The following is a 144,179-nucleotide window of genomic DNA, read 5'->3' as shown; positions in this document are numbered from 1 at the left end:
CGGCACAGGAGGCAAAGGAGGGACTGCAAGGGTGTAGAGCTCGAGCGAGGAGAGGACCAAGGCTAGTACCAATGCAGATACTAGTAGAGGCACTAGCATAAGCACCAGGACAAGAGTCACGGGTATAGGTACAAGTCCTAGCAGGGGGACAAAGACAGGGGCTAGCAGAGGACCTAGATATGGTGAGGGTTGAGCAAGATAGCCTCCATGCAAAGGTAGCCCAGTTATAGGGGGTAGCACAGGTGTAACAGGCATGAGAAAATAGCATAGAGTAGGCTATGGCAACCATACAAGCAGAGCTACAGGTGCAGAGGACCAGAGGAGATAGTGCACAGGAGGTGTTAGCGGCTCTACAAGCATGGCTGGATTCCAGGAAGTTTGCAGGGATGGAGATCCATATAGAGGCGAAGGAGCAGGTGGAGTTGGAGAGACTTCGAGGGGTGGTAGCCATGTTAGGGGCCGAACGAGCTACTCATCATTCATAGCTGGACTGATAATGCAAGTAGAGGAACATAGAGAGACAAATGCTATAGCCTAGGGCAGCCACTGCAGTCATGCAGGAGGCCATTGCAGCTAGTCGAGTAGAGGCATGGGCCATACGAGAGGCAGCCTATTATAGATTGCTTTATATTGAGGTTGTGCATGTCGATCGGTGACAGTCATATTTTGAGAGGGGGGCTAGCTCATGGATCTTAGGGGGTAGAGCCAAATTAGAGTAGTCCGTAGGATAGCAGAGACCACTTGAGGGGGGGATACAGGGGTGGCTAGGCCCTCACAGCCAGCAGCTTGATTTTGTATAGTGATCATTTTTTTTATAGATATGTATAGATACAACAAGTTTTTTGATGATGCATTTGTACTATATGATTCTACATGATTTGTATACGGACTGTATAAACACTATTTTTTGAGATTTATACATGACATGATTTGATGGCTCTATATGTGTATGGATTTATGTGATGCATATGATATATATGATGTGGATACTGACATTTGTGAAGCAGGATGTGATGCTATGTGATGTTTCCTATGATGTATATGTATATGAGGACTAACATGTGGATGATGCAGGTTTGCTAGTGATTATGAGATGTATGCATTGCTTTATTTTACATGTATGGATGCATGATATATATGTGAGATGTGATTATGATGTATATGCCCCTAGATGTGATGACTAAAATGGATGCATGCAATTAATGGAATGAACAAACAATGAAATCTAATAAAATGAAAAAGGAATACTAATAAATACAAACTAAAATGAATGTAACCTAATGAAAATGAACTAATGAATGCAACCTAAAATGAATATATGTCCAAACTGTCACTCATAGAAACCCAGTAGTGTAGTATAAGAGGGCAGAAATAAATAGGACCTTGTCTCAAGCACGACTCAAATGAAAACCCTAGCTACATGAAACCTAACTACATGATATCAAGAGATTCCATTTTGTTTATATGGAGAGCACGCCTTAAGTTGATTTTGCAAATGAGTTTATGCATTATATGCTATAGAAGCATAAATAACGTGACTCTTTTGCGTGGACTAGACACACAAAACCATAGAGACTTTAGGACGATAAGTGTAGTTTGCATAGTCATGATGGATCAAATTTTGTATACACCATGGAGAGTTCTAGGCACACCCAAAGTCTTTTTAGGGATCTTTGGTGGAAAGTGTGCTAACATGTTGCCCCCATTGCACAACACATTAACATAACCTAAAACTAACACATCTAAAATAAAGGCTCAAAAAATAGATCATACTACAAACAACACATGTAATCAATGAGAGCTATTCAGGTATGAAAAAAATATGGAAGATCAAGGTGCACCATAGAAGGCTTTCATTAACACAAAAAAAATAAAATCAACCAAAAAGAGACCTCATGACCAAGTAGTTATTCAGTCCACTGTTCTTGCCAAGAACTTTAGATCTAGAAGTGAATGTCACAATGTCACCTATAGGAAGGATTCATCCTATAATAATGTGTCAAATTGAAATTTCAATGATCATAAAATCATGCATTTTTGGAAAGGGCTGTGAAGCGAACAAGTTTCTCGAATCATTAAGTCTCAAATGGTGATTTTGTGTAAGTCCAAGTGTGGTCACTATTGTGAAAAAGCTTGGTGTGATGGGATTGGATAACCACTCGATGGAAAATGCCTCACAGACTGAGGTCTTTCACAAGATGGAGGTAAAACAAAGCCTAGTAGACAAGAGGTCTTTTATTGGGTGCATGAAAAGAAAAAAGCTAGATAAGACTTTGCATAAGGGAAATGAAATGATGGAATGAAGTGAAGCGAAATGAGCCTTATGGAAAATGGATTAACAATAATTTTTTCAAGAACATTTTCTGGTTTTTAGGTTTTTCTTTAGGAACATTTTATGAATTTTTTTGGATTTTTTCTCATTTTTTGATTTTTTTGGATTTTTGTGGGACTATAAACACTGTACAGGAACTACAAGGCTCAAGCATAGAACTGCTTGAGATGTTGACTATTTACAAGCTTAGGGAGTGGATCTCCCTCTGGAGTAGCAATTTGATATGACCCAGAACCATATGTGGCTGTGATGATAAATGGACCTAGCCAATTTGCCTCAAACTTTCCTTTCTTTTCATGGTTCTAGAGGTTCCTCATATTATGCTACAAAACTAAGTCACCCACTTCAAACTCTCATGGCTTGACTTTCTTATGATATTGAAATTGAAGGAAATTTTGATACACATGAAGGTGGTTTAGGGCATTAAGGTGTCTCGCATCAAGGATTTGTAGCTCTTGGAAGCAAGCAACTATGTATTCTTCTTCGGACATCAGATTCTTGAGAGAGATTTTGAGGGAAGGGAGATCAATTTCAATGGGTAAGACTACCTCAGAACCATAGACAAGGGAAAATGGGGTGGCTCTTGTGGGGGTACAGATGGAAGTGCGATAGGCCCAAAGGGCGAGAGCAATTTAGAGGTGCCAATCATGGCCAGCTGCATCCATAGTTTTTTTGAGGATTTTCAAAATAGTTTTATTGGTAGCTTTAGCTTGGCCATTGCCTTGGGGGTAGTATCTGGTGGAAAAATGCTGGGTAATTTCGAATTTCCTACATAATGTGGCAACTTCCTAATTTTTGAAAGGGGTTCCATTATCTGTCATAATGTCTTAAGGTATACCGAAATGACAAATAATGTAGTTCAAGATGAAATTTGAAATTTGTTTTTTGGTTATGTAGGTCAATGGAATGGCCTCAACTCACTTTGTGAAGTACTCAGCGGCGGCAATAATATACTTCTGGCCATTTGAGGAATTTGGGTATACTTGACCAACAAGATTGAATCCCCAGCAGGAAAGGGGCCATGGAGTGATGGTGGGCTGGAGGTCTTGGGCGGAAGCGTGTATCAAATCACCATGCTACTGACAAGGAACACATCTCTTCACAAAATGATATGCATCTGCTTCCATAGTGGGCCAATAGTAACCTATCCTAAGAAGCTTTTTCGCTAACGTAAGGCCACTAGAATGGACACCACAAATCCCTTGGTGAACCTTTTCTAACATTGTTCTGGCTTCATCTAACCTGAGACATCAAAGGAGGGTTCCATCAAAGTGTTTCTAGAAAAATGTGTCACCTAAGATGGTATATCGAGCTTTGCAACGAATGAAGGTTTTGCTTTGATTTGGGGTGAGGGTTATGGGAATGGTTTGGTGATGTAAATAGGCAAAGATGTCAACGTACCATGGAGACTCAAGACCAACAATCTCACACACCAACTCTGAATCAGTTTGCTCATAAGCAAGAGTAAAAATATTCTCAACAAGAAACTCGCATTTAGGACTATAGTCTAGCATTGCAATCATGGAGGCAATAGTAGCCATGAGATCTACTACTTTATTATTAGCCCTTGGTATCTGCTGAAAAACAATCTCTGTGAAGTGTTATTTAAGATCCTCAACTATTTTGTAGTAGGGCAATAATTTCTCATCCTTGGTGTGGTATTCATATGTGACTTGTTTAATGACCAATTGTGAGTCTCCAAAAACAAGAAGTTTTTTGATATTCCATTTGATAGCTTGACGTAGTCATGTGACTAAACCTTCATACTCAACAATATTGTTTGTGCAAGGGAATGAGATTTTATAAGACTTAGGAATGAGATCCGCTTGTGGTGTCACAAACAAAATTCCTACCCTCAATCCATTTTGTGTACAGGATCCATCAAAAAATAGTTTCAATGGTGTACTAGGGGCTATAGTCATAATTGTGTCATTTGGAAAATCTACTACAATGGGATGGTCACCTTGAAGAGGAGCTTCAGAAAGCTGATCTGCAATTACTTGTCCTTTAATTGACATATGATCCTTATAAACAATGTCGAATTCACTTAAAATCAAGACTCATTTTTCTGGTTGACCAATGAGGGTGGCTTTTGATAGAAAATATTTGAGTGGATCTATCTTGGCAATGAGGTATATAGTATGATTAAGCATATAATGGCATAATTTTTGTGTGCAAAAGACTACAGCCAAACATGCTCGCTCAATAGCAGTGTAGTTCAACTCATAGCCAACTAGTGTTCAACTGAGGTAATATATAGCTTGCTCATTCCCATTGTCATCTAATTGTTCCAAAAGTGCTCCTAGGGCAACTGAAGTAGCTGAAATGTATAGAATCAATAGTTGTCCTACAACTAGAGGGACTAGAATTGGAAGATTAGCCAAATATGTCTTAATTTTTTCAAATGCTTTTTGGCATAGACAATCCCATTGAAACTTGTTTCCCTCGCAAAGAAAATGCTGAAGTGGATGGACCTTGTCTACTAATTGTGACACATATCTCCTAATGGATTGTAACTTTTCTTGAAAACTGCAGAGTTGTTTCAATGTTGTAGGTGGAGGCATGTCCATGATGGCTTTCACTTTTGCAGGATCTACCTCAATACCTCTTCTTGACACAATGTAGCCTAACAATTTGCTTGATTTGACCCCAAATACACATTTCTTTGGATTAAGGCACAGTTTATATTTCTCCAACCTTTCAAAAATAGTGGTGAGAACATCAATGTGGAATTCTCTTATTTTTTACTTTCCTAGGAATTCATCAGCATAGTCCTCCATTATGACATGTAGAAGATCATGAAATATGGTGGTCATTGCACGTTGATAAGTGGCACTAGCATTTTTCAATCCAAAAGGCATGACTTGATAACAAAAGGTTCCCCATGGGGTGGTAAATGTCATTTTATGTTGATCTTCTTCTACAATTTTGATTTGATTGTAACCAGAAAAACCATCCATCAAAGACAATATCTCATGTCCAACAGTCAAATCCACTATGATGTCTATGTTAGGAAATGGAAAATCATCCTTAGGAAATGCAAGATTTAAATCTCAAAAATTTGAACAAACACAAATGCCCCTAGATGCTTTCCCTACTGGAACAATGTTAGAGACCCACTCAGGATAATCAATAGGACAGATGAACTTTGCCTCTAACATTTTTTGTAACTCTATTTTGACTAAAAGTGCTACCTTAGGATGCATCTTGCGCAATTTTTGCTTCATTGGTTTAATCTTGGGGTCTACTGTTAAATGATGCACAACCAAATCTATGTCTAAACTAGGCATATCTTTGTATGTCCATGCAAAATTGATTTTTCCCTTTTTCAAGAATTTAGTCATGGCTTTTTATTCTTCAAGACTTAAGGTAGCAGCAATGTAGGTGATTTGTGGATTATCATCTATTCCCAAATTGACTAGAATTGTGTCTTCATTCAAAATAGGTGACTTTTCTGGTGGTAAAGATTTGAATGGCAAGTCAATCTCTCCCTCTTCTGGTGCCTCTAAGAGGTTTTCACAAGAAGATGCATCCTTTATTTTATCTTTTTCTTCATCCAAAAGTGCCCCAGAAGAGTTTTCACTAGAGGATGTTTCTTTTATTTTTTCTTTTTTATTTTCTTTTTCACTTTTGTGACTAAGAGAGTTGACTTGGCTACCAAAGTAGGCTTCCTCATTGTATTGGATCTCATGTTCATAATCTCAAAGATTCTTACGGCCAAAGAGTGCCATCACAGCTTCATCAAACTTACATATATCAAGAGTTGGTGGTGTATCTTGAAGGTCCCAGTTTATCATGTCGAGGTTGGTGAGAGGTAGGTCGGTGGATGAAAATTCATCTATGGTAATGGCATGGACAGAGTTATCTAGGTCATCCTCAATGTATTGGAAAGGCACTTCGAAGAATTCCTCCTCTTCAGTCTTAGAATCAAGTTCAACCATACAATAGTTGTCAACAAAGGATACCTTAGATTTAATGGGGCCCAAACCATGTCCTTTAGGATAGCTACTAGCTTCTAAGGGTTGTCCCATTCCATCTTCTTTAGGTCCAAGGCCAGTACCATGATATCCCATGTTTTTGATAATGGGAGGGGCCTTAACATACTTATCTTTGGGGAACTCCATAGGTTCATCTTTTCCGTCATAGTATAGCCAATCTAGAATATTAGATTTCATATGCTCATCACTAAGTGAACCCCAATGTTCAAATGTTGTCTTATTAATATGCACAGTCTCTTTGTTGGTAGGAGGTGGCAATTGTGAAGGTTTTCCAAAGGAACAAGGGGAGAGTGGTAGTTGTCCAACACACAAGGCATTTTCAAACTTATACTCTCCCATTCCTAAATTAGTAAAAGTAACCTTCTCCACTATAGTATTGACCTTAGTATCTCCCACCTTCTCTTTTCCTTTGCAAGATTTGGAATCATCATTAGCTAACTCTGGCACTGTTGTGGAAGGTGATTTTGTTATGGTGAGAGGCTTAGGTATAACTTTGGCAAACTCATTGATTGAACAAAAAGTTGCTGGTGCACCTTCCAATCTTTTACAAAATGCAAAAGGAGTAGGATTCCCTGGGATTGTGACCTCTCTTGCTTAATGAGGAAATTTCAAGCATTTATGATAGATGGAACAACCTTTAATGTATGTATCTAGGGTCGACCGACCAAAATGTTATAAGGCAAATCCAAGTCTAAGACATGGCATTCAGTATTTATTATGGCCAGTCCAACCTTTAGAGGTAACATGATAACTCCTTTTGATTTTCTTTCCCTTTAATTATAGGCTTTGATTGTTATCCTTTTATTGACATCTAGGAGATCTTTTGGAAGTCCCAAGAAATGAATCATCTTCAGTGTACATAGATTCAAACTGGATCCATTATCTATAAGGACTCTTTTAATCTTATGTTGTTGTATAAGGACTTCAATGTGGAGTGAAAAATTATGGTGGGGATCAAGACCTTGGAAATCTTTATATGTGAAGACAAGGTGTTGTTGGGTGGCAAGGTTTCCAATCATGGTGGTGAATTGGGAAGCATTAATGTTTTCAAGAACATGAGACTCTAAAAGAGCCTTCTCCAAGACCTCTTTGTGGATGGGTGATGTGGTTAGGTTCTCAAGAATGGATATTTTTGTAGGGGTCTTACCTAACTACGATAACACATCATAGCAAGAAGCGAGCCTTTTTGAAGTGGATGGCATAGCAGATGCATGTGGCACTAACGGATTAGTGTGATTAGGAGTGGTAGCTTGCAAAATAAGTCTTCCTCATCGAGTGGTGGCATCACAATTAGCTGCTTGTAAGACAAAGGTATTCACATGAGTGTCTACCTCTTCAATGCAACCACACATGGAGTCAAAACCACATATATCGTTGGTTTCTATCTTACCACACAAAGAGTCAAATCTTGATATGTGGTTAGTAGAATAATCATAAGGTAATGCATTTGATGTGGAAGCTTGATTCACATTGTTGGTATTGTTGTTATCATTGTTGTGATCAAGAAATGGTTTTTGGAATATCTTCAAGTTAGCATTTTTAGAGGATGGTCATCGACAAGATTTTGGATGAAGACTTTGAGTTTTATACACTTGTTTGTGTCATGTCCTTTAATGTGATGGTATTTGCAATATTCATTTTCCCTATACCATTTTGATTTGGGTTGGTTCTCATAGAAGGGCCATGTGTTAGGAAATATCATCAAATTGTGATCCACTAGTTTTTGAAATATGGCCTCCAAAGGTTCACAAAAGTTAGTGAACTTTCTATTGAGATCATAGTCACGGTTGTAATTGTTAGTGTTGCGAGGGAAAAATTGTGTTTGACTACAAGATTGTTGATTGTCATTGTTTGAATTGTTGTTGTTTTGGTTACGATAGTTGTTGTTGTTCCCTCCTTGAAGGTTTTTGACATCAGTGACACCATTGTGCGTGACACCTTTGTTCTTGGACCAGAATTTGGGTTTGCTATTGTTGTTTGCCTCATTGTGTGAGGATGATGAATTATAATGCTTAATGGTACCTTTTTCCAAAATTCCATTTTCAATATTCTTGCCCTTCTTGACTAAAGTGTCAAAGTCTTCAGGGCTAGCCATCTTCATGTGGATAGACATTTTGGGTATCTGGTTATTGATAAATATATCCACAAGGTGGGAACCCTCAATTTGTTAGGGCATGCGGTTAGGAAGATGCCTCCACCGTTGTAGAAAGTTGGCAAATGTTTCACCATTTCATTGCTTTGTGTTGCACAAATCACTTAATGAGGCATGATGTTCAATGTTGTAAGAGTATTGTGCTATAAACTTGCTTGTTAAATCATTGAAGGAAGTAAAGGAGCCCTTAGGTAAATTCATTAACCATTCTAGTGCAGGGCCTCCAAGACTTTGTGCAAAGAGTCTCTTAAGATAATTATCATTGTAGGCTACTTCTTGGCACAAAATGGAAAATTCCTTGAGATGGGTGATGAGGCATGTCTCTCCCGTATACTTGTCAAATTTAGGAATTTTGAAACCAAGTGTAAATGATACCATATTGATGGATTTATCAAATGGAAAAGGACAAATCTCCTCAAAAGCGACATCCTTCACCCCTTTATTGTTCATGTTAAGGACCAAATTTCGTAATTCTTGGAATCATTGAGCCAAATCTTGATTGGGTTGCACTTGTGATTGTTGGGAGTTCATAAATCCACCTCCTAAATTGTAATGAGTCCAAAATGTAGTGTAAGGTGGTGGAAGTACTCCACTTTAGCCAATGTATTGATATGCAGTGTTTGGAATTGGCACGGATGTCTTTACCATACTTGTTGGCACTTGTAAATAAGAGGAGTGCATTGGTTGTGTCAAAATTTCCATTGGTTGAGTAGGCACTTTCCCAATGCCTAAGCATCCCACAGTTGAAGAAGTTATCAAGGTAGATTGTGGAATACTAGCATGTGTGGTAACATTGGGCATGGCACTAATGATTTGTTGAATATGTTCTGCACTCAATTGGAATGTGGATTGTGTTGAAGTGCTAGATGTAGGCATAGCACTAGTTGTTAACATGGTTTCTTTTCCTTTGCTAGATGTTGGAACTACATTTGAAGTGGGCACTACAGAAGCACGACCTTTTTTAATTTGTCTAAACAAAGTGCTCTCATCAAAGCTTGGGGGAACATTAACACCATCCTTGACCAAATTTAGGAATATCTCAGTTTTGTTTTCCCTAATAGATTTCTCCATCATTTCCAAATCGTAGGGATCTGCAAGGAATATCCTAACATCACTAGATACATTGTTGGGGTCAATAGGATCTTCATCTTGGTATACTTCTTCGTCATTACCCCCCAAAGTTGTGTTACGGAAGGGATCTTCTAGTTCTTGCACGGATGTTGAGTTAGGCATACCAAGGTTCAAACTAGAGGGAATTGTACTCCCTAATGAAGTTGTGTGTGGAGGAAATGGATTCTCCATCTCTGATTGCCTCAATGATTCCCACAAACATGACATGGGATTAAATGTGAACCTTCCTAATCGTGTGTGTACCATGCAATAGTGACCAACCGATGGGTGGAAGATTATGGAAGAAAAATAAAATGAGGATGAGAGCTATTAACCTTATGTGATTAAAGGGTCAACTACCCAAGTGTGGACAAAAGACCTTGGTTTAACAAACAAAGTTTGATTAGAGGATAATGGTATCTTTCTCCTACCAAAGATAGTCAAGTGATCTTTAGGCAAGATAGGACACCAAATTGATTACTCTCTATTTGGAGATGGACTTGTGATCCCAAATAAGTAAGTGTAATTAGGATAAATGTTTACTTATGGATAAAAGGTCTAGCATCACAATTTTAAAAGATGTTTTAAGATTCAAGCTCTCTAGAAGAAAATTTTGAAAATGGAAGACTAGGAGTTTGGAAAATGGAGGTAGATATAGAAAATGGAAGATATTATGGTCACTTATGCAGTTAACTCAATCCTCATTCACTAGAAATAAAAACCTTGGGTTCACTCCTAGGAAGGCAGACCAATTTCAAAGTTTTCCATTGTATTCAATTCTATCATAACGGTCTTGCCTAGCTTCTTCCTTTTGGATGTCTTTGATAGCATATCAAAATTTTTTGTCACCATGTGCTAGGTTCTTCCTTTCCTTGTAGATGGGTGGTTTAGACAATTTCACTTTCTTATGCTTGACTTGGTTGACTTTATCGATCGTAGTTGGAATAAAATAAGACCCAAATTTTAAGCAACCAAAAACTTTGCAACAAGATGTAACTAGACTCACCCAATTTCAATGTAAGACTGCTGAAAATAATCGTGAGTCAAGAAGACCTCACTTACCACCGTTTCACTCAATGAAAGGTTACCTCACAATTTCACTCATTTTAAAACTTGTTTGATGTTTGGCTTAGGTTTTGAATATTTAAACAAGCATGCTCAACATGCCAACAATTCTAATAAGGCTACCACTAGGATGAACAAGGCTTATCTAAGGGGTATCCTAGATATATGCAAGGTACGTGAGGCCCAAATCTGTAGATGAAAGAAAATATTGCCACGCAATCGAGGGGAGACGGTAACCCAAATCTCCTCCTTCACTTCCCAAAGGTATAAAGTTCTTCGGGGCATAGCCAAGAGTGACAATATTTTGCTTCCAAGAGAGGTGTCTTTCAATTCACCTCCTACTATTTATACTCCACTAGAATAGTGGAGTTGAGGTCATCCCAAGGGGTGATGAAATCCCCAAGCAGGGCTCCTAAAAAAGAAAAACAAGACCACTTATTTCTTGTGCACCCAAGATCACCCGAAGGTGCGAGGGGAGAGAATACGTAAGTGGCCTTAGGGTTTAAAAGACATTTGTTCTTTCCCAATGAAGCTTTAAATTTTCTATCTACTTGAAGACACGCATGATTCAAACATGCAAGGTTCTTTCCAACTTGAAATGGCACCAATGTAAATGAAAAACGTGAATTTGTCAACAAGAAAGTAAAGCGAGCATGCATAAATGAAATGCTGAAAATGAAAGATATTGAAAATAAAGTCAATTTACTCTAGGGCATTCAAGAGTGTGTGACTTCATTTTAAGCACCAAATACAAATGTGTTCTAGCCTAGGCATACATGTCAATTGTAAGCACCAAATCCAAATGTTTTCTAGCCTAGGCATACATGTCCATTGTCCCTTAAAGAATTCAAGATAGTGTGAATTCTTTTTATGCACCAAATCCAAATGTGTTCTAGCCTAGGCATACATGTCAATTTTAAACACCAATTCTAAATGTTAGCTACCCTAATATTCATCTCAACTTTAAGCACCAAGTCCAAATGTTAGCTACCCTATCATTCATGTCAATTTTAAGCACCAAGTCTAAATGTTTGCTATGCTAACATTCATCCATTCAAATGAAAGTGATTAAGTCATACAAGTTCATTAACTTTTGAGTCTAAGTGATAAAAATCACTTCAAATTCCCTTAGTGATGAAAATCACTATTGGTTTTGCTTTTTTAAGTTTTTAAGGTTAACTCTCTGCATGAAAAACTGTTAGTAAAAAATCTACAAGTCACTAGTTAGTAAAATAATTTTAAAAACTTGGGCAAATCTGTCTACAGGCGCAGACGAAAAACTACAGGCAAAAATGTTGAAATTCGCAGATGACAAAATACGAAGACGCTGGAATTTGCAGACGACAAACCTCGCAGACAACAGAGAAAAATTTAGTATGTTTTGTGGTGACATGGCACTATGTTACACACAGACCAAAATGTGGAATGCAAAGACGTTGAAATCCATAGACAACAAACTAGGACCTGTACAATACGAAGATGATAGACTGGAACTCGCAGACAACAAAGAAAACTTCGCAGATGACAATGTGAAAACTTAGACAACATAATGTATTCCTACACAAATGCTAAAATAATGTTTCCTATGGTAAAGGTGAGTAGTTTAAGCTATGGTGGAGATGCTAGTAAGCAGAGACGCTAGTCTACGCAAACATTGATCTACATAGATGACTATCTTAGACGATGTTGTGGCTCATAGAGATGACAGAGCGAGGATTTCTATGGATGAACAAGGTTTGTTTGCAAATTTTTAGGATGAAATCAAGGACATGAGTCCCACCAGGCATGCCAAAATGTGTGCTAGAAAATGTGACTTGTTGGGAGCACGAATCAACAAACAAATATTAGTTAAAAATCTCAAATATGCATCAAAGACTCATCAAAATGAAAGAACATTAACTAACTAATGCATGCTTGAATTTTGCAACTCTAAGCAGCCAAAAAATCAAATCCTTCATCCACCTCTACAACTCAACAAAGACACCCATGAGAGGCCTTGTTGGTGTGTTAAAATGGGGGGTATGTTTGGTGTGCTCTCTCAAACACAACAATGCAATGAATCTCTTGAATGTGGATGTGCAAATGTGAGTGATGATGAAATATGAACCTAAGCTACATAAGATGAAGAACACCTCAAGAAATGGCTATGGTGAAAGATATACTTGAAGGCATTCAAGGATGAAAATGATATGCAACCAAGAAAGCTAACTAAGTATGCAAGCTACACTAACATGTAAATGCAATAAAAATGTGAATGCATAAGTAAACTAGACTAATAATGCAAATGAAAGGCTAAACCAGCTACCAAATGGTTAGTATGCATCTAGAAATCACCATGAAATCTACTATGAAAGCTCAAACTAGCATGCAAGTTCAAACTACTATGAAAGCTCAAATCTCAAACCAGCATGATAAAAATGCAATAATGAGAGATGCAAATGCTTGAGACAAGGCCTCTATTTATAGGCTTGAGGGAGGGCTTGGTGAGTTGGCATCCATATAGGTGCCATATAAAGTGACATGCAAGTCATCCAAATAGTCAAAAATTTAAAGTTTGCTCACATATGTGTGAGCAAACTTGAGAAGAAGAGTGGGAGACAAGAGTGCAAAAGAGAGTGTGTAGGCATGCCTTCTCACACATGTGTGAGCACACATTTAAGCTAATAAGGGGGATTAAGAAAGTGATTAAGATGATTATGTGGAATTAGAGAAGAAGTAGGCTTAAGAGAATGAAAATGATGGGTATAGGCTAGGTTTTAAGCTAGGCTTAAGATTAAATTAAATAGGATTTAATTTAATCATAGGTTTAGAAAAATTAATGGGATGTGAAAATTTAAATAAATAGAATTTATTTTAAAAGAGGAAACATTGAGGATCATGTGTTAAATTAATTTAACATATTAAGACTAAGAGTATTTAAATTAAATTTAAATACTTAAGAGAATGAACTTATTTAATTAATTAACTTAATTAAATAAGTAGAAGAATGTGACCAATATAATTAATTAATTAATAATTAATTACAATGTCACGGGCAATATTAAATAAATTAATATAGTCTTTAGGGATGATTTTAAGCATCTATAAACTTAAATCAACTTCAAAAAGAAGAGAAAAACAATTCAAAATCATAAAATGAAATTCAAAAGGGAAAAGGAAAAAGAAAAAAAATTTAAAATAAATGGAACTTTTATTAAATCAATAAATCCATTTATTCTCACAAAATTGAAAATCCTCTTTTTATATTTAAAAGAATTGAAAAAATTCACATTTATCCTCAAATCAAGACTTTTGGACTCGTCATCTTGTCTCTTATGAAACATTTTAATTGAAAAACATCCACATTTATCCTTAAAATCAAGACTTTTGGACTCCTCCTCTTATCTCTTATGAGACATTTTCAATTTCACCTCTATCCACTAGTCAAATGTAAAACCCATATTCTTACCCCAACCCCTTTTAAAATCCTATAAATAGAAGGAGAATTCAAGAGCAAAGGGACCCAAGTTTTAGGCATCTACATTATAGGCATATTCAGAGTTGTCATATTCAGCATATTATTATTGTTATTTTAGCAAATTAATGTCATTGTAGTCTCATTTTAGCTTTGTTTTCATGCTATTTAGTATCATTTTAAACATGTTTAGTTTATTGCATGTCCATTTTGATAGTATTCTAAGGATTGTTACTCGCATATAATCTATATTTTTATCTTAGATCTTGTATACATACTGGTAGATCTACATTTTAAGTATACTCCCATTCTAGAACTGTCACTAAGATGTTGGTCTAAGAGCTTTTTTAGCGGTTGTAGTTAGGGAAACATGGGACATTCATAGAGTTTACATTTTGACAATGATTTCTTAGGTTTAGTCCAGTACATTGCCATTTTATCTGCACTCTGCATTAAGGTTTCATGAATACATGAATATACCATGTACACTTACTTTATATGGATCTTGAAGGTCATGAGGGTAAATTAGGATTAGTTATTGCTTTTGATCTCTCTGAAAAAATTATGCAATATCTTTCCTTTTTGAAGTTAGTCAATAATATGGATACGTTAGTCAAGAATATGGATAATGATAGATATCTTTTAGTTTTATAATATGGCTCCACCCTATGGAGAAGCATATGAATTAGCTAATCTATTCTCCTTGTGCTTTTCTTCAAATGATCACTTAAATAAGGACTCTTAATATGAAAATGGTATGACTTTGTAGCTACATTATTTTCTTGATTTGTGTCAGAGAAACTTTAGACATTTTTTGCCCACATCTGTACAGAAAAATTAAAATATATGATGTCTAAGATTGTGTTATAAATAGGTTAAAGTATGTAAATTCATATAAGACATTATGTTATTTTTATTGACTTACCAATGTATCTCTCATTTTGACACCAAGTTTTTTGAAAATACTCAATAAATTTATTCTCTTCTTTGAACTCCTCTAGCAACTATCCCAACTGGATGAGCAATATTAGGTCTATTATGTACAATATAATGCAACTTTCCAATCATGGGTCTTTAAATTTTTTCATTAATGGAACTTGAAGTGTCGTCCTCAAATAATTTACATCCTATGACCATAAGTGTGCCTACTCATTTTGAATCTTTCATGTCAAAAGTCTTCAACACTTTCTTGACATATTTGGACTCATGAATGAAAATTTTATCTTCACTTTGCATTACATGTAACCCAATAAATAATTTAAGCTCACCAATCATAGAAATTTCAAATTCTTTCTTCATCTCTTCAACAAAATCCATACTCACGTTATCATCTCCTCTTAAGATAATAGCATCCACAAACACTTCACCAATCAATAATCTATCATCTTTCGTCTTCAAATATACACTATTATCTTCACTTGTCCTTTTGAAACCAATCTTGACTAAGTATGATTGTAACCTTTTGAAACCAATCTTGACTAAGTATGATTTTAACCTTTCATACCATGATCTTGGAGCTTGCTTCAAACCATATAAAGCTTTCTTCAATTTGCAAACCATATCTTTATCTTATGATAAAGAAAATCCGCCTAGTTGTTCTTTGTATACTTCTTCCAACACACCATTCAAAAAAGAAAATTTTGCATTCATCTGAAAAAATTTATTCTTATAACTTGCATATGCTAGTAACATTCTAACACCTTCAAGTCTATCTATTTGTGCAAAAGTATCACCATAATCCAAACCTTCATCTTGAACATATCCCTTGCACACCAATTTTGCTTTGTTCTTGACAACTATGCCATCTTCAATCAATTTATTCTTGAGGATGCACTTTGTACCAATCACATTCTTTTTCTCTAGTCTATGAACCAAAATTCCAAGTATCATTCTTGTCAAGCTAATCAAGCTTCTCTTATATTGCTTGGACCCAATCATCACTATTCTAAGCTCAAATTAAGAAATCAAATAGGTACTTTCTCTAATCTTCCTTCGTGTTTGTACTTTTGCATTCTTGTCTCCAATAATATGATTAGAAGAATAATTCAATCTCACATACCTTTTTATTATCGATTCAAGCACTTGTTCTTCTTCTTCATTTACTAGTTGTGCCTCTAGATTTTTTTCCTTATTCAACATAACAATATCTTGCACTTTTAATTTTACAAATATCATATCTTGGCCTTTTCATGTTTCCTTCTTATTTGAATCATCATTCACTTCAGATATGTTTGGAAATTCATCTACCTTCACATTAGCATTTTCAATCATTTTGTTAGTTATTTTGTTCCAACACATGTATGCTTTACTCTTGGTAGAGTAACCTAAGAATGTTCTTTCATCACTCTTTGCATCACACTTTCCAATTAAAATATTTATTGATATAACATTTTCTTCCAAAGACTTTTAAGTAATTCACATTAGGAGTATAATCATACCATAATCCATAGGGTGTTTTACAAGTTCATTTCTTGATTTGTACCATGTTCAACGTATAGACTGCAGTGCTTACAACTACGCTCCAAAACATCTTTACAATACTTACTTGCAACAACATGGTTCTTGTAGCATCAACATTTTTTTTATTTCTCATTTCTGCTATATCATTCTTTTGAGTTCTAGGAGCTAACATTTTTCTTTTGATTACATTCCTATCACAATAATCAACAAACTCCTAAGAAGTGTACTTGCCACCTCTATCAAATCTTAAACATTTAAGATTATTTCCACTTTAACAATTTAAAATTATGAAAAGCTTCAATTTTTTTCTCTTAGGAAAGTAGCCCATGTCATTCTAGAATAGTCATGAACAAACACAATAAAATACTTGTCACTATGATAACTTCTAGTTCTCATTAATGGACAAAGATCACTATGTATCGAACCTAAAATATTCTCAGATGAATAGGGCTTGCTACTGAAATTAGTATGTTTCAACTTACCCAATTGGTATTTATTGTGCATAACATTTTTTAGTTTAACTAAAGAAGGAAACCCTCTAACTACATTAGTCTTGCTTTATCAAACTGTCAAAGTTCACATGCAAATACCTTCTATAGCATAACAGTATTCAACCTTTGCAACCAAACAACTATTAATTGTTGTACTCAAATGGAATAAGTTATATTTTTTTTTTCTCCCAATAGCAATCAAATCTGGTGAGCTTCTAAGAATCCTGGACACACCTACCCTAAACTCCAAATGGTATCCTTTGTCATTCAATCAACCAACATTGAGAAAATTGTGCTTTAGACCTTCAACAAAATAGACATCATGATCATTACTCTTCCCATTCAAAGAAATAGATTATTTACCTTTCACCATACCAGGAGTATAGTTGCCAGATCTCACAACACTGGCATCAAACTCTTCAAGCTTCATGGACTTTCTTCTATCACTGGTCATGTGATGTGAACAACTACTATCAATAACCCATTTAGGATTAGATTACACATGAGAAACAAGATTTTTCTCACCATATTTAATATCATCCATTACTGTAAGAAAGGTAACTTCTCCATCATTATCAAAAAATTCATCATCGTCAATTTCTTCCTTGTCAATTGTAACATAGCACGATTTCTTCCCTTTGCCCTTATAAATATTCTTGTTCTCTTTCTTATTTGCATTAGGGCATCTTACAGTAATATAACCAATCTTCTTGCATGAGAAACAAACAAATGGTAATTTTCCCTTATACTTATTGGTACCTCAGGGTAGTCTTTTTGCAAGCAAAGCTTCAAACTCATCTTGCTTCATTTCTTCATCAAAAAATGATGCAAGATCACTAAGACTAGATTGACTAGAAATTTCATTACCTTTACTTCTAGGATATGATAAGGAGGATGTGAACACAACTTCAACCTTAGGAATACTATTGTCATAATTATTCATCTCAAAAGTAGTATGCATATTGATTTGCCCATTAATAGAGACTTTCTCAAAAGTTTGTTATCTCATGAATTGCAAAAACTCTGATTGCATAAACAGGAAGCAAGGATATCAACTTTTTACTTACCACAACATCATCTTCAATAGATCCACCACCATTTCTAATTTAAACAACTACCTCTTTCAATCTATGACTATATTAAGTAGCATTCTCACCTTCGAACATCTTTATGTCATCATATTTTCCTTCCAAGCTTTCAACCCTAGCCTTTTGATCATGAATATCTCTACCATAGACTAACTTGAGTTGAGCCCAAACATCATGTGCATTATTAAGTCCATGAATATTAACAAAGTTAGCATCAGTTAAATTACTTACAATTGCATTCAAGGTTTATATGTTTTATGTCTCCACCTTCAATTCATTTTCCCTTAGTGTCCCATTAGTTCATGTATACTTGGTCTCCACATGTGTCTAGTTTTTTAGCCTCATTCATCTAATGTAGACCTCCATTGTATGATACCAATTTGAGAAGTTCTTCTTGGAGAATTTAGGACCTTCCTTGTTCATCATCTTGATAATTTTCTCAAGTTGTTAGGATTTCCATAAAGTGAACCAAAGCTCTGATAATAGTTGTTTAGTTATATTCAAAGTCAAATATTGCTAAGGGGGGGAGGGGGGTGTAGTGGGGGTTGGGGGATGCATCAAAAATCCACTAACTTCAAACTTAAATCACAAATTCAGAAAACTAATTAACCAATACCAAATCTAACATCCAATCCTTAATTCTATGTTAACTTATGAAGCTAACCATAAGATAACTAATAAAAGAATCCACACAAATAACACAATAACACCAAAATTTGTATCATGGAAACCCTTGTTCAAAGGAAAAAACCACAATGGGAATTGATACACACAAGAATTTTAAACTCTTTTGAAACGTGCCTTGCTAAAGGCTTGGCTCTATCAGCAGCTTACAATGATGTTTGGTTAAGAGAAAACTTTGTTAGGAGTCACATAGTTAAGAGATTTATCTCAAACCTATTAAGATCTTTACCCTGCTATGAGCAACCTTGCTAAAGAATTTTCTATCTCAAATTAATGAACCACTATGTTAAAGGAATTAACTTTAGATCTTGTTAATGATCTTGCTCACCATGTTAGACGTAACCTTGTTAGAGGATTTTAATTTGATAACTTGTTAGGATTAACCAAGAAGAGCGATACGAGAAATGACACTTTAATATTGCTTGAACAAATCCCTTTAATTCATTGTCTACATCTCCTTGTAGACATTCAACTACTAGCTTGATTACACAACCCTTGTCAATCACAATATCCACTTCCCACACTCTATCAAAGTAGTATTCTACCATATAAATATACTTCTCGCCATTATGTCAAATCAACATATTAACCTAAACATGTTACACTTGAAATCATCATAGCTTGATCAAAACATATTACCAAACCCTAATCCATCATAAACTGGTACCACACAATTAACCACTTTAATTGTGCATCGATCTAACAAAGAGCATTTGGCAATAGCACTTTTTCCGATGAACATACACTTATAAGAAATTCCATCAAAACTACCAATGTATAATTGATCCATCAAAACTTATTGATTCAACGACATTGCTACATCATCATCCAACTCATCATTGTGAAGGATCTACTAGAAATGGCCTACATGTTACCAGTTCAAGATCAAACACAAACATTCAACTTGTTCATCATTTTCCTTCCTAAATTATCTTTTATTGATCCAAAACATGCCTTCCTATTAAACAAATCAAACACAACTCTAGCCATGATCTAACAACCAAGTAAATATCATAAATCATGAATTGCATCACTCAAAATATCATAGATTTTATCACTCAATACTTATGTGTAGCGCATGAATTACATACACAACAACTAGAAACATCTAAGAGTCTCTCATTTAATCCTACACTCTAACTCATCAAACAAATCAACCACATGCTTGAGTTGAGCTTCCGAGTAAGAAATTCATAGTCAAGTATCAAGTTGACATCAATGACAACACAATAAAAAATTCAATCACCATCAAACATATGCTTCAAGACATTTGCATCATTTATACCAACACATTCATCTTGATTTTATACAACCTCTTCATGATGAATACCTTATTTATAGTTGATGTCATTGCATATGTGGCTTTAAGCCTACCCCACACTGCCTTTATTATTGTTTCAATTGTGACATCAAAAAATGAAGAAAAATTGTTGCTCTCACCATCTTGTCCAAGGCTTCCTAGTCTTCATCTTTCAATTAAGTTGGTGTCTTTATTTTCCCTTCTAAAGAAAATGAAACATCTTTATTAATTAATAGAGACTCCACTTGTACTTTCTATAAACTAAAATTTTGCTTGAGAATTTCTACATCTTTAATTCGTCCATAGTTCTAGAAATTCTTCAACAATTCCCAAATAACTTCACTAGAGCTTTGATACCAATTGTAGATATAAAAGAGAAAAAAAGTAACTTACAAAACAACAATAAATAAAATAACAGAAAACACAATATTTATAGTGGTTCAACTTTAACCTATGTCCACTCTTAAAGTGGATGAATTATTTTATTAATCAGATATACAAGTATGTTTGAATACACAACAATTTGATCATAAATACATCTTTAATTAGACTATTGAATATCCAACAAAGGAGTTAAATAGGTAGAGATCAAACAACCCCTTTCTACAAAAACTTACAATGAGAAAAAAATTAATGGCTAACATTGAAAGATACATAAATACTACAAATAATTGACAATATGCATACTCGTCCACTAGGTTGCCTTGTGATCCACAAGGAGGGATGAATAAAAATTGATTGTAACTATTTTTAACAAAAATTAGAAATAAATGGTTGCAAAAACAAGGTCATAGTTATAATTGTCTAAAATAAAATTCTACCTATCAATTAATAATTAGGCGATAGGTTGATATAAGTGAACATTTCACTTGAAACCTATCTCACATTAAAAATATAGGTGGTAAGTTCATTAGTGGTTTTTAGCTGCCCACCAAATGTTTTCAGTACTCAAAAAAATCATTGATATGGTCAATCTAAGTCTACAATCAAATCAACTCTTATCTTCCATTGATAAGAATAGGGTCAAAGATGAAATTACAATCAAATCAAATCTTTCATGGGTGAAATATGCAATTTTTAGCATAGGGGCTTATTCTTTTTTCATACAATTTACAAAGGAGGACATTGATGGTCACAGAGAGGAAATTATTCGTCTATGGATTTTGTGAAGAACGGATTTCTCATGGTGGTAGTAGCTATTACTCACCAACAAATTCAAGGCAATTTTTTTCTCTCACTTCCTCGTGTCTAATCAATGTGGGAAAAATGTGAATTCTATGATAAAAGTACTCTTGTCACAAGAAACTAGTACGCGATCCAAATTCCCAGTAGAAGATCCACCCTTAGACACCACCCCTTCTATCACTTATTTCCATTTCATTGCATTTTACCTAACTGACTTCCCTACTTCATCCTCACCATCCAAAACACTACAAAAAGACTCTTTGAATTTCATCCCTGCCCACCCCCTTCCAAGTCCTCAGTCCACATTTCACTTCTTCCTCAATAAATTTAGCATTAAATAGGTGTGTTACACTAATCAACCAGTAGATAAAGGACACCTTGCAGGAAATGCCTCTAACGAATAATTATATTCGCAATGTGTGATAAAAGCCCTAATTATAGGATGAGGAAGAATGTCCAACTGATCCATCCAACCCATTATAAGTCATCCTCAATGCTATGTTCTGGCCTTGAATAAATTAGGAAAATACTCCCCATTGAAACCTAGATTAGTTAGTGGCCGAATAACTCATAGAAAGGGCTTCATACCTGACTCGATACCCAAGGTGGGATCGTTTAGCTCCGCACAGATGATGGAATTCTTAGATATGAAGGCTACATAAACTACCAAGCCCACTGCCCAGTAATCAAACAACTCTAATTTGGGACAATCAAAAGAATGATGGACACAAAAAAGAGGGATCAATGGGCTTCGTGCACTGGCTCTTGAACTGGTGTATATGATCCAATTCAATCTCTTCAAATGTGTTCAAGATTATTTCCTAGATTCCCTTTTGGTTTAAGGAGAATAGATTTTTCAAAAATAGGTACTTTCATTGAGAGGCATCCACATCAGATAGCTTGGGAGTCATTTCAGAGGTAGAGAGAAATGTGGGCTTTTCCCCTAGTCTAGCACAATGTATCAGCCTAACTTAGATGAGCCAAATTGTGCGATAGGATTTTCCAGAGGGATTCTATGAGATTTATCACATATGACAAAGAATATTTGATGTTGATTCTAGGTAGGCCAAATTTGGCAGTCGTTTTGACTATCCAACCAAGCCAAAATTTGATGACTATGCAAAGAGGAGAGGGTAATCTATAGAGGCTTTTATTAGTGAATTCATTTGAGGATATACTTGAAGGGGACTCACAAAAGATTTTGGTTTTGTGCAATGAAAGGGGCAAGGCAATTGGATTGGTGTTATTGTTGGGGATGGGCTCCAATTTGATGTTGAGTTCAAGGATTCACATTTGTGGGTTGGATGAGATTAATCTATTGTGAGCAATGGGGGCTTTGTGAGATGAGAGAACTAGGGAGAATTCAAAGTCTTTTGCTACCAATCTAATGGCAAGGCCTAAAAGGGGCATCAAATGCCCAAATCCCAGAGAAGGTAGAAAAACTAGATGAGGGTGGTGATCAACCATTTTCTACTAGTTCATATTTATTGTCCAAATGTTGCAACCTCTGAAATGGTGAGGAGATCACCCTAATTACCTTTTTCTAGCAACTAAATTCGATTAATAGAAACTAAAGCTGGTGAGAAGATCCCCAAGATAACTTTTATGGAGCATCTATAGAATGTTATTAGTTCAATTTGTGGTGCAGATCATGCCAAGTCCAACATTACCAAAAGTATTATCGCTAGCTCTAGAGGCCCAATTTTTTAGATCTCCTTTTTGTTTAGAATAGATTGAATCATCTTCTCTAGGGGTTTTTATTGATTCATCCTACATAAAACATTACCATTGTAATTTGGTATATCTTGCATACTTCACCCAATTCATTCATTGGAATTGTTCATAGCATGACACAATTCATGCAAAAAAATGAGGTGAGTGACTTGGGATGGTTTCAATTGTCTTTAGTTGTTTTTCCCAAATCTATCTACTATGAATATAACTCCACGTTGGACGATTCCCATGGAACTCTACCACAGATATCTGCAGAACTATCTTTTAATAGGCTAGTATTTCTCCCAATTTCTTATTTGGCATTATTCGATGATTTATTTAATGGTAAGAGCTACTCTTTTCTAATTATTGTTGACTAGCCACCTTAGGACTACTATATATAGTTGCATCATCAATCCTATTCTGCGTGGTATAGGAAATATCCTCTGCAATGATCATGAGAAGGGTGTTTGTGGAGCTCATAAATTGGTGTAATGCCTACCCCTAGTTGACTTTTCATGTTGTATTGTCGAATTCTTTTAGGCCAGTTTTATGATTATCGGTACTTGGTTACTGGATTTGACTAAATGTTATTTCATAGTCAATTCATTTATTTGTTGAGTTACTTAGTTATTTCACGTGTTCATGATTATTCTTTCGATGATAATACTTATCTCATGATGATAGATAGATGGATGATTTATATGCATTTTCTATGGATACTTACCCCATACTTGCATGTGTATGGTGTACTTGTATGTTTTACTTTATGATTGATGTTTCTGATGCAGTTGAGTGAGGGATTCGTAGTAACCTGCTACTCGGGATCTACACGATGCACCATTTCCTGCCATTGCATGTTTAGTTTAGATTATATGTGTTTGTACATGCTTGGATTTTATGTAGATTCCAGGTGCCAGGCATTGACTTCCCTGAATTGCCAGGATGAGCATGCCCTATCACAGTATCTCAATGGTAAAAGAGGGGAGATAATTTTTGAGTCCAAATCCTAACCCCAAGCCAATTGTCCTAGAAAGTAGAACAAGTATTTGAGTTGTTTACCCTTCCGAATTTTTCGAGTGACGAGAATTTGTGATTTTGACCCATGAGTTTGATTTTGTATTTTGTACTTTATGATGGGCTTTCATAGTGTGTCTTGTGAGTCTATTGTAATTTTTAGTCATAATTAAATCAAATTAAAAGATAATTTAATGAAAAATTTATAAAGAAAAATTGATATTTAATTATATTTAATTAATTGAGAAATTAATTAAATAAAAGAGTTAAACTAAAGATATAGTTAAAGTTCTAATTTTGGTGTAATCATATTTATTTAATTTAATAATAATAATTTTAGGAGTTTCATTTTTATAATAAAATCTAAATATTACTATTATTTAAGTTAATAAGTATTTTACCAAAACTGTCTCATGAATTAATTAAAGAGAGAAAGGAATGGATTTAATAAAGTTTATTTTAATTAAATTGCAAAAGTTTGTGCATGAAATTAAAATAATAAAAATAATAAAGGAAAAGGGTTTCATGTGATTGCAAAATTAAAGCCCTGATTTGGGGAAAGGTCTTTATTAGGAAATCATAGCTCATTTCTCCACACACAAGTTTGGAGGAGCCAATTTCCAAGAAGAGGGTTTTCAAAAGAAAAAGAAATTGTTTGCGAGCTTCGTGCATTCATGGCTAGGCATCAAATCCAAGTAGGATCTCGTGAGTTTTGCATAGTAGTTTCCTTTGTGAAATCATTCTGTCTTCTTCATGATTAATGGATCTATTTCAAAAAAAAATTGGGTTGAAACCCTTGTTTTGAGAAAAAATGATTTCCATTGTTGAATTGTCTACAATTTAAATCTAAAAACCTTGCTTGAGAATCTTATGATCGTAATTGGATTGTCTAGAAATTAATGAATTTGGAATAGGGTTTGGAAAGAAAGACTTGGATCCAATTAAGCAATTTTGATAGTTTTCAATTATGTTTCCTTCCAGATCTGTTATTAAATTAAACTTTATATATATATATATATATATATACATATATATGTACATATGTATATACATATATATGTACATATGTATATACATATATATGTACATATGTATATACATATATATGTATACATGTATACATGTATATATACATGTATACATGATGTACCCTATCTTGGCTTTCGTGAGGGAGTTTTATGTTTTTAAAAAAAAACAATTTAAAAAAAAAAAAAAATTGGGTGGGCGGGGGCCACCACCCGCCCACCCCCGTTCTCTTTCTTTTCTCCTCCCACAGCTACAATTGGAGTGTGGCTACTCATGCAAACCACAACTACCAAAGGCAGCCTGTGGCTGCTTGAAGCATGGTGCATGGGAGAAGAGGTAAGTCGGATTGGTAAGTTTTTTTAATTTTAATTAATTATTCAATGATATAAATATTATTATTGTTAATAATTATTATTGTTAATAATTATTATTGTTAATAATTATTATTATTTTGTTAATAGATAAGAAATTAATTTATTAAAAAATTAATCTAAATTATTTTACTAATAATAAATAATTATTATCATTAATAATTTAATTGATTATTGTTGAATTTTAATAATATCTAAATTAAGGATTTTTTGTTATTAAAATTGATTTGGAAAGTAAATTGATAATTGAAATTGGGAAAATGATTATTTTAGTAAAATCAATTTTGCTTGATTGTTTAATTTTAAATGAAAATGATTTCTATTATTAGGGGAAATCTATTACATCTTTTGATCATTTGAAAACCTTAGAAATCTTGATACTTTGAAAAGACCAAAACTAAAACCCTATTGTATACTGAACTGTTATTTTTGAAAAAAAAAAAAAAAACAATTGAACTTTAAAAATAGTTGTTAAATTTCTGATGAGATGTATGATGTTTTTCTGTTGGGTTTTAGGGTTTGACTTAGTACGTTCACCAATCAGGTTGTTTACTAGAGGCTTGGAGGTTTTTGTTTTATGATGATGTCATGTATATGATTTTTTTTTACCCAACCATTGTGATTTAGTCAATGTCTTCTATGATGAGTTTGATCTATTGTTTGTTAATACTTTCTAGTTGTTTGTATAGAACTAAGGTGAATGGTATGATTTTTTAATATATATGATCTTTTTTTCACCCAACCATTGTGATGTAGTTGCATAGCTTTTATGATGAGTTTGATCTGTTGTTTGTTAATGCTTTCCAGTTGCTTGTATAGAACTGAGGTGAATGGTATGATTTCTTGATATAACCTATGAGTCTTCAATCAATTATCTTCTAGTGATTTCCAGTTGCTTGTATAAGATTGAGGTGATTATTGTGTTTTATCTTTTGGTGCTTTCCAATTGCTTGTATAGGACCGAGGTGATATTGAGATTGGTCTTTAGGTGCTTTCCAGTTACTTGTAAAGGACTGAGATGAATTTTGTGTTTTATCTATAGGTTATTTTCAGTCGCTTGTAAAGGACAGGTGAAAACTGAGATTTTATGAGCCTAGGGTTGGTAATCTATGTGTACGTTGAGAAGTGGCTTGCAATGGAGGTTGGAGCCGCCTATAGAAGGGTAGGGCTGCCCCATCTAATTTTAAGTGGTTGCCTGGGTAACCCATTGTAACTTGTTTTAATAAGTGATAAAATTTCATTAAATGGGTTTTAAAATGAATTAATAAGAGTCTATGTTTCTCCTTGCCCATGCCCCAAGTGCTAGTATAGGCTAGGATGGGAGTAGAGAGGATGCTCAGTTATGAACTTGCTTCGTTAGTATGCCTTGTCTGTACAAAAGGATATTGGTGCCACATAGAGACACTAGGGGGCCGGAGTCCAGAGAGGCTGCCAGGGTAACCTTAGAGTTGGCTCATGCAATGACACTTGCCCACTTACATAGTAGATTTCCTATGTGTCTTTGTTGCCTCTGGGATTAGATGATACTTGTGTCTTGGTACCTTTGAGGTAGTTTTCTTTCAAGTGATTCCTTGACCTAGATGTTGGATTGACTTGTGGATTGTTATCCATATGGGACTTGAGGTTATCTCCTTAGCATGGTGGAAGTCGGCCATTTTAGGTTCCATGAGGTCGAGTGGTAAAGCATTTTTCTTATACCATTGAAATCTGACCATTGGACATCGTTGTTGGATGTACTTATGCAATTGATCCTTTCTATCTGATCTTATATTTTTGTTGGATGGGTATATTTTGTTGTCATGTATTTGTTTATCAAAGATCTTATGAGATGATGTATTTTATTTGTGATGTATATTCTTTGAGCTTTTCATACCTTGTGACTTGTATAGTGGATGATTATGCATTCTGATTATTGCCAAGTGGCATTCGATATAATTGCATATTATTTAAATAGATTCATACTTGTAGTTATTCGTTGACGTGGATCTGTTATATATCAGATTTAGTATTAATTAAACTTAAATTTGATTCAATGTCATGGGACTTTTAAGAGATGTAATTTATTTATGATAGTTTTGTTATGTATGTGATTATTGTTTTCTCTATTATATCTATTGTTGTTTAGTTATTATCTTTCAAAAAAAAATGTTTGACAATCTTAGTGAAACTTTAGGTTAATTTCTTTTGGGTTTCCTAGCGAGGCATTACAATTGGGCCCAACTAGCTACAATGATTGGTCTATTAATCAGGTAGATCTAAGTGGTTTGGTTTTGGTTTCACATGTTATCATTTTATTTTTCTTGCTTGAGGTTTTGTGTTTTAGATAGATAGGATGGCACACAATATACATGTTCTTAAAGTCAATTCCAACTTTAACTTTACTCTAAAAGTTCTTGTATTTACATGAAAAATACTCTAAAGAGATTATGTACAATGTATTTAGATTATGTACAACATATACTATGCAACGAGTTTGTAATATGCAAAGGTAATATTAATATTATTAGAAGATGCATTCATATCCTTCAACTAAAAGTGATTGATTACAGTGATAAGGGAATCTGAGCATGGATACAAAAAAAATGGAGAAATGGGGAATAATATTGTTAAAACAGATCCAATCTAATTGTTTTAACAAGGCGGCTTGGAACAATGGTATTCTCTAGGGAATTCAGATGAGCTCATTGTTATTTCGATTTCCTTGTTATGTCTTAAATAGAGAAATGTAGTTGTTGTGCAGATGGAAGTTGATAGCGAGGGGCCCTCATCTTGATCGCCAAGGATAACACCATTATGGAAACATTATTGTTTCTAGAAATATTGAGCTTTCGAACTCAAGCCCCTTCATAAATGGGAAACAACACTATTCAATGGATGATATTACTTTTGTACAAATACAATGTTGAAGATTGTAGATTAGTACTACATAGGTAGATTGTTTGTCTTATGCAACAACCTTGATAACCCAAATGAAAGATCTCCTTATGTGTAGACTATTGTGATCTCTGGAGCATAGAGGGTGCTTATTGAGATAGTATTCCAAAATTATGAATACACCATTTAGGCATGGAATTCGAATGGGTATTATTTCTTTGTAGCAAGTTAAGTCACAAATCTTGAACTTGATAATATTTTTCCCATTCTCTTTTCTTTAATATATTTCTCAAAAGACCCGTGTGTTGTAAATTAACAAAATGTAGGGGGGAGAATGGACACCAAAAAGTGTGAAGGGCTACAGTATGTTATATACAATTGTTCCATGTACAACCTAGGTTCATCGTCAAATTAATCATGTTCTGGTACAAACAAAACTATCTTCCCCATTAACGTCCACAAACACACACTTGAGAATTTGAATATATATAGAGAGCATAGATGCCTCATTCAAATTCTTCATTCATCAAGGTAATTTCTCAAAGTTTTTACAAGTTTTTCAAGTAAATATCATGGATTGCTATTTTATGTAAGCTTGGACAACACAAGAATGTGGAACCTAAGGTCCAAGACATGGAAATAAGATTGTAACAACTCTTTAATTTGTTGACATGGTGTTGTAAATTTAAAGGTTACATGTTGCACAAAGTTATCTTCAAATAGTATGTAATCTCTTTGGCTACATAAAGTCATTCACAATAGATTGAAAATTGTCTTACCTGCACTAGCACCATGAACACATTGCAAATAAATTTCTATGTTTTGAAGCATCAAAGATGTATGTTATAAATAATAAATTTAATACATATACTCCTTAATAACTATGGCTTGATAGAGACAATATCCACACTCTAGGTCATGAGATTGAAAGAAGAAATTGAGAGAGGTAATATCCACACTCTAGGACATGAGATTGAAAGAATAGATTCAGAGCATTGGTTGTTGAGTCCCTGTGAATAATAGCATATGTGTGCTATGTAGATATTTATGCAAAGAATCTCTCTAATTGGGATCTACAAATGTCTAATTGATAAAATACTTACATAACCAAAGTTCTATAAAAAAGTTTAAAATAAAACATTTCATTAGCACTACATGCATGGCATCGCATATAAGTTAACATATTAATAAGGCACGTGGTTTTCCATACAAATATAGTGTTCATTTAAACATGTAGGTTTATACTCTAGACATATTCACCATATATTTATGTTTCTTTGAAGAATCATTTAAATACAAACTTGGTAAGGAAGAGGGATAAATCATTTGTTTGACAATGCAATGCTTACCCTTTGTGACAATTTATAAAATAATCATAGTCAAGTCTCTAACTATTGACAATCTCTATAATTAATCCTAGGATGTTGAGTATATGTATATATAAGCATCATAATTATTACATACAAGTTGGCATATATTTAGTAACCAAGAAAAAGTCTACACTAATGTTCTTTTCATTTTTCAATGCACAATTTTAGAGTGGGTTATACATGCTAGTACAAAGATATTAAGAAAAATTCAATTCAAAATCTACATGTATATTTGTAGCCCCTTTCAATTGTAGATTATTCAATTATAGGGGCACTTTTTTCCTTTCAAATATCCCATATCACTTTTTAAAATCTTCTAAAATAAAATTGAGTCAATTATATGTTTAACTCATATATTATTACATAACATTTGAAAAATTACAAACAATTATATTCTTCAAATTATATCTTTTCACTTCTTTTAGCATTATATCTTATTATGATTGTTGGTATTTTCTATCATGAAAACTCTTATTTTATTTAGGGATTGTTTTTATTCATAACATGATTCTTGTTGCATTTGTTTACATAATTTCTTTTTATAAACAACCTTTTAACCTTTAATCATTATAGTGCTTATATATATTTCCATTCAAGAAGATTGTATCCATCACCTTTCAAATCCACTAATCATGACTATGTTAACAAGACAATTGTGGCTAGTGACTGTATTAATTTTGATGGTTGGTTAGCTGATCATACATGTTCTTGTTGTAAAAAAATTGAAATCAAATTTATTTTGTTTTTAATTCTTACAATATGATTTTACCAAAATGTAAATGTTGTATAGGATTATAGGATAGGTAATATTCAAATTGTTTAAATATTTTAATGAATTTTATTTATTTAAATTATATCAAAAAGGTAATATTATTTTACATTGCTTAAGATTAGATTGAAAAAATAATACATTGAATTATACAAACAAGTTTAGGCATAAAGTGTCATTCTTTATAAAAATAAACATAGCCATTGCAAAATAAATTTTATGATCATGAAATTTGAAATATCAAACAAAATAAAAATCTATTTAATATGATCATTTATGTAATACATATTATTTTTAACATTTTAAAAAGATGTGCAATTGTAAAATAAATAGGTCTTTGGGAGAAATTCATGATAATTAGTTATCTCATTAACTACTATATTTTGCAACAAGGTGACACTCCGACTCAAATTGACTTTTGTCGAATGTTGTCAAACATGCTCAATGCATAATCAACTAAAAAAGATTGGAAATTACTAATGGGTTGTTCAAACAAAACACTATATGTTTATGAACAAAATGCATTTGACTAATCAATTCACATTTAATTTGCAAACAATCAAATGGGGCTACACAAGAGAAAAATGTTTAAATCACTCAATCTTCCTATTACACTTAGTTCTACAATAATAACATGCATAAAACCAAACATTGATCATGATGTTGACTAATTTCCAAAAGAACTATTTCTATGTAGACATCAATAAACAATGTTAACAACAAAGTTCTAGATTCAAACGGGTCTTGTAAATGGATCTCTTGGGGAGGTGGTAAATCTTGTGTACACACATGGTTGTAAACCTCGAGAACTACCTCTAAATGTGGTTATGTTATTTGATAATTATAATGGCCCACCTAGGAACCAAGACTACCCAAAATAGTTTGCCTAGAACACCTATATCCTTAGTTAATCGTTGACAAATACCAATATCCATGTCATGGGCACTCACTAAACGTGAATCCCAATGATTCGTGCTTCAAAAACTAACAATTGATATTGGTAAGACATAACAAGAAGGTTTGACTTTTACAACTATATCAAGGATTACATCACTAGACAACCTTCATATAGAACAACCACTCTCATTTGTTCAAAATTCCAAAAATGAGAAATAATTCATATAAAATTATAGGAAAAAGGGAGCAGTCCATATTGCAACAACTCTCACTATATTACATACTTTCCCTTCTATTCACTAAATTTTATTTTTCTAGCTAATAGGTTATAAAAACATTTTCTACTATTTGGTGCACTTTTGTACCATTGATCTATTTTCCTTTTTAATTCTCTTTTTGTGTTACTTCATCACTTTTTTATTGGTTACATTAATGCAATTTACTATCATCTTTGGCTAATGAATATAATTGTTGTGTTACACATATGGTGAGAAGATGGCCCTTGTAGCAAACTTCTCACTATAGTGCAGAAAGGTACAAATTCTCATACTTTCCCTTCTATTCACATAAAATTTTATTTTTTCTAGCTAATAGGTAAAATAACATTCTCTACTATTTGGTGCACTTTTGTACCATTGATCTATTTTCCTTTTTATATGTCTCCTCTTGTGTTTACTTCATCACTTTTTTATTGGCTACATTAATGCAATTTAATATTGTCTTTGCCTAATGTATATAATTGTTGTGTTACACGTATAGTGACAAGATGGCCCTTGTAGCGATCTAAATCATGTTCTTTTGAAAAACAATTGTAATACCAATGTTACATAGGATAGTATTAGCTCAATGGTCAATTCATCCACACTTATGTTGTTTCAAATCAGTCCTTGGCTAGTATTTTGATTTGGTGGTTTTTGAAGAAAAATAACCCATTTTTTTGTAGCTACATGCTCCTGATATCAATTTCTTCTTGTTCCAAAAATAAACTACCCATTATCTTGTAATGGAGACATTATATTAAACTTACAAGCAAAAAAGTATGCAAATGTGTCTACTATTTTGCTTTGAAAATAGTTTACTTTGTGGGTAAGACATACCAATTTAACTATCCTTTTTTGTTTTTTTTTCCTCTTCTACATTTATTTTTGTAATACAATACATGTATATGAATTCAAGTTAAAAACTATGTATGTGACCCAAACATGCACTATTAACTACTTCAATAAACTATGTTTATTTTGTTTTCCTCTTTTTAGGTTTCCTTTTAAATTATATTAAATATTTAACAAACAAATATGTGTAAACAACCATCTTATATAGATTTGTACACTATGGGCATACCCCTTGCTCCTTCAGATGCAAGTACTAGTATATACACTATCACCGTGATGTTCAAATTCAAGTATTGAATGTTGCACATCTATTATTATTCATTTTGGTAAATTAACATAATTGGTTTTCTATTTCAATATTAGCTTGATGTTGATGAAACCTATTTTAGCTTTATCGTGATATTGTGACATTTATTAGTCCCTGCCTTGCATAAGGCAGGGTACTAATGTTTTTGGTGGTGGGTACAATTAATTTTTACTATCAAAAGTACTCATTGTCTAAAGTTCAAAAATTAGTTTATTTTTAACCAATAATTCTTTTTTCTGATTGGCTGCTGCCAATTTTGCCAAGGGTAAAAATGAAATTTTGACACAAAAAATTGAAAAAAATAGTTCTGGAAACTTCTTCTTTCTTCTAGAATTGAGGGATCAACAAACAACTAAAAGCCAACTCATTTCTCTGGACTATGATTCTTCCTTTTGGCCAAAATAGTTCTAGAAACTTCTTCTAGAATTGAGGGATCAACAAACAACTAAAGCCAACTCATTTCTCTTGACTATGATTCTTCCTTTTGGCCAAAGCGCAGGGAAGCTCTGTGAGATCGAGATAAGTGAAAAATCTTTAAGACTCACTGCATCCCCTGCATCTCGCTCAATTGATCAAAGTTCCGAATTTGCATTTTAATGGCAGAAATGTTGAAATCTGTTGCAATAATGCTTCTCTTCTGTAGCATTCTGCCATGTGCTTGGGGAGTGGCGTGCTAGGACAACTGTGGAAACCTGCAAGTAAAGTACCCCTTTAGAACGAGCCCCAGCTGAGGAGATCTGAGATTCCAAAGCTCTGTAAGCTGCGTAAATTAGAAGCTCGTGTTTACTTCTCACTCTGGATCGTACCTTATCATCTCCATTGATTACACAAATACTGTGATTTATGTTGTCGATCCACGAATGTCGAGCTGCATGGAAATGTAGCAGAGCGGCAGCTTTGGCCTGGACTGGACGGCTCCATTTAAGCTCAAAAGTGATGTATTTGTGCTCCTCAATTGTAACGCCTCTTCCTCGCTCTATAACCCTCAAAATTTCCTCTGCGACACTGACAATGCTCATATTTGCACCAGCGTTTACACTTGCCCTTGTGTGCAAGGCCTCGAACTCCCTCAGTTTTCCCCTATTACTTCTTGCTGCATTTATACGCCTGTAAATCTCGAATCTGCTAATGAGGTTAACCTTGTCAAGTTAGGGTGCAAGTCTTATACTTGTATTTACAATTTTGGAGACGATACAACAGATCCTTTGCGTTGGAGATATGGAATCAGGCTTCAGTACAATTATAATCTCGACAATAATAATTTTCCCTCTGCTTGTGCCAATTGTGAGAAGAGCAGTGGAATGTGCGGATTCACCAGTCCTTATAATTCTTTTGTTTGCGTCTACAAGAACAGGGTTAATACGACCACAGATTGTTACAGTCAAGGTATTTTTATACTTTTTCATTTTTTCGTTAAATTCTCGTTTGTCGTTTACATTTTTGCCCGCTCTTTTGCTCAAAGTGCTTCATTATTAAATCTCTGCAATTGCAGTTAGCTACTTTAGCAGAGGCACCAGTAATGGATCTGCAGGTATTGATCTTTGGATTACAAGTCAGTGATTTTGTCAATTATTTATTTACTAATCTTCTGTAACTTGATTCTTCTATACTTAATTTATATTTTCTGTACTTTTGATTGCAGGATTTGTGCTCGGAATCCGAAGCGTTTGGTGCTTTGTACTGCAATTTCTTTAAGATCCGATGAAATCACAATTCTTGCACAGGCAGCACTACTATACAAGATAAATCTTAAATTCTAATTTGTAATATTATAAACATAAATAATATTTATTATTAGCAAAATTTCTTAATCAAATTATATTCAATACTTATAATTAATCTTAGTGGACAATATGATAGTAATCTCAACTATTATAGAAACAATTACATAATTTATTAATCCTCTAAAACTAAACACTAAACTCTTAACCTTACATCTCTAAAATTTTGTTTTTATATTTTTTATAATATTTAATTTAAATTTGACAACTCTTGTTCAAATTTTTACTTTAGATTCTTTGAAGGTTTTAAAAGCACAATCATTTAAATGAATTTTTAAAAGCTCCTTTATCAAAATATATCTATTTCGAATATATCATATATTTTAGTTCACATTTAAATTTTTTATCATTGGTTAATATATCAAAAAACTATTAATATGTCAATTTTAAAACTATAATACTAAAAACTATAAATAATAACTAAGTTACATAAATCTGTTTGTTAATTTATAATATTTAAAAGTTGAATCTATATAAGTGAAATGTACCTATGAGATTTTTAAAAATATTTTGATGTTGATAGTAATAAATCTTCTATCATTAAAGTGATGATAACAGCCAAAGCTATCACAATAAGGGCATCTAACAATCCTCAAAGTCTATGAATAATTATTGTTCAAGAAACTAATATTGAAAAAATACTTACCATGTAGTTACCTAAAATCCTATTGTGACTAAACATGGCACAAAAAGTTCGCACATTTTGTTCATAATTATATCTTAGAATATTATTTTCTACATTTTAAAAGAGACTTATATCTAACAAAATACTTTAATTTTTCAATTCATATTTTATAATATATACAAATACTCTATTAAAAAAATTCTAAAGCAAAAAATTTCACAAATTGCATAGGCAGGGACTCAAGCTCTGTGCACAGAGCTATTGTTCATAGGGATAAATTAAGAATGACAAAATGTTTCAACCTGCTTCTTTGACGTTATAACGTTGCTCATGGGTATTCATTTATTAGTCCGAGTCCCACCAATTTGCTGGAGTCCGGAATATAGTCAATTGTAATGCAAACTGACAACATGGGCTATAGAATGGTCACTTTCCAAATCGAGCAATGAGATACATTTACAAATGTAGGACAAAATAATTGCACTTAAAAGCATCATGATCCCATTGTTTGCTTCCCGTGATTTTCAAAAACATCTAATTAATACCATGTTATAAATGTTTTCTTGTTGCATGGTAAGATAGGACGTTGAAACTTAAACAGTTCAAGAAAGAGGGTACTGTCGGAATATGAAATTGTCGACAGAGAGATGATTATGAAATAATATGCAAGCCTCTTTCTTTAGGACATAAACTTCTTCCAATTTATCAATGAATTCCATTATACTTAAATTAGAAAAAGAACAATTGCAGTAATTAATCGATTTCAATTTGTGCAAGAAGAATACTACCAATGAGCTAAATACTAATTTAAAACGAGGATCTGCTAAATGAGAATAGGCCCATGGGGACAATCGCTCAAGGGACAGAGGAGATTGCAGCAATTATTATGTCTCTGAATTCAATCATAGGACAGGAAAATTTTCAACATTAATATCACCGTAATATTTCTCCATAGCCTATGGGTGAAGGTAAAAATAGCAATTTACTTGGAAGATATTGAATGAGGCAAACAGGTGGTCATTTGGATGACAATAAATTAATCTCTTCACCATTAGACTTTGCTACAAATATATGCTCCCAGAAAGAATTTGAGAAAAGAGAAATGATTAAAGCAATGTAGAAGACTAGCAGTGAAAGATCATTACCTCTGAAACTCCAATACTTCTTACTGTGACTGCCTCCTCACTCTGAAAGCAACAGCCATGTTAAAGATAACTGCGCTCGTCATGCAGAGCAAAAAAAAATTAATTCTATATTCCATTGCTGTAATTCCAACAAGTTCATTTTATCATATTTATTTCCGTACATGACACTTCTGACTACATCTCCACTGCTTAATGTGGTCATCCAGTGGTTTCCTATAATGAAATTGTTCTTTCTTATGTGACTCGTTCAAGTAACTGAAAATACTACAAAATAGCATTACGCATTGTTTCTCTGCAAACAAGCAAGGCTTGCAACTTTTACTTTTTAGCAAATTGTAGAGAGATTCCAGAATCTCTAGCATCTATAGAACAACTTTTTCATCTTCTATGAGATCAATTGGTTTACAATGCTTCTACCATTTTATCTCTTCAGAAAAAAATATTAGTTTGCAATGCAAAACGCCACCATGATGTATTATTAAGTGAAGTAGGGTCTTTAGAGGACATGACCCCCGTATTTATGTGCTGTCTCATACAGGAACAATTGCTCTGTTCAGATCCACTGGAACAGTCTAACTCGCCAGGTATAAGTCAGAAATATACAAAGCCTTCAAGGTACAATGTATAGACAAAAAGAAATAAATTCACATAGAAGTTTTAACCCATGTTCTATGAAGCACTGGACCTTAACTGCTCCCATCTTCGAGTCCTAGATGATGCATAGTCCAGTTCTTTTAGTTCGTCTATACATGAGACAACAGCTGTTTTAGCTTGATCATGGTTTGGATTGAATTTGAGTGCATCCTTAAAAAGCTGCCTGGCCTGCTGTAATAATCTTATTCTTTCCTTGCTTCCAATTGTCCGCATGTGGGATCGATTACGCAAAGCCAAGCCCCAACTGAACAGTGCTGAAATTAGAAGCATAAATAAACAAAAGATTAGACCTTACAGACGAAAAATTTCTCCCTCTATACATATGTCATCAACACTTGTGTGTGTCCAACTGCATGTATCTGCGTACAAAATCTTACTAGCAATATTGGAGACAAATTTCCTTTTCTAGACTGTAACACTTTTAAGGACATTCTTTGATATGGCCAAATGCTACTGGGAAGACAATGAAATGCCTTCCCAGCCCTATACTTATAAGAACAGAAACCTCATATCCTGGGCTATTTGTAACATGGAAATATCTTCCATAAAACCAATGCTGCAGCATAATGGCTCTAAGCACATTGCAATAAGTGACCTTTGAGTGTTCTGCAAATTCTCTATTTATGAATTTTTTACATGCATTTTTATGTCCGTGCATCAATCCACTGATTTATCATCGCTAAATAGAGCATTTGTTTCCAAATACGTAAAATAACCAAACTTATTAATATCTTGATAAAATTTGTTACTTAATAGAAATGCCTGCATAGTACCAAGGGCTAAAGGAATTGAAGTGAAAAAGTGAAGATGTCATTAAAGACGTATAGGACAATGGAAATGAGATCAAAATATAGAAAAAGAAGACATTTTGAGATAGAAACCAACTAGGTAATAAAACCAAGATATCAGACTTGCATAACCTGTCGGGAACTGAGACCAAGATATCATATTAGAGTTTTGTAAAATTCACAGACTCATACAAACACGGTTCTGATGTCTTTGGTGATAGATAGTAATTTTAATGACTGATATCTCTGGATGATGACTATGTCAAGACCATTCTCAGTTGGAGCATTTTGTCTCTTTATTAGTATACCAATGTTTCAATACACAAGGAGTAACCATTCATGTGCACTTGATCCTTTGGTGCCACTAAAAATTTCAGGTATTTGTTAGGATTTATTTATGATCAAACCAAAAATAGGATGCAATACAACAAGCAAATGCTTATGTGATGCGTACCATATTGGACCAACTACTACAAACAGCCAGCAAGAACACTACATGCATAAGAAATACCATAAAATGTTTAACTAGACTCAATTGCACGAGGACTATATATGAAGAATGAACATGCACTGAAGCTGACTATAGAACAATATTTATTGAGGAATCGTCATTAACTTGTCATAATGAATATTCATAAACGGATGATTATAAAAAGTCACAACTATTAACACATCTGGTTATTCAGTTGGTAAGCAGATCAGTGGAAATCTGTACAAGTCATCAAATATATTAAGCACGCTTTGTAAAATTTATCATTCGCAGCTTTGTTGGAAATTAACCATAACATACAGTATTAATCATGTATTGCTTGTTACCATGGTTGAAAATATCTGTGATATATCGCTAAACTGGAGGTATCTCGCCTGTCCCTACAGGAAACGATATAATCGCCCAAAAAATCATATCCAGGTTTATCATTGTTGCGTGGCAATGTTTAGGGCGAAAAATCGCTAAAACATGTGTCTTTTTCTTTGAAGAAATGGTCCACAAAATGTCAATCCATGAATAACTTAAAACATAAAAAGTTAAACTAAGTCACAAGATTTGCCAAATTTCATCCATGAAGTTCGAAATTGAGTCAATTTTAATCCTTTCCAAACTTCATCTGAACTTTATGATATTTAATATAATATTGTTATTTATAATGAGATAAATTTATTTTTAAAATAATATTAAGCTATTCAATTTAATTATTTAGCAATGTCAAACTATTTTGCCAATTTTGTGGATATATTACTTATATTTTTAAATAGATAAATTTATATAAGTTCAATTTAATGTCGATTTTTTTTCCAACTTTTTATTCTTGCCAAATTTCACCCGAACTTTATGGTCGACTGTTAAGATATGATAGCGTTGATCAGAATTACCAGCATGACAACTATATGCACATGTATGTGCAGATATCTGCATACACACACATATTTATAGACATTAATTTTTACCTTGCCGAGATCATCCTGGTATAGAACTGATTTTATCATTATCGGACCAAGTATGGCAATCTGAACAATCAGATTACAGTTCTCTTGGATCAAGCATTATGTTCTTGATATAATGTCGATCATGCATTAGATCGATCAAATGATCTATTGCATTGTACAGATCAGAAATCATAAAGGAATCTGTTTAATAAACTAATTACATCCGATTAAGGATCGGATCCTTTAATGATTTGTTAATATTATAATATACCATCGTGTCTTTTCATGGATGAATAGACATTTCTGCCCATGTCTTGTGTCTTTTAATGGATGAATAAACATTTCTGCCCATGTCTTGACTATTGTTATGGATATAAATATGAACTGATTCAAGAGATCAATATCATCAAAATCAATAAATGATATTATTCTACAGATCGACTGCAGTACAGTAATACAATTACTTTCAGACTTTGCAATTCAGTTCTCAGAATTGTATTAATTCATAGAATTTGATATATTCTGAACAAAATAGCGTAGGTTTCAAATTTATCTTTTGGAAAGATGTTCCAAACATATATTTTAAAGCCTACACATGGTACATGAATGCAGTTTTTTTTAGCCGCAGAAACATTGGAGCAAATGAACTTGATGTTAATTATTGTTAGTTGGACAGCTGTTATTTCTGACCCGGAAATAGCAGTAGTATTTATGGGTAGCTTGGACAGCTGTTCGTCCTTATCTATGTATAGCAGTATTAGTTATGGGTAGTTTGGACAGCTGTTTGTCCACTTGCCGAGAATTAGCAAATGGTTGTTGCAAGGATAATTATTTACTAATTTTAGTGATTCCCTTTTGGACACCTTGCAACCAATTCTATTATTGGTTGTCGAGTTGTCTTAATCTCAACCGTCGATTGTAAATCAATCTCGGCCATTGGTTTACCAACAGGAGTAGTATAAAAGGAGGTCAGGGGGGCATTTGGAGAACATGAAGTTTTGGAGAAGCAATTTGCAGTGATAGCAAATTGTCTTGCAATGTTAGCAAGGGCGCAGTGTTAGCGTGGGGATAGCAGTGGAGAATATCAGCGGGAGAAATTAGGAGGTTGTCGAAGTTCTGCCAGTAAGAGGCAAGGAATTTTGTATCTCTTGATTTGCTGAAGTTTAATATAATTTCTCATCTGTAGAACTGGTTTTCCCTTAGGGGTTTTTCCAAAGACAGTTTGTCTGAAAATATTGTGTTCATTGTGTTGCGCATTTCTTTTCATATTTTATAAGTGAAGTTGCAGTTGTGTTATTTTTTCGATATTGGCTAGGAATTTATTTTCAGCAATTTAATAATTGTTTATGATAGGAGATTAATAATCAGTGACTGCAATAGTTGATTTTTCACATGGTATCAGAGCATTGTTAAGGGTAGAAGAGTTTTGCCATAGGAAAGAAATTTTGATCTCTTTAGATTTATTATTGCTTTAAACCCTTGAGATGGCTTCAGCTGGTTTGAGAGATCAGGATAGATTGGATGGTGCCTCAAATTTTGGTGTCTGGAAGGCCAGAATTTCTTTATTGTTGGAAGAGAATGGTATCAAGGATTATGCTACCAGTGTTGTACCTGTACCAACGGATGCAACACAGCTTGCAGCATATAGGAAGGACGATGCCAAAGCGAGGAGGATTATCCTTGATGGTGTCAAGGATCATATTGTTCCACATATCGCAGAGCTAGATACAGCGAAAAAGATGTGGGACGCCATTCTGAATCTATACTAGAATGCCACCACCAACAGCAAGCTGATTCTTAGAGAGAAGCTAAAGAATACCCGAATGAATCAAGGAGAAGACGTCACAAGTTACCTCACCAGGCTCAGACTTGTCAAGGATGAGTTAGCAGCTGTTGGAGATAGCCCTAGTGATGACGAGCTAGTGAGAACAGCCCTAAATGGGTTTACTAAACAATGAAGTGTCTTTGTTCAAGTTGTCAGTGGACGAGATACTTTACCGAGTTGGGATTGACTATGGACTGATTTCACTCAGGAGGAGTTTAGACTAAGTCTTGTCAATGGGGCCAACAAGAGTCAGAAAAATGAGGTGGAACAAGAGAACGTTGCCCTAGCAGGTAAAGGGAAAGCAAAGAAGGGATCTAGCAAAGGATCGACTTCACAAAGTGAAAAGAAGAAGAAGGACCTTTCTAAGGTCAAGTGCTATGGATGTCACGAGTTTGGCCACTATGTCAGTGATTGCCCAGAGAGGAAGAAGGGTAAGAAGTAGGTGGCAGCTTCAGCAAGTGCGGAAGAACTCTCCAGTAGAATGGAACATGAGTTTGCACTCATAGCTTGTATGGTTAGCTCAACCTCACAGTGTGTTTGGTATATAGATAGTGGGGCGTCATTTCATATGACAGGAGTTAGAGAGTACTTCTCTAGTTACAAGGAGGAGGACACCAACATCCAGATTTCTATGGGAAACTTGTCCAAACTCAACCCTGTTGGGAAAGGGACTGTTCAGTTTCAGAGGGAGAATGGAAAGATAATTCCACTTCATGATGTGTTATATGTGCCAGGCTTCGGTATGAATTTGATTTCTGTATCTGTTCTTCAGGATAGGGGGTATAATGTACTCTTTAGAGGGACACATGTGTTGATTAAGCACAAGGATTGGAAATCACCCATAACTATTGGAGTTAGGAGTGGTCGCCTTTATAGATTGCAGTTTGATACTCCTAAGGCACTTATGAGCAACAGTAATCCTAGAGATCTTGGAGAGCCATGGCATAGGAGGATGGGCCATATTCATCATGGAGCACTTAGATTGCTTCGTGAGACCATGACAGGTGTTCTAGAGGTGAGCACAGAGCATGACGATGTATGTAAGGGATGTGTGTTGGGGAAGTTTGCGAAAGCATCTTTTCCGAGGAGTGACACCAGATCTAAGGGTGTTCTTGATCTAGTACATTCAGATGTTTGTGGACCGACATCGACGAAATCTCTCAGAGGATATGAGTACTATGTTACTTTTATTGATGATTTCTCTAGAAAGACCTGGATATACTTCTTGAAGACTAAGGATGAAGTTTTCAGTCGATTCCAAGAGTTCAAGGCTCTTGTGGAGAACTCGACAGGAAAGAAGATAAAGGTTCTTCAGTCAGACAATGGAGGCGAGTACAAAGGAAATGTCTTCCAAGAGTTCTGCACCAGAGAAGGAATCAAGAGAGAATGGACTGTTCCTTACAATCCACAGCAGAATGGAGTTGCTGAGAGGAAGAACCGTTCTATATCGGAGGCAGCAAGAGCTATGCTACATGACCAGGACATGCCCCATTACTTATGGGCAGAGGCGTGTAATACAGCAGTCTACATTCAGAATAGAGTTCCACACAAGGTGCTAGGGAAGATGACACCAGAGGAGGCTTTCACAGGGAAGAAGCTAGATGTTAGTCACTTCAGGATATTCGGGAGTTTGGCATATTGTCATATTCCTGGAGATACACGTACAAAGTTAGATCAGACTGCAGAGAAGGGGTACTTTGTTGGGTACAGTGAGACCTCAAAGGCGTATAGGATTTTCATTCCAGGGACTAAAAGAATTATTGTCAGACGGGATGTCAAGTTCATGGAGGACAAGGCATTCAAGAGATCCAGAGATTTGCCAGCAGATGATCAGAGTGAGCAGCCAACAGAAGCTCCAAGACCAAGTCAAGAGAAACAAAGCTCAAGTACAGTTACCAGTACGAGTGTAGACTCAGTTAGTGAAGATTCACAGAGTATGGAGCAACAGGTGCAACAGGAAATGCATCTAGAAGACTTAGAGGTTGACATTTCATCCTCTACAGTTGGCAGCAGGAACCATGTGGTTCCAGATACACAAAGGGATACTCAGGAGTTTGTGGGAGCTCCTAGGAAGAGTACTAGACAGCGAAGACAACCAGCCAAGTTCAATGACTATGTGGCATTAGTTAGTTAGTTGGTAGATAGTGAGCCTTCTAGCTATCAGGAAGCTACAGAACATCACGTATGGCGAGATGCTATGGTTGAGGAATATTCTTCAATAATGCAGAATGATGTGTGGGAGGTAGTACCTAGACCAACAAATAGGGCTGTAGTTGGATCACGCTAGATCTATAAGATAAAGCACGGTGCAGATGGTAGCATCGAGAAATACAAGGCAAGGTTTGTGGCAAAGGGGTTCTCTCAGAAGGAGGGAATAGACTATGAGAAGACATTTGCTCCTGTTGCCAGGTATACTTCTATACGAGCTGTAATCTCACTTGCAGCATAGATGGGATGGCAGATCCATCAAATGGATGTCAAGACAGCATTCCTTAATGGTGAGTTGAAGGAGGAGGTATACATAGAACAACCAGAAGGCTTTGTAGCACACAATAAAGAGACCCACGTGTGTAGATTGAAGAAAGCATTGTACGGACTCAAGCAGGCTCCTAGAGCGTGGTATGAGCGCATTGATACATACTTGCAGAAAATGGGCTTTGTGAAGAGTGAAGCAGATGCTAACCTCTACTACTTGATGGTTGGGGGTGAGATTCTCATTCTTGTTCTTTATGTGGACGACCTATTTCTTACAGGTTCACTAGGGCTCATAGTGGATTGCAAGAGGAACCTTGCAGAAGAGTTCGAGATGAAGGATTTAGGACTTATGCACTACTTTCTAGGCATGGAAGTGTGGCAGACAGATGGAGAGATTTTCCTTGGTCAAGGGAAATATTGCATTGAAATCTTGAAGAAATTTGGGATGGAGGATTGCAAAGCCATGTCTACACCCATAATCACGAATTGGAGGAAGGTAGATACAACTAAGGAGAAAGATGTAGATCCCACTTTATATAGACAGTTGATTGGTTCGCTTATGTATTTGGTCAACACTAGACCAGATATAGCATTTGCAGTAAACTCTCTTAGTCAGTTCATGGTTGAACCAAAGAGAATGCATTGGATAGCGGCTAAGCATGTGCTATGTTACTTGCGTGATACAGTCGAGTATGGGATTAGATATGTTCGAGGTGAAGGTGTCAGGTTGATAGGCTATATTGATGCAGATTGGGCAGGAAGTACAACAGACAAAAGGAGCACTTCAGGGTGTTGTTTCAGCTTGGGATCAGGAGTTGTATCTTGGTTCAGCAGGAAGCAGAAGTCTGTGGCTCTAAGTTCAGCAGAAGCAGAATACATAGCAGCTAGCATGGTGACATGTGAAGCTATATGGCTTCGGAAGTTGTTAGTAGCCTTGTTTGGTCAAAAGGTTAAGACTACTGTGATACATTGTGACAATCAGAGTTGCATCAAGTTGTCTGAGAATCTAGTGTTTCATGATAGGTCTAAACATTTAGATATCAGATATCACTTCATCAAAGATTGTGTACAAAGGGGAGTTGTTCAGCTACAGTACATACCTACAGAGGAGCAGGTAGCAGACATTCTGACTAAGGCATTGGGGAAGGCAAAATTTATCTTCTTCAGAGATAAGTTAGGTGTCCTGCAGAACAGCTTCCTCGCTAAGAGGGAGTGTTAATTATTATTAGTTGGACAGCTATTATTTTTGATCCGGAAATAGCAGTAGTATTTATGGGTAGCTTGGACAGCTGTTCGTCCTTATCTATGTATAGCAGTATTAGTTATGGGTAGTTTGGACAGCTGTTTGTCCACTTGCCGAGAATTAGTAAATGGTTGTTGCAAGGATAATTATTTACTAATTTTAGTGATTCCCTTTTAGACACCTTGCAACCAATTCTATTATTGGCTGTCGAGTTGTCTTAATCTCAACTGTCGATCGTAAATCAATCTCGGCCGTTGGTTTACCAACAGGAGTAGTATAAAAGGAGGTCAGGGGGGCATTTGGAGAACATGAAGTTTTGGAGAAGCAATTTGCAATGATAGCAAATTGTCTTGCAGAGTTAGCAAGGGCGCAGTGTTAGCGTGGGGATAGCAGCGGGGAATATCAGCGGGGGAAATTAGGAGGTTGTCGAAGTTCTACTAGTAAGAGGCAAGGAATTTTGTATCTCTTGATTTGCTGAAGTTTAATATAATTTCTCATCTGTAGAACTGGTTTTCCCTTAGGGGTTTTTTCAGGGACAATTTGTCCGAAAATATTGTGTTCATTGTGTTGCGCATTTCTTTCCGTATTTTATAAGTGAAGTTGTAGTTGTGTTATTTTTCGATATTAGCTGGGAATTTATTTTCAGCAGTTTAATAATTGTTTATGATAGGAGATTAATAATTAGTGACTGCAATAGTTGATTTTTCACAATTGACAGATGTAAAGCTGCTCCATTTCCTCTAATATCCTTCCAGCCTTTACTAAATGGAAGCATGGACAGAAACATGCCTTAGTCTAATTTGTGAAGTCAAATGTGAATATGCACTATATTTGAAACACGAGTACAAATTGTGATATGTTCGATCAAATCAATAATTGAAAGAAGATATTGTGATCTTTAGCAATTGTAGAATACACAGAAGATTGACTCATTAGTGATGTTTTAAGGGTCCCAAAGTGAACACGATTGCATTATGAACAATAATCTTCATGTTATTCTCATGGGAAATGGCTTTACTAAATGCAACCAAGATACATACACAAGCGGCTAATGGAAATCTCTGCTTCCTTCAGACCATGTTGACAGTCAATGTAGTACTCCTTATCCTGTGGATCACGAAAATTGGATGAGAAGCTCTAAGTAGAGAAATGCACGAAAATGATCATGGAAAGTTAATAGGTCATAGTGTAAGCTCTGTCAGAAGCGACGATGTGGCAAAATCATCATCTTTAAAACTTTGGATTCAGCTACTTGATATTCCAAGAAAGTAGGCTCTCATATACTTTGATCACCTTAGCATAATGTGCATACAGGAAGCACCACTTTGATACAGGTTGAATGGTTGCCAAGAAGTGTATCGCGAAGCAAATGAATTCAACATTGCTATGTCAGATTTGTCTTTCCTATATGACATTCAAACTATGGGCTACTGTGATGACCCCTTCTACTAGGTCAATTTATAAAATGATCCTTATAAAGTAGCGGAATCTCTTATTTCAGATTTAACTAATTATTCTTTCCCACTTCCACATGAGAAGTCCGTCATAATTTAAGATCTTTTCTGTTGATTCATCTCTTAATTCATGGACGGTAAATATTTGGCATTTCCACTTTGTCTTGGCAGTAATTTGAAGGCCCAAATGGACTGCGAGTAATACCACCCTTTTTGTTCTTTCTTTTATTTATTTTTATAATACCCTCTGAATTTTTCTCAGACTGATGAGTTATCCTTTCCTTTAGAGTTCCATGTCCCTTTTATATAAGATAATCCCAATAGTCATGCCTTTTGGGACTATTAATGATGTACTATGTTTCAATATATGATATTATCATTATTTTACTTATTTAATATAATTAATAGTCTATTTCTATCAATTAAGTATTATCACTATATATATAGAGTTATAATATTGATAGATTATATTTAATATTACTTAATAAAGATTATATATCTCATTTAATATTTTAATAATTTATTAATTTATAATAAATGTAATATGAATTATATTATATCTTGTTATAATATAATTAATTTAGTAAATTGTTATTTAATATTTAATAGCAATATTACCATGATAACTATTATATTTATTAATTAACTATTTCAATAATGTGTGTAGTTTAAATACTATTGTAGACACTAATTAGGGCTCATAACAATTCCACCCCTATCAAATTTGTTTGTCCTCTAGCAATTGATGTGATTCTAATTGGTTCATAGCTCAGATTCATTCTTTTCCCTCTACATGTATTAAAACACTTGCAAAGTACACATGTTAGTATATGATGGCCTATGAATGAAGACAAAAAGTAGACACGTTAATGCAAGAAGGCACAATGCAAACACAAGGTAGACACACGAATGAATGAAGACACGAAGCAAACACATTAATGCATGAAGACACGATGTAGAGATAGAGAATAAATGTTAAAACTTAGATTCCTTTTCATATTTTAAAATAGGCAAAGGTTAAAGAAATGTTTTACCAATTTTGTCTATAAATTTCGTGCTCCTTCCTCCTGTTTGGAAATCAAATTTGTTGAAAATGTGTCTTTTAGTGACTTTCTCTTAGTCAATACCACAATAGGGTTCTCTCCTAATTGTAAACTTTCTCTTGCGTGTCTGACTCTATAGTGGATGGTAGAATTACTGCTGCTAAATGATCTACTTGGGACTCCCTCAGATTTACATCCATATTGGGACTCTCTTGTCGATTGAATTAGTCCTCCCCCTGTGCAAACTCTCTACCCACTAATATGTAATGGATGGTAGGATTATTGCTGCTCGATTTTGGAAACAATCTACTTGGGACTCCCTCAGATTTACATCCATATTGGGATTCCTTTGGCCCAACGTGATCGAATTACTCCTCCCCCTGTGCAAACTCCTTATCCATTACGCACCTAAAAATAATACTTCTAGATTCTTGCTTTGGTTACACTTATCTTTTTTCTTTGTTATCCATGTTATTATGTTATGCTGTTTGTTATATTCCTTTTGATTGTTGTCTATCTTTCCCTTTTATGTTTAATTACATAATGGATGTTAGAATTACTACTATTCGAGGAAAGAAACAATCTATCCAAGGCTCCCTCATAGTTCTCACTCGTATTGGGACGCAAATGCCTCAACATGATCAAATTACTCTTTCCCCTATGCAAACTCCCTATCCATCATGAATTTAAGCACAAATAATTATGAGTAATGTCCTTCTCAGAGACTTAAGTTAACTTTCTTTATAATTCCTAATTTGAATCTAAGTTTGTTCCTCAAGATCGCAACTTATAACCTTCCTTTCCAATTTTTACCCTAATTCTCCCTATCTTCTTTGTATTTGATACACTTCAGGTCTTCCTTTAATTTGATCTTGAGAACAATAATTAAACTATAAGATAAGAATCTCAATACACCGAATAGTATGAATCAAAAAATAAAAGAACTTCATAAAGTTCATCTTAAAATTCTAAAAACAAATCATAAGATGTTACCCACTATAATGTCCCTCCTTAGATTATGTTTAGTTTTTAATCCTAAATATAATGAGTCCCTCTTAAGTTGGGAGAAAAATATTTATGAATGTAATTTTAATAATGAATAAAACATTTAATAGGATTAAATTTGAGAAGAAATGAACTTATCTTGATTTAAGTAATGGAAGGAATTCATCTAATGGAGGAATTGATTGACTGATCCTTTTAATCAAGAAATAATGACTTTTAATCCTCTCTTGAGAGTATTAACATGTTTGAACCCTATTAATTTTGGTGACCTTTACTTCCCAAGGCTTATTTAAAGTCACCTCCTTATCAATTCTATTGCTTTAAAAGCCTTACGTGTTTTCCATGATCCCTTTACACTCCTTAGGTGTACACACGTGGATGTGTGGAGAACTATTGCTGATTTGTTTATATTCCATATATTATCCCAAATATCCCTTCTGTATATTAAATTCTCCTTTCATATCTCTAAAAAGTCTATGCTATATATATGCAAAATTTCCTTCTTTTACTAGTTGCAGGTACGTTATCTCTCTCGTCTCCATTCACTGTTTATGTGTTATATTCCCTCCACACTATTCAATGCATATATAAGATGTGGTGGCAACCCTATTTAATATTTTTCTTTATCTTGCACCTTAATTGCAATTTCTTCACCTGTTATTTCGAGCTCATAGAATCTCTTGCCCCCTTTTTTTATATTTATCAGTCTTTAGAAAACTCCTATATGTCTGGTTCTTATTCTCCTAGCTTCGTTGCAAGCATTTCTATGAGATTTTTCCTTCCCTATTTTCTCGCTATCCACTCTTATAACATTTTCTTCTTAACTTCCTGACACGTCTTTAGGTTTGATTGCCCACACTTGATAAAAGAAAAAGTGTTCTCTTCTATCTCATACACATTACCAATTATCTCATCTCTATTCAGAATCTATTTACACTATTATAATCCACACTCCATGGTTATCCGCTATGACCCCACGCAGAAAAATTTATACCCATAACCATAGCTTTCAGGAGTCACCCAAACAGTTCCCAATCATGTTTGCGCACTTCTGAAGATCACCTAACACTTAATTATCTATTATTAAAGTTGAGCAATGGATAGCTAATGATCAATCTTCTCCTTGTTGTATATTGATAATATTAGAATCGAAATGCAATGATCTTCATGGTCACTTATGTGTAATGACAATTTTGTTCTCTATCCTAGCTCTCTGACTGAGGTCATTTCAGTCCCTGCATTGGATTATGTCAATTGGATGGAATTCTCAAATTTTGTCTTGGTGTCGATATGGATTTAGGAGACCATCCAAAGATATCATAAATGATCTCCAAAAATATCAATTCAAGAGAAACTTAAAATTTTCCTACTATCTCATTCTTCTTCCATATGATGTAGTGATTAAAAATCCAAGTATATTTTTAGATTTGGATGCTCTAGGTTGGTCACAGGTCTAAAGTTCAGAATAAATTTTGCTTATTGCTCAATCTATTGCGTCGAATATTCTAGCATAGGAACTAGTAACATTATAAGGTATTAGGCTTCATTCATTATTCCATCACTACAAGTATATGTCATCTTCTTGAACAAATTTTTGTGGCAATTAAGAGGACCACCCTAAATGGTTCCTAAGTGTTTTTGTCTTTTCATCATCATTTAATCACAAGTTCTATCTCATGTGAATCTATGAGTTGATTCTTTAATCTTTAGTAAATGTGATGCAGGAGCATCCTGGGCTTGCTTGCAATTCTGCATGTTGGAGGGATTTTGGCTAGGAGTTTTGGACTCAGTCACCAAAGGAGTGGTGCTTGGTCGCTGATGGGTATAGTTTTGGCCGAGGAGCTCAATCACTAAAGGGGGCTCGGTCATTGTTAGAGCTCGACATCTTCTGTTGCTCGACACTCACTTGTTGTACCTGGCATGTGTTGGTTGATCGGCAATGCTTGGGAGTTTGCTAACACTCGGCAGTGTGTTGGTGCCGATTGGAGTTCTTGCGAAGTTTCTCAATCAAGTTGAAGCATTTAACGCATGTAGCATGTGATCGTGACGTGGATAGATCTGGGAGTTTGTGTGCTAGCAAGTGAAGGTAGAAGGAGTTGCTAGATATTTTAAATCTGATTGTCAATTTGCAGAGCCTAGGTTCGATTACCAAAGCTCTGATACCATGTAAAGTTTCTACTAATTATGAACAACCAAATCTGATATGAAGTCTTTACACTTGCTAAAGATGGTCTTGATTATATCAAACCTTTATAAGAAGTGTTATTTGGAGTATGATAATTATTCTACAAATATCTTATACCTGCTACCAAATCGTCTAAGGTTGTAGATGCTAAAGGAGCAAACTTGTATTTTTTGTGTGTCCTTTATCCACAATCACACCCTATAAATATAGCAACTAAGGGGCATGTCCTTAGAAAGGACATGTCCCTCTCTAGGTCGACCTCTAATTGTTTCCTTGAAATCGAAGCCTAATGGAGAAGACTTTCATTAGTGAACGAACTAGCTAAAATGATCAAGATTAATCTTTAACAACAATGCCTCTAGGAGATGCCAATCACCACTAGGATATATACAATTATATATAGGCCTTCATTTAATAAGGAATTTCATGCAAGAACAAATCCGTACGATCTGTAATCAGACCAGTATGATATATTAGAGTTACAGAATTAACACTCCCTCTTAACTAGATAATCATACTGAGAGATAACATATCTAGCAACATCAATTAAGATGAATAAGCATAGATTGATACTCTATATCTATCTAAATCCTCTAAGCATATGGTATCATTGAACACATGATACTATGTCATATAACTATACCTGTGATATGACTTATCACTTATACTTGTGATAACAGTATTGCATGGAATGCAATATACAAGATAAGATCCAGAGAATGAGTAAATTCTTCCTTTATCCAAGTTGTGATTCATAGGTACTGGCAGTCCTATATCACAATATGATACTGACTTAAGATCTACCAGTTCACAAGATAAAATCCGGAGAATGATTAAATTCTTCCTTTATCCAAGTTGTGACTCATAGGTACTGGCAGTCCTATATCACAATATGATCCTGAGTTAAGATCTACAAGGTCATAGGATAAAATCCGGAGAACGATTAAATTCTTCCTTTATCCAAATTGTGACTCATAGGCATAGAAATGTCTATATTACAACGTGATCTTGAACTCATCCAGATCTAACAGTAGTTCTCTATTGTTCAATAAATTATCTAAGAAATCGTCATCTCTCATAATGTCTTTTATACAAGTGTTCATTATCTCAGAAATCGTCACCTCTTAAATAATGAATACAAATGGTGGAACCCATAACAGTCAATAGCCTAACAAAAATAATTTTAACTCAAAATCATTTCATAAATAATTAAAGAATACAAATGTATTATAATTCAACCATACAAAGTCTTTTCCTAAAGTGATCTATCTTCACTCGAGAGAGAGGTTTGGTAAGAATATTTGTTGTTTAATCTGTGGTGCAAATGTATTCTAATTTTACAGTATTCCTATCTACCATATCTCTTACATAATGGTAAGGAATTCCAATATGCTTGGACCTGTCATGAAAAACTAGATTCATTGAAAGCTTGATGGAACTCTGATTATCACAATGAGTAATGGTAGGATTCATGGGTTGACCAAATAATCCCACAAATAAGTTTCTAAGCCAAACTACCTCCCGAGAGGCCATTGCTGCAGCAATGTATTCAGCTTCTATGGAACTCTATACTACTGAAGCCTGCTTTTTACATATCCAAGATATCATCGCTAAGCGTAAACTAAAACAGCATCCTGACTATCAATAACACTTCCAACCCAATTTGAGTCTGTGTACTCATGTAAGTCCACGTCAACTTTCTCATACTTGAGCCCAAGGTTAAGAGTGCCTTGTAAGTATCTCATAATGTGTTTGACTGCAACTAGGTGAATCTCCTTTGGCTCATACATAAACTGACTTAAAGCATTAACAGCATAGCAAATATCAGGTCTAGTATTTACTAAGTACATAAGAGACCCAATCATCTATCTATAAAGAATAGAATCTATGGAGGGTGATTTTGCAACTGCTTTCTTAAGTTTGTGTAGATTAGTCTCCATTGGAGAAGACATAGGTCTGCAGTTCCACATTCCAAATCTCTTCAAGATGTCTAATGTATACTTTCCTTGATTAAGTATGATGTTGTCAAAGTTCTGCCATACTTCCAATCCTAGGAAGTAATGAAGGAGTTCTAAATCTTTCATTTCAAATTCTCTAATTAGATCTTTCTTGCATGATCTATAAGATGATCATCACCTATTATTAGTAAATCATCAACATATAGTATCAAAATTATCATATCGTCTTTATCCTTTTTATAATAGAGATTTGGATCAGCTTCATTCTTGGAGAATCCTAAACTAGAGAGATACTTATCAATTCTTTCATGCCATGCCCTTGTAGCCTGTTTAAGCCCATAGAGAGCTTTCTTCAGCCTGCAAAGACTTTAGGGTTATGAGTTTCAAATCCTTCAAGTTGTTCCAAATATACCTCTTATGTAATCTTTCCATTCAGAACTGTTGTTTTCACATCCATCTGATGTACTTTCCATCCCTTCGAGACTGCAATGGCTAGGACTGCTCTTCCAGAGTTGTATCTGGCAACTAGAGCAAATGTTTCTTCATAATCAATTCCCTCCTTCTGAGAGAATCCTCTGGCTACGAATCTAACTTTATATTTTTCAATGCTATTGCCAGCAGCATGCTTGATTTTAAATATGCACTTAGAAGAAACCACAGATTTTCCTTCAAGCCTTGGAACAATTTCCCAAACATCATTCTTAATAATAGATTGGTATTCCTCCGTCATAGCATCCTTCCAAGTTGTATGTTTAATAGCATCTAAAACATTAGTTGGTTCTGATTTAGATAAATCACTCATGTTTGCTACATAACTAGAAAATCTTTTGGGTCTTTTGCTTTCTCTAAAGGTTCTAGATGGTGCAGCGAAGTCTTGAGCTTCCTCTACAGTCTTAATAGCCCAAAGAGGTCTTTTCTTAGAATTTTGAGTTTCCTCAAGATTAAGATTTTGAATTTCATCTTCAATGTTCTCCCTCTGAAACTCAGATTCATGATTTCATAAATAAGGGCTCTTTTGAATGCTAAATCTTCTTCAAATATTACATCCCTACTAAGTTCAATGTTTTCTGACCACGTATGAACACTCTACATGCCTTAGATGTTTCACTATACCCAACAAAAATACCTTTCCTCACAAAGGGTTCTAACTTAATTCTTTTTTCTTTCGGAACATGTATGTATACTAGGCACCCAAATATCCTAAGATGGCTTATATTTGGTTTAACATTAGAAAAGACTTCTTTAGGAGTTTTATCTCTAAGGTGAGAATGAGGACTTCTATTTTGGATATAGACAACTATACAAGAGGCTTTTGCCCAAAGATAATATTCTAAATTTTGATCAAATATCATAGCTCTTGTTGTCTCTGTAATTGTTCTATTCTTCCTTTCTGCTACCCTATTTTGCTATAGGTTATAAGGAACATTGTACTCCCTCTTAATTCCTGATTCTTTACAAAAAAATTTAAACAAGTCTGAAGCATATTCCCCTCCATTATCAGTCCTAAGAGTTTTAATTTTGTGTCTTGATAAATTTTCAGTTAAGATTTTGAATTCTTTAAATCTCTTAAGGATTTCTTTTGTTTCTTTACATTTTAAGAAGTAAATCCATGTTTTCCTAGAGAAATCATCTATAAAAAGTATATAGTACTAGAATCCTCCAAGAGAAGGAAGACATAGGTCTACATAAATCTGAATGGACTAATTCCAAAACATTATTAGTTTTTCTAGTGCTATCATAAAATAAACTTTTGGTGTTCTTACCCAAAGCGCATCCTTTGCATATGCTTGAATGATCTTTATTCAACTTACGTAAACCAATAACCATCTTCTCCATAGTTGATAAAGTTTTAAAGTTTAGATGTCCTAACCTTCTATGTCATATTTCGTTTATATCAACAGCTTCATGAATTAAGGTTTGAATAGGTTCTATGTTTAATTCATACAAGTATCCCTTTCTTTAACCAATCAACTTTGATTTCTTAAATGAAGAGTTCTCCTGTCATTACTTTACCGTCCATGAATGCAACATTATGTCCATCATCTTCAAGTGTTGTAACAGAGATTAGATTCCTCTTTATTCCTAGTACATAGAGTCCTCTTTTGAGATGGAGAGAAATACCCAACTTCAGTTTCAAAGTGCAGTTCCCAATTCCTTTGACTACATGATTGAAATTATCACCTATGGTAACTTTGTCATTAACTTCTTCTGATATTGAGTCTAGTACTTCTTTGTATCCTATAATGTGTCGAGATGATCCACTATCAATTACCCATGTTGTGCTTGATACTTCATTTGATAGTGCAGAATACAATACACGTTTCTCAAGATCATAGTTTTCATCTTTCCTAGTAACGTTTGTACAGTTTACTTACTGCTTTGAATTCTTAGGGCAATTAGATCTATAGTGTCAAAAAAATTCACATTTGAAGCATTTTATTTTGGATAAATCTTTCTTAGGTTTGTCATATTTTTTATTACCTTTCTTCTTGAAGTGTTTCTTCTTACCTTTATAGGAATTTGTGTTGAGAACATGAAGTTATTTATCTTCAGTTTTCAATTTTTCTCCTTTCTTAAGTTTCCTATATTCTTCTTGAAAGCAATCTCCTTTAAGTCTATTGAAGTTTGGGAGATTGTCTCTAGCACTTACTCCTTGTGAGAATGTTTCCCATGAGTCCTGTAACCCATCTATAGCCATAAGTGTTAGCTCTTTGTCTTCAATTATGGTCCCTATACTTGCAAGTTCATCTCTTAGACTAGCCACCTTTAGAAAGTATGAATTCATAGATTCTCCCTTCTTTATCTGTATATGATTTAGTTCCCTCATTAGTGCAAGGGTTATAGTCGCATTGTTAACCTCATATGCATTTAATAATAAATTCATCATATTAAATGTTGTCTGATGTTTCATATGAAAACTACAAGAAATAGAGACCACAATGAACGACATAGAACTCGAAGAATATGAAACATCAGAATACGCACACTTAGGACAAGAATCTAGGATAGGTCCTCGACATGATATCAATTGCGCACAACCTGAAACCAGAAGTAGTAAAGGCTACTTCGCAAACAATAGACTGGTACAGAAAACAAGAAATATTTTTGGTTGATGCAAGATTGCTCAAAGACCCAAGATGATCCTGCATCAGACACTAGGGGTTAATAAAAAATTGATGTCCACATCAAGCATTCCTCATATTCTGACCTAAATCATAAAGATCCAACTCAACTTGTGTAATCCATGAACTATCTTCAATTGGTTTGTCTGTCCACTGAACTAGGTATTCTGTGTAGTATTTTCCTCTGGTACTCTTGCTTATTCTGCTATTCAAAATCCTCTCAATATTGTTAGTCTTTTTCTTAGGATAATCTAGATTATCTCTCAATTCATCATCAAATTCAAAATACTCAAAGATATCTACAATATTAAATATAGATGAAATATCCATGTCTTCTGGTAATTCAACTTCAAAAGCATTTCTACTGTCAAATTTTCTCAAAATCTTACAAGGACCAAACTTTTTCATTTTTAGCTTGTTGTAGGTACCAACTGGAAATTTGTTCTTCAAATGAATCATAACCTCTTCCCCAACCTCGAAAGATTTATGTCTCTTCCTTTTATCTGCTCTCTGTTTATACTCCAAATTATTGTCCTTCAAATTCCCTTTCACTTCCTTATGTAAATTCTTCATGAAATCTGCAAATTCCTCAGCTTCAGTAATTCTTTTAATGTCAGTAGTCAAGTCCCTTAATTCAGTAGTTCCCTTGGGTCTCATTCTAGTTACAATCTCAAACAGTGTCTTCTTAGTGCTCCTATTCACAGAATTTTTATATGCGAACTTTGCTTGTGCCAAAAACAAATTCAAATCAGCAAGCTTATCCCCAACCAAACATCTCAACAAGTTACCCAAACTTTTGTTCACAACCTCAGTTTGTCCATTTGCTTGCGGATGAAATGTAGAACTAAACTTCAACTCTGTATTCAGTTCTTTCAAAGTGTCCTCGAGAAATAATCAGTAAACTTAGTGTCTCTATTTGAAACAATAGTCTTAGGCAAACCATGCAATCTTACCACTTCCTTAAAGAATAATTCAACCACGTGTACTGCATCAGATGTCTTCTTACAAGGTATGAAATGAACCATCTTTTAAAATCTGTCAACCACTACAAAAAATAGAATGATTACCTCTTTGAGTTTTAGGTAAACCAAGAACAAACTCCATACTGATATCTTCCCAAGGCTTATCAGGTACAGGCAATGGTGAATACAATCCCAAATTCTAACTAGATCTTTTGTTGTTTGACAAATTCTGCAACTTCTAACCAATCTTTGTACATGCTTATAAATCTGTGGCCAAAAGTACCTATCAAGAATCAACTTTACTATTTTATCTATCCCAAAGTGTCATGCAAGTCCGCCACTACGCTTCTCCTTCATGATGTTATCTTTCATAGATCCTCTAGGTATGTACAATTGAATTCCCTTAAACAACATGTCTTCCTGAATGAAATAATGAGTCTACTTATCTCTTACCATTTGATCTTTACCAGCTCTCCAAGGTTCTGCAAAATCACGATCGGTTTCATACAAGTACTTTAAATCATCAAAACCAAGTACCCTAATTCTCATCTTTGTCAACAAATTCCTTCTTTGGCTCAAAGCATTAGCAACTTTATTTGACTCTCCACTCTTATGCCTCAATGAAAAAGAAAAGTTTTGCAAGGACTCAATCCACTTCATGTGTCTCTGATTCAACTTATTCTGACTTCCCAAATACTACAAAGCTTTATGCTCAATTTAAAACACAAAATCTTTAGGCATCAAATAATGTCTTCATTTCTTCAAAGCGTGAACAATAGCATAGAATTCCTAATCATAAACTGAATATTTTCTCTTAGCATCATTCAATTTCTCACTAAAGAAAGCTACAAGTCTTCCTTCTTGACTCAAAACAGCTCTAATAGCACTTCCACTAGCATCATATTCAACTTGAAAAACTTTACTGAAATCAAGCAAAGCAAGTGTAGGCAATTCGGCAATCTTTTGTTTTAATGCTTCAAAACTCGTTTGTCCATTTGAAATCCCTTTTATCCCCTCTCATAGTCTTAGTCATAGCATTACAAATAGCATTGAAATTTCTGACAAACGTTTTGTAAGAACTTGCCAATCCATGAAATGATCTAACTTCTCCAACATTCTCAGGTGTAGGCCAATCAAGAATAGCTTTTACCTTTTTAGGATCCATCTTCGAACCATCACCTGAAATTGCAAACCAAGATACACAATTTCTTCCTTCATGAATGAACAATTCTTCAAATTAATCAGCAATTTCTCCTCCTTCAGTCTCTACAATACTTGTCTGATATGCTCAAGGTGTTCCTCTTTAGTTTTACTGAATATTAGAATGTCATCAAGGTATAGAATCACAAACTTACCCAAGAATTTCTTCAAAACTTCATTCATCAGCCTCATGAAAGTACTAAGTGCATTAGTTAAACCAAAAAGCATAACCAACCACTCATACAAACCCTCATTAGTCTTAAAAGCAGTTTTCAATTCATCTCATTCTCTAATTTTGATCAGATGATAGCCACTTTTCAAATCAATCTTTGTAAAATATTTTGCTCCACTCAAACAAATCCATTATGTCATCCATCCTAGGCAAAGGAAATCTATACTTCATTGTTATTTTGTTAATAGCTTTAGAATAAGTGCACATTCTTCATTCTCCATTCTTCTTAGACGCTAACATAGCGGTACTACACAAGGACTCAAACTTTCTCTAATCAGACCTTTCTCAAGCAATTCTTGCACTTTTCTATTCAACTCAGCATTTTCAACAAGTGTAAGCCTATGTGGTGCTTTATTAGGCAAACTAGCTCGGAGTATCAAATCCATACAATGACTAATACTTCTCTTAGGAGGTAAACCATCAGGTACATTATCAAATATGATGCCTTGAAACTTCGCCAACAAAGATTCAATCTGAGGTGCATGTTCTAGTTCATCTTGTTTCTCAGTCTTTCTAGGAATCAAGGCAAAACAAACATTTGTTTCTTCATATCCTTAGCAAACTGTTTTCCATCAACCAAACATACTCTGACTGTGGCACAGTGATTCTCCTCAAGCTTTCCCACCAAAGGCAATAATACTTGTTTCTTCCCATCAACCCAAATAGTATTTTGATTCAATCTACCATCATACAAAGCTTGTCTATCATACGGCCAAGGTCTACCCAAAAGAATATGACAACAGTCCATAGGCATGATATCACAAAAGACTTCATTGTGATAATTCCCAATTTTGAATTTAAGATGGCATTGTTCACTTACAAGTAAATTATGCTCCTTTTAGATCCAAGCAACATGGTAGGGTCTAGGATGTCTCAATCTCTGCAGCTACAACTTGTTAACTAGCTCCTCAGAAGCCAAATTATCAGAACTTCCACTATAAATGATTACTTTGCAACATTTTCCAGCAATCTTACATCTGGTCTTCAACAAACTCCTTCTCAAAATAGGTTCTTCACTAGCTTCTTCATTCTACAAGATCCTTCTCAACATTAGGTTATCACCAATTTCAGGCTCATTAGGTGTTTTAACAACTTTACAAGACAAAGTGTTTCTACTACTACCTCCAATCTTCTTTCCAGACTTAGTACATTCAAAAGCTCTATGTCCTTCTCCACACTTGAAACAAGTGCCCTTAAACCAAGATCTTTCTTCTCTTTTTCCACCATTATTATTCCTAGAGTAACCAGTATAGCTACCTCTAGCATAATTACCTCTTTTTCAAACAAGTTCTTCTTTCCATTCTGTCTTTCCTTTATCTTGCATTGCATTGTCAGATCTACTATTTTCTCCATAGGTTTTGCCTCTGCTTCTTTGAAATTTGCCACCTCTACCTCTTTGTCTTTGATCATGTTTCTTTGTCAATCTTTCTTCAGCTTTCAAGGCGTATTGATATGCTTCTTCCACATTATCCATCTCAACATAGCTGATCTCATCTTGAATTGATGTCCTCAAACCATTCAGGTATCTAGCCACTTTCTCATCTTCATCATCCACATGTCCATATTTGATATCCAATTTGTAGAATTCCTCACTATATTCTTTCACACTCATGTCTTTTTGCCTCAAGTTCTACATTTTCCTCAAAAAATTGAGTTAGTAATCTGCAGGGAGAAACTTCTTCATATTTCCAATCATTTTTTCCCATGTCTTGATCTTTTCTTTTCCTCTATTATGTCTTTCAATTTGCAAATGGTCCCACCAATGTGAAGCATCACCCTTCAGCTTTGTGACTGCTACCTTTACCTTCTTATTATGAGTACCTTCATACTCAAAGTATTTATCCATCTAAGAGATTCAATGCAATACCACCTTAGTCTCAAGTCTTCCATCATAGAAAGCAATTTCAACAACAGGTCTACCATTAGCTCAAGACAAAACTCTCAAAAGCCTTTCTTCATCTTGTTCAACCTCAGGTTCAGGATTAGGATTAGGTGTTGCTTCTTTATCATCACTAACATCTTCAAGAGGTACACCTCTTCTCTAGGTTGTCTCAACAGCTTCAGTCTTGTTGCAATCAACCTCAACATGTCCATAATGGCATTATCTGCATTCCCTCTACCACGAACCTTCTTGACAATAGTTCCCACAAGATCGTAGCCTTCTACAATTTATAGGTCAGATTTCAAATCTACCACCCTACAACCAATCAAATAAGCTTCTCCACGATCCAATCCACAAGAAAGAACTAGGCTTTAATACCACCTAACGCAAGGCTACGAATGCCAAGGAAGCAATCCCAAGCTACCCTTGCTAAGAGTTACACACGGAAGCTTTACTTAAATAGATAACAGGAAACAAGAAGCCATATGCAGCATATCAATAGGTGTAATTATTTCACTTCACATATAAAGAAAGCAACATGCCTGGTTGTGAAGCCTTTCGGGTTGCGGCCATAGACAATGAGAATTACAAAATCAAAGTCCAAGTTTGCATCTTCTATCTTCGTCTCTCTAAGATTGACCATCTCCTACATCTAACCAAACTTTTTATATAGCCAGCTAAACCACAAGTCGGCTTGTCAAGCATTTAATTACATTATAGGTCCAATCTTGGAAGAGTAAACTAAAACCCAAGCAAAGGACAACATATGCTCATGCCCTCTTAGGAATAGGTCCAAACACAAGTTAGAAGTCAACTCCCAACTACGCAAAAGACGCCACATCAACACAGGAAACTGCGCCAAAGAAAACAACGCACCTCATTGGATGAAAATTGCATGAAACAGAGACTACAAAGAATGACACAGAACTCGGAGAATATGAAACATTAGAATATGCACACTTAAGACAAGGCTCTAGGATAGGTCCTCGACATGATATCAACTGTGCACAATCTGAAACCAAAAGCAGCAATGGCTACTTTGCAAAAAACAAACTAGTATAGAAAACAAGAAATATTTTTGGCTGATGCAAGATTGTTCAAAGACCCAAGATGCTCCTGCATCATTAATTATGAACAATCCAAGCTATAATTCAACAATGTGAGAAAAAGACAAGGAGTATTCCATCAATCTAAGTCAAAACAAGATCAAACAAAGGCGAAGTTATAGATGTTTAAGGGCTGAACAAGGTGTGAAAAAAATGAAGTTCTAAAACAAAGCATAAATCCTTTGGAGGTGGCAGATTCTGCCACCCTCCAAGGATTAATTATCCTCTCACCCTCTTAATTTTTGCCATGCATGAATGATAAGAATACAAAGGCATGAAGAGGACTGAAACTGAAAGTAATGAAAGAAGATGATTGAGGTGGAGCACTTGGAACATGAGCAAAATCCTCCAAACTCCTTGAATTCCACCTTGAATAGGTATTGTGATTCAAACTCAAACGAAAGCCCCTCAAAACATGCAATCAAGATCAAAAATGAAAAGGTGGAGAGTCCAAGGGATGAAGCTGAATTTTACAACAAGAGTTACAAATTCCTCTAAGGGGTGGAATTTCCACCTAGCAATGAGGATGAGAAACATAAGCTTAAAGACAGTGAAGATCAATGGCAATTTGATTAGGAGGAGAATTCAAGAAGGAAATGAAATGCATTTGAAAGTGAGAAAAAAAGAATCCTTGAGAGGTGGCTGATTCCGCCACCCTCATAGGATTAAGAATCCTCAAGCACTCATCCTTTCCACCCTTGTCTACATGAACTTTAAAATGCAAATTGAGTCCTTCAACTTACATCATGAAAAGAGAATTGAGAATTGAGATCAAACAGATGAAATATGGGAAGAAACAATGAGCGAAACTTATTGACACGAGGATGGAGAAAAAAAAAATTTATTGCAAAATCCTTGAAGGGTAGCAGAATCTCCAACATTTAAAACCTGCCTTACGGTTAATGATGCTCAAGGCTTTCCTCGCTCCCTTAGCTTGCGTGATGATTCAGAGGTGAAGAACTCAGATCAATTGAGCCAAATTCAAGGAGTGAGAGTGCAGTTTAAAAGTAATCAAGGTGATTCCTTGAGGGATACCGTCATCCCCCAAGGATCACTAGTCCTCCATCATGCTTAAATACACCTAGAAGCCAAGAAGGCCAATGGAAAGAAGGGGTGACAATTTGATTAAGGATTAGAGAGTTGAAAGCATGCCTCCGATCCATCATGAGACCAAGTCAACCTGCATTAGGGAAAAGAAAAAATGATTCAGTAAAATGTTTTAATTGGTCTAAAGGAAACAAGTTGGCCCCTTTATATGGACATATCCTTTCAAACTGCAAACCCCCTATATAAAGTAGGAGATACGGATTCATTTCAACATCAATTATGTTGTCCTCAATTTTGTATTCGCAAAATTGAGGCAACCCTATGGAAAATTTAGTAAGATAAATTCTCTAAGGTTTTATTTTAGTTTTTTTTCTTGGTCGTGTTTGGATTTTAGTTGTCTTTTTGTCTTAGATTGGTGGCATTTTCCATTCTGCTCATTGCAAGCTATCTTAGGCCTTAGTTGGAGTTGTCTAGCCAGACTTATTAAGGAATTGAGCATTCTACAGGTGGGGTTTTTTGACCTGACTGCATATCCTCGTTCTTTAATTAAAAGTCTCTCAAAAGTAGGCTTTTCATTGACAATCATGCAAAGAAAGAATATCATTTATATGTATAGTGGGTTTAGAACCCCATCTTAAAATTTCACATCATGAGATTTAGATATTGTTTTTAATGAATTTATAATGTAAAGGTGGACATTGTCAATCCCAAAACATGTTTGTTTATTTAAACTATAGTTACATATAAATTTGAAACATGAGAGGTTTTTTCTACAATAAAGTGGTTTTTTATCTAGTATTGCATGTCATCTCTTAATCTCCATGATCCATATTTTCAATCTTTCATAAAGGGGGGGTTTTTAAATGCAAATATGCATACTAAAATCAAAGTTGTAAATACATGCAAAAGGGTTTAAAATTTAAATCGTAGAACCATAAATCATTTTGGGAAAAATTTGGCAAACCAAAAGTGTATGCTTTTTGAAAAAATCAGGAATCAATCAGGAAAAAATTGGTCAAAAATCAGATTTGCAAAAAACCATAAAAATTTGAAAAAAAAACTTAGAAATTACTTTTTTAATAGATATATTGAGAGAAAATAAAATAGAGTTCAACTAGTAGATTCATAGAGAAGATTTTCTAGAAAAACTTATCAAAAATGAGACGTATATAAAAAGCTCTCTAATCAAGAAAATAAATTGTGAACTTTTTTATTTTTTGATAGGTAATAGGCCAAAGCCAAGGTTAATTAGTATTACTTGTTGTGATTTATTATTTTGATTATTAGTTCAACTTGAGTAGATTTGAACCCAAGAACTCCCAATTAAGAAGCTCACAACTTACCATTGTGTTGTAGGCTCTTGCCTAATTGGTGAACTTTACCTACTAGTATATCCAACTTTTAAAGTTTCTTAAATAAAATTTAAAAAAAAAACAAAAACTCTAAACATGTATACCTACAGAGTTGAACCTGTCAAGGCACAGAAGCCAACGTAATTGATTTGTAAATAGTTTTATATGATAGCTGAAACGCTTTCTTATGTTGATTGAAAGTGTTGATAATTAATGCAGAAGAAAGGATTTGTTTGTGTACTTTGTTGATTGAATGTCTCCAAATCTCAGTTACAGAATTGAAAATTCTCTTGTTAATTGCCAGAATAAGTATTGTGATTTGGTTCATAGAGGTCCGAGGATATACTTGAACAACATAGAGTAGAGAGGGACCAAATTTAAGTCCAAACAAGACTGCGACAGTAATAAAACATGCCAAGAAATGTATAAAACAGTCCTCTTCAAGACAAGGGCAGTCACCATTACAATCAATACACTCGATTAATGGTAAGAAAACATTTCATTTAAAAATGAGCAGAAAAATGTTGAAATACGATAGAAAGGAACACTGTTTTGAGACCCACAAATGAAGTCGGCAACTCATCTATGCAAAAACAATAAATGAACAGGCTTGTCGAATGCATTTACAAGATTGCACAATGTGTTCAATAGGAAAAGATGATTTTTTTGGCACGATTTAGATTTTTATTTTGGCTTATAAAATTAATCATGTTTAATCATGATTTTCAAGCAAATTCAACATGAGTAATTGGGGCAAAAAATCATTGTTTGGTCAATGCAATTTTTGCCGACTTTGTTGGGGAAAAAAATACCGGCACCCTAACTAACGATTAATCACGATTAATCATGACTAATCGCAAATTTCTTCCACACTAGTTTAAATAGTCTATGACTATTTTTTATGGCCTTTTAACCATGATTGCACATATTATAAACACTTTGATATACATGCATATGTACTTTTAATTCCTAGACTCCCTCACATATCTTTTAAATGAAACGTATGCCTGAATCACTTTCCATATGTATTTAGTTTAAAACACGTGAAGTGTCTCTAAAAGTTCGTCATTACTATTTCCAAGCCTATGTAAGTGTAAATGGCAATTTTTATCCCAGTTGCACATGTGTTTGATGATAAAAAAATGCGTCATTAAAGAGCCTTTATGTTGTGTTTTCCTTCTAGCACTCGGGTGGCAATTTTAGAGCAAATGCATGTGTGAAAGCACTTTAAAAGTCCAATATTATTTTCTCTATATGCATTGTTTTGGTTTAAGACTCTTGGTTGGTGAATTTGGAGCACATTAGATATGTTTTTGGTCTTTCAAAACCCATTTTGGCCTCCAAGACAAACATTCCAAGCTGGGCAGCAATGTTTCTTGTGTTTGCATATGCATTTCTTCTCAAACAGCCCATCCAAAACCTCATTTGAGCCAAAACATGCCTTACTAAGTGCATTTTCAGCATTCTAAGCACTGTGTTTGGAGTGTGAAAGCCCATCTAGGGTACATTTTTGGCAAAAACAGGTTTTGGTGATGCAAATGCAAGCTTTTACACTTGCAACTTGAAGTTTGAAAGTCCATCTAGGGCACATTTTTGGCAAAAACGGATTTTGGTGATGCAAATGCAAGCTTTTGTACTTGCAACTTCAAGTTACAAACCCACCTAGGGAACAAAAGCGGGACTTCCAGCTTATTCTCTTCATTCAAATCCATGTTTCTTCCAAGCTGGGCGTTGTTTTGTAGTGTGTTTGCATCTTCAAGTGAACTCAAACATTTGCAGGTTTGAAAGTTTCTTTTGGTTTCTTTTTTCATGCATTTTTGTTTTTCATCAAGAATACACGTCAAAAATCCTCAGTTGACTCAAATAATGCATTGATTTGGGGAAGAGATTTTCAAATCTTCTTGCCTAGATAACCTCTTTTTGGAGATCTTTTGCTAAATCCAACACCACTTGGATTTGTTTCAAATTTTCTCCAAGATTTTGAGAGACTTTTTCATTAAGCATTTCTCAAGAAAAGAGGTAAGTTTTTCTTCTGCAATTTTAGGGCTTTTTTATCCATTTGTTGTTTATATTTTTTTAAATACAAGTCTTCCATTTCATATTCAGATTTGCATATTTTTTTTTGGTTGATGATCCTTCTACTTCTGTCTAAATTCTCCAAGTTACATATGCGAGGATTTCATTTCAACTTGCATATGTAATCGGGATTAAAAACCTTGTTCTAAGACTAAAATATTCCAAGGAAGCAAGTCACTTTCCCATTATGCAAATGCAAACTAAAACCCCACTCTCATGTGCATAGCATACATTTTCCATGCTTTTGCTAAGGCTGCAAATGGACATAAAAATCCCATTTGTGAGCTTTAATGCTTGCGGCTTAACGTGTATTAGGACATAAAAACCCCACTTATGAGTAAATAACTGTCCCATTTGTATATATACACATATGCACCTCATTTCCTTGCTCTGAGCTTGATGTCTGCTCATATGCAGTGCCTCCAAAAAATCTCACTTATGGGCTTTTCCCTCATTTGAAGAGCTCGTTTTGACTAAAATCTTTCCCCCTTTGTTTCCCAAAGGTCTTCCACTTATATCCTATAGACATACTCTTCTAGAATTGCAAAGGTCGAGCTTCAAAGACCATGTTATGGCTTTTTCCAAAAACTGAAGAACAAAAACATGGTGCAATCATACAAAGAAAGGGAAGAGAGATGAAATGTTTTCCAACATAGAATGCTTTCAAGATAGAGATGGAAAGAAACAAAGGTGCTTTCCAAGGAACAACCATTATGATACAAGAAAACCAAGGATGCAAGTTCATGTTCCAGACCAAGATGCTTTCACCAAACCAAAACATATCAACCATTGGGCATTATGTAGCAGCATGGGGACCAATAAAGGATGATGTAATACAAGTCTTGTCTTGTCATGTACTTAGATATTTTCATCATATATTTCTAATTTTTATTCGATAGATTACATGTAATGTAAAAACAAAAAGCAGTTGCGCAAAGTTGTAACATGTTGCAAGTGTTTTAAGCCTTGTAGCATTGAAAAAGTCAAAGTTGGTTAGTTAGACAATAAGTCAAGGCGGTTAAGAGCTTCCCTTCTTGTTAATGAATTAGTTCAATCAGGATAAATGTTATTAAAAATACTAATATATGTTTCTGTATATATTTCAATATATTGAATATTATTATCATTGTAAAATACACTAGAATATATTTATTATACATACATATATATAACTTCATATTAAATATTATACAGTGATAATAATAAAGATAGTCTGAATGAGTTATTTCATGTGTGACCGAATGAGTTGACCGACTTAATAGTTGACGGGAATGGTGTGTTAGTGTTTAAATCTAAAGCAATTGGGAGTCGCATGCCCGATGGGACGTGACTCCATAGTGGAGTCACTTCCCATCGGAGACGTGACTCCCCAAACTTTTATAAAGCTAAGTCTTGATCTGCGATAAAACCATCAAACATTTTTGATAGTCGTCTTACCTTGGTTACTATTCTACAGCCTCCTCTCATCGGTAAACACATATTATCAAAGCCTTCAGTCGTTTATAGAGAATCTGCAGATACAGTTGGTTGAAGGATATACACGTAAGACTCATCACAGAAAAGTATCAGAGTAGTGGGCCATTAATTGAGAATGTGAAAATACATCTGCAACAAGTCTATGTGCAATACACCTACAAGTAATATATGTGCAGCTCATCTAAAACTCACATTGAAATCAATCTCTAGCACTTACGGTTGATAAACTTCAGTGTGAAAGAACCTATCAAGAACTGGCAGTTGAATTTATTCTCCGACTTGTACAGTTAGTTCAAACAGAGACAAGACTGTGATATTACTATCAGGAATTAACTGTGTGATTTTGAGTCAAACTCATTGACCCATATTTCATAAGTAGTGATTCAACATGAATCCATCTCTCATGAGAATAAATGGAACACTTAGCACTCATTGGATCTAGGTGATGCTCACAAGGGTGAAGCACTGGGACTTCCCGGGAGGTCACCCATCCCAGTACTACTCCAGCCTAAGCGCACTTAACTACAAAGTTTCGTCCATGGTTAAACCCAAAGCTTGCAACCCCATTTGCAAAACCTTCACCAAGTGTTGTGCCTTATGAACCATTCATCAAGAGAGAAGACTGATATAACAGTGCAGTGAATCAACTTCATTAACACACGGGTTTTTTTTTATAAAAGGGAATAGACATAAAATATATATTTTGCTAGTGTTATTTAAAGTCTCACATGCACTAATATATAAAAGGGCTTAAGAACCCTTATACAAAATTCAGTAAGTTGAATAAATCTGATCATAAAACTTAACACTTCTTTCTCCACCTTTCTCTCTGCTCTTTTCCTATATAAAGGAGGGAGCCCATTGTAAATAATCATCTTTTGGGAATGCAAGAAAATTTTGTCACTTTATAGTTGCACTCTAAGACTTTGAGCTTAGATGTAAATTGAATTGATCTCAATAAAAGGGGCAACATATTTTCAAACTTTGTGTTGATTCAAAGTGTTTTGTGATGACATTTTCTAGATATTGATTGTGAGTTTTGGAGCTTTTCTCAAGAGGGATTTAAATTCAATTGTGCAGTACTTCAAGTTGCCTGGTGCATTCAAATCCAATTTGAACTTTTGAAGACTTTGTGCTGGAAAAGGACATATTGTTATAGTTGGTAGTGGTTGCAATTACTTAGAGATGAAGACTTCGGGCTTCAATTTTAAGTGTATTTTTTATTAAGCTTGAAAGTATCATGTAAGAGACTTTATGCCTTACGAGTTATTCTATTTGAATCCTACTTTGGGATAATTAAACATCAAGTTTTCCAATACAGATGGTGACCCAACTCCCTAAACATTGGAGATAATATATTTCATAGATGTTATATTTTCAAGAGAGACAATAATTTTGTTCTGCCTATGTTGAAGCATGTCAATTTGGCAATCAACACTTCTAAATAGAATTTTTTTTCTCATTATCATTGTTAAAGTTATTCCCTAAAAGATCCTTACAAAAGAAGACATGTGATTTCAATTGTGGTTCGTATTACTCTAACCAGTAGTGAGACTAAAGAGTGTAGTCTTCATTGACTCTATTGCCTAATGGATGAGGCACTAGTTCGGCATTCTACTTCACTAGTTAATCTTCATATGTTATAAGGTGGTCCAATGGACTTATAGCCATGATGTAATCAAGTGTTTTTAGGGAAGTCTGATTTGTGTTCTTTTAGCCATCAAATTCAACACTGCACATGATAAGATTTATTTAATAAAAAAAAATTATGCTACATAAATTATAAAAAATGTAAAAACATATTAGTGGATCAAGGACATGCAAAATAAATAGAACATCAAAATCCACCACAGCCATAAGCATTTGAATCAAGTATTTGGCTGTAATAAACTAACAAAGTTTATACAAAATTTCAAAACCTAGGAATTTATTTATCCAAACTTGGTAGGGTCATAACTTTTGACTCAGCGCTCAAAATTCAAAATTGTTTGCACCATTGGCAAGAAAAACTAAAAATCTAGTTTTAGTCCCTAAAATAGTGTGCCTTCAGCTGCCCAATTTGAGGGACCAATGAAAGCCTCAATTTCAGATTTTGACCAAAAGACCTCCGAAAATGCAACTTACCACCACCTAGAAAAAAACCCAAAAAAATGAAATTTTTAATTTTTGACTTTTTCAGTTTGATGTCCCTGGACACTGTGGATCATCCCCCACCCCCAAGAGACGATGGGCCGCATTGCACTAAGCTTCTCCAACAGATGAGGGAATTGATCTCCACTCTCTTCCTTGGTTGACCACTTGCCCTAATGAGAGAACGAACTAGCTTTAACAACCCAATAAAGAGGAATTTTCTGATTTCTCAAAAAATCTAGCATGACTTTAGTTACATGGTCACACTGCAATGTAGTAATGATGCAAGAGCATCATAGGGTAGTTGGCAATCTGGAATGTTGGAGTGGCTTTTGACTTTGGAGTTGGTGAACTCGGTTGAAAGGAGGTGGTGCCCGGTCACTATTGGGGTAGTTCTCAGTTGTAGTTTCACTCGAGGAACTCGATGATCATGTTGGTGCTCGGTTGATGATCTACTTGATTGAACTCGTGCTCGGTGAATAAGGAGCTCGATGGACGTGCTTACTCAGTATGCTCAGTGTATACTTGGTGTTCTTGGTAGTTGTTGGTGTTGCTCAATGGTTTGGTTCATTGATTGGATGCTCTTGGGAGATTTGATCGATCGACTGGTGCATTTAACCTGTGTAGCATATGATTGTGACGTGTATCGATCGTAGAATGTTTGAAGACCTATTTTCGGTCTTGGTTATTTCTCCTATGTGTATTTAATGATTGTTGTAAGCCGACCAAGGCATATTATGTTTATTTGGATTCTAGATGATTCTATTTGCAATAGGCCAACTTGTGGTTGTGCAAGTATAAAAGAGGGGTCTGGGTAGTGTTGTAGGAAGAATCAGTGAGTGAGAGAGTGATAGTGGCAGAGATTCAAGGAACCTGGAGTTGTGAATTTGAGAGCATAACTAGTAGTTGAGTGTGGGCTTAGGAAACAAGAAGGTTGCTTGGTGGCTTGCGAGCACAAGTTTAGATCTTGCTTGAGGTTTCTACCAAATTGTTGTGTTGTCATAGATCTGGGCTAGCTAGGAGTTATTTGGATGTTGTGAGATCTTGCAGAACTGTTAATGTAATTTCTTTGAATTTGTTTGTAACTTTGAAGGCCTTAGAGCCCGACAAATTGCATGTAATCAGTTGTTTATGAATAAAAGAGTTGAAGTTGCTATCAGATCTTGTGTTGTGTGTCATATTTTCGTAGTGTGATTGTTTGTTGGGGGCTTGGTCACCTCCATTGGGGGTTCACTCAGCCTTGCACTACGTCTGGTGGTATCAAAGCGAGGTTTGATCTAGTTGGTAATTGCCAGAGCATGGTTGCAAAGATGCCATGCGATTCTTATTGCAAATCCATGTTACTAGACTTGTGAGACCCTTCCTTGTTGTTTGTGCAAGGTGGCAAGTTGTGATCTAACTTGCAAACAACTTTGGTTTGTCACAAGGTGCTCGAGTAAGAATTGTTGTAGAGGGTTTACAAAGATCTTGAAAGATACCTTTGAGAATATTGGACCTTAGGGCGATTGCAAATCTCTGTGATGTTGTGGAGACTAAAATTTCAAAGAAGGTTAGATCAGAACTCATATATGAGACAAAGTTGATGAAGAATGATATGGTTGCTAACATCATGAGGGCCATAGCTGATGTACCGAGGAACGTGGGTACAGATGATGGTTATCAGGAAGCTTTTGAAGACTTTGAGGTTGCTAGATCTAGCGGTGAATATAGAACGGATCAAATGGAGAGATCTATGGAAGAAAGAACTAGTCGATTGGATAGATCTAGAGCTTGCTTGAAACTAAAGCATAAGATGGATGTTTATAATTTCTTATGTACTTTGAATCCTAAGGAGCTAATTGATTAGATTGGTGAGTTGGAAGACTATTTTGAGTTAGAGGATATTGGAGATCTGCTCAGAGTGAAGTTGACACAAACTAGCTAAGATAAAAGGACATGTTGCTTTATGATTGAAAGAATTGTAGAGAGATAGAGAAGAGGAAGGTGAAATAAAAATCACTAGGTGGAGATTGATGGTGACAAATTTGAAGGCTAAGTTCATTCCTATTGATTATGAACTTGAGTTGTTTAAGAGATTACTGAATCTGAAGCAGAAAGATATGTCTATGAAGGATTATAGTGAGGAGTTTTACAAGTTAACTATTTGGTCTGGACATAAAGAACTTTCTAAGGTAAAGGTGGCTAGGTATATTAATGGTTTGAGATTCAATTCAAGATGAGATTAGTATGTTGAAGACTGATTCGGTTGAGGATGCTTGTCAGTATGCTCTAAAGGAAAAAGATAAGATGAAGAGAAGACATCAAGGTAATTCCCGAGGGAAAGAGAAGCAAGATCACTTGATGAAGGATAAAATGATTGTTGAGGATGAACCGAAAAAAATTGAACAGAGGAGAAGAACAGGTAGAGGTGGATTTTAGGGTACTTGTTATAAATGTGGTGAAGGACATAGGTCGTTTGAATGTCCCAATGCTAATAGGAAGGTCAATGATAGAAGAGTTGTTGTGGTGAACAAGAATGAAGACTCAGTAAATGAGCTTGAGGTGGGAGATAACTTGTTGGTTAAGCGAGTATTGCTTGGTAATAAGGTGTCGAAACCTTGTCAGAGGAGGAATTTGTTCAGAACTCGATGTAAGTTTGGAGGTAAATGTTGTAGTGTAATAGTGGATAGTGGTAATATTAATAACCTAGTTGCTGAGGAGATAGTTCAGAAACATGGTTTGAAAAGAGTAAGACATCCTTGTCCTTATAGGATCAATTGGTTGCAAGATGAATATGCTTTGGAAGTGAGGGAGCAATGTCTTGTTAATTTTCAAATTGGACAATATGTGGATCAAGTGTTGTGTGATATTGTGGACATGAGTAGTTGTCACATATTACTTGGTAGACCTTGGCAGTATGATTGCAGGGCAATACATGATTGTGTCAAGAATGTATTTATTGTTGAGGAAGTTTTCCCTAATTCCTTTGCAAAATGTAGAACTCGGTAGGAGGAACTTGAGTTTTGATAGGCAAGTTGAGTTGAGGAATTCTCAAGGGGTTAGAGATCACTGTGGAAACTAGACTCATGGTACACCAAGGAAGGATGTGAAGAAGCAGAATAAATAGTTGTCTAATTCGCAAAAATTGCACAAAGACAAGAGTGTACATGTTGAAGACTTGGAGGACATGTATATGAAGAACCAATCCAGGGTTTATGTGTTGAATCTCAGAAGATGTTCTTCCAGCTACTGAGAACATCTTTTCGCACCTAAGGTGTCTAATGCAAGAGCATCCTAAGTTAGTTGGCAATCATGTATGTTGGAGTGGCTTTTGAACTTGGAGTTGGTGAACTCGGTTGAAAGGAGGTGGTGCTCAGTCACTATTAGGGCAATTCTCGATTGTAGTTTCACCTGAGGAACTCAATGATTGAAGGAACTCGGTGATCATGTTGGTGCTCGGTTGAGGATCTGCTCAGTAGAACTCGTGCTCAATGAATAAGGAGCTTGGTGGTCGTGCTTGTTCGATATGCTCGGTGTATACTTGGCGTGCTCAATGGTTGATGATTTTTCTCAATGGTTTGGTTCACCAATTGGATGTTCTTGGGAGATTTGATCGGTCGAATGGTGCATTTAATTTGCATAGCGTGTGATTGTGACATGTATCAATCCTGGAATGTGTGAGGACCTATTTTGAGTTTTGGCTCTTTTGGCTATGTGTATTAATGATTGGTGTAAGCCAACTAAGGCATATTATGTTTATTTGGGTTCTAGATGATTCTATTTGCAACAGGCCGACTTGTCGCCATGCAAGTATAAAAGAGGGGTCCGGGTACTGTTGTAGGAAGAGTTAGTCAATGAGTGGTAGTAGCAGAGATTCAAGGAAGGAATCTGGAGTTGCAAATTTGAGAGCAAAGCTAGTAGTTGAGTGTGGGCTTAGGAAACAAGAAGGTTGCTTGGTGGCTTGCCAACACAAGTTTAGATCCTGCTTAAGGTTTCTACCAAATTGTTATGTTGTTACAACAATCTGGGCTAGCTATGAGTTATTTGGATCTTGTGAGATCTCACTGAAATATTACTATAATTGCTTTGTATTTGGTCGTAACCGAAAAGGCCTTACAACCCAACACATTGCATGTAATCAATTGTTTATGAATAAAAGAGTTGTATTTGCTATCAGATCTTGTGTTATATTTTTGTTGTGTGGTTCTTTTTTGGGGGCTTGCTCACCTCCATTAGGGGTTGACTTGGCCTTGCACTACGTTAAGTAGTGGATGGGTTCAAGTCTATAGCATGAATGTGTTCACGGGCTTGAGAAATGTCCAATAATGGAGGAAAATAAGGCCATAGTGATTCCATAATAAAAACTTGATGCAAGCCCAAAAACTATGGCAAGTCAAGTTCAAAAGCATTTTCACCAACTTGCTTCATAATCGTATATAGGTCATAACAAAGAGGAAGAAGCTTTCTATTAGGTCCTTAAAAGACGCTCCTTCTAAAGATGTAAGCATACCTTGTTAGCAATCTAGAAGTGATGAGGAGTTCTATGTTGATCATGTCTATCCTTATACTTCTTATTGCTCTATTCCAAAATATCATGAACTTGTTGTAGTTGTCCGATCTTTCCAATGAATTTCTCTACTTTATTTGCTTCTTTTTAGTGTTAAGAAGACTATTAGATTGTAGAATAGGTAGTCCTACATCCACAGGTGCCAATTGTTGATGCCCAAGACAAACCTCAAATGATTGCGCCCTGTAGTACTATGGAGTGCACGGTTGTAGTTGGGTTGCACATAAGGCAAGCTCTCATCCCATGTACGAGGATGCTTGGTGTTATACATTCACAAGACACAAATAATCATTTGATTTACTACCTTTGTCTGCCCATCTATTTGAGAATGGAGTGTTGTGGACTTCATCAACTTCGTGTCTTTCTAGCCCATAGTGAAGACCAAAAATTACTGATGAACTTGCTATCCCTCTCACAAATAATGCTTTTTAACAAACCAAAATGAACCCAAACATGTTTTAAAAATAGCTTTGTAGTCTCCTTTGCAAAAATCCTTTTTTTAAAAGCCACCATGATAGCCATTTTAGAGAATCTATCTACCACCACATATGCACAATCATGTCTTCGTCTGGTAGTTGGAAGTCAAGACATAAAATTCATTGAAACAGAATGCCATGGTTTATCAGGAATAGGTAATGCTAAATAGCGGCCCAATTTAAGATTTGTAGGCTTTGCAATTGCATAAGCTTGTACATACAAAATGATATCTTGTTTCATTTTTGGCCAATTGAAATACTGTTGGAGAATAGCAATAGTCTTACCAATACCAAAATGTCCTGCCACCCGACTATAGAGTGCTTCCCATATCATTTTCTTTCTCTCTTTAGGTGGGGACACATATAACCAACATAACAAAGCAACCCATCCTACAAGTGAAATTCAAGAAGAAACTCCCTTCTAGCACTTTATTGTACATGTCAAAAAAATCAGGATCATTACTATATAGTTGAGCCCTAGTTGTTGTCTAATGGCCACACAAATCCAACACTATTATCAGACCTACAGTTGGAGGCCTACTCAAACAATCTGCCACTTTATTACTGCTTCCCTTTTTATGAAAAATGTTGAGGTGAAATTGTTGTAGATAAAGCTAACCACCTTTGGTGTTTGTTGGGTGGATAATTCGCAACCCGACAATTTTGGGTAAAAATCCAGTCGCAAAATAGGACGACCAACTACAGCATTTGAGACAGAGTCTCTCCTACCTTAAAGGGAAGGCTCCCCCTTCTCACCATTCCTTGGATCAACTCAAGGTAAGCAAGAAGTCAAGAGATTTTATAAAATGGGTGTTACCAATATCCTTTCTTCTTATCTTTCAAGAAAGAATCCACTTACTCGTGGAGCGAGTAATGAGCAAGGTGAATCTCTAGCTACACTTCTATCAAGAGCTGGAAACAGTGATACCAAGAAAACCTTCACTAACTCAAAGGCTAGCTAAAAATGTACTGATTTGGCTCTAAGTCCGATTGTACTTCTATATGGAAAAGCTTTACTATTAAGGCACAAAGACTCCTAAAAGTAAGAATAACTTAACTATTTTGCGAATTAAGAAGAAAATATAAGCTACAGAAAAGCTTCTAGCTATACACTTCCACAATTGCTCCTGGTCAAAGCTTTGGCTCCAATTGCTTCTTAACTCTTTTCTATTCAATTCATGAGATACAATTACCAAGAACACAAGATAATATGAATCAAAGATAACTTAGATGAATTATAGACAAAGCTTATAACTCATGCAAGTAACAATCTCACTTAATCAAAGTTAAGTCTCAAATGCTCCTTTATATTCACTTTCTCTCAAAATAGTGCTTACACAAACAAAGTTCTGCAGGCACAATTTTTCCAGAGCTCTCTTGCATAAAGATAGTGATGATTTTACAATAAAAAGGCACTCCTTTATATAGGCATAGGAGTTGAGAAAAAGGTGGAGGAAAAAGTGGGAGCAACTCAACCAACTTTGACCTAGTCTAACTAAAAGAGAAAATAAAGGGTTACATGCAACTACACATGCAACTCGCATTACATGTAATTACACTTTTTCATGTAATGCATCCTTTACAACTACTAACATGAAATAAAAACAAAAACAACAATCCTAAAGATTGTTTCTCAGTGCCTTGAATTTGACAATGACGTCACGCACTGTGGGAAGATCAGCAATTTCCATGGTCTTTGATATGGCTTCTACTCTCACTGCATTTGCATATGTTGTTTGTACAACTTTGGAATTTGCTGCCATAGTATCCAACAAGTGTTTTGTCAAGGATTTATACAAGAAAAACTTGTTCATTGTGTAAAGTTTTTGGAATCTAAACCAGCATTGATCTTGATTGTATATTCTAAATTTACTCTTTCTATTGCAATGAGATTACCAAATTCATCAATAACATGGCATCCCATATATTCCAAATCGCAAGTAACACTTGCTTCAACTATTTGACAATCTCCAAAGGGCGCCTACAACTTTGTGATCAGCTTTCTCAATGTTTCCTCTTTGTAACCAATGAGTTATTGATATCTGAAGAACATTTCACATGATAGAAAAACGTCACATGAGACCAAGGCATCCAAATCAAATCTTACCATTTCATCCCAATCATCGAGGATTTCTTTCAAATTATCCGCTTCTTGAGTCAAAGAAGAAATTAAGTTTCGCTACATTTCATTCATCTCTTTGACACGCCTAAGGATTGCAAACGTCTGTGATGGCTCAAACTCCAGAAATGATTTCCTGTATCCAAGACTTGGCGGCTTCAATCAGCTTTCTCTCCTTCGATATTTGAGACATAACAACACTCTGAGAAGATTGTTTCTGAATGACCTCATTCAGACGAGAGACCTCCTGTTTCAATTGATTTTTCTTTTCCCATAGCTCATGATTGCTCTTTGATACATTAGTCAATGCATCTTGAGCATCTTGCAAACAACTCAAACGTGATTGCTTTCCGATTTCAACTCTAGTAAACTTTTAATTAGAACAAGTAAATTCCTCAACAGGTTTGTCCACCAGGGGCTCAACAACTTCAACAAATTTGGTTTTATTTGAATTAACCAAAATTCTTGAAACAGTCTTGTCTTTCAAAGATTTGGATTTGGTCTTCTTAACAGAGAGATTGTCCGAAGGAACAACAACCACTGTTTTCCTCTTCGTCGTTATTTTTCTCAACCATGTAGGCAGGGTGAAACCTTCATCCGTAGAAGCATATACAATAAAGACCATTGGCATTGATCCTGATTGTATTTTTATTGTAACAGAACAAGATTCAGTCTGCACAGCTGAAGGCATAGGAACATGCTAAGAAGATTCTGTCATGAAAAGCTCAAAACTTGTCAAAGATGTATCAAGTTGGGAAACTTGACCACTCGTAAGAGTCGGAAAATCCTCAAACATATTTGCTAAATGCTCATATTGTTCATTTACAAGGATGCACGGAACAGCAGAGGAAATAGGAAGAGCCATTGTATTAACTTCTGAGACTGGAATGGAAGGAGTAAAAACAGTAGAAAATGAATCCACATCATCATCTACTTCATGTAGAAAAGGCTCTTCATTGCACAAGCTTGTGCAGGCTTTGGAGGAGATATGATCATGATTTCCCCTTCTTCATCTGAATCTTCTTAATCAGATTCTGTTTCAAATTCTTCTTCTGATTCTTCCTCTAATTCTTGAATTGGTTCAGAGATTTGAGATGATTTAGCTCTTTTTCCACCCTTCAATTTGAATTTGAGGGAACCCTTCGCATTAGAAAATGAGGCACCATCTTTCCCTGTGATTTCCAGTTGTGACTTCCTATCAGGAGGACCAAAACTTCCACAATCCAAGCCCATCTTAGGATTTACTCTTTTAAGGCCTTTATTTTTCAACCATTTATTGGTGTTTACCATGATGGATTGAAATATGTCCATGATAGATGTACCTTCCTTTTGTTGCCACTGGATAAGAAAAGGGCACTTCTTATCAAAGTCGGCTTGATGAAACTTTGGATCAAGGATGTTGCCATCATCTTCAACTTGGAAATCTGAAGGGATCTCCAACATGTTAAGATCAATTATCCGTTGCAGGGTTAATCTGCAATAGTCCATCTTCATGATGTCAAGCTCTGTCCTCATATCAATCCAGATGTCCTCGATGCGATGAACATGAGTGTAAGCTCTTTTCATTTGAGAATCCGTCTCTCAGTAATCAAATTCAAATCTGGCCTTAACTTCTTCAAGGTGATCAACTGCAACTCTGCTTCCATGTTCTTTGCTTTAGGTACCGAAATGATCGAATAGTTGCCAATAGCCAAAGGTTTAGCTGAGGTAATGCCAAAACTAGGCCCATGCATAGCATGCTGATCACGCTGCACGTCCATGAGCTATCTAGCTAGCTCCATCAAAATAATTCGATCTGTAGCATACCTAGGTAAAGTATACGGCTCGCCTTTGAAATACCCAACTCTCAAGTATGTGAAAGTAAGAAACTGAATGAAAATACAGCCGTATTGGTTCACCTTCTCCCATGCCACATCAGATACTCTTTTGACAGATAACTGATTATTGAACAAGCATCTGAAATGCCCAAAGAAAGCATCTTGGACTCTTCTATAATGAAATTTACTATTTGCCAAAGTGATTTGGTCATAGTAATCCCAAATAGGAACCTGAAGACGATTTCACTTGGTAGAATGATTAGAGAAAGATCCCTGGCAGCAGCAATGTATACAAAATAAGAATTCATGTAGAAGGGCGCTGATGTTCCCACGTTGCCTATTTGTTGGCAAAGTGCAGTGCTGATGAGCTCTCCTCAAAAGATGTGTTCTTTATTCTCCATGATTTGAAACATGAACTTATACATCCATGGCTCGAAATCAATAGAATCTCTAAGGCCACAAATTTTGCTAAAAAGAATGATTAGATCCTTATATTCATGTTTAAAGTTAGACCAATGAATAGTATTTGGCCATTTGGAGAAGTTGCTTCTTTTATTGTCTAACCAGTAAAGATTGGCATACTTATGATAATCACCCTTTTGCCCATTCCAACACGCTAAAGATGATTCTTTGGTCAAATTTGCACATTCTGCTTTATGTGGAACTTTGAAGATTTGTTTAATAACCTCAAGATCAAGGCTAATGAAAACCTTGTCGTCAACGTCTTTGATAGTCTTCATCTTTGGAGTAAATCGCCGTGCACATCCGAAAATGAAATCAGGTTCTATGGCCACCATAAGAAATGTAGACACTAGGTGAATGTTACTTCTCTTGATATGCTTCATTTCATGACTAGCTAGAGCTTCAACTCTTTCCAAAAAATCAGCCACATCCACATGACAAATCTTTGTGTCCATCACGTTATCCAGAATAGATATGACTGATGAGGGAGCTGCATGAGCCAACTCTTTATCATATTGATATTTCATTTTGCCTTTGAATTTTGATGGTGAGGACATTTCTTGTGCTTGTACTACAACACAAAAATCCCAAAACATAAATACATCATCAGATGGAATCGCCATATAAGTTGATTTGTGATTAACAAAGATTTGGAAACAAATTGGAGACTTGGTAGATCCAACAAAATGATCTCAAAGAAATCATATGCATATGCAATGGATGACAATGAAATGAACGGAATGCGGAATGAAGTGATATGAAAGTGAAAATATGGAAGATGAAATGAAATGAGAATGTGTGAAGGTGGAACGCATGGGAATGCATGCAAATGAAGATTGTTGATTTCACATGTGACATAAGGTTTTCAAGGCATTATTGCATGAAAAATGAGTACATGTAAGTGCACCATGTAACGGGAGATGAAAGATGAGATGAGATGCAAATGCGGGTGAAGGAGGCACTTCACATGTAAGTGTGAATGGAGGATGAGATGGAAAGCATGGAAAGATGTGAAAACGTGTATTTGCTCATGGAGGTGCAAATGCATATGGAGGGATCGAAATGGAAAATGGAAGAGGGATAATGAGTTTTATAGTCACTTTTCGTGAAAAGGGGAAATCAAAGTACATGGGAGATGAAAATGACATCTTTTTAACTTTTCAAAATGTGACTTTTAATCAAAATCGGACCTTTTGGATGCAATTACACGTAAGGCATTTCGTGTAATTATGTCGTGCGAATGAATGCGAAAAGTGAGATGAGTGAAAATGGAAACGGAAAATGAGATTACATGCATGTGCAGATGGTGAATGAAATGGAAAACATGTAATCGCATTTGTCAGATGAGAGGTGAGATGTGACATGGGAACGGAAAGTGGAACATGATGATGCTTTCGCATGAAGTGAAGCAATAAGAAGTTCTTGGGAAAGAACTTGTGACTTCTCCAAAGTGGAGAAAACCGGCAAACAAACACAAAACACAAAGAAAAACGTACCTTTGGAAAGTGACTCAAATATGCCAAGATGCATATCACTTCAACACTCAAATTCGAAATTGGAACTTGGGAAAGAACCAAAAACATGAAAATGAACAAAATCTTCATTTTTAAAAGAAAAATGCACTTTCCATGGCATAGATTTCAACAAGTGGCAATCATCAAGCAATTATGTGCATAAAATCAGCATGATAAGCACAATTAAATAGCAAGAAAGAAAGAGTCCATTTACATGAAGATTAAGTGCCAAAAATGAAGGAGAAAGATGCTCCAGCCAAAAATGAAGGAGAAAGATGCTCCAATGTTGAAAAATTCTCCAAAAACGTTTGAATTTTTCAACCTTTTACAAATTCGAATGGGAGAGGGCAGAAAACAAGGAATAGTTGTTAAAAGATGCCAAAATGTGTCCTAAGATTGCTCCAATATCCAACGTTTTTGAGATGTTCATGCTTGGGATGTTTTTGGTGAAAAACGTTTTTCACCAAGATGCAAGACCAAATTGATTTGATGTTTAAACACCAAAATATGCATCAACATGCAATGCAATCCCCAAATAAAGCCAAATCGATTTGTATTGGAGCAAAAATATGGATAAAAAATGTTATTTGCTGATTTCTTCGAAAACATGCCCTAGATTAGAGCTTCCAAAAACATTTTTGAGCTTGTTAGATCCATTTTGAATGCAAGAAAACTCATTGCCCATCAAAAACGCCTCAAATGGAAAATATTTCATGCAAATCCATCAAGAAAATCTCCATTTATGATCAAAATCGAGTTCTTGAAGGGCAAAAACATGCATTTCTTCAAAATCGGACTTTTTGGAGGCCAATACACATATTAAAACATGCTTTAGTTTAAAATCAGACTTTTTAGAGTCAATAGCATATTTTAAAATGTGCAAACAAGGTAAATCAAACCTTTTTGAGTCAATAACATATTTCAAAATGTGCAAGCAATCAAAATCGGACCTTTTGAGGTCAATTGCACATTTTAAGTTACATCTCACATTTTAGATGCAACGACATAAAAACTTAACTTTTGATGTAGTGACATCAAAAAGGTCCACTTTTGATAACCTTTTGATGCAATGACATTAAAAAGGTCCACCAAGTTGAACTTTATATGCAGTGACATGTAAAATGTCCACTTTTGATAACTTAAAGTTATTTAATTCACTTAAATTTAAAAAAATGTTACTAAATGGGTTATAAACAATATTTGTATATCATATTTAAAAATATAACATATGAACATCATTTTAAAAGTAACATTTAAATAAGCATTTGATTTAAAAATCAAAAAATAAATTGGACCTATATAGTTATATAGTTATTTTAAGTGAAAAATTAAAAAGTGACGCAACTCAAAATTATAACATAAAGTGCACTATAGTCACTTTAAGTTAAAAATTTAAAGTTAAAGTAACTTAAAAACATAACAAAAAGTGAATTTAAGTTATATTTATCAAAAAGTGAAAGTCAAATTTAAAAAATATAACATAATATTTTTAATTTGTGTTGTTGCACCAAAAAGGTCCACTTTTGAGGCACTAAAACGGGCATATCTCTTGACTGACAGCTCTGCTTGAGCTCTCGGTTAGACCGAATCGAAGAGAAAAGCAAAGGGCATGATATGAGCAAAACCAAAGAACTATAAACCAACAAGAGAAAACTCAAAAGCAAAGAAAGGACGATGAAGGCTTCAAAAATCAAGCAAAGGCTCAACAAAAAGCAAAACAAAAAAGACATGGCGAAAGCCTTCAGTAAAATGATTTGATATATGAATTGAAATAGATCAATCGGTCAACATTAAGCAATTGAATATCAAATTCAAGCTTAGAGAAACATGAAACTAGCTTGAAAAAGTTTCATGTTGTTACCAACATTTTGTGGTGACAAATGCAGGACAACAATGTCTATTGTTCTACAACTTCCCTTGTGTTCACAAGAATTGAAGAGGTTTATGGTATGTATGTGTAATAGTTTCCTTTCCCAAGATATAATGCTTCCATTGTTTGTAGGCTTGAACAATGACATACAACTCTTTGTCATAGGAGGGGTAACCACATACTATATTAGAAGAAGTTTCACTATGATATGCAATTGGATGTCCATGTTTCATGAGCACTACCAAGAGCATAATCTGATGCATCTGCTTCTATTCGAATGATTGTTGTAGGTTTGGAAGGACCAATACTAGAGTCGAACATAATCTTAGTTTCAATTCCTTAAATGCTTGATGTTTTTTGTTTGCCCGTTGAAATTTTGCTTGTGCTCCACCCCTTAGTGACTGATTAAGAGGCCGAAAAATGTGGGAAACCAAATACAAATCTACGATAGAAGTTGGCTAGACCCAAGAAACTGTGAAGCTCAGTGAATGTTTTTAGGTGGGTAATCTCTAATTATTTGTATCTTTGCAGGGTCCCATGAACACCTTCACTATCAATGACATACCCTAAGCATTGGATGCATTGCATACCAAACGAACACTTCTCTTTGTTGGCATGGAGTTTATGTTGTTGCAGAGTTGAAGGCACTTGTTCAACATGTTGCAAATGCTCAGACCAAGTTTTGCTAAAAATGAGTATGTCATCCAAATAAATAACCACAAAAGAATCAATGAATGGTCTAACCGTCTAAGCACATCATTCATCAACCTCATATATGTGGCAGGAGCATTTGTAAGACCAATAGTCATAACTAACCATTCAAACAATCCTTCCTTGGACTTGAATGCGGTCTTCCATACATCTATTGGATCAATTGGTACTTGGTGATACCCATATTTCAAGTTAATTTTCATAAAGAACTTAACCTCCCTAAGTCAATCCAAAAGATCACAAATTTGATTCTAAACCGTTTGCACCGTTGGAAAGAAAAACTAAAAATCTAGTTTTACTCCCTAAAATAGTGTGCCTTTGGCGGACCAACTGTACGAACAATGAAAGTCTCAACTTCAAATTTTGACCAGAAGACCTCCGAAAATGCAATTTACTAAAACCTAGAAAAAACTTTTAAAATATATGAAATTTTTTTGTTTCTGATATTTTCAGTTTCATGTCCTGGACACTCTGGGTCAATTTTGTAGTTGGAAGTAGATTCTTAGACGTTACTACTTCTAGGAGGAGCTAGGTTTTTTACGTCTATCATAAACCAGCTAACTCTTTCTCTTATGATGATGCAACTCTATTTATAACCTTTGTAGCATTGTCAATGACATGCAAATTTTGACATGATGGAATCCAATGTTAATTGTGAAGATATCATAGTCTCCCTTTTACAAACCTAATGTTCAACTTGTCAAATAGAATTTGATTGTGCCAGGTAAATTATTTTTGTCACATGTCATATTTTCTCTCTTTTAATTATTTGTCATGGTAGGGTTCAAAAGGTGGATTAATTTCTCACCTACATATCACCCAAATGATGTTGAATTTGGCCTAGGAAAACTTTGTGCTGAGGTTTTAGTTGTTTAATTGTCCAAATTATACACAAAGTTGTGTTGCAATTAAACAGAAGGTTTTAAATCTGCAATACTTTCCTCCCCAAGTTGTCCAGTGTAATGTCTCCTTGCAGCTATTCAAAAAGAAAAGAAAAAGGTAGTTTTCCGGATATGTACTGAAAGTGCAAAAATGTGATTTTTTGGAAAGACCACCCAAAAGAAAAAGGTGCCTTTCTAAAAGAAAAAATAGTGAAAAAGCAAAAAATGTGCTATTTGAAAAAAGCAACAAAAACAAAAATATTTTTTCTGAAAAAATAACAAAAAGAAAATAGCGTTTTTCCAAAAGAGTGGCAAAAAGAAAATTGATTTTTTTCCTAAAATAGCTCTCAAAAGTTATAAAAGAGAGGTTGCGGGCTCGGGGGCTCTCGTTTGGCATGCTAAAGCTGATATCTGATGTTATGTTGCTAGAAAGATTTTGGAGTTCACATCTTGACTGATTGAGGATGATACCGCTCTTTTGGATCACTGGTTTTGGTGGTCAAAGACCCACCCTAGCTGGAAAGGCTTTCATAGTTGCAGGTTTTTCAGTGTTCTTGAAGCTTTCAGAGAGGTTTTGTTTTGGAATGATGAAGTATTTGCAGTTTTCTAATGTGGGTTTCCAGTATTTGGTGTCTAGTATTGTTTTCAGCACTGTAGTGTGATTTTCTGAGATAAGACTTTTTGCAGGTCACTATGTGTGAGGTGTTTATTAGTTAAGTTTGAATACTGATTATTGGGATTTTTGGCACTTGCATATGCCCTTCCTTGTCAAGTTCAAGTGAGTTTGCTGCATGCTTTATGATCTGATTTTAGTGATCAGAAATTTTGATTTCAATATCTAGTCTTTGATATTGTAATTGAAGCTAACTCCACATTTGATATGTTTCAAGTTTTCTTAACTAATTTTCTAATTCAATGGCGATGGTGTCAAATCCCCACTTAACTCAGTAGCTAAAATTTATGTTTTGTATTGACAAAGAGGTAAAGGCTCAACCCCCTCTCATTTGTTACCAACAAAACTCTCTCTTCCTTCTGTCATTTGTACTGAGTGGCGAGGCTTTCAAAACCCCCACTCCATATAGTTTACTACTGTGAGAATCGCATTTGCTAGTTTACGTATTTGCATGTATCAGAAGCTAACAATCAGCAGTCATTCAACTTTAGTTTGTATATTATTGCATATATTTCAAAAAAATATTAAGATGTGGTTATTACATCCAAGGCTTCCACTATTATTACAGCTAACTTAGGGTATCTCTCTTTCTCTTTTCTGCCCTTCTCTTCCTTCGTTTTCCGATTTTTTGGTGTTTTCTTATTAAAAGTACACAAAAATACAAACCTTCCACCACACAAATATAAAAAGGTTTTGCTTGCCAATTCACTTTTTTAACTGGCTTAAAAGCATCTTTTTGTGTTCACATTTCAATAATTAAAAATTGATAAAGTAAAGTATCTTGCCCACTAGCTATCGCTGGATAGATTTTTTATTGGTATATCCTTTGCAACACAACTTTTAGGCACTGTGAACGATCAGGTTTGTCAATACATGATTATATAATCTAGTGCCCAGTAAATGAGTTAAATACAACACCATTCAATTAATTGTGCTACAAAATCTCAGATTAGTCGCGTGCTTTTCTTAAAACATTTTTATCTTTATATGCTTATATGACCTAATCTTCTTTTGATCTTATCATTAAAAATTTGATTTCTAGCTCCTATTCAAGGAAACCATAAATATGTATCATGTTATTATAAACCAGATCACAAAAATACCCCCAATTTAATACAGCAATTATAAATTCAGGCAATGAACACAGCTATATAATTGTTAAAAGTTTTTGAAAATTGACAGGCACACTTCAAAAGGTAAATCACACACTATCACCTCAAATTCTAAATAGTCTTTGTAACAAAAACATACCATCTGGTGCATAACTCTCGCTGATTCCCATCACAGCTTCAAATTTGTCAATAGCTGCCAGGTATAACTTGTCTGCATTTTTAAGTGCTCTCTGAAAGTGGCAGAAAGATAAGTGATCAACTATTGCTAACTGTCTTGAAAAAGGTCGAGATTGATCCAGTTGATAATTAAAAAGAGAAGATATTTTGACTAATCCAAACATAACTGATCTAAATAGAAAAACACTCAAAGGATTTTGCTCCTAAATACTCTCTGACGAATAGAATGTCTTCCTTAAGCAATGAAAACCAAGCAAGGGGTGTAATTAATGCCAACATTCCGCTTCTCACCTTCTCATACATTTAACATTAGCCCTTGTAATGGAGTTTTTGTTTCTATACTAAATAATTCAGGAATTTTGGATTTATAATATCGAGGACTTCTATCTGTGAATATGTTATATCACTGATGAACACTTGATACATTTAAGTCATAATGCAATAATTACAGAAAGAAAAATGGAAAAAACTTTATATTAATGAACAAAACCAAGTCAGCCAATGGGACTCTAAAGTACATCCAGTTCCACTAGAAAAGTGTTTAGGCTTAAAAGAACTCTCAGTTCTAATAAGCAACTAATACAAAAGAAGAATGACTAGAGGGCACAAGCCTGTAGCACTTAAATCCCAAAACTTATGACTTATATACAACTGAACTAGCTACATTCCATGGGGATACACCTCTTGGGTTTACCCATCTGTTCACACACCAAGGACATTTTAATGATGCAGGGATGAGTGAGAAAAATTCCCAGAGGCATCCCTTACCCAGAAAAAAGTTATTTAGGCTAAAAACCAACTAGGGGCTACAGGAAACATTAGGTCTACAAAAGTTTCAATCTAAGAACTTGAAAAAGCACAAAAAAGAAAAAGAAAAAGGATTAGAGGGCACACAAGGATCTCACAAATAAACCCTAAGCCTAAAACAAGGACATTAACACTTGAAAAAAATTCCTCAATTTGTATCTTGTGACAAGATGACAAAAAAAGATAACAACAACAAGAAAAGAAGAGAATAGCAGTTGGAAAAAGACAAGAACGAATCAAAACTACATCTTTCGAGGTGAGAATACTTCCCAATGTTCATTTGCACAAATCCTTCTGGTTTTTTTTCTCTTTTAAAGTTTCAAACATTGAGAGTTTTTCTTGGTTTCTTGCTTTACATTTGTACATGTAACTGTATTTTCAAAATAAAAAAACATTATGAGGACCAATGAGGCAAGTTATAGTGAAGAAAGTGAGATTCAATAAAGTTATTGAGGGTTCATACGAGTGTGGAGGTGTTGTAGGTACAAAGGATTCAAACAACCCATTTGAATGCCTTTCTAATATCCAAAAACTTTATGCAAACGACCCATTCAATAGTAAATATTCCTTTTATAATTTACAACACCCACAAGCAAAGATAAGAAAATAACTCATAGTTCATTGTCATTTGTGCAACAAGATTGTGTTGTAATGTTTTCACACCATCACCACATTGCAAATGGGGTCCCCCTCTTTTTGTTTTTGCTGCTGTAGCTTGGGTGTAGAGAGTGAGTTTGGCAGGTTCTTTTGGTCAAGTTAGGAGAGTTTTGAGGGATCAGATCAAGGAGAAAGAGCAAAATCAGTCAAGTCTTTAGGCTTCATTTTTTAGCCAGTGCATGAAATGATGATAGAATGAGGATGTTAGTGCTGACGTCAACCAAGTTCAACCAATGGAGAAACATCCTTACGAATTCACCTCAAGAGATTTAGGAGAAAGGGCAGAATTGGCTAAGTGTAGACAGTAAGTTGCAAAGAGGAAATTCCTCTGGGCAGACCTGCCCCAGAGGATTTTAAATTCATCTGGCACCCCTGATTTTTGCCCCCCCTTTTGTGGCGCAAAATCCTTTCCTCCCCCTCGACTACGCCTATGGGCAGGTTATTGAGGCAATAAGATCAGCAAATGAGATAGTTTTGAGGTCAAAACATCAATGGAAAAGTGAGAATCACAGTGTAAAAGGGGAAGATAAGCATGAAATCAAACCTGATTAAGCCCCAAACTGGATTGGACTGGACTGAATGTGAAATCATGATGAAAACAAGATTGAACGCTTGTTTGCATTTCAAGAAAATGCAAAATTGTTATAGTCTAAAGAGTGAAGGGAGCAGATTTGCGGTTGCAGAGACAAAATGATGAGGATGTATGTCAAAGAGGAAATTCCTCTGGGCATGGCAGATTCTGCCAGCCCCAGAGGAACCTATTTTCTTCTCTACCCCCTAAATTCTGCCTTCAAACACAAATAAGCAGAAGAATCATAACGGGAGACAAATTCATCTCTCCTCCTATTTGGCATAAAAATGCAATTTTTGATGCCCAAAGCTAGATGGTTGGGCAAAATAAAGTGAAAGGACCAAAAATCCTCTTCTATCCCTGATTTCCACCACCATGATGAAGGATTGAAGGCATGATAGAAGAGAATTGTGATAAGAAGAAGCCGTGAATTTGAGGGATACAGTGGAAAGAATAAGGTGGTTACCCAGATGAGAGAAGACGATGATTGAAAAGATCAAGAGGAAATTTCTCAAGGCAGGGCAGAATCTGTCTGCCCTTGAGGAATCAAAAATTCTCTCCTACTCTAGATTTCTTCCCTCTATCTATATAGAGATTAAAACACCAGAGCTGGCCTATAAATGAAGCAAAATGGAGATTAATGACCGTGAAATGAGCATTTTTTTGTGGGCAAATTTGAAGCCAAAAACATAGGCCAAGTGGAGAGGATGTAGAACGAGGATAGAGAGGAAGGAAGGATCAAAGGAAAAATCCTTTGGAGTGGCGGTTTCCACCAACCTACAAGGATTATTAAACGACCTCATCTCCCTAAACTCTACCTTGGCCTTCTAATGATGCAAACACAAATTTGGCCTTCCAAATTCATAGAATGATGAGCAAAAACTTGAAAATTACAAGGGAAATCAAGCGTGAGCTCACAAGGTGAAAGGAGAATAGAGACTAAGGCGTGTAGATGAGGATTTTGTGAGGAAAATCTGACTGGCTGAATACAAGAAAGGATTGACATAAGGTTTTATCAGACTAAACTATGAAGAATTTCCTTGAGGGATGGCAGATTCTGCCATCCCACAAGGATTAATTATCCTTTGTAAAACCCCTAATTTCTGTCTAGACTTCAAGGATCAATGGGAATGAGAAGGCTGCGATATGATTGGTAGATGATATTTTTTTTAAATGGACACTTTCATGTCAGCCTGAAGCAGATGAAACAAGGATTAAATAAAATGTTTTTATTGGTCTAAATGGACCAAGTCGGCCTCTACTTGAGACATATGCTTTCAAGAGGTGGGTTACCTATATAAAAGAGGCAGTGTTAAAATTATTTCACCATCAAACCAAAAAAAGTTCATCTCTTCTCTAAAAATAGCAAGCACCTTCCTAGATAAGGGAGCGATCTCATGACAAAAAAGTGATTTTGTCCTAAGTTGCAGCAATTTCTCTTTATTAGGACAGCAACTTCCCTCCTTATTTGGCAATGAATTATCCTCATAAGGCACCAATCTCCTCATAAGGACAGCACATCATCATAAGGAGCAGTGTATTATCTAGGAGAAGTAAATTTTCTTGACGGAGCAGCGATCTTTGAGCATTTGAAGCAGAACTCTTTCAAAAGTCAGAGAGATAAAGGAGGTAGAATAACAAAATCTGAGTATTTGATATTGTGAAATTCATTTATTTTTCCCAGATTCTAACATGATTCCATTTCAAATTGCAAGGCTAATGATGTAAAGTCAGAATTATACATAGTTAGATTCTTGATTTTCTCATACTAAAAAAGGACCAAAACATCATATGGAAAGAAAGTTAGATAGGTAAAGTGGAATTCTAATAAATTTAAGCATCAGAATGAAGTGTTTTCATAATTAAAGGAAGTACGATTCCTTAATCCAAGCTCAAAACTAAACTCTAAAATCAAAATTCAAAAACTCAAGTCTAATTGTGAAATTGTGATGGCAGGTGCAAGCATGCCAAGAGCCAAGGCAGGAAGTTCAAAAAAAGGATAGGCAAAGTTCAAGTGATGAATAATGAAGATATGATGCCAAACTCTAGTTTCACCACAATGAACAAGAAGATTGTGGATACCAATCTTGGACCTGTAAATATTCTTTAAGTGAGAGACAGGATGTATAGAGGCAATCCTTCTAAGATGGCTAGAAGAATGGTCAGAAATGGAATAGTTCAAGTAGCTTCTTTTAGTACTCGAATGTGCAATGCATTACAATCCTCAAACAAAGGCAATCCAACATTTGAAGGGTGAGAAGATATTGACTGTCCTATCAGAAAAGGCAAATAGGGATGGTTTCAACCAAAGTAACAAGAATCGGAATCGACAAGGCCGAATCAAATCGTGAATCGGCCATGAATCAGAATCAAATCGGCCACAAATCGAAATTTTTTTAAAACCCTTGAAATTTAGTTTCAACATATCATATCATAAGATGGGGGTCAATGTCACAAAGGAGCAAGCCTAAAAGCACTATAATGATCAAGTGGATGCATGTGCTAAGACGATGAATGAGGAATGGATGATTGACCCATGGAATCATCATTCCAAGCTTATCAAGATAAACAAGATAACTAGATCCGATTTCAAGGAGGATTATGGTGACCTCGTAGTCATGTCAAGCACGATATGGGAGAGCCACAAAGAGGCATCTTCAAACCATGGATGTTCTACTTCATAGACAAGTTATCTACATGAGAGATGATGTTTGAAAGGGCAAAGATAATCAGGGACAACCTAGATATGCGACTAAGGATGATGAAGACCACAAAGACATTCTACATGACATCCTACTTAGTCTACATGTTGGCCATGGTATTCAAATTTCAAGGACTAACAAGCTTGGGAAGACGGGAGTTGCTACAAGAGAATTTCTACTACATGAATGCTAACCCCAACTACATCTCATAACAACAAGAACTGCAAGCTATTCAATGATGCATTTTCCCTGCAGGTTGTGAGGGAGCTACTAGAGGCTCCACATGTGAGACTATCCGGAGAGGCTAAGAAAATGATCAGTAAGCATGGGTTATGGTACATCCAATACCACAAATTCACATACATTCGACTGTTGGGAAGTACTTGTTGTCCCAGGTTGCTCCCAAGATATCCTTCAAACAAGATGGTGATTATGGAGATGTACTTGCTTATGACAAGATTCTAAAGCACAAACACAAACCAGGAGTTGGATTCCACTCCAATCTCCGAAGTGATACTTGTCCATCACAAGCAGCAGTTGAGGCAGCAGAGGAAGACTTTGAGTTCTATGGACTAGGATATTATTAGGGAAGAGAAAAATTCAATCCTGAGAAGAAGATCAAGAGAGCATATGAATATAGATATCTCCACATTCCACACACAAGAGCTTACTAGGAAAATGCAGAGGATGTTTTCAAGGCTAGTTGTTGACATGATTATAAAATACAAATGGAAGCAAATCCAAGTCCCTAATCAGTTAGAAGAAAATGATAATATCACTAGAAGAAATTCCAAGACAACTACAAATCATGAGTTGGGGGTGATAGATTGGCATGATGATAAGGAGGTCAACCTTAAAACTTTGATGATACCAGTTGCTCTTGTTGCTCAAGAGTGGCTAGATAGAAAGATGGCAAGTTTAGTAAAAAGAGGAATCCCTTAAACTTATGAGAAGATGGAAAAGGTGGTAGAAGTTGTCATGTCCCCTTTCTAGCGACATAACTTCTACCGGGGATTTGCCTATCATTGACTCTCGTAGGCAAATGATTTTGGAGAGAGAGAGTCATTCTGTTGACAGTTGATTACATTCTTGCTCTCGGAAAGTTATAATCCAGTAAGTGGGGCCTACTTGTTTTTATGTCGAATTGAGATTGTACTTTTAACTTTATAAAGTTATTTATTTAATTTTATAAAGTTAATTAATAATAAAATACATTATAATAAGATATTATAAAAGACGATTCTGGAAGCTTCCAGTGACTTCACAAAAAAGTGAATAAATAGAGGGCAAGAGGCACCCATTTACACAAGCGGTTTTGTGGGTTCGACTTCTATTTCAGTTGGAGCAATTTGTAGTCATTTGGTCTGCAAATTCTCAAGTTATCTTTGGAAACGAAAACTCCCATTGATAAGCAATTTTGAGGGTGTGGAATATCACCCGAATTATTGCAAAATTTGGAGTGATATTACAGTTACTTCATCCGAGCTGAAATCTGTGGCCTAAGGCCAAGTTAGGGATTTTTTTTGCATTATTGATTGACTGAGAAGAATAAATCGCCATCTCTCTAATTATTGCAAGATTGGAGAAATTCAAAGGAAGCCAGGAGGGGTATATCGAAACTTACGTCTCAGTTCAGAGGGATTGAATTCCGCTAATAGAAGGGAATTACTAGCAGTGTTTCTTCTCCAAGCAAACGAGTTCGGGCCCTCTGGTTCAGGCGTCTCTTCTTTTTTTCCATCATTGATTGGTACCAAGAAAATATCGCAAGGTTGTTTTCCATGTAGCGATTTGAAGCGTTTTTTTAGGCCAGAACTGGGACGATTCTACAATTCGATCGTATCAGAGGTTGGGCGTTTTTCCTCAACAATCGACTGTTGGAAGAATTATAAGAAATCGCAAGCCTAAATAATTTCGCAAGTGACAGTCTAAGGAGTTAAATGCGAAATCCTTTAGTCCAGGCAGGGAGCAATCTGCAGTTCGATTTGTATTAAATATTGGGTGATTAACTCGGAAGCTAGGAATGACTTCAAGGTTTAGACCGATTTAGTCCAGGCCAGGAGTAATGTACTCAGACCATATAGCAATTTGAGACGGCATCATCATTTTTTTCAGATTGTGAAGAATAGACAGGAACATACGGAATCCATCAGTAAACTTCATCAGCAGGTTGCAGACAGACAGGGATAAGTGCTAGTTTGAGAATTCATACTTATGATAATCCATGGAAACCACAAAATCTCAGGTTCTCAATGTTGCTTTATTTGTATGAAAACTAAGTATGGATACTATTATTCATTTACTTTCAAGTATTGCAAATAGTGTAAGACTTTGCTATTACCTTTGAAGTTTGATACAGGATCTCCTCTGTTTTCCTAAATATTGTTGGCTTTTTTATTATCATTACATTTGTGATAGCTATTCTATAAGGAGAATTTGTTTGAGTCATTACACTCTTACCTATTTAACAGTTACATATTAAGTATTTGATGAATTTGCCATAGCTCAGTATTGGGATTTAGTGGCCTTTAGAGTAAGGGTCATCTCAGTGGTATCAAAGTGGTGTTCCTACCATCCTGTTGGGTAGGACATCTTATGCAACCATATTCCAGATATTATATTCGCAGGAGAACAATACTTAAGGGCAGAGATATGGGAGAAAGACAATCACAGAGTCCACCTAGATTTCCCAGAATTGATGATGATGAAACCAGAGAGTTTCACAGAATCATGACTACCTTACAGCAAGAAATAGCTCAGTCACTACAAGCTTCGACTACCATAATGGAGAGAGTTGTTCAGCCCAGGATTCAGGAACAAGGCAGAGGTACACCTAATCATGATAATAGAAGTGTGGCAGGCTCACAGGGTGCTCCTAGGTGCAGATCATGGACAGCAAATAGGCCTACTCATCCCACTTTCCTAAGGGAGGAGGCTCAGGAGATAGGAGAAGACGAATTGCCGGATGATTTTCAGGATGATCTCAGAGCTGCTACTGCTGAATGGCAAGCATTACCCCCGCATGTGCGTGAACTATTGAACTTTGACTGCTATCTGAACCAAAGGAGAGAGCATATGAGGAGCAGCCGTCAGAATAGGAGGTCTAGAGGAGGTCATGATAGTGAGTTGCAGCGAGCTGTTAGCAAACTCACTTTACCATCTTTCGATGGTAGTGGTCAGATGTCAGCACAGGCTTGGGTTCATAAGTTGGATACATTCCTGGCATTGAGGCCTATGTCAGAGATAGATGCCATCAGATATGCCACTTTGCATTTGGAGGGAGCAGCTCATGATTGGTGGTCACACGGGATGGTTACGTTGCAGCACAACCAGGTGACATCTTACCAGGACTTTGTGGATAGATTGGTTGAACGTTTTGATAAAAAGGATCCGGAGATTTATTTTCGCAACCTCGCTCAGTTACGACAGCCAGGCAATTTGGAGGTTTATATTAGTGAATTTCAGAGGTTGTCAGTTATGGTACAGGATGTGTCTGAGAAACGGTTGGTTATCCTATTCACAGAAGGATTGTCCGAACCCCTTAAGGGGTGGATTAAGACATTTGAACCACCAACACTTCAGGAGGCCATGAGGAAAGCGCGGAGTATGGAGCTAACAGCACCTTCTAGTAGGTTCACTTCCAAGAGTACTACTTCTTTCAGAGACAATAAAAAGTTTGATAAGAATAAAGGGAAGAGTATTGAAACCAAAGGAAAATCTACTACACCCCTAGATGCAGAAGCATTAAACGACTTGCGCAAGAAGAAACTATGTTTTTATTGCAAAGGCCCATATGACAAGGACCATGATTGTCCTTTGAGACCTAAGGGAAAGGCCAATAGAGTTATGTGGGCATATTATGAAAGATCAGATTCTAACAGTACGACAAATGAGGATGACCACAGTAGTTCAGAACTTGAAAAAGAAATAGGAAATTCAGAGCAAAAGGAAGAAATTGAGTTACATTTACAGCAGGGGCGTTTGTCTAGTATTCAGCAGGAGGGATCTTTTAGATTACGTGGTGTTCTAGCAGGACAGAAGGTGATCACATTGGTTGATACAAGTGCTACACACAACTTCATTGATGCACGACTGGTTGAGCGCCGTGGAATTAAGACAGAGGAGTTTGAGGGTCTCCGAGTACAAGTTGCCGATGGATACACTCTTAAGTGTAATAGAATGGTTAGAGACATGCCTTTACGTCTAAACAATTATGAGTTTAAAGCAGATTACCATGTGGTCAATATGGGCGACTTGGATATCGTTTTAGGTATGACATGGTTACGTTTATTGGGTGAAGTCACTTTCCGTCTCAAGGACATGGAGATCAAGTTTGAGGTAGATGGGAAGCAGCATGTGTTGAGAGCTATCAGGAATAGTGACATTCGAACCATTTCTCTCAGGCGATTGGAAAGATTGGTGAGGCATAATGATATTGAATGGGCAGCCACGTGTACTCTCATGCCCACAAAGGAGGAACAACAAAAGACAGAATATCATCCAGACATCCAGATATTGAGGGAAAAGTATAGTAAGGTATTCAGTGATATTCCACCTGGTACACCACCTGATAGAGGGATTGAGCACATCATCGAATTAGAAGAGGGTGCTAAACCAGTTATGATTACTCCATACAGGCATCCAACGAGGCTCAAAGATGAAATAGAAAAAACCATCAAGGAGCTTCTCGCAATGGGACACATTAGACCTAGTAAGTCTCCTTTTGCTTCTTCAGTAGTTTTGGTAAAAAAGAAAGATGGTTCTCTTCGGATGTGCATTGATTACAGAATGCTGAATAAGAAGACCATTAAGAATAGATATCCTATTCCACGGATTGATGAACTGATAGATGAACTACATGGGGCATGCTACTTTAGTAAGATAGACTTGAGATTCGGGTACCACCAGATTAGAGTCAGAGAACAAGACATAGAGAAGACTGCCTTCAGATGTCATTGTGGACACTTTGAGTTTGTAGTGATGCCATTTGGGTTAACCAATGCACCAGCCACTTTCCAATCCACCATGAATAAGGTCTTCCATCATCAGCTGAGGAAGTTTGTATTGGTTTTCTTTAATGATATCTTGGTATACAGTCAAACATGGCATAAGCATATGGAGCATTTAGAGACAGTACTGAAGACCTTGCAGGCAGAGTCCTTGTATGCCAAAGAATCCAAATGTGATTTGGGTATGACCGAATTATTGTACTTAGGTCATATTATCAGTAGAGGAGTACGGATGGATCTTGATAAGATTCGTGCTATTGTGGAATGGCCAATTCCTGAGAACCTGACCCAGCTGAGAGGATTCCTTGGTTTATGTGGCTTCTATCGCTGATTTGTTTGCGGATATTCGCGACATGCAGCTCCTATGATAGATTTGCTCAAAAAAGGAGCTTTTGTTTGGACAGCAAAGGCACAGGCTTGTTTTGACAGATTTAAGGAGATCATGACTTCATGCCCGGTATTAGCATTGCCCGATTTCTCAAAGCCATTTGAACTACAGTGTGATGCCTCAGGAGATGGTATTGGGGCTCTTTTGATGCAGGACAAACACCCTATTGCATATGGGAGCAGGAAACTCCGTGGGCCAAAAAGATCATTCAGCATCTACGATAAGGAGATGTTAGCTATCATGCACGCATTAGCTAAATTCAAGCAGTATCTAATAGGAGGTAAGTTTTGTATAAAAATTGACCACAAAAGTTTGAGACATTTCCTTGGACAGAGAGATCTCAATGATAGACAGCAGAAATGGGTGAGTAAGCTGCAAGCATACAATTTTGATATATCATACGTTAAGGGCGCTCAAAATGTTGTAGCAGATGCCTTGTCACGCAAGCCACACCTTAGTGCGAAGATTGAGATCTCTGAAGATTGGAAGCATTTGATTGTTGCAGAATACGCTAGAGACTCTTGGGCATCTGAGATAGTTGATGGGACAATTGTTGACACCAGGTATTCACTTGTGGATGACTTGATCATTTACAAGAGCAGGATCTTTTTAGTTCCAGGATCAAAAGTGAAACGGTCTATTATGCGGGCTCTTCATGATTCACCCATAGCTGGTCATCCCAGGTATTTTAAAACATACAGAAAGGTGCGGGAACGGTTTACATGGAAAGGACTCAAGAAGGATGTATTGCAGTATGTTCGTGAGTGTCCTGTTTGTCAACAGAATAAACAGGAGCACACCTTCCCAGTAGGACTCCTACAGCCACTTCCCATCCCTAGACAAAAGTGGGAATGCATATCCATGGATTTCATTACAAGGTTGCCCAAGGCTCAAGGATGTGATTGCATTTATGTGGTGGTAGATAGACTAACGAAATATGCTCACTTTTTTCCCATCACCACTACTTATACAGCAGTACAGGTAGCTAAGGTATTCTTCAGAGAGGTTCTCAGATTACATGGGATACCCCGCAGTATTGTCAGTAACAGGGATAGTAGATTTTTGAGTCATTTTTGGCAAGAGGTGTTCCGATTATGTGGCACTGAGCTCACCCCCAATACTAGTTATCACCCGCAGATTGATGGACAGACGGAAATAGTGAACAAGTGGGTGGAAGGCTACTTGAGAAATTACGTGGCTGATCAGCATAAGGCATGGGTGAGATGGATTTATTTATGTGAATATTGCTATAACACCACTTTTCACATGTCTATTTAGATGACACCTTTCCGAGCATTATATGGGTATGATGCACCGAGTTTTATTGACTTGTTAATGAGTGATGTTCGGGTTCCACGCGCCGGGAATTTGATTCAAGAGAGTAAGGACATTATTAATGCTCTCCGAGATAACATAGCCAGGGCACAAAATCAGTATAAGCAGTATGCAGATCAAAAGAGGACAGAGAGAAGCTTTGAAGTTGGTGACATGGTCTACCTCATGCTTCAACCATTTCGGCAATCTACTCTTAACAGAAGTGGGTCAGAAAAGCTTAAGCCTAGATATTATGGGCCTTTCAGGATCACCAGACGAATAGGGGAATTGGCTTATGAGCTTGAGCTTCCAACAGACAGCAAAGTGTATAATGTGTTCCATGTGTCGCGCCTCAAAAAGGCGTTGGGACAGAATGTGGTACCTTCTGCAGTATTACCTCCCTTGGATGAGGAAGGGAAATTGATCCTTGTGCCGGAATTTATTTTGGAAAGCAGGGAAAAACAGCTCCGCAGAAGGGTAATCAAAGAATATTTGGTTAAATGGAAAGATCTACTAGTTGAAGATGCCACTTGAGAAAATGAAACAATTTTGCAGCATCTGGCTTTGAGATTGCTTGAGGACAAGCAATTTTAGGAAGGGCGGACTGTCATGTCCCCTTTCTAGCGACATAACTTCTACCGAGGATTTGCCTATCGTTGACTCTCGTAGGCAAATGATTTTGGAGAGAGAGAGTCATTCTATTGACAGTTGATTACATTCTTGCTCTCGAAAAGTTATAATCCAGTAAGTGGGGCCTACTTGTTTTAATGTCGAATTAAGATTGTACTTTTAACTTTATAAAGTTATTTATTTAATTTTATAAAGTTAATTAATAATGAAATACATTATAATAAGATATTATAAAAGACGATTCTGGAAGCTTCCAGTGACTTCACAAAAAAGTGAATAAATAGAGGGCAAGAGGCACCCATTTACACAAGCGATTTTGTGGATTCGACTTCTATTTCAGTTGGAGCAATTTGTAGTCATTTGGTCTGCAAATTCTCAAGTTATCTTTGGGAATGAAAACTCCCATTGATAAGCAATTTTGAGGGTGTGGAATATCACCCGAATTATTGCAAAATTTGGAGTGATATTACAGTCACTTCATCCGAGCTGAAATCTGTGGCCTAAGGCCAAGTTAGGGATTTTTTTTGCATTATTGATTGACTAAGAAGAATAAATCGCCATCTCTCTAATTATTGCAAGATTGGAGAAATTCAAAGGAAGCCAGGTGTATATCGAAACTTACGTCTCAGTTCAGAGGGATTGAATTCCGCTAATAGAAGGGAATTACTAGCAGTGTTTCTTCTCCAAGCAAACGAGTTCGGGCCATTTGGTTCAGGCATCTCTTCTTTTTTCCCGTCATTGATTGGTACCAAGAAAATATCGCAAGGTTGTTTTCCATGTAGCGATTTGAAGCGTTTTTTTAGGCCAGAACTGGGACGATTCTGCAATTCAATCGTATCAGAGGTTGGGCGTTTTTCCTCAACAACCGGCTGTTGGAAGAATTATAAGAAATCGCAAGCCTGAATAATTTCGCAGGTGATAGTCTAAGGAGTTAAATGCGAAATCCTTTAGTCCAGGCGGGGAGCAATCTGCAGTTCGATTTGTATTAAATATTGGGTGATTAACTCGGAAGCTGGGAACGACTTCAGGGTTTAGACCGATTTAGTCCAAGCCAGGAGTAATGTACTCAGACCATATAGCAATTTGAGACGGCATCGACATTTTTTTCAGATTGTGAAGAACAAACAGGAACATACGGAATCCATCAGTAAACTTCATCAGCAAGTTGCAGACAGACAGGGATAAGTGCTAGTTTGAGAATTCATACTTATGATAATCCATGGAAACCACAAAATCTCAGGTTCTCAATGTTGCTTTATTTGTATGAAAACTAAGTATGGATACTATTATTCATTTACTTTCAATTATTGCAAATAGTGTAAGACTTTGCTATGACCTTTGAAGTTTGATTCAGGATCTCCACTGTTTTCCTAAATATTGTTGGCTTTTCGATTATCATTACATTTGTGATAGCTATTCTATAAGGAGAATTTGTTTGAGTCATTACACTCTTACCCATTTAACAGTTACATATTAAGTATTTGATGAATTTGCCATAGCTCAGTATTGGGATTTAGTGGCCTTTAGAGTAAGGGTCATCTCAGAAGTTGAGGAAGAGTCATTCGAGCAGCCTCAAGCATCAAGTGAACAGCAAGGTGAAGTCAGTGAGAGAAAGAAGAATGTGTATATGAAATGAAGGAAGTAGAGGAGATATAGTGCAAATTTAGAGAAGATCTATAAGAGGGATAAGGATCTAAGGGGATGAACAAAGATTGTAAAATATTTCTAATACTCTTTGCGAGGAAGAGATGAGAGAGAAAATGAATCATTCACATTGCTCGCAAGCATTGTCTAACAGCAAATTGTGTTGTAACATATCTATAAGTTTCATATTTGATTTACATAATGTTATATCTGAATACTATGAATAGTATTAAGGATAAGAATCCTTATATGGTGCAAGATGTGTGTGTGTGTGTGTATAGCTAGCCTATTATGTAACCACTCATATTGTTAAGGGGATATGTTGGTTTTGTCAGGGAGAGGCAGAGTAGAACCTCACAAAGTAGAGGAATTCTAAGATGGAGTATGGACATGTATTACAGAAACCTTGAGGGAGAAGTCCTCAGATGAATATGTGTAATGTCCCCTTTCTAGCATTCATAACATGTTGTGTTGTTAGCCTATTTCCCTAGAGTCTCGTAGGATAACAAGACATTAAAGGGATTTACAAACTGTTTGGCCTAGGCAGTTTGAATTGCAGACCATTCTAAGGGGTTTTGAGACAGTTTTGGGCATACTTACTATTTATAGTAAGTCATTTTGGGCATGACTGGACATCTAGTGGTAGTAATATGTCGCTGGTAGTTGTTTAAAATCGACAAGAAGATTTATTTATCATTGATATGATTTATTGTGCATTAATAAATTTACTTTATAAAGTTAAATTTTATTATTTAACTTTATTAGTGCATTGTGGAAAATATTTAAATTAAATGGTCCCCTTTATTTTATAAAACATCTGAGACATAAGTTGTAACGGGGTTGTTATTTTATTTATCCCACATTGAGAAAGTAAGTGTGAGAGCTCTTGTGAGAACAATATAAAAGGAATTGAAGAGTTTTCTTTCAGCATCCTTGGATAATATATGAAATTGTGGACATTTTCTCTTATGGGCTTGGAGGACGAAATCTCTCCATGCTGACATTCTTCTCGTTGTTGCAAGACACGATCAGAAGAATTGGAGTTCAAACTTGCAAGATAAAATCTATTACTGTTTCTCATAGATGTTGAGATTAGAGTTGTCGGGCAAGGGTTTGTTTGGGTAGTTGAACTGGGGGTTTGGTCTGAGAAATTTGGGATTGATCTGTTGTTATTAGACACCCTTGTCCTCATTAATATCACGCACTAAGCTGTCATACAAGCCAGAAACCAAGAAAAGGAAGCTGAACTTTCTGGGAATTAACTGTTGGAAGTTGTATAAGTCTGCAAATACCTGAGGCCAGACGGTATTTTCTGGTAAACAACTGTTCAAGGTCATACAGGTCTGTAGACACCAAAGACCAGGCTGGACAAGCTTAAGAATAGTTGCAGGGCTGCCGTACAGGTTTGTGTCTGCTCTGTGGATGTCATACTTGATTAAGAAGGGCTGTAGCAAGTCTGTAACAGATAACTGGGCAGCAAACCAGGTCTGAAATAGTAATTTGGAACTCTTGTGGTTTGTGTTTCCTGTTTAAGCAGCAATGAACACATATATAATCTGAAACTGAGTTTCTTACAAATATGGTAAATTGATATTTGACTTCAGCTTGACAAACATTATAAATCTTAATATTGTTCTATTAGTTGTTGTAAGGAACATATGTTGTTGTCTTTGTGAATATACATGTGTTGGAAATTGTTTATACACTCGTGTTCTGTTCTCTATTAGTAATAAACAATATATACATCTGCACATTGAAGACAAATCAGAATCAGTAACTCGCTTGGAAACCAACTGTTTGACAAAATTACATTGAGTTTAACAGCACAAAAAAATTGGTGTAGAACAAGAGGGTGTCTTTACAATTATATCAAAGCAGTGTATCTTGCCATCCTAGTGGGTGTTGTTCGGTGGATATTTTGCAACCGACAATTTTGGGTAAAAATCCAATCGCAAAATAAGATGACCATCCACAGCATGTGAGACAAAGTCTCTCCTACCTTAAAGGGAAGGCTCCCCCTTTTCACCATTCCTTGGATCAACTCAAGGTAAGCAAGAAGTCGAGAGATTTTATAAAATGGGTGTTACCAATATCCTTTCTTCTTATCTTTCAAGAAAGAATCCACATACTCATGGAGCAAGTAATGGGCAGGGTGAATCTCTAACTACACTTCTATCAAGAGCTGGAAACAGTGATACCGATAAACTTTCACTAACTCAAGGCTAGCTGTCAATATACCGGTTTGGCTCTAAGTCCAGTCGTACTTCTATATGGAAAAGTTTTACAATTAAGGCACAAAGACTCCTAAAAGTAAAAATAACTTAACTATTTTGCGAATTAATAAAAAAGTATAAGCTACAAACAAAGCTTCTAGCTATATATTTTCACAACCGCATCCAATCAAAGCTTTGGCTCCGATTGCTTCTTAAATCACTATGCTCTTTTATTGAACACACAATAATAACATGAATCAAGAAAATAAGCACAAATTACAGTCAAAGCTTCTAATTTGTTCTATCACAATTGCTTCCAGACAAAGCTTCGAATTCAATTGCTTCTTTTATTCACTTTTTTCCCAAATTCACACTACACAATCAAAGTTATGCTTGCACAAATGTAGCAGAGCTTTCTTGCATAATACAAAAGATGATTTTTACAATGAGGGGGCACTCCTTTATATAAGCATTAGGAGTTGAGGAAACGGTGGAGGAAAAAGTGGGAGCAACTCAACCAACTTTGACCTAGTCTAACTAAAAGAGAGAATATAGGGTTACATGCAACTCACATTACATCTTTTACATACACATGTACATGCAACTCACATTACATGTAATTACATTTTTTCATACAATGCATTCTCTTCAATTACAAAAATGAAAAAAGAAGAAGAAAGACGTAAGAGAATTGAAACAATCCTAGGGATTGTCCTAAAAGGCCTTCTACTTGGCGATGTTATCCTGGATAATAACAGGATTGGGAGTTCCTGTATTTTGTGCCACTGCATTCACCTTAATAATCACGGCGTTATGTCTTTTGATTGCTTGACTCTCTTTGCTAAATTGTCCGTTGTCATTTGAAAACTTGATGTGATCAAACTTTTCTTGCTCAAGTTGTCGTGAATTCTCCTTTTTAGATTAACAGATTCTCGATTCTCTGACACTTTATAAACCTTCTTGACGATGTCCGGATGTAAACTTTGAACAACTTTCCATCAACACATTTACCTCTTTTTTTCTTTTTTTTGAAGTGCTTAGTGCATGGGAATGTATGCAAATGGAGATTGTTGATTTTTTAAAAGTGATTTGGGCTATCAAGATGTCATTGTACGGAAATGGATTACATGTAAATGCAACAAGTAATGAAGAATGGAAAGTGAGATGACATGCAAATGCAGATGAAGGATGCGCTTTACATGTAAGTGTGGGTGATGGGATGAGGCGCAAAGCGCGGAAAGATGTGGAAACATGTATTTGCTCATGAAGGTGCGAATGAATATGGAGAGACAGAAATGGAAAATGGAAGTGAGATAATGAGTTTTATAATCACTTTTGGTGAAAAGGGGAAATCAAAGTACATGGAAGGTGAAAATGACATCTTTTTGACTTTTCAAAATGTGACTTTTAATCAAAAACGAACCTTTTTGGATCAATTACACGTAAGGCATTTCGTGTTATCGTGTCATGCGAATGAATGCAGAAAGTGAAATGAGTGAAAATGGAAGCGAAAAATGAGATTACATGCATATGCGGATGGCAAATGAGATGGAAAACATGTAATCGCATTTTGTTGAGTGAGAGATGAGATGTGAAGTGTGGTGACATGGAAGATGGAAGTGGAACATGATGATGCTTTCACATGAAATGAAACAAGAACAAGTTCTTGGGAAAGAACTTGTAATTTCTTCAAAGTGGAAAAAACCCGCAAGCAAGCACAAACCACAAAAACACAAAGAAAAACGTACTTTTGAAAAGTGACTCAAACATGCCAAGATGCAAAACACTTCAACACTCAAATTCGAAATTGGAACTTGGGAAAGAACAAAAAATATGAAAATGAGCAAATTCTTCATTTTAAAAGTAAAAATGCACTTTCCATGGCATAAATTTCAACAAGTGGCAATCATCAAGCAATTATGTGCATAAAATCAGCAAGATAAGCACAAATTAAATAGCAAGAACGAAAAAATCCACTTATATGATGATTAAGGAGCCAAAATAGCAAGCTTTATAGATTTGAAGACCAATTCTCCTCAAATCCATATTTTTAAAAAACTTTTTGACTTTTTCCGCACTCACATGTAACGGACATTCAATGGTCGAATTTGACATGAGAAGGTCAAAAACATGGTCTCCAAAGACAAGAGCACGCATTAAAACTCAAAAACGACCCCTCTTGATCCAAATGTATGGGCTGAAATGCCATTTTTTGAATTTTTTGAACAAAAAAATGCATTATTTTGGTCATTTTTTACTTGTGAATGCAAAAACAACTTTCCCAAATGCATATACATGGATCAAGATGCAAAAAAGTTGCTTCAAAATACATAAAAGTGGATTAAAACCCCAATTTTCCAGGCATTTTAAGCAAAAACGTGATTCATAAAAGCCATGAAACAAAAACGTTTTGGCTTTTAAACAGCAAAACATGAGTCACAATGTAATATAAAACACTTGAAAAGCCAAATCGATTCCTCTTTGGGCCAAAACTTGAGCCAAAAAAAGATGTTTTTTGAATTTTTTTCCAAAAACGTGCCCTTGGATAGAGCTTAGAAAAACATCTTTTAGCGAGATGAATCTATTTTTTATGTTAGAAAATCTATTGCCAAGCAAAAACGACCCTATTGGAGAAAATCTCATGCAAATCCATCAAGAAAATCTCCATTTATGATCAAAATCGGGTTCTTGGAGGGCAAAGACATGTATTTCTTCAAAAACAGACTTTTTGAGTGTCATTACAAATATTAACACTTTTTTTTTTATCAAAATCGGACCTTTTTGGGTCACATATTTTAAAATGTGCATCTCATCAAAATCGCACTTTTTGGGTGCTCTTATATGTTTTAAAATATGCTCATAAGCAAAATCGGACCTTTTGGGGGAGGAAGCATGTTTTAAAAATGCATCTCACTTTTTAAATGTTAAAGCATGAAAACTTCACTTTTGATGCAATAGCATCAAAAAGGTCCACTTATGATAGACTTCTAATGTAATGACACCAAAAAGGTCCACCAAAGTGAACTTTATACGCAATGACATGTAAAATGTCCACTTTTGATGGATTTTACACGTAATTGCATATAAAATGTCCACTCTTGAAGACTTTAAGTCATTTAATTCACTTAAAATTATAAAAATATTACAAAATGGGCCATAATCAATATTTATTTATCATATTTAGAAATATAACTTATAAACATCATTTAAAAAGTAACATTTAAATAAACATTTGATTTTTAAAACCAAAAATTAAACTAAAACTATATAGTTATATAGTTACTTTAAGTGAAAATTAAAAAGTAACTCAACTTAAAATTATGACATAAAGTGCACTATAGTCACTTTAAGTTAAAAATTTTAAATTAAAGTAGCTTAAAAACATAACAAAAAGTGAATATAAGTTATATTTTTCAAAACATCATATTTTTAATTCGTGATGTTGCACCCAAAAGGTCCACTTTTGGATCACTAAAATGGACATATCTGTTGACTGGCAACTCCGATTGACCTCTAGGTTAGACCGAATCAAAGGGGAAACTGAAAGGCATGACATGAGCAAAACCAAAAGACTAAAAACCAACAAACGCAAACTCAAAAGAAAAGAAAGGATGATGAAGGCCTTAAAAATCAAGCAAAGGTTCGACAAAAAGCAAAATGAAAAAGACTTGACGAAAGCCTTCAGTAAAAAGATTCATTATATCAATTTGTGTTGTTTGATTGATCAATACAAACTAGTAAATAATCAAATAAGCTTAGAGAAACGCATAACCAGTTTGAAAAAGTTTTGTATCGTTACCTACATTTTGTGGTGACAAAATGTAGGACAAAAGGTGCAACCCAGGACGAGTAGACAATGACATGATTGATTGGAGTCTACAACCATATCATATTGCTCTAAATTTATAATACACAAAGAAATAGAGCATTATTGAATATAGGGCAAGAAGAACAGAAGAATCGAGAAGTACAATTAGACACAGATGAATAGGTCATAAGCAATATGGGTGAAAGAATGGATCTAAGTGAAAAAAGATTGCTTAATAAGTTAGAGGCTTTGCAATTAGGGCAGCAATAGGCAGAACAAAGAATTCAGGAACAAAATCAACGCATGGACCTTATGATGCAAATGATGGCTAGACAAATGGGTATTGATATGAATGGCGGAAATAATGGTGACAGAAACAATAGTGGAAATAACGGAGGTAACAATGGCGAGCATAATGGACGGAACAGTGGTAATGAAGGAGGACAGGTTGCTAATAGCTAGACCGGCAAGGACGGACAATTGAGGCCACTTATACCTTACCTTCCCACCTAGAGCCTCAATAATACCAGAGAACGAGCCACAGGTTTCGGAGTTACAAGCTCAATTCTGTCAAGATTGGAAAAAAGGAGAAGAAATTCAAGCACCTATCTCTTTCAAGGAGTACATGGACGAGACTGAAGCATTTGCCTCCCACCGGTGGCAAGGCACAACATAGTGATTTGCAGAAGAAGGTGAGCGAGTTCACATTACCCTACTATGATGGATCTAGGAAAACTACAGCCACAGCTTCAGTATAGAAAGTAGACACTTACTTCCAGCTAAACTTGATGCTAGAGGAGGAATCCATTAAATTTGTTGCATTGCGCCTAGATGACTTGGCACATGAGTAGTGGTATCACAAAATGGTCGCGTTGGGGCATGATTGGATCACCTCGCATGTTGAGTTTACTAAGAGCTTGATTGAGCGTTTTGATAAAAAAGGATCCCAAATTGCACTTCAAGGAGTTAGCCCAACTTAAGCAATGGGGTTCAATTGATACATTTATATCAAAATTTCAAAGGCTTTTGATTTTGGTTACAGATATTACACAAAGGAGGTTATTGGTTTTGTTTATGGATGGTTTGGTAAAGCCGCTAAAGGGATGGATCAAGGGATAAGTAACCTTCATCATCAAAGGATAAATGTCATTAAAAGGGTTTTCCATCAAAGAAGGAGAAATATAAGAACCATTTCCAAAAGGATTCTCATTGGCCAAAGAAAGATTCAAACCATTTGGACAGCAAGCAGTTGAATGACCTTAGAAAGAGGAAACTATGTTTCCATTGCAGAGAGCCTAGTACAGATTTGAGTACTTTTTCACTTAAAGAGTCAGCATTAGAGAATGCAGAACAGCAATCTGATTCTGAAGGCAATGCTGAGGAAAACACAACAAGAGAGGAGTTAGGTGGTGAAAAAACTATTGCACAACTTACTGCTACTAAGCAGGCAATAACTTTTAAGGTGAGGATTATGATACAAGGGTAGCGAGTTGTTACATTGATTGACATAGGGGCTACTCATAGTCTCATCTCAGGGTCCGGTTAAGGAAAAAGGTCTTCTAATAGAGGGCATGAGAAATTTAGAGTCATTGTGGCTAGTGGGCATAAGCTACAAAGTACCCACATGATTACCAATCTTCACATGTAGATGGGGGATTATGACATGGTGGACAATTTTTACGTAGTTGATATGGGAGAATATGATATTATTCTTGGATTGACCTGGATGAAGTCACTAGTTCAGTTTACTTTTAATATGGAGAAAATGGAGATGCAATTTGAACACCAAAGTAACAAAGTGGTACTTAGGAGCTTATCGGGCGGTGGACTCAGGGTGGTTTCACTTAGGAGGATAGGGCGATTGTTTATATGTGATGAGGTGTTGTGGGCAGCAAAGTGTCTTATTATGCTACAGTTCCAAAGCAGCAGATTAAGAGTTATCACCCAAATGTTTAGGACGTCATATCCAGGCACACTGAGGTATTTGATAGCATTCCACATGGAGTCCCACCTCAAAGACGTATTGAGCATGTGATAGGATTAGAGGCAGCAAAACCTGTGATCACCACTCTATACAAACATCTGAAAAAAAAAAGGATGGCATCGAGAAAGTAATAAATAAGATATTGGAGATGGGTCATATCAGACCTAGCAAGAGCCCATTAACCAGCAGTGGTTTTGGTGAAGAAAAAATATGGGACTATGCGGATGTATATGGACTACAAGCTTTAAAGAAAAAGACAAATATTAACAAGTATTTTGTACCCAGGGTAGATGAATCAATAGATGAATTACATGGAGCTTGCAACTTCACTAAGATAGATTTGAGATCAGATTATCATCAAAAAAAGATGAGGACCAAGAATATTGAGAAGACAACATTCAAGTGTCATTACGGCCGTTTTGAGTACCAATGCCCCTACCACATTTGAGAATTGCATGATTCAAGTATTCAAGAGGCAATTGAGAAAATTTGTGTTAGTCTTCTTTGATGATGACATCTTGATATGATTACCAAGACTACGGCCGTTTTGAGGAGCACTTTGATTACAGCCGTTTTGAGTACCAATGCCCCTACCACATTTTAGAATTACATGATTCAAGTATTCAAGAGGCAGCTGAGAATATTTGTGTTCGTCTTTTTTTCTAAGAGAGTGTTGTGAGGTTTTCACACCATCACCCCAAAAAAATTTGGGGACCCCCTTTTTCGGGCAAGCCTTGGCAATTTTCGCGAATTTTTGGAATTTTTTCGGTTGCCTTAACAAAAAAATTTTGGAGTGCTCCAAAAATTTTCAATTTGAAAATCTTATACCTTAGACGCCTTCGGGCCAAGAGAGATGTGGTTAGATTTATTTTGTCACCCGGTTTTAGCTTGATTTTCCGGAGCTTGTATTTTTACCCTTGGGCCAGACAAATTTCAAAGGCAACATTTTCTCGATAATTTGGACTATACTTAGCAGGATAAATTTACAAAATTTTGGATTTAGACGGTTTTTATTTTGAAAACTGGATGTAATTATAAAATCTTTAGCATTTTCAAAATAAACTTTTTAGATTTAATTGTTTCGGAAAATTTTAACTTGTGGTGAAAAATTAATTTTGTGATGGTGAAATCAAATTGGAAAATCGATTTTAGATTCTATAGAAATGATTTATTTTTGTTAAAAAATTAAAATTGCATTGCAAAATCGATTTTGGATTAAATTGCAAAAATTGGCATTAAATAGGTTAAGTTTGCCTTGAAGATTTTAAAATATTTAAAGAAATTGGTAAATTAAAATTGAAAAAATCGATTTTGACTTGCCAAATCCAATTTTAAATGATATTTTAATTACTAAAACATCATTAAATGAAAATGTTTAGCATCTCCAAGGCTTTATTAATTCTATTTTTGCAATTTTGGTCTTAACCGGCAATTAAAAATGCAAAATTTCACTATAGAAGAGATAATTTTAATGATGCATTTAAATCTGGGCCAGAATTGTGCACTAATTAAATTTTCTCTCCCAAGGCTAGGAGGAGTGTGTAGAGTTGGGTATAAGAAGGCTTCCCCCTTCATTTCTCATTCCACAAGCAGGTCTCTTCCTTTCCTTGGTGATTTTGAGGCAGCCTTCTTCCATTTTTGGCGATTTTTCTTTGCAAAGGGAGAACATTTCCAAACTCAGCGATTTTTGCAAGGAGCAGATTTTCATGTTTGAGGTCTGATTTTTCCTTCCATAGAGAGCTGCGATTTTTGCCCTAGGCAAAATTTGTGGAGTGGAACTTTGTGGAGCCGAAATTTGTGAAGGTCTGATTTTCCTAGGTTGGATGATTTTTGTTGATGAAGAAGTACATGATCAAGGACCTGATTTTTGGCACATGCATGAGCAATCTCAAGAGGACAGAATTCAAATTTTTCCAGCTAGGGCATCATTGTTTGCAAAGGGCTTGAAATTCTTAGATCTAATCCGAACTTCAAAGAAGACCCTACTATTGGTAAAGGTGAATTCAATTCATTCTAGAGCTGAAAGGTGGTCCTTAAGCGGATTTCGCTCCTTGTTCTTGTCTAGTTTTGTTTCTTTTGGTTCTTCTTGCATTCATCATCCACCACTTCATCATCACATCTATAGGTCGAAGATTGAAGAGATAAGTGTAGAATCCATGATAGGACATTTGGCAAGGCAAAAATAAGCTAGACCACTCTAGGAATGAAGTTGGGAGATATAAGTGCAGTCCATCCTAAGGTAATGAGGGGGCAGAAATAAGTGGTAGTCCCACCCCTAGGTTAAAGATTGGAGATTGATAAGTGTAGTGATAGGACTTGGCGAGGCAAAAATAAGTTAGAATCCATCGATAAAAAGAAGGTTGGAGATTGATAAGGGTAGTCCATATCACTTAGAAAGAAGGGGCAAAACTAAGTGTTTAGGATGGTAGATGTTAGTGCAAGCAAGAACCCTAAGGGAACCAATACTAAGAAAGACAGAGGATATGATGCCCAAAACCACCTTCTTCTCAAAAATGAGGCGAATTACCAATACCAATATCGGTACAGTAAACATGATACAATTGAGAGACAAACGACAGATCAAGTTGCCAAGTTCCACCAGGATAATCAAGATGCCTACTTCACTCTCCTAAAACAGAACTGGGTACATGAAGGCAGGAAGGGAGTCACCAAGGTGTCAAGGTTCATCCAATCAAACTTCAAATCAAAGTATGGCGACCTCAATGTGCTTTTCAGCCGAATCATGGGCCTAACCCAAGTTATGCAATTCGAAAACTGGATGTACTTCTTTATTGATGAAATTGCAAATAGAAAGGGCAAATTTGATTAGGCTAGAATTATAAGTGAAAATCTAGAATTACAACTTAGGGCAGTGCAAAACTAGAAGCAATTCCACATGGGGTCATAGCCCTTCTATTTGATTGCAAGCCAGCAAAAGGTTGAAGTACGAGCTTTGGTGAAGAATGAAATCGAGTGAAGGGCGAATTTGATTGAAGATTGAGATTCAAGAAGCCCCACAATTTCAAGAAAAAGCGGATTAGTAGAAGAGATTTGAAAATATTTGAGGTTGGGCAAGGCTTGGCTATTTGTGCAAGCTAGCTTGGTTGGATTTGAATGGGAAGGTTGGAAGACCAGGAAGGTTAAGGAAGACAAGGATAATGGGGGAGGTTAAGTTCAATTTCAAGGTAGCGGCCAAGAGCAAGGCTCTCAAGTTGCAAAGAAGTTCACATCCAGGGAAGCCATCGAGGCCAAGGCAAGATTAGCCCAAGTGCATGAAGACCTCGTCCTTTCAGGGTCAAGACATCAAGTACAAGAAATTTCGAGTGGTGATGAGAAAGTTTCTAAGGACAAGCTCAAGCATCCAAGGCTTCACCTTATCTCAAGGATTGAATAAATTTACAAGATAAGGTTGATTAGGTGGCACTTTCATGTGCATGCAATCAAATCATACCAAGTGTCCTATGTTCTCATTGGTTGATAAATTATTGTAATTTTCTCATTGGCTCACAAAGTTGGTGCCCTCATGTAATTGGTTGAATAATGGTAACCCTAATTAGGGTTTGTAAGATATAATCTTGGCCCTTGATTCTGCCTCTTAATCTCGGCCATTCATTGTAATTTGGAGCCTCTATATAAGGCCATTTTGCTCTCATTTGTAAGAGTTATGTTGGAGAATTGTTGCCAAAATACTATCAAAATTGTTCTCTATGATCATTTTGGTGTATTGCATGGTTCTTCTCATCTCTCAAATTAAAGTAGGATTTCATTTCATCTTGTTAGAGTAGAAGCAGATGGCTAATTGTATGGTGATGTTAGTGAATGTTTGATAGGGGCCTATATACTAGGCCACTAGCATCCTAGTGGCTTGTTAGGAAGCCTTGTGTGGTAATCTAGTCCAATCGCTCCTAAGTTCTACTTGCATATCATCTTTCCGTTTGTACTTCGAGTTGGATTAGAAGATAGGTGCCAGTGTGAAAATCCTAAGAGTATCCCTTAGAATCATCGCACTAATGGAGGTAGCACCGCTAGCAAGCTTTCATTTGGTTAGATCCCTGTCCATTTCCTAATTTCTCCATCCATAGGAGGAGTAGTAGAGCAATAAGCATTTAGTGGTAGGAGTAGTTGAAAGTGAAAGTGATCAAGGAGAAAAGAACAAGTCAAGCAAGCGAAGTACCATCAAGTTATCTTCCAATGAATAAGTCCGCCTACATGATTATCAACAAATCACATCGATATACTGAGTTAGTATCCACAGGTGTAAGGAACATTGGAGTTTATCTCATGTCTTCATGAGTATTAACTTTTCAAGAGAGGAATTGTGTGTTTGATACTCCGTATCAAATATTCAATTGGTATATGTTATGTAGTGGTACAAAAACTGACATCAACATTATCTGGCGCTAGGAGGGCTGAATTATTTTCATTCTTGGATCAACTTGGAAATTCAGAGTAGAGATTGACGAGGAATGATCTTTCAAAGTTAGATTTTTTAAAGTGAAAATTTTAAAAAAAAATTCAAAAAAAAGAAGAAAGGTTTCTCAATGGATAGGCAAGTGGACGTTCTTCCCATTTGATTCGATTTGAACAAAAGGTTACCTCCATTGGATTTGTCTCAACTTGCAGCATTAGGGAAGTGCAAAATACATGGAACTACAGATCATGAGGAGATGAATTGTTTGGTGTTTCTCTTGAGAGTGGACTTGGCATTAAGAGGAAGATTTTCTTTTTCACAAGTACATGAGCTTGCAGTCTTTGTCAATTCGGAGGAAGATTTTCTTGTTTTCAAAGAAGATATCAATAGGGAACCAAAAAACATAAATGGAAGAAGTTCTTGGTGCAGTGTACACAGTCTCTCACATTCAGAGTCTACTTGCCCATCTTGCCAAGGCACCATTGACTTGGTCAAGTTTCAATTGGGTTGGTATGAGGAAATATCAGTGTGGAGTGGTAAAGATTTCTTTCAGCTTTTAAGTTGGACACCAAAGAATGAAGAGGGTAAGATTTATCAAGATGATATGGTTGATTCTAATGTTCAAGATAACCAAGTGGATGAACCTTCACACATTATATCACGAGGTGGAGAAGTTGACAAGAAAATCGAGGAAACAATTGAATTTATCCAAGAGAGAGAAAGGATGGTAGGCAAAGGTCAACAGGTGAAGGCACGCGAAGAACTACAAGTAAAACATCAAAAAGTGGACGAAAAGGAAAACTTTGGTGGGCCTTCATGCATAATTCAAGGGGTGACTCTTGAGGATGGGTTGCAAGAAGTTTCAAATATCCTTAAAGAGGAAGATAATCAAGTGGGTGAGTTGAACAAGGAATTACAAGATATCACAAGAGAATCAAGATATGAGAAAAAATTTGATAAACCAATACAAGATGCTATCTCCACCACATTCTTTGGGGGGATGCTTGAAGATCCTATAGAAGAAATACAAAAGGAGTCATTGTCCGAAGCATTTCAAGGTGATCAAGTTGTTTCAAGTGGCATGATTCACCATCTACTTCGACCTCTAGAAATTTTACCACTTGAAATGGAAGTTGATGGACAACTCACAAAGATGTATGCCGGTTCTCCTATCAATCTTGAAGGTGCTATGTTTGGTGAGAGTCTATATAAAGAATTGCAAGATGTTCCTAAAGAAAATTCAAATGGAAATTACATGCTAGATGATGAAGCTCCTATTGGTAAGGATATGCAAGGATTGTTAAGTGGTGATCAAGTTGCTCCCATCGAAAGGGAAAACAAAGAACAATTTGGGTTGATGCTACAGTTGGATATTGTGTTCGAGCAATTTGGAGAGGTGTTTGATGGGGAGAATATCAAGGAATCCTTGATTTTTGAGGATACACTTGAGGAGATTCACAAGGATGCATGGTTCATGTTTCACAAGGACAAGCCGCCTAGAAGGATGTTTCAAGGCCAAGGCAAGATTACCCCAAGTGCATGAAGACCTCATACTTTCAGGGTCAGGACATCAAGTACAAGCAAGTTCGAGTGGTGATGAGAAAGTTTCTAAGGACAAGCTCAAGCATCCAAGGCTTCACCTTATCTCAAGGATTGAATGAATTTACAAGATAAGGTTGATCAGGTGGCACTTTCATGTACATGCAATCAAATCATACCAAGTGTCCTATGTTCTCATTGGTTGACAAATTATTGTAATTTTCTCATTGGCTCACAAAGTTGGTGCCCTCATGTAATTGGTTGAATAATGGTAACCCTAATTAGGGTTTGTAAGATATAATCTTGGCCCTTGATTTTGCCTCTTAATCTCGGCCATTCATTGTAATTTGGAGCCTCTATATAAGGCCATTTTGCTCTCATTTGTAAGAGAGTTATGTTGGAGAATTGTTGCCAAAATACTATCAAAATTGTTCTCTATTCATTGTTGTGGCCTACATGGTGGATATACATGACCATTTTGGTGTATTGCATGGTTCTTCTCATCTCTCAAATTAAAGTAGGATTTCATTTCATCTTGTTAGAGTAGAAGCAGATGGCTAATTGTATGGTGATGTTAGTGAATGTTTGATAGGGACCTATATACTAGGCCACTAGCATCCTAGCGGCTTGTTAGGAAGCCTTGTGTGGTAATATAGTCCAATCGCTCCTAAGTTCTACTTGCATGTCATCTTTCCGTTTGTACTTCAAGTTGGGTTGGAAGATAGGTGCCAGTGTGAAAATCCTAAGAGTATCCCTTAGAATCATCACACTAATGGAGGTGGCACCACTGGCAAGCTTTCATTTGGTTAGATCCCCGTCCATTTCCTAATTTCTCCATCCATAGGAGTAGTAGTAGAGAAATAAGCATTTAGTGGTAGGAGTAGTTGAAAGTGAAAGTGATCAAGGAGAAAAGAACAAGTCAAGCAAGCGAAGTACCACCAAGTTATCTTCGAATGAATAATGTAAGTCTGCCTACATGATTGTCAGCAAATCACATCGATATACTGAGTTAGTATCCACAGGTGTATGGAACATTGGAGTTTATCTCATGTCTTCATGAGTATTAACTTTTCAAGAGAGGAATTGTGTGTTTGATACTCCGTATCAAATATTCAATTGGTATATGTTATGTAGTGGTACAAAAATTGACATCAACAGAGAGGAAGGCAATCCTTCTACAAACCAACTTTTCATTAGCCCATCGACTGGTTGGTTTTCAGACAATCTGTACTGTCTCATTTTTTCTTTGTCGTGTGTTATAAATTTCTATCACTACCTCATCATCATCGAGCATTCAAAACTCCTTCTCAAAGGCATTCTTCAGTCTTTGCCATGTCCTTTTTTCTGCCCCAGCAAGTTCTGCATACCAGTGAATTGCCATACCCCTTACGGTGGCAAGAAATGCCTTTAGCTAGTAATACTTTGACCACTAGCTTCCCATATTGTTACATGTGTCCAACAGTGGCATGTCAGGTCTTTTAACTCGTCACCGGTGAACCTTGGAAGTTTTTGCTTATTTGATGTATTCATAACAAAGAACCAAAACTCCAAATCGGCTTCGAATCAGCAAGGCCAACTTGAATTGTGAATCGGATTGGAATCAAAGACGAGTCAGCTGTGAATTGGCAAAGTGAACAAATCCTTGAAATTTAAAAATTTTCAACTATTTAAAACTTATTTCATGCACCCTTTATTGAATATAACTTAAAAATGATATAGCATCATCAAATAGAAGCTAACATACATAAACAAAGAACAGAAATGATAAATCCATCACATAAGTAAAATGTAAATTGTAGCTGAAGTAAATAGAAAACATAGGATCATATGATATAGAATTAAAAATGTTGTCAAATCATAAATGTATGTAAGATGAAGACCCATAAAACCAATGACATCAAATCATAAATGTATGTAAGATGAAGATCTATAAAATGTATGTCTATTTGTAAACAAATTGAAAAAACAAGTCACTAGCTCAAGCTTTTATTTTTTTAAGTTTTATGTTTTTGATTTGACTAATAAAAAATATGGTTGCCGCGTGGCTGGTTTTTTGGGGAGTTTCTAGCGATTTTTGTGGTTTTTGAAGAAATTGCCTAAACCAGCAATTCAAGCCAAAAAAATCAGCAATCTAATTCGCTAAATCAGCAAAAATCGCCTAGGCTAAATCAAATCACTGAATCGTTGTAATTTTTGGTTCTCTAATTTATCATGTACTCGATAGTCTTGTTATTAGTGATTCCTAGGTTCCTCCCTAATTCTTAATTGTCTTCTTGTCAATAACCTTGAAGGAACTCAGCAGATTGTGTACTACTTCGTTTACCATGAGTTGGGTTTGTACCATACCAGTGGAGAAAGCCCCCTACTCCGTCTCCCCTGATACATACTCTACCCCCACGTCCCACATGTTCAGTAACATGGATTGGTTTCTACAAATGTAATTACACTACCATTGTTATAGGTGTGTTCCAACTACAAATCTCAATCTCTTATAAATATAAGAGTACTAGACATGTCTCTATGATTAATCATTATTTGTAAATATATTAACTATATAAATCACAATATAACATATGTATTATATATAGTATATATGTATAATATAAAATTATTTATATATATATATATATATATATATATATATAATATATTATATCAACATTGTATGTAAAGATTAAATCAATCCAACTTTAGCTATAATCTTAACACTCCCTCGTAGTTAGGGAGGATTGATATAGAACACATTATTCTCTTAAGTATATGAAGAGATATAATCTCAGTATGATATTCCTGGAATGGTATATTTAAGGATATCAACATAAATCCATCAACACACACATATATATATTAACATATATTACATATGGAATTTGCTTCAATTCACTATGAGGCTAAATTTCTCAACACTCCCTCTTTAGCAAAGAAAGAATTAAAGCAATTTTAATACAAGATTTGAACACGACCTTAAGTGCGATCGATGATAGATTTAAGTTATGGTGGTCGGCAAGATCCGGACTGAAGAACTATAACAATTGATTTTCATGGTGTCTGGCAAAATCCGGCCCGAAAAACCATGATAAGTTGATTATCAAGGTGTCCGGCAAAATCCAGCCTAAAGAACCATGATAAGTTGGTTATCAAGGTGTCCAACAAAATCCGGCCCAAAGAACCATGATAACACTTGCTCCAACACATTTTGGTGTTAGGAGATGGATCAACTATTGATAAAGTCGTTACCTTACAATAGTGACCTCACACATATGAAAGATCGTCACCTTTCATAACACAATTGCAAAAATTTAATCTTTCTATGACAACAACTTTAATGAAGTTTGTTATGATACATTCGTTATCATGACTTTCAGCACTCTGGGACAACAACTTAATGAAGTCTGTCATGATAACAACTCTACCATTTATAAGATTAGAGCTATCAGATTTCCACAATCCATCAATGTTGTAATTTGTTTTTTGGATTTGATTGTGTGAACATTTTTTTACGTCAACGTTTTGGATCACACTTCGTGATCCATCATCAGGATGCATGCAAAAGAAGAGAAGGAGAAATTCTGTAATTTATAAGATTGTCATCTTACAATGATTACCGTTTTTTTATATATGTCAATGAAAGATTGTCACCTTCATTACATATCATATGTGAAATAGTAACCACCATGAACCAGGTTAGAGGGTAAATTTTGGCCGATCCATAGTTAGAGTCATGCAAGGGGAGGAATTTAAATAGATCAGTGTTCGAGATCAGTTCCCCTGATGGTCTGCATTTTTTTTATCTGAATCAATTATCCTTCATCTTCACCTATCATATTTTTTCCTTATTCTTGTTGTCATTGATGTCTTTCCTTTTGCAAGTCACAGCAGAAGATTTATCTTCATTATGTTTCTCTTCTATACATCATGCTCTTCTTTGAGTCGGATCCTTTCCAGACGCCATGTGGATGTTGGGGTGACTTCATTCTTTTTTACTTTTGTTTATTATTATGTCTCAATGTGTGAAGTGTGCAGTCTTTTTATGGGAAGCGGTTACCTTTGATGATGGACAGCAGTTCTTTTTTGTTCACACCGCATATGCTCATAATGACTGAGCTTTGACCTTCTCTTGAATTTCTCATTGCTTGCATACTGAAGTCAGTGGGAGTATTTTTTTATTGGTTCTTTAAATAGAACGGGACATATTTTTTTATTGGTTATTTTTTATTGGTCTCTCACTTTTGTGGAGTCAAAGTGATTGATATTGTTCTCAGGCTTTTCTGAGTCATTTAGTTCAGGAATAATATACATTATTCAATCTTCTCAGAGATTAATGTGTCGCTCAATGTATGAGCAATATTTATATATATTCTGTGTTTTTATATATCTGTGCAACGTGACTTTCTAAGAATGATATTTCGCTAATTATTTTTAATTTTGATAATTGTTTCATACTTCTGATTATTGCTAAATTGTCGAATGAATTATTTGGCGGATGGCTGACCTATAATTTCTTTCACTATGACTGGACAGCTGAGGAAAATTGGACCATATGGAGATAAGTATTCTATGATTATATCTTGAAATATTGATTTTTTGTTATAGCATTAGGAATAGTGTTTTCTTTTAGCATTAATCTCTATCTATCTCTTCATAATAAGTTGATTTTTATGAGTATTAATCCCTAATGGTTGCAGGACAAAAAGCAATGGGATGATGAGAGATTACATGCACATGGAAAAACTGCCTGAAATCTTGGACCGAATTGATGTTGCATATATTTTTAAAAGAGGAAGATCATATATAGGAAATAACCAAAGGGATATAGGAAATAACCAAAGGGAGACTTTTTAGTTTCAGGGGGAGGTTACATGACAGAGGGAGATGTCTAATTCCTTGCAAGCTTATGTGGCAGTATAACAATTGGAATCAGCTATCTTATTGTCGTGATCAACGTTGTGCCTGTTGAGAGAGAATCTTAGACATTCTTATACGGATAGTTAGTTAGTTCTTCTCATGAAGGAGGAATTCGAGGTGAAATCCCTTGTTAATGAGTTCTCTATGAAAGAGAAGTTTGAGGTGAAATCCCTTATTAATGAGTTCTTCTATGCAAGAGAAATTCGAGGTAACATCCCTTGTTCCACCCTCTGCGAGTAGGCTTGGTGGAAATGCATTCTTCTCGAGGAGAAGTCTGAGGTTAAAGCCCCCGTTCCAATCTCTACAAGTAGGCATGGTGGATCCACCCTCTACAAGTAGGTATGATGGAAACCATGACTTTAATGTTATGCTCTTATGAAATAACTAGGGTGAATTATGTTATACTGAGATAACATGTTTTATTGAGAATCTATGTGATGAGAATTTATCATTGATGTCTTTGGCTGCAACTATGTGTGCCTGCAATACTTAAAGACTGCGCTCTTGCTAAGAGGGAGTGTTGAAGATTGTAACTATGATAGAGATCTTTATCTCTAATAGAAATAATACCTCTTTGTTATGTCAACAATTGGAGAAGATATTTATCATAATATTTGAGATAAACATTATATTAAAAGGACACATGTCATATGAAGAATAATGCATTTGGAAATATGTACGAACAATAATGCATTTGGAAATATGAAGAGTCTTGTATTTGGAAATTGAAGAGACCTTTGGTTGCGATATGGGCTTTCAATTCTACACACACATGATTGTTTTGCATGAAAGCACATTTGTATCAAGCCAAAATCATTGTACTTGAACATTTATTATATCAATAAAAGAGATTTTTTTCTGGTGTGGTTGGGTCTTTGCCTTCTAGCTGAAGGGTTTTCCCAGGGTAAGTTCTTGTGTATTTGTGCCTATTTTGATTATATTTTTCTTTATTGTCGTTTGCCTTTCTTTCTGGGCAAAACATTAACATAAACAAGAAACTAAATATACTACCATGAATTCAGTCTTAAAGTTTGGTGGACCCATGAATCTTTGGGAACAGATAGTAATAGATGACTGAGCATTTACAGTGTCGTGCTTCCTTCTAGTAGCAAAAGAATTTTCTATTTGCATTTTTTGGTTTATTACTTGTAAATTTACAGTTATAGTCTTTATAGTCTTTACAGTCTTTCACTCCTCACATTTTTTACAGGGAAGCTCTCTGGTAGATTTATACCTTCAACAAAGTAGGTTACTTTTTTTCTCTTCCACTGAAAAGAACTTGGCATGTGGAACACAAGATTGAAGTGCAGAAAAACTCAAAAAGAAAATCTCCAAAGTTTACCGAAAAGTGTCCATTTATCAACAAGTGGCATAAAGAAGTTCTAGTAACTGCCAATTGAAGGGTTTTTTAAACTTTGTTTTTACCTCTCCCCCTCCTGAAAATAGCTGAGCACGAAAGCAAAGTGCAAGTCCCCAGTTATACAAAGACCTTACATCATATTTATCCAGCAGCAATGCTTTCCGGTACTTTCTTCCAGCTTCAACTAGAAGCTTATCACACTCTTCACACACTTGATGTAAAGTTTCTGCAATTTTCTCTTTATCCATCATACCTAGCCTCAACTCATCAGGCTGGTAACTCTGTGCCTTCTTAGACAAGGAATAATTTCTCGATTGAAGCAAACTCCTTAGCTCCTGGATTAGTTTTAGTTTAAGTTCTCCGTGAACAAGCAAGGTGTTTCCCCACTGGCCTACAGCTACTAAGCTTGAGGGGTCAAGAGCAGAAGCTGTAGAAAATATATCTGCAGCCTCATATAACATTGCTTCAACATCACCTATTTCATATTTCCCTTTCAAGCCTCTTTTCGCATTTTTCAAATGGACTCCTCCCTTGTCTAAACACATTTGAAAGAACTCCTTTAAGTTTTCTGAGAATGGTAAATCTTGGGCCTTGGGACTTTCTGAATGCTCTGGTTGACATGAATTGGCTGCAGCCTTTCTCCGGCTAACTGCAGGTTGGGCATAACAGTCAGAATCAGAATTGTCCGCCAGAGATTCCCTCTCCGCAACACCATTATGTTCTCCATATCTGTCATTGACATTTCCTCTGCATTCATAACTACCATACTGTGCGCTAGTTCTTGGCTCTTCAATCATGCTTGCTTCAGAAATATTCAAGGAATTTTGAAGAATATTTGTTCCATCTAAGAAAAATGAAGAGCACTTATCTGTTTGCAAAAGCCCATGTTCAATTACCATCCCTTCATTTTCTGCAGCAGATGATGTCAAGGGCTTTTTAACCCTCTCATTTATCCCACTAGATGGCATTGGAACATTGACATGATTATTAAGGGCCTCAGAGTTTCTTCTTGAGTAATTCTGTAATGCATCAAACCTCTGTTGTTCTGCATTTTCTTCATCCTGATATTCAGTTGATTGGCTGATCGTTCCCCTATAGGTGGACGAAATCTGTTTGCCTTCTAAATCAAGTTCCTCAAGTCGCTTGCTAGTTCCTAACTGCAAGAAAACAGATCCGTCTCTATGAGGAAATCGATTCCTCTCATGCCCACAATTAGTTGTGGAAAGCTCCTCTGTAGCACTTCCATCCAAATCAACAATGTTAATTTCTCTTTCCTGACCGTCGGTACTCTGGGCAAGACCACGGTGAGTTTTCCTTCCATTCAGCTTACCCTGTCCTAATTCAGCAACTAATGATTGTTGCGAGTATCCATTGGTGATCAAATCCTTCGTTCTTGATTCAGATGACTTTCTATGCCTTGCGCTATTACGTAAAGTTGTGTCCTTTCCTTCTGCTACAACAGGTGAGGTTTTAGGAACAGCATCACCAAGTTTTGCGTCTGAGACATCTGCTCCATCGAGCCCATCCTCTTCAAGAATCTGTCTCCAAATTTGGGGTTCCAACTTGAACTCTTTCAACGAAGATTCAGGTTGAGTAGATTTATTGGATTTTGAGACTGCTACTTTAAGTGATCTTAGATGTTGCCAAAGCTCACGAAAACTAATATCATTACGCACAGGAGGAGTCTGTCGTGCACTCTTGTCTAAAGATATTAAATTTAGCACAACATCATACAAAATAGCAAAGGAAGATTTGATTCTAATGCCGTCATGCTGTGAGGAGCTTTTGTTAAAATTAGATGAAGGAGTAGAGCTAGACCTAGAGCTAGAGCCATCATCCTGTGTCGTATAATCATGAAAGAAGAGTAACAACATAAACCCACAGAGTGGCAAGCACACCCACCACAATGCTCTAGGCCTCGCAACGGACCAGGCAAACACAACTCCAAAACCCATTACAATCAAAGACTTCCCTCTATCATTTTCCCAGTTTTGCAGCCAATCTCCTAAAATACCATTCTTCGATCTCAGGGCACTGGAACGATCAAAATCATCCCACCCACCATAATCGCCTTTACCCAAACTGCAACAACATGCAATTAACTGCATTTTTTTATTGCATTTAGATTTGAATATGCGGTTCGTTCTAAATTTTGGTATAGGAAGGCTAAACGGAGGGCGGTAATAAGTAGTAGTGGAATATGGTAATGCTAAGCTATCCATAATTTGAAACAAACGCTTCGGCGCAGATACACCATACCTTATTACCAGCGATCGACAAAACCAAAAGCATTTGAGCTTGCAGAATACCTCATTCGCCTCATGACTGCTGATGTATGTCCACCACTCACGCAGCTCAACAACTAAATAAGACTTCGATTACTAAGTTTAACATCCCATGGTTCTGCCCAATCTTACTTTTCTTCTGGCTGACATTGGAATGGGATGGAATGAGAGTGCTGCGCTTGTGATCGGGGGCTTCTTACATTTACAGCCCACCCTCGCATCGAAAATTCTACTGATTTTTATTTTCCGACATTATCAGTTTTGAGTTTTCTTAATTCTTTATATTTTCTTGATCAAATATTTATGTTTCAGTTAATCTTATTATATTAGTACTTAGTATAGTATTGATGTCTACTCATCATCAGTCAAATACTTTAGATCAAATACTTTAGATATATTAAATAAACTAAATGTATCAAAAGTTTATCTGATTGATTGTGTCTTATATGATTTTTTTAAGGAATATAAATTCATTTATTTTTAGAATTTTGAAAAGAAACTTCTATTTTCTTTTTCTAACTTTTATCAAGTACTATAGTATTGTTTTCACCAAAAAAAAATATGTATATGAATAATTTAATATTTACAGAAATTATTTTTAATCTATCACAAAAAATTTTAATAGAAATTCTTTTTAATAGAAAGTTCTTATTCTTTATTATTCTATAAAATTCAAATTCTTATTTTAGATTCTATAAATTTAATTTATCTATATCCTAGAAATTCAATCTATAAAGTGAATTTTATAATTTATCAAAAAAAAAAATTATAAATATATTTCAATGAATGAATTAACATTGTAATTCAATGTATGATTATTATTCTCTACAATTGCTTATACCTAAGTTGCTTTCTCTAATTCAAATATATATCTACTAGTTGGATGAGATTGTGTGGGATTAATAGTAGAAAGCGAAGTATCCTATTGCAAACAAATATATATATCTCATACAAATCTTGTATCAAATATTTTATAACTTAAATTTAATATAATTGTTTTGAAGAATTAGCACTAATTGATTATTTATTAGCATTATCTAGAAAACAATAGAATGGAGTACAATTATTTTTCCAATACAAAATAATATTATAAAATTATGCTCAACAGACATTTTGGTTTAATTAATAGGATATTGGGAAATGGTTATTACTTTTTGAAATTAATAAGATCTATATAAATCATTTTAGATATTTCAAATTAAAACTAATCTCATTATTATTATTATTATTCTATGAACAAACAAATTACTTATTTTCATTTCACAATTTATAAAATGTTATTCAATTACTTCAATTCTCATTCATATATGTTATTCTAAGGGTTCTTTGGTTGCTGGAAGAGGAATAGAAAAGTTGGAATACATTTTCTATTTTCTATTTGGTTCGTCACTTGGAATAGGGAATAGGAATACATATTCCCATTTTGCCTCTAAAATGAGCTTATACCCATTCCAAAAAATAGTTGTTATTGGAATAGCCATTCCTATTCCCAATATTACATGCCTATTCTCCATTCCTATGCCCGCCGTCAAACGGGCCCTAAATTAAGTTGATATTTCGCATTCATATATGTTATTCTAAATTAAGTTGGTATAATCTTTTACAATAATTATTTAAGGGCCAGTTTGGTTGTTGGCATAAGAATTGAAAGTTAGAATAGAAAAATGGAATGAAAATGGAAATGGGGAATAAGAATAGAAAAGGGCAATTCCAATCATGTTTGGTTCACTTGGAATTTGATTGGGAATATGTTAATCCATTATTTGGTTGTACAAAAATAGAATAGGATTAAGGTTAAGTTTTGTATTTTTTAAAATATTTCCCTTAAATTTTATTGTTTTAATATTATTTTTTGGTTAGTTTTTTCAATAGTGGTAAAAATGTTAATTTATTTTCATTTTTATTTTATTAATTTAATTTAATGAGAAATATAATTGTTATAAAAAAGTTTAAAAATTAAATTAAATTACAACTTTAAAATAAATAAATAATTAGATTGGTAATAGAAATGGCCTATTCCAATAACAACTATTTTTTGGAATGGACATATGCTCATTTTAGGGGGAAAATTGGAATATGTATGCCTATTCCCTATTTCGATTTGGGGTACTAAATAGAGAATACATTTCCTATTCCTATTCTAGCAACCAAACGGGCCCTAAATAATTTTGTTTAATATTCTTTTTTTTTATTAAATTTTCTCATGAAAGATATTTCTTTTTTAAATAGTTTTCTTAGAATACAAATAATAGTTCATTATTATGAATATAAATATTGCATGAAATATAGTGTTATTATTTGCATTAATTCAATTAATAAAATATTTCATGCAAGTAATTAATCATAATAAATTTTTAATATCTTCTATGAAAATAGGTCCTTCATTATTCTATGTATTTTTCAAAAGTAGTTTAATATTTATTTTAATGAAACATCATAATCTTTTAAATAGCTAGTTGGTAGCTCACAGGCTTCATGCTTCACTGGGTGTCTTGCAAGTCTGTACCCTCCATTAAAAAAAATAGATAATTATAAATATATTGTATAAATTATTTTATTTACAGAAAATAGAATTATCTTGAGAAACATTATACACATTGAAACACTTTTAGATTTCATTAGTTTCTTCTTTTATTAAACATAATAGAACTTATATAAAACCTCTTACACATCTTAAATTAAAAATAATCTCATGCATATTATATGAACGTGTTATTTATTTTTATTTTTTTATTTTATTAAAAAAGGGTTGAACCACCTTTCTTATAGAATTTACTTCAATTTGCATTCATATGTGCTATTCTAGATTAAGAAGGTGTGATATTTATTCATATGTGTTATTCTAGATTAAGTAGGTGTGATCTTTTGGAACAATTATTAGTTCCTACTGACATGCATGATACTTGCACAATCCTTTAGTTCCTATTTCTTAATTTGACTTTTTCAACCAACAAATCACCACACAATATTGAATTCGAATGTGCAAAATAACTATGGTTCAATATAAATATTTATTTTCATATATTGAAGATTCTATTTTTTTTGTTTATTTGTCTGTTAATACTAGCAGAGAAATAAATTTTGTTCAAGAAAAATACTTTTTTTTTTACATTATAGCAATGAGAAAAAATGGAGAACACTCGAGAAACTTCTTGTTCGCCTTGGTAGCCATGTGGATACGTGTTTTCTATGACTCCCACGCAATCGCCCCATGCTTATCTAGGATTGAAAGAAAATTTGTGCAAAAATAGTATGCATGCACTTGAAACCACAAACTACAGAAAATCTATCCAAAAACACCATCAATTACACCCTAAGAACACTATAACCCTTGTAACATTTTAGCAACACAATTTGTCGCACCAATCTTTTTGGGATGACTTCCTATCAACACTAAGTTGTAGCACAAATGCAACCCCCTAGCCCATTTGTGCAACCTACCCATTCCATGATATTCATATATTCATTTAGTATATCCTCTAACCATGAGCGACATGCAACTCCACCCTGTAATTAGCTATTGGTTTAGATCAACAAAACATGCAGAGTCAATTGGTGTGTCATTGTAGATCATGGCACCAATATCATTCATTGGTAGGCAACAGCGTGGGCATACTCCATTTAATTAAACCAAAATCTTCAGATTGAGCAATTAATTTTTTTTTTAACATTTTCTATATTTTGAAGAAGGAAACTATAAGCCAAAAATTCAAAAACTAAAAGCCCAAAGTATTGATTGGAGATGGTAAACACATGCAATAAATGGTTTCAAAATTTTATCTCAATAAAGGTATAAATAGAAACAACTACAAGTAACAAGCTCAATCCAAAATTTTAACAAATGTAGAGAACTCGTGGGATTCTTTCATTCATTAGATCATCATAAAAGCATGCCTATTAATAATAACACAATTTATATTTTACTTACAAAATGATTGTATCATCACTCTTTACATAGCAGCAAATTCACAATTCTCAACTGTCATGCCCTATTCTAAACCTCACAAAGAGGTGCTTTGGAGACCATCCAGGCCATGATTGTACATATAGACAATACCCTCATTTTTCTAGTCTATTTTGATGAGTTATTTTGTAATGCCTTGCTTGAGAACCTAAGAGAAATAAAACTAGCATGTCACAATGTTTACTGGACTATTTTTTTATAATAAGTTTAAACAACATCAAAGTAACAATAATGTGGAAGCAATATATACATACACATCAAGTACACATAAATAATTATAAATATAGTTTCCATTTCTCGAACGTTCCTTCACATTGAGTCACATTACAAAGTTTGTATTAATCAGTTTAAGTCTCAAGTACAAAGTCTCCTAATCATAAAGAAATAACAAATATATTATCACATAAGCAAATACATAAGTACACCTAATAATATGAAAGCACATTTAATGAATAATATCCACTACACATGTGATTCTAATCTTCAATGTCAAAAAATTGGCAATCAGAGCAGACATCAAAAATGCAAAAAATGTGAACTATGTGATTGAAGACAAATGACAAAATTGTCGAGGTTGGAAATCTAAAAAGATAGGGTTTTTGGAAAATTATTCAAAACCTAACCCTCAGTTGGTGTCACATCCATTACCGGCATCCCAAAACCCTAGCAAGGAAAGGAAAAAGTTGGGGAGAATCTACACTAATCCCCCTCCCCTCAATAACAATCACCTTGCAAAGTTTAATTGTGCTGTAAAAATGATGAACTCATTTTTGGTCTTAGATGAGCCAAATGATTTGGATCAGCCTGATGTGCAGTGGACAAATTACAAAAAATCAAGGGTCGCCTCAATAGAGATTCTGGCAAAGTATGCAGGGAGAATAGGGCTTTAGACATTGAAAAAATCCAATGGAAATATCAGTGCCCAAGCCAAATTAAACTTGAAACAGGTCTCTTCGCTCCATATCTCCCTAGATCAAAATAAGATAAGTAAACCTTTGGTAAACCCCTAAATTATTGATAATGAATTTTCCATATTAATCAGCTCCCAAGGCCCGAATAGTTTTTGTCCTATCATTTTCTCTACTTTAAGCCTTGACAAACAAATCCACTTTTTTAATCACACTAAATATGTAGACCAAAATAAAAATTATTTGTTCTCTCAACAGATAGGTTTTCTATCTGATTCCTATGCGAATCCCCCAAATCTCTATAAGAGTCATCCTTGGAAGACTGAGATCACAAGTCTCAATCCTTCCTTTTCCACTCCTAAAACATATATTCCCCCTCATTGTAGGAATTCTATTACCAAATCTCTCGCTCATCCTAATATTCAACCCCTCACGGCTCCTAGACCCAATTCAATCAAATCTGAGGAAAAGTTCCTTATTATTAGTAATTAGGATAGCGAAGATCGATGGCAAGAGTGCCAAAATGTTGGTATATTTGCATTCTGGAATGGGCCAAAATTAGAAATGATCAATCTCATCAATTGGCTAAAGGATTTATGCAAAAATCAGGTAAGTATCTCTCACCACTCTAATAGATTAGTGTACATTCACTGTAGCAGTGAATATGTCAAAAAAGACTCCCTCTTTGTTTTTGATTGTTAATTTAAAGGATATGTTGTTAAATTCTTTGAGTGGCTACCAGATTGTAAGGAAGAAATGTTAAAATTCTTGATTCCAACCTAGATCTCCCTTCAATCCCTCCCACCGAAACTAATGCATACATAAATTATCAGGAAAATAGGGTTTTCAATTGGTGATTTGATTGGAATGGATGCATCTTTTAAATAATGCAATAATATCAAACTTTTGATCAACTGTAAGGCAAATAACATGGAATTCAAACCTATCAAAGTAATAACAAATAAAGCTATCTATAACTTAAACTTCCAACAGATGTGAAAGTAAAATCTCAAAGATAATCAAACTAGATAATGAGAGAAAATTCATATTCAAAAATCTACAACTAACTATGGACCTTAAAGATACCTTCTGGTGCAGGAGCACCCACATAAAGATTGTACATGTTACTGCATTTCAGAGTTGCAGAAGTTACTGAGCACTAGAAATTGTTTATGATAAGATATTTTCTTGGGATTTGTTCATACCATTGTGGGGTCATTCTTCCCTATTCTATATTGATCTAGAATATTATGTAAGCCATTTTGGCGGGAAGTCTCTTTGGGTCAGTTTTCCTATTTTTTAATATTCTAGAATGTTATATAGACTATCCTAGCAAGTATAAATAGAGTTTTTAAGTTTAGGTTTAGTGAAGCTTTTTGGATATGAAGTTACGAGGAGAAGAAATCTGTAGGAGAACACGTGTATATATTGTTCATTTAATGAATCAATTAGAAGAATATTGTTATCTATCTCTTTCTAGTATTGGTTCCTTTTGTTTTTGCTCTGGTTGAGTTTATCTCTGCATCATTTTTGGTATTAGAGCTCAGCAAAAGGTCTAGACAAAGGTGAATTGTGAGTTTGTGTTTGCTGTGATAGGTTGGGAAAAGTACCAGTAGAGTGGCCATAAGACTAGGTTGAGTGGCCATAAGACTAGGTTGAGTGGAGAGAACCTAGATAGGAGAAAATGGTCACAAGAGGAGATTTATCTCATTATAAGAGGATACTTTTAGATGCATGGATTTCATATTATGATTTTTAGAAAAAAGAAAAGAGAGGAAGAGAAAAAAAAAAAAAAAAGAGAAGGGGAAGCTAGAATGAATCAAGAGATAGAAGAGAAAATGAGATTCCTAATGAGGGAACTTTAAAAAGGGGAAGAAAAATTATAGAGACTAAAAGAGGAGTTGAAGAAAGATATGTAAAAAGAAATAGTGATCCGAAGAAACAATCCATTGAGATTACAGAAGCTTGTGAAGGTGGAATAGAGAACTTAGCTACCAATGAAGAGAAGATTTATCCATTGGAAGGACAAAATGAACAAATTGATGCTGATATAAAAAGTTTGTAGGAAATAGTTGTTGATGAACCTTATGATAAAAAGGTTCTTGAAGATAGGAAAGAGGTTGAAGTCGTACTTGTTGATGAGCCTTGTGATGAAAAGGTTCATAAAAATGGAAAAGAGGTGGATGTGTTGGTTCTTGATTGAACCAAGAGATGGCATTTTCAAGTTAAGATAGAAAGTGGTATGGCCTATCAAAAGGATAATAGTTGCAGCAAGGACAAAGACTTATGATGAAGCTAAGAGAATAGATAAGGATCAAATAGTGATGAATTTGTCTCTAAGCATGGAGATATTGCAGCATTATAAAGACATCGAAAAAAAGGATGCAAAGGTTCCTATAGTGAACCAAATTGATGAATTCATATATGATGAGGTCCCATTTTATTTTTGTAATCCATTTATTGCAGATTTATAGGAGTTATGCCTAAATTCTTATGTGGAAGAGGTTTATGAAAATATGAAAGCTAACTTGGGTAATTGGCCAGAGTAGAAACAACAAATACCAAGGAATTGGAAGACAAGAAAGAGGAAGGACAATCCAAAGGACTTGGATTCTATTGTCCCCAGGTATATGGTGCAGGAGCACCCACATAAATATTGTACATGTTGTCGCATTTCAAAGTTGTACAAGTTACCAAGCACCAGAAATTGTTTAGGATAAGATCTTTTCTTGGGATTTTTTTAGACCATTGTGGGGTCATTCTTCCCTATTCTATATTGATTTAGAATATTATGTAAGCCATTTTGGTGGGAAGTCTCTTTGGGTCGATTTTCCTATTTTGTAATAATCTAGAATGTTCTATAGACTGTCCTAGCAAGTATAAATAGAGTTCTTAGGTTTAGGTTTAGTGAAGTTTTTGGATACAAGGTTACAAGGAGAAGAAATCTGTAGGAGAACAAGTGTATATACTGTTCATTTGATGAATCAATTAGAAGAATATTGTTATCTATCTCTTTTTGGTGTTGTGGTGCTAGTTCCTTTTGTTTTTGCTTTTGTTGAGTTTATCTCTACATCACCTTCCCTGTGATGAACATAAGAAACCAAAGAGATTATCAGAGGAATTCCATATATGAGAAAGGCCTCATGAAGACTTTTCAGGATACAACAGGGAAAGCAGAGCTAGAATTGGAGATCGGAGCAGTAAGAGAAGATAAGACAACACTATCAAGTCCATCTACAAAGGCTGGAAGTAGCCCATCCCCTATCTCCAAGAAAGATCAAAAGAAAGTAGTAGAGCTAACACAAGAGGCTAAAAAGAAAAAATCTCAAAGCAGAGAAGAGGAAAAATTCTCAATATCAAAAAATAGTAAAGAAACTATTGAATTGTTAAATATGGAGGATTTTAAAGGAATTAGTCCTAATTTGAAAATACAGACTACTTGTGAAGATCAAATCCCCAAAGAACTCAATAGAGTAAAAGAAAAAACTATTCAAGATATGGCTAACATAAGGCAACAAAGTATAGTTATTAGCAACAAATTTTTTTTAAAAAGATCAAAGAAAGTAAAAAGGGCAAGAATATAAAAGTAATTAATGGGGAAGAAAAACCATCAAAAAAAGAGTCAAAGTCCTAGGACAAAAATTTCCTAGGTTTAACTTGAGCAGTAGTATTGAAGAAATAGAAAATAACCATTTGTTTTCTAATGAATTTCCAGAACGTGAAAAGCCTAAGTATATAGAAGAAAAAATAGAGACACTACAACAACAAAAAGAAGAATCTATGAGGGAAACCAAAATCTCCAATAAAGAGGCAATAAATCAATTCATCGAATTTTGGCAGACTCCATCCACAAGAAAAGAATCTCTTCATCACAACTTGAATGAGCATAAGGCAAAGAAAATCGACTAGAGCAAGATAAAAGGAACCTTAACACAAGATTTTCATGACTTCTTGAATAATGATATGGCAAGGGATGAAGACCTAGAAAGGGTAATTTCAGATGAGACTGAGAAAGAAAACTTGGAACTATTAACTAATGAACGGATCCAAGTATTTAACTTCAAGAATATAGATAAGAGTAGTGAATCACAGAAAGAGGATCTAATGCAACAAGTTTTAAAACTAGGTGGAGACAACTACACCTTTGAAAACTTAAAAAGAGATTTGCTAATCATTGAGGATGAAGATAAGAATAGTAAAGCATTACAGATAATCGAACATAAACCAATGATAATACAAGGTGATGATTTTGAGGAGGGTAGTTTTAGAGAGATACCATCAACAGATGATAGACTTATAGATGATCAAACATTCCTTACATAACAAATATTGCAAGAACTGGAAAATGAAGATAAAGATGAAAAAGAAGGAAAACAATCTAAAATTACTTTAAATGCACAGAAGAACATAGAGCAGTTGGTATTTTGATGAACCAAGAAGGAATAAATTTTCCCAAATATGGCAAATTGAAAGCTAAAAGAGGTATGAAATCTCTTAAGGAACTTGGAGAAGCTGATGGGCAGGAAAAAGAGCAGCAAAAGATCAATTAGTTACTTAATCCAGGGAAGGAGAAGATCCTTCCCAAGGCAACATGAAGATCACTACTTAGAATGTTAGGGGTTTAAATGCCCCTGGCTAGAAACAATTACTAAAGCAAAACCTAAAACAATTTGAATATGAAATTGTTATGTTACAAGAAACAAAATTGAATAAGGAATAAGGAATCAAGCTAGAAAACAAATTAAGTAGTTGGAACGTTAATCTAGAGGAGCTTTAGGAGGTTTAAGCATGATTTGGAATCCCAAGAAAGTTACTCTAAATATATTAAAATCAAATAACTCTTAGATGAGCAGCAGAGTCAAAAGCATTAAAACTAACCTACAGTTCATCTTGGTAAACATTTATGGTCCAATCTATAACACAGATAAAAAACTCTTATGGGAAGAAATTAGTATATTTATTAATAACCATAGTAATGAACTCATTCTTATAGGTGGTGATTTTAATACTATCTTAAATATAGATGAGAAATTTGGAGGCACCCAACAAACTTCCCAAGCATCTAAGGAATTTAAAAACTAGTTAGATCTTAACAACCTAATCAATATTCTATTTAATAATGGGAAGTACACATGGAATAATAAAAGGAAAAACTTATCTTATATAGCTAAGAAATTGGATAGATTTTTTCTCAAAGGAGAACTTAGTGAATTAAATTCCAATATCCAATCCTCAATTCTACCGATAGCAGGATTAGACCACTATCTTGTTAGAATTGAATTTTTTGGAACCAATAAACCCATTAGAAATCCTTTTAAGTGTGAAAAAATGTGGGATTTAGACAAAAAATTTATGGAACTTATTAGAGAATGGTGGAATCAAGGCAATTTTAAAGGTTCTAAATGTATATTTTTGTCTCCAAGATGAAAATGATTAAAGAAAATATACTTAAGTGGAATAAAGAACATTTCAATAATATATTTAAAGAAAATTTAGATATCAAGGAGAGATTAAAAGAATTAAATATAGAAGTAATTAAAAAAGGGATGAATAATGACAACTTTTTATCTAGAAAAAGAATTACTTGCCAAGTAGGAAAACATCCTGGCAAAAGAAGAAATCTTTTGGAGACAAAAGTCAAGAGAAAAATGGCTAGAAGAAGGAGACCAAAATACAAATTTTTTCCATAACAGCACCCTACATAATACAGCCAAAAGAAAAATAATAATAATCAAAGATCCAGTAGGTACTACCACTGAAAATCCTAACAAAATAGCCAAGATTTTTGTGAGTCACTTTCATAACATGTTAAATAACTATGATTGCTCAAATATGGCAGCTCAAGCAAAAATGCTTGAAGCTATACATAGAGTGGTCACGTTAGAAGATAATAAAATATTAAATAAACCTATTTCCCTCGAAGAAGTTAGACTGGTGTTATTCAACATGAATCCTGACAAATCTCCAGGTCCAGATAGATTCTAGGCTTTCTTCTACCAAAAATGTCAGGACATTATTGATTTTGATCTTTGGAAAGCCATTGAAGCATCAAGAAATGATGGATCATTACTGTCTGAAATCAATTACACCTTTCTCACCCTGATACCCAAAAAAGATGATCCTAAAAACCTAGGGGATTTTAGACCTATAGCTCTATGTAATACCACTTATAAAATCATATCCAAAATTTTCATGAGTCAACTTAAATTGATTCTCCCCAAGATTATATTAGAAGAACAAACTGGCTTTGTTCTAGGTAGATCGATCCTAGATGGAATACTCATCATTCAAGAAATGCTACACTTATCCAATAAGAGTAAAGTGGCAAGCATGTTCATGAAATTGGATATCCAAAAAGCTTATGACATGGTTTATTGGAGGTTTTTATGCAAAACCTTAGAAGCCTTTGGATTCTTGCACCAATGGATTAATCTCATCCATCAGTGTATTTCTACAACTAAAATTTCAGTCTTTATTAATGGAACCCTTGAAGGTTTCTTTGACACTTCAAAAGGTATAAGACAAGGAGATCCTTTATCTCCATTCCTATATATTATCATGGTAGAAGCCTTTGGGAGAGCACTAACCAAAGCTCACAATGAGGGGAAAATAAATAGAATTACTATAATTGAAAATGTCCCTAATATTACCCACCAACAATATACAAATGATACCATTCTACCAAGTGAAAGCATAACAAAAGAGGCCTTAAATATCAAGTCTATCATTCAATAGTATATGGAAGCTTTTGGTCAAAGAGTGAATGCAACAAAATCTAAAATCTTTTTCATTAACACCAAACCTAAAATTGAAAAGTAGATCTATAATACCATAGGATATAGAAGAGGTACATTCCCATGTAAATACTTAGGAATAGGGTTAGAAGAGCCAGTAAATCTAATAAGGCTTGGCATATTATTCTTGATAAAATGGATGTTAGGATAGGAGGTTGGAAAGATAACTGGATTACAAAAGCTCGTAAAGTTACCAAGATTAGAGCAGTGTTGTCCACTCTCCCAATATATCCACTCTCTTGCCTTCCTTTATCTCAACATATCAATAAGAAGTTCAAGGTAAAACTTAGAAGCTTCCTTTGGAATGATTTTGATGATTCGAACATATTGGCCATCATAAAATGGGATAATGTATGTAAACCAAAGGAATTAGGAGGTTTAGGTATAAAAAACTTAAGTTGGCAAAATGAAGCATTAGGGGCTAAACTTACTTGGCATCTTTTTGTAGAAAGGGAACGTAAATGGGCTAAAATAATGTGTTACAAATACCTTAATATAGCTGATCCCTATTTCATCTTTAGAATGAGGACCCTCCCTAAAGGATCTAAAAGTTGGAACTTTATAGTTAAAAGTCAAGCCCTTTTTAGTAAATATCTCACATGGGATGTTGGAAAGGGTGATGAAGCCTTAATTCTAAGAGGATTCATGGGATGGGTACCCCTCAGTAGATAGCATGGGGATCCCAGAGAGAATCAAAGAGAAATTAGTTAAACATTGGGGGTGCAAGGTTAGTGATTATAAAACCAAAAAAATTATTAATGGAATCACAAGTTGGGAATGGAAATCTGTGGAGAATATAGACATGGAACCAATAGTAAAAAAGGAATACAAAAAAATAATCATGAAAAGGAAAATAAAGCAATTAGAAAGAAATGACAATCTCATTTGGGCAACATCAAAAGATGTCAGGTATAGTGTTAAAAATGGATATAGAGATATCACTCATACCCAAAGATGGGAAGAAGTGAATATCCCACTTAAACTCTGTTGGGATTCATCTTGTCTGCCAAAGGTAGGTTTCTCTTTATGACTAACATTTTAGAATAGGATCCTAACTGCTGATAGACTCCGTAAGTCGAGTATTGAGGGACTATCAAGATGTGTGCTACATAGGCAAGAAAATGAATATACTAACCACATCTTATATAGATGTACATATACACAATATTGTTGAGAATGACTTAGACATATGCTGGGTTGGACCACCCCCATGCCGAAATCCCTAGTTGATTTTCTTAAGGGCTGGCCAATAGATAATAGTAAGGTATATATAGTAAAATATGGAATATTATCCCATCTATGCTTATGTGGGACCTATGGAAAAAAAGGAACAAAAGAATATTTCATGACCAAGATATGCAGACAAATGAGATTATTAAAAAAATTGTGGCATGTATAGTTGAGACTTTAAACACTCACTTAAGGAAAACCTAGAAAGAGGAAGGATCATTCTCAAACTAGGATTGATTAATGAAAAGGAACTGGAAAAACCTAATTAATCCTTTGCTTATTTATAAAAAGAAGAATAAAGAGGCAAGGGAGAATTACAGATGGATCCCTCCACCGATTGGGTGGACGAAGTTAAATTTTGATAGAGCCTCAAGAGACAATCTTGGTTCTACTAGAACTAAATGTATCATTAATAATGAGTCGAGTAAGTGGATTTCTAAAAGGGCTAAATCCATAGAACCAACAACTAACAATCTTGCTGAACTAGAAGCCCTACAAGAAGGTCTCCAAATTTGCCTAAATTTAGGTTTATCAAAGATTATTATTGAAGGAGATTCAAAGATTGTCCTAAATGCCATTAGGAAAAGAATAATGCCTAATTGGGTCTTAAACTTGAAATTGGAAGAAGTACTTAATATTCTAGACCGTTTTGTAGATATTCAGATTCTCCATATTTTTTGGGAAGGTAACAAAAAGGCAGATCAACTAGCAAATAAGGGTGTTGATGGTGAAAATATTTTAATCTATAATGATTAATAGTCTTAACAGTGATCCCTAGTACATATTAAATTTCTTAATATTTAATCATAAGCAAACTAATCGGAATATAAATACTTTCTAAATATAACTGGATAATTCAACTAAAAATTAGCCCTAAAGAACAACTCAAGTAATAAGGATACAAATAAAATAACATCTCCATCACTAGTAAATCCACATATCCTAGTATAAAAATACTTAAATCATACATACATACATACATACATATATCTTCTTATATAAACTTGTAATTTCACTCCATACAACAAACATAGGGGAAGACGGAGAATAATTAATAAGGATCTTTCAAAAAATAGATAGATTTAAAATATAATTTTAAATAAGAATATAAAAGGTGTTTCTAATTTAACATAACAACTCTCTCAAATGGGAGTGAAGATTAGCGAATTATTATGAGAGCACTTTTATGAATACTAGTCGATTATTTATCAATGGAACTAATCATTCTCTAGGATGTGTTTTTTTATAATTCCATCTTAAACATCTAAACCCCATTTATTAATTCCCTATTTTACCCATCATGTCGTGACAGTAGGCACCATCATGTATCATCACGATTCGGCTCCATGTAGGTGGCATCAACTGATGATATCATAAATCGAGGTTCTTCTAGATCCTTTGCCCTAAGATTGCTAGTATGCTATTTATACTTATAATTATTGCCTTCTCTTTCAGTCTCAGCTAGCTTCAACCCTAATATGAAAACTAATATCAGTTTATTCCATGCCTCAGAGGTGCAGACCATGGCATTTCAAGGCAATGTGAAACCAGAGAGATGGAACTGTTAAACCTGGTGGATGACATGACTAGGATTGTTGTGAACCGTGTCTTAGGAGAAGTTATTTTCAACTACAATTTCTCTTGGAGAACTAATTATGACATCATAGGGGCATTCATAAGTTGTCTGGCCAAAGCCAAAGTAGAGAAGTGGGCAATGATCAAACTTTTCTTTAATGTTTTTAATCCAGTTTGGTGTGTGGGTTTGGAAGAAGTTATTCTGAGTATAGATAAGAAACTTAGGATTCCTCTCCCATAAATGTATATGGTGCGTCCACCTAGTAGTTTTGATTTGGCCATTATACCTAGATGCCCCTCTTTGGTTATCTAAGAGAATGCTTCTTTTTTTCAAGAATGGCTGAAAATGGATTCCAGCATCCATTTTCTTCTCAGGTTGAGAGGGATTGTAGAAGACTATAGCAAGGCTTGGCTTAGAAACTATCTCAACATCTTTAAGTCTTATATTCATCTGAGTGTGGAGCTTGATAATCTGGAAGCACTGGAATTTTGTATCCCTAACATGGAAAAATCAAGTAGGGAAAAAAGTGCCTTTGAATTCCTACCAAATTTCCAAACAAAGAATCCCAAGGACATCGCAGAAATTATCATGGTGTATTAGAAATAGGAGTATGATTTAGATGACTTATGCATGCTGGTTCTATTTGGATGTCAAGTTTTTGGATTCTAGAAGATTGGTTGGTGGTTTCCCCTATTTTGTTTCTCCTATCCTACCCTCGACCTTTTGTGTCTAGTTAGCTCTATGTTAGGTCTTTTTGTCTCCTCCTTTTTAGCTTTGTAGGCTTTGGTTCTCAAAGGTTGTTAAGTCATGTATGCCATAGGAATGTAACCAAAGTTTCTTATTTCAGAATAGAATTATATATAGTAAGCTCTGATTTGAGTCTTTACAATATATGTAGGATAATGTTAGGATCCATATATAGGACATTGTTTGATACATCAGATTTTGGTACCTATTTGAGAAGGAGGTTTGCAAGTTTGGTAGCAATGTATAGAAGCTCGGGTTCTCTCTTATCCAAAGATCTTTGTCTATAAAGTATTGTCCATATAAATATATATAAATGTTATTTATATATCAGTTTGTTGGGATTAACTTTTGCCTTTTTCCCCCTTCGAATGGTGTAAGTTGTTAGGGTTGAATTTGTTAAGGATGAATATTATACATTTTTAATTTGCTAAATAAAATCGGGTTTTGTCTTATCTATTTAGCTGTGATAGAGGAATTTTTTTTAGAATGTAAGAGATTATCGAGTTATTTACTAATCTTGGAAGTAAAACTGAGCAGATTTTGATGATTTAAACCATTCTAGAAGGGTGAAATAGGATATCAGACTCTAAATTGAGCACATAGCAACCCACAGATTCAACTCTAAAAAGAACAAATTCACAATATTTTATTTAAAGATGGCATTAAATTAACAAGTAAGGGCAGGAGTCTAACTTTATGTCTAGGATTTATTGATCAACAAAAGTTCAGTTAATCTCAGATAAATACAAGGCTTCTATATAAAAACTTGGTTAAGTAGGACTCAGAATAATTGACAATTATTCTTATTTAGTCTAAAGGATGTCAAGTTCAAGCTTGCATTACAAATGAATATTATGTTAGAGTTTGAGAGATTTCATCCTCTATTTTGGATTGATTCCAATAATCTTGTCTGATATGGTTAATCAAAGAATTTCAATATCTAGCCAGGAATTCAAGGATTTCTAAATCAAATGTTCTAAACTAAAAACACTAGCATTCATTTTAAGTTGTATCAATGATCAACATGTTAGTAAGTTGCAATCATTTCATCCAAAACAGCTAAAGAACAGGTACCTACTAAGTATATAAAGATATGGTCAAATCTGTCACTCTCATCTTGGACATAGAATTATGAATGATTGGTATAGAGATCATTGAAGATTACAAAATTTAGAAAAGGACTCTAGTCTTTCTTTTTGTACTTAAAATAAAACTTGAAAGATGGAAACTAAGGTATGCCCATTTTAATAATGTAATAACAAAGTACTATGGTCCTGGGCAAGACTGGAGGTTTTCTTTTCCATTCTTTCCTACTAGTGCCTTTGAACATAGATACTCTGATGTACTATTATTAATTTTAATATAATCAAGGCTTCAACCATTTACTAATAAAAAAAAAATTCACTACACATGTAGGATATGTGAAAATAGATACAAGTACATCAATAGACAATACAATGTCCGTGGGATCTCAAAACATGTGATACATAGATACATCAAATGAATAGAAGTCTCTAAGGTAAGAATAAGAATGATAATGGTACCACTGTATCAACGAGCATCCAATAGCTAGCAATGTAAGGGGGTCCCAAATGGTAAGAAGATGTTACCTCCTGACCGTGTGGTCACCTAATCAACCTCTCACTCTCACTGTGCAGGAGAGATTATATAGGATCCACACACAGATAATCAAATCATAAAATAATCCTAGGCAAGGAATCCTAATAGCCAAATCTACCTCAAGTGTAACACAAACTACTTAAGAAGAAAAGATAATAAAAATTGAAAGGACACTTGTTCCAGTACCAACATCACATACCAAAATCAACAAATAGATATTAAGTACAAATCAAATACCAAAACCAAAAAGATACAACCACCTCCAAATCAATGTCAAGTGTCACAAGCACAATAATCAATAGATAACAATGCCATCAATAAAAATAAACCACCAATCATTAACTCCAACAATAAAAACATCACCAATGAATAATTGATTATTCATTAATAAAAGTCAATTGTCAACAATAAATGACATCCAATCAATGAGTAACAACTCACAATAAATACACCAGCAAAAGTAATATCGAACAAGTACACCACTAGAGGCAAATAAAAAAAAATTGTGAAGGAGACTCAAGCTACATACTTTGGAGTGTCATCACATGAGCCAACTCCAAGGTTACCCTAGTAGTCTCTCAGGACCCCAACCCCCTAGTGACTCTATGTGGAACCACAATACCCTCTCGTGAAGATGAGGAGACTAGTCATACCTCTCAAGGTATCATCTCATTCTCATTCTTAGCCTATACAAGCACTCAAGACATGTACAAGAAAAAATCTATAACTTATCATTTTAATTTATCTCAAGGCACAGGGAAGGAAAGTATTTTAATTACTATGCTATCACTTGTTACACAACTTACAACGAGTTACCCTGGCAGCCACTTTGGGCCCTGACCCCCATTGCAAGCCACTCTCATAGACATGCACCTAGACTACCTTCCTAAAACTCAAAAACCACAATTGTGTCACATACCACAAAAGTAATATTGATTGAATTCAGTTTCTTAACAGAAAACCCAAAAATAACATTGGTTCTCAAAACCTAGTTCTCATAAATGCTCAATAGCGTAAAACTCATAAAACATAAATCTCAATTCAAATCATAAAGTTCATCATGACATCTAGTCAAATAGTCATAAAAGAAATCTAAAAAATGTCTCTAATTCACATCCTAACTTGGCCAACTAAACAACCCACAAAGAAAAACCATCACAAAAATAGACATCACAAGACTATAAATAGAATATTAGAAAACACATAGTTTTCAGCCACATGATTTACTTCTATCAATTTCTCTTGTCTATTTTAGGTCATAAGGATGTGTTTAGAAATAAATTAAGAATATACGTGTTAATATAAATTGTTATGCTAATGCACTTATTTAAATTAATAAGTGTTTAATTGTCAAAACTCTTTGTGTATATAAAATATCATGCAACATTATCATGTTTTTAATTTAAATAATCTTAAATCATAAATGATTTAATTAATAACATAAGTGTATATTATAAGATTAAATATTAATATCAATTTTATTTCTAAAATATTAATTTGACTTATACTAAGTCCAATATTAACTTTTCCATTTCCTTTAATTAATGATGCAACTAGATATAACTCAAACTTGAAATTATAATTTTAATTAAGTTATTAAGCCAATAGGCTTATTGTGGAAGCTTTGCTCCTCACAATGCATTTTATTGTAGGAAAAGTTGTAAGGCTTTTATCAGATAATATCTTTTCCGATCAATTTTAACTTTGTAAAAACGTTAAACTTTTTTATTTTTATTTTTATGATGTACAATATTTTTAGAAACTTCCCTATTTTTGAAATATTTTATTTTAGCCAATTTTTAATTTTTATAAATATCTAATTATGAGTAATTACTAATTTATATAGCTCATATATTTAGAGAAAACTTTAATTTCTATTTAAATTTAAGTTTTAAACTTTTTATAAAAATCATTGATAACTATATATAATTTTAAACTATGGAATTATTTTTATAATATCCGGGGGAAAATTATAAATATTTTATATAAGATTGTATTTGAATTTTAGATTAATTCTAAAATTAAAAGATGATACATTTTAAAAATTGGAAATTACTTTACTTTTAAAATATAAAATAACTTTATGCGAAATAAAAAATTTAAATTAAATAGAAAAAATAGAAAGGCTCTCTCTCTCTCTCCCCCCCCCCCCTCTCTCTCTCTCTCTCTCTATATATATATATATATATATATATATATATATAATTTTAGATTATAATTTTATTATGAATTTAAGTGTTGATACATTTAGAATAAAAAAATGTTTAATTTAGTTTAATTTTAGAATTTAAATAATTTACATGCAAAATGGAAAATATAGATTAGAAATGTTGTTTCTTTATAGATTTATTTATTTTTTCCATTTTTTCCATTTTTTACCTAAACAATACAAGTTTACGTTTTAATTAAAAATATATTAATTGATTATTTAATTTTAGTAAGTATAATAAAAAATAGAAATTTCAAATCACTATAATGTTTATTTATTACATTTATATAATATATTTACTATTAATATAAGAGACATTACAATTAATGTTTGATTAACTGTCACTATTTAAAGTGTACTAAAAATATCAACTAGTAAATTGAAAATTTTACAAATTAAATAAAAAATACTATAATCAATGTATAATCTAAAGACTATAAATATATTTCTAGTTGTAAATAGTAATTCCAACCCCAATCTTATATAAAACCAAAAGAATGATTATAGTTACAATAATAATCCAAAATTTAATCCTAACTCTAATACTAATTCTATCTAAAATTCTATATTACTAATCATGTTAGTAAACAATATTTGAGATTTTAGCACCTTCCAAAATCTACTCCCATCTTCGATGAAAAATTAGGGTCACTTGATAAATGAATCCTTAAACATAACCCTAAAACTTATGCTAAAAAAATTGAATCTTAATCTATATACAATCTAAATGAATCATTAAACCTCACTTTAAACCTTATGCTAAACCAAATTGAATCTTAATCTATATACAGTCCAAACAAATTAACCAAATCCTATAGTATATTATTAGTTTTAAGTATATATCATAATCCTAACCCTAATCTAATCCAATTTGAAAGATAACCATAAATATAACTAAACCTTATCTCAAATCAAAACCTAATATAAATATAAGTAAACCATGATCATATTTCAATCCTAGATAAAAATGTAACTCTCATGAAAGAGCAATCTTGATTAAATACCAAACCTCATATAATTAACTAATTCTACCCCTAATTGAACTATAGTTTTAACCTTATCTAATTGAACTATAATCTTTGACACTACATAACTAGTCTATGTTGTATTCGTGCTTAATAGTCCATTTTAATTCCACATCAAACATATCATTTCTATCGGCCAGGCCTGGAATTTGACAATCACCCCTGCTTGTCATATGATTTTCTTGTGACAACTAAATATTTTTCATGCCTTTCATTCTATGCTTTGATAAAAAAATTGATGGTCAATTTTCCTTTTAAATTTAAATAATTTATAAATTAGAAAATAATAATATTAATTAATAATATATGATGAAAGAAGCAAGTTTCTAAGTTCATGTATGTTACTTTAAGAAATTTTTTAATTTTATGTTTTAAAAATAACTTTTGAAAATTTATTGTATTGTATTTCAATAAGATTCTAAATTAATATAAATATGCATTCACCAAAATAGAAACATAACTAAACTAGAAGAGAAAAATAGAAACATCTATAATATAAAATAATATATATTTATCATAAATATATATTATACATATTATGAAATCACATTTATGTATAATATTAAATATAATACTAAGTTACCTATAACAAATATTGATGGTTTAGTAATAAATTATATTGACGATTCTCTAAAAAATTAGCCTATCAAACCATACAGTCTTATAATTTTTTAACTAGGCCTACTATCAGCTTATGTTGCATGCACAAAAATATGCAACAGCTAGTTTACAATTTTTTTCATAATATTAAATATTTATAACTAGAAGATTATATAATGAACTCCACTATAACTTCTCTTAAAATATAACTAAATCACAATTATATATTTATTAATTTCCCACTTGCATTAATAAATATAAAATCATTTATATGCAACTAATAGTTTAACTAAACTTAAAGATTCTTTGATACCAACATCTACTTTATAACTAAATGAGTAGTATTAATTTAATTTTCAAAATTACTATATAATAATAATTTTTATTTTTAATTTATATTTTTTAAATTTTCAGAATTAATAAATAATTCCAAAAACATTAAAAAATTTAAATAATATTTCCAAAAATTAAATTTTCAAAATTAATAAATAATCATTAAAATAAATAAATATTAAAATAAATCTAAAAATTGAATTTTCTTGAAAAGAATAGAAATATGTAATTTTCTATTTTCAAATGGCTAAGATCTTCTAAAACATGCAATCACAATTTTGAAATAATTTTCTATCTTGAATGCATTTATTTTCCAAAAAAATTCTCAACTAGCAATTTTGTTTAAATTAGAAGCAGTTGCACATTTTGCTTGATGAATCTTTACGAGGGTTTCTATTGAAGTTTTTAGATAATTTTCTTTCAAACCCTAACTCATATAATCATTGTTCTTTAAAATTAAATGTTAAATTTTCTTTGGTTGCTCAGATCTTGAGTTTTCTATATTAATTTTCAACATCATGATTCTACAATATACATCATGATTCTACAATATACATCTGACTGCAGTTTTCAAACAATGCATGAATCAATTCTATTTCTTAATAGCAAATCAAAATTCTCTTTCATATTTTATCCTATAGATTTCAACAAATAAATTTCAGTACTATGGCAGACATGAGATAGAAAGATCATCCAAAATAATTTCAACAAATGAGTTCTTAGACCCTACCCCAATCTAACTGTTGAAATTTTGGACAATCTAGTAAATGCATGCAAACCCAAACTCTCTAAAACTTTCGACAATTCTTTTGGTTCAATTTCAAATTTTGCTCCCCAAAACCTATGTGTAGAAATGAGCTCAAATCTCTTAATAAAGAGTTTTACTGTATGTAGGGTTTCTGATTTTAAAACAGGCAAAGGCCTTTGTTGAAGTTGATGAACGATCAACCCCATAGCTTCCAAGAATCACCTACACACAAACACCTGTTATAGAAGAGAATAGAAAAAACTATGGAGGCAAAAATTGCTAGATCCATACATGATACATTCTTGATGTGCAAAAAAGTAGATTGCTATAATCAACAATGAATTAATCTCAATTCTCAATGAATGTTTACAATGAGAGATCATCCTTATAAAGGAGATTGAAACCTTAAAAAGGTCTCACTTAGGTTACATCAAAATAATTAATAATTATACGCCTAATGTTTAACTTAAGCAAACTAGAGTTAATTAGGAAATATCTAATTACTCTAACACCCCGCCCTCTGCCCCCACCCCTTAAGATAAACTATGGAGTATCTAAAAACCTAGAAAGTACTATTGAAAGTAGATTGAGTCCCGACAACAAAGCTTGATGAGGTACCCAAGCACAACCAAATCTCTACAAAGAGGAGAAATAGAGAAAACCACATGGGAAAAACCCTACTCCAAAAAGAGATGGAAAAAATGCTGAAAGAAACTAGTGAAGAACTGAAGAAGCCTCCAAACTAGGGAATATTCTAGAAGATAGGAACAAAAGATGATCATGAAAAACACCAATGAAGCATGTAAAAGTTGCAAAGCTCTATAAAAAATAACTGTTGATATGAAGAACCTCCACTAAAATAGAACCTGACCAGGTA

At 34.8% G+C, this 144,179-nt stretch overlaps 1 protein-coding gene and 1 long non-coding RNA gene across 3 annotated transcripts; one reads left to right on the top strand and one right to left on the bottom strand.

The window, feature by feature from the left end:
- The first annotated feature begins 33,942 nt into the window (after positions 1-33,942).
- LOC149565413 (uncharacterized) lies at positions 33,943-34,591 on the top strand. The gene is made up of 3 exons (XR_016361494.1): positions 33,943-34,161; positions 34,268-34,306; positions 34,418-34,591. It is a non-coding gene; the product is annotated as an uncharacterized LOC149565413 (long non-coding RNA).
- A 1,826-nt stretch (positions 34,592-36,417) lies between these two features.
- LOC149565412 (uncharacterized) lies at positions 36,418-121,831 on the bottom strand. 2 transcript variants are annotated; one of them, XM_089818925.1, is made up of 4 exons: positions 121,523-121,831; positions 119,329-121,345; positions 85,287-85,377; positions 36,418-37,234 (listed from the first exon to the last, which is right to left on the bottom strand). In XM_089818925.1, exons 2-4 carry the CDS (start codon positions 121,216-121,218, stop codon positions 36,996-36,998), a joined length of 2,220 nt encoding a protein of 739 aa, XP_089675051.1. In that variant the 5' UTR covers positions 121,219-121,345; positions 121,523-121,831; the 3' UTR covers positions 36,418-36,995. The 2 variants fall into 2 exon arrangements, with proteins under 2 accessions (XP_089675051.1, XP_089675049.1); XM_089818923.1 differs by having other exon boundaries at positions 119,329-121,831.
- Between the last annotated feature and the right edge of the window lie 22,348 nt (positions 121,832-144,179).

This window comes from Cupressus sempervirens, chromosome 3, assembly GCF_028749045.1.
Source record: "Cupressus sempervirens isolate cs-2001-9-10 chromosome 3, ASM2874904v1, whole genome shotgun sequence".
In the NCBI taxonomy this organism is placed as follows: Eukaryota; Viridiplantae; Streptophyta; class Pinopsida; order Cupressales; family Cupressaceae; genus Cupressus; species Cupressus sempervirens.
The sequence above is the reverse complement of the archived record's forward strand: the minus strand, read 5'-3'. Positions and strand labels throughout refer to the sequence as shown.

Bases quoted from the DNA above. Each gene is read 5' to 3' on its own strand.
- LOC149565412 (XM_089818923.1), bottom strand. From the start codon at position 121,485: ATGGATAGCTTAGCATTACCATATTCCACTACTACTTATTACCGCCCT. The intron at 85,378-119,328 runs GTAAAAACAAAG...TGCCACTTTCAG, and splicing joins TATTTTCAGGAGGGGGAGAG to AGAGCACTTAAAAATGCAGA. The intron at 37,235-85,286 runs GTATGTTTTTGT...TTCTAATTTCAG, and splicing joins CGAGAGTTATGCACCAGATG to CACTGTTCAGTTGGGGCTTG.